General features: G+C 38.8%; 2 protein-coding genes and 1 non-coding gene across 10 annotated transcripts; 2 read left to right on the top strand and 1 right to left on the bottom strand.

Moving 5' to 3' along the window:
• Nucleotides 1-30,687: 30,687 nt before the first annotated feature.
• On the top strand, nucleotides 30,688-66,372 carry SHCBP1L (SHC binding and spindle associated 1 like). Its single transcript, XM_081492532.1, has 10 exons — nucleotides 30,688-31,124; nucleotides 36,453-36,602; nucleotides 39,793-40,007; nucleotides 40,964-41,050; nucleotides 41,122-41,340; nucleotides 55,505-55,610; nucleotides 63,018-63,171; nucleotides 64,540-64,790; nucleotides 65,398-65,520; nucleotides 66,061-66,372. Exons 1-10 carry the CDS (start codon nucleotides 30,726-30,728, stop codon nucleotides 66,310-66,312), a joined length of 1,956 nt encoding a protein of 651 aa, XP_081348658.1. The 5' UTR covers nucleotides 30,688-30,725; the 3' UTR covers nucleotides 66,313-66,372.
• TRNAE-UUC (transfer RNA glutamic acid (anticodon UUC)) lies at nucleotides 51,638-51,710 on the top strand. Its single transcript has one exon. It is a non-coding gene; the product is annotated as a tRNA-Glu (tRNA).
• Nucleotides 66,373-69,900: 3,528 nt separating the features above from the next.
• DHX9 (DExH-box helicase 9) lies at nucleotides 69,901-107,857 on the bottom strand. 8 transcript variants are annotated; one of them, XM_081492535.1, is made up of 29 exons: nucleotides 107,721-107,857; nucleotides 104,293-104,425; nucleotides 103,363-103,503; nucleotides 101,944-102,055; nucleotides 100,675-100,778; nucleotides 99,760-99,908; nucleotides 98,210-98,346; nucleotides 97,350-97,396; nucleotides 95,697-95,833; nucleotides 95,095-95,184; nucleotides 94,842-95,003; nucleotides 94,617-94,694; nucleotides 93,895-94,086; nucleotides 89,927-90,068; nucleotides 89,403-89,485; nucleotides 85,542-85,698; nucleotides 83,382-83,482; nucleotides 81,826-82,039; nucleotides 81,553-81,647; nucleotides 81,191-81,264; nucleotides 79,863-80,015; nucleotides 77,983-78,143; nucleotides 77,079-77,190; nucleotides 76,346-76,507; nucleotides 76,109-76,236; nucleotides 74,124-74,353; nucleotides 73,856-73,971; nucleotides 72,786-72,986; nucleotides 69,901-70,846 (listed from the first exon to the last, which is right to left on the bottom strand). In XM_081492535.1, the coding sequence occupies exons 8-29, from the start codon at nucleotides 97,378-97,380 to the stop codon at nucleotides 70,444-70,446; spliced, it is 3,222 nt and encodes a 1,073-aa protein (XP_081348661.1). In that variant the 5' UTR covers nucleotides 97,381-97,396; nucleotides 98,210-98,346; nucleotides 99,760-99,908; nucleotides 100,675-100,778; nucleotides 101,944-102,055; nucleotides 103,363-103,503; nucleotides 104,293-104,425; nucleotides 107,721-107,857; the 3' UTR covers nucleotides 69,901-70,443. The 8 variants fall into 8 exon arrangements, with proteins under 8 accessions (XP_081348661.1, XP_081348664.1, XP_081348662.1 ...); XM_081492538.1 differs by having other exon boundaries at nucleotides 98,197-98,346; XM_081492536.1 differs by having other exon boundaries at nucleotides 107,284-107,857.
• Nucleotides 107,858-115,028: the final 7,171 nt, after the last annotated feature.

Consider the following 115,028-nt stretch of genomic DNA (forward strand, 5'->3'; position numbering starts at 1 on the left):
GGATGAGATGGTTGGATGGCATCACTGACTCGATGGACATGAGTTTGAGCAAACTCTGGGAGACAGTGAAGGACAAGGAAACCTGGTGTGCTGCAGGGCATGGGATCACAGAGTCGGACATGACTTAGCGACTAAACAAAAACACCTTAAGGAGTGGCTGCAGGCTGATGGCTCCTAGGTGACAGATATTCTTTCCTTCCTGAGCTCCCTTAGGGTTCACTGGTTCATGATGGAGGGCTGCAATTACTGAGGGTTGTGACATCCTTTGTTTACTGATAAAGCAGGAAATGTTCCATTTCTCACCTTCAATGTATTCATTTATTAATTTATGTTAATAAGGACGCATGGATTCATAACTGTTACAAACATTATTTTGTTGTTCAAACAGTCTCCATTTTGGCCAGTGAGAACTCTTTTCAAATCAACTTCTGTGTCCTTTTGACATGTCCCCATCATACTTTGAGTATTTCCTTTCAATCTGGCATAATAAAATATTTCAGACTCTCTTTCATTCTTGCTGCACCAACTATGGAATAGCTGTTTTTATAAGGAGTCCTGATTCCTTTTAGCAGAGAATAGCATGTAGAGGCCAACTTCTGCACTGTTGGTATGCTTGTTGCTGTTGGATATGGTGGAAAAGGGTGATGTTCTAGGTCAGAATTAGGGAATGTGTATATCCTATATAAATATGTACATGTATTTCCATACCCTGAAAACACTGAACCCATAAGTTCACACCAATACGGCTAACTCCAATCCATTACAATGTTCATTCTAGTTTAGCACTTTTCCATATCTGTAACTCTTTTCTCTGAAAAAAAAAAAAAGAAGAATCTAGCACCCATCATCAATATTTTATTACTTTTATGTATTCTATTTATATTTTATGTATTCTCTCCCATTGCCTCTGCTGCATGCTTAGCTTGTTCAGGGGATAAAAATATTAGTAAGTCCAGTATAGCAGGAATGGGAGAATAAAAGGAAAAATGGTAGAAGATGAAATTAGTGCTGTATCACTTGTACCTTAACATTAAATCTTTGTTGGCTTCCCAGTGGTGCTAGTGGTAAAGAACCTGTCTGCCAAGGAAGGAGGCATAAGAGATCCTGGTTCAGTCCCTGGGTTGGGAAGATCCCCTGTAGGAGGGCATGGCAACCCTCTCCAGTATTCTTGCTTAGAGAATACCATGGACAGACAAACTTGGTGGGCTACAGTCCATAGGGTTGCAAAGAGGCAGACACGACTGAAGTGATTTAGCACAGCACAGGACATGATAAAACAGAATAGGTATTATATAAAAGTTAGTTAAATTTAAGTGAAGTGAGATCTTAAACATAGACTTCCACATCTTCAGATGTGCATATTTTTTTCTTCCTATATTTTGTCTTTTAAATTATTTTTGTCTTATTTGTCTTTGTATGCTTCATAATACTTATGTAGCACAAAGCAGGTGCTCCATATGTTTTTATTATTTAATTTAAATTTTAAAATGAAAAATTTAAATTTGTTTTTAAAAACATGATTGAATATTTTTATTTTCTAAATAGGTATGGGCTGAATTTTTTCATAAAGAAAATAATGATCTGTAGTATTCCAGAAGAAACTGGCTTATTTTTATATATTCTTAACATTTTCTTTTTTAAGCATTCTATTGTTTTAAACATGTAACTTAGACTCTTAAAAACAACATTTCCTTCCCCTGAATACCAATGTATTTATTTTTTCCCATTTGGCAAACACTGATTTGAGCTCTGTTCATTTCCAAGGCAAACCATTCAATATTACGGTAATCCAAGTCTATGCCCCAACCAATAATGCTGAAAAAGCTGAACTTGAACAGTTCTAAGAAGACCTACAAGACCTTTTAGAACTAACATCCAAAAAAGATGTCCTTTTCATTATAGGGGACTGGAATGCAAAAGTAGGAAGTCAGGAAATACCTGGCGTAACAGGCAAATTTGGCCTTGGAGTACAGAATGAAGCAGGGCAAAGGCTAATCGAGTTTTGTCAAGAGAACGCACTGGTAATAGCAAACACCCTCTTCCAACAACACAAGAGAAGACTCTACACATGGACATCACCAGATGGTCAACACCAAAATCAGATTGATTATATTCTTTGCAGCCAAAGATGGAGAAGCTCTATACAGTCAGCAAAAACAAGACCGGGAGCTGACTGTGGCTCAGATCATGAACTCCTTATTGCCAAATTCAGACTTAAATTGAAGAAAGTAGGGAAAACCACTAGACCATTCAGGCATGACCTAAATCAAATCCCTTATGATTATACAGTGGAAGTGACAAATAGATTTAAGGGACTAGATCTGATAGAGTGCCTGATGAACTATGGACAGAGGTTTGTGACATTGTACAGGAGACAGGGATCAAGACCATTCTCATGGAAAAGAAATGCAAAAAAGCAAAATGGCTGTCAGAGGAGGCCTTACAGATAGCTGGGAAAAGAAGAGAAGCGAAAAGCAAAGGAGAAATGAAAGATGTACCCATTTGAATGTGGAGTTCCAAAGAATAGCAAGGAGAGATAAGGAAGCCTTCCTCAGCGATCAATGCAAAGAAATAGAGGAAAACAACAGAATGGGAAAGACTAGAGATCTCTTCAAGAAAATCAGAGATACCAAGGGAATATTTCATGCAAAGATGGGCTTGATAAAGGACAGAAATGGTATGGACCTAACAGAAGCAGAAGATATTAAGAAGAGGTGGCAAGAATACACAGAAGAACTGTACAAAAAAGATCTTCACAACCCAGATAATCACGATGGTGTGATCACTCACCTAGAGCCAGACATCCTGGAATGTGAAGTCAAGTGGGCCTTAGGAAGCATCACTATGAACAAAGCTAGTGGAGGTGATGGAATTCCAGTTGAGCTATTTCAAATCCTGAAAGATGATGCTGTGAAAGTGTTGCACTCAATATGCCAGCAAATCTGGAAAACTCAGCAGTGGCCACAGGACTGGAAAAGGTCAGTTTTCATTCCAATCCCAAAGAAAGGTAATGCCAAAGAATGCTCAAACTACCACACAATTGCACTCATCTCACATGCTAGTAAAGTAATGCTCAAAATTCTCCAAGCCAGGCTTCAGCAATACGTGAACCATGAACTTCCAGATGTTCAAGCTGGTTTTAGAAAAGGCAGAGGAACCAGAGATCAAATTGCCAACATCCACTGGATCATCGAAAAAGCAAGAGAGTTCCAAAAAAACATCTATTTCTGCTTTATTGACTATGCCAAAGCCTTTGACTGTGTGGATCACAATAAACTGTGGAAAATTCTGAAAGAGATGGGAATACCAGACCATCTGACCTGTCTCTTGAGAAACCTGTATGCAGGTCAGGAAGCAACAGTTAGAACTGGACATGAAACAACAGACTGGTTCCAAATAGGAAAAGGAGTCCGTCAAGGCTGTATATTGTCACTCTGCTTATTTAACTTATATGCAGAGTACATCATGAGAAACGCTGGGCTGGAAGAAACACAAGCTGGAATCAAGATTGTTGGGAGAAATATCAATAACTTCAGATATGCAGATGACACCACCCTTATGGCAGAAAGTGAAGAAGAACTAAAGAGCCTGTTGATGAAAGTGAAAGAGGAGAGTGAAAAAGTTGGCTTAAAGCTCAACATTCAGAAAACTAAGATCATGGCATCTGGTCTCATCACTTCATGGGAAATAGATGGGGAAACAGTGGAAACAGTGTCAGACTTTATTTTTTGGGGCTCCAAGATCACTGCTGATGGTGATTGCAGCCATGAATTTAAAAGACGCTTACTCCTTGGAAGGAAGGTTATGACTAACCTAGATAGCATATTTAAAAGCAGAGACATTACTTTGCCAACAACAGTCTGTCTAGTCAAGGCTATGGTTTTTCCAGTAGTCATGTATGGATGTGAGAGTTGGACAGTGAAGAAAGCTGAGCGCCGAAGAATTGATGCTTTTGAACTGTGGTGTTGGAGAAAAGTCTTGAGAGTCCCTTGGACTGCAAGAAGATCCAACCAGTCCATCCTAAAGGAGATCAGCCCTGGGTGTTCATTGGAAGGACTGACGTTGAAGCTGAAACTCCAATACTTTGGCCACCTCACGTGAAAAGTTGACTCATTGGAAAAGACCTTGATGCTGGGAAGGATTAGGGGCAGGAGGAGAAGGGGACGACGGAGAATGAGATGGTTGGATGGCATCACCAACTTGATGGACATGAGTTTGGGTAAACTCCGGGAGTTGGTGATGGACAGGGATGCCTGGCATGCTGCGATTCATGGGGTCACAAAGAGTCAGACACGACTGAGCGACTGAACTGAACTGAACTGATTTGGAGCTTCCCAGGTTTATGATAGAATAGAAATCAACCTACATCTTTCTCAAGAATTAAAATGAGCAAACACCAGGCTTCCCTGGTGACTCAGTGGTAAAGAATCTGCTTGCCAGTGCAGGAGACATGGGTTCGATCCCTGATCCAGGAAGATCCCACATGCTGTGGAGCAACAAAGCCTGGAAGCCATAACTACTGAGCCCTCATGCCACAACTACTGAAGCCTACATGCCTTAGAGCCCGTGCTCTGCAGCAAGAGAAACCACTGCAACGAGAGGCCTGCACACCGCAGCTGGAGAGTAACCCCTGCCCGCCGCAACCAGAGAAAAGCCTGTGCAGCCACGAAGACCCAGCACAGCCAAAAAAGAAATAAATAAATAAAATTATTTTTTAAAAATGAACGCACACCTTATTGTTCTCATCTTTTTGGATCTTTTTTCCAAATATGTATTATCTTCTTAATACTTTGATGAAAAAATGAATTTTGTAGAATTTAACAGGTCCAGTGAGGAAACCGAAACCACTCTAAGACTTATGAACCAAGGGATTTTAATACAAAGAATTGGTTATGTAGGTGATGGAGGCACTGACAAGCCTCATAGGGTTAGGGGGGCAGCTCGGGTACTAGCAGGGGCAACGGGAGCGGGAGGGCTTACCGGAGCCTAGAGGCCATTGGCCAGGCAGCAGGAGGATACAGACACAGTAGGGAGTGTCCAGCGGGTGCTAGGACCCCAGAGGAGAGGGTCACTCCATAGCAGCTGCAGGGATAGGAAAGGCACAGTGACTGCTGGAGCTCTCACTGTTTTTCACTAAAATAGTGAAAAAGAGAAAAATACCTTGGCTTCTCCCTCCCTCGTACCTTTCAGTCTCTTCCCAGTGCCATCCGTCTGGGTGAACCTCAGAGGAGCAGTTAGCAAGGGGGCCTGGGATATGTCACTCCTTGTGATACAGAGCCGAGCAGGGAAACACAGAAAAAATGGGCGTGAGAACAGCAAAGGTGGCACGGAGCACATTTCTTAGCTTTCATTTTCGGGAAACTAAATCAATAATGACTGCATTATTTATTGTTATGAAACAATAATAATACCTCATGGGATTTAAAACTACAGCTAGAATTAAATTATATGATGATAATCATTAAATTATACAGTAGTTTAAGTAAGGCATTAAGAGGGAAAATGAATACAAAGTATTTTAAGGTCCTTCTGTTATCTGGAAGTTAAGTTATAATTTGTATCAGATATTTTAAAATGTCAACAATGGTTTAACATTGCACCAAAATCACAATAAGATATCACTTCACATCCATTAGGAAGGCTATTACCAAAAAAAAAAAACCCACAGAAAATAACAAGATTTGGTAAGGATATGGAGAAATTGGAAACGTGAATATTGTTGGTAGGAATGTAAAATAGCACAGCTGCTATGGAAATGGTATAGCTTCCTTACAAGCATATATTGGAAATGAAAAACTGAGTTAATTATTGGAGTAAACATCACACACAGAAAAATTTTAAGTACAACAAATTACTCTACCACAGTAACAGAATATAGGAGAAAAGCAGATGTTCACGACAACAGATGTAAAAGAAAAACATTTGGTAAAATTCAGTACCCATTCACAATTTAAAAAAAGAGAAACTCCTACAAGCTAGACTAGAAGAGAATTTTTTTCTTTCCTTCTCTCTTTCTCTCTTTCTTTCTTGGCACACTGCAGCGTATGTAGGTCTTAGCTCTCTGACCAGGGATTGAACCCATGTCCCCTGCAATGGTAGCACAGAATCTTAAGCACTGGTCCACCAGGGAAGTCCACTGAGAATTTTAATATAAGAAAAGATATCTAGCAAGAGCATATAGCAAACACCTAACTTAATGGTGAAATGTTCAAAGCTTTTCCCCTGAGATCTGTAACAAATAAGGAAACCATTCTTACGACTTTATTCAGCATACCCCTGAATCCATAACCACTGCAGGAAGATAATAAAAAGAAATAAGAACCAAACGGGTTGGAAATAAATAAATAAAACACACTTTACTCAGATATGCCATGATTTTGTATCTAAAAATATCCAAAAGAAACGCTGATAAACTATTATAATTAATAAAAGAATTTTACAAGGTTTCTGATTACAAGGTCAATATGCATAAATCAATTCTATTTCCATATGAGAACAATTAGAAAATAAATACTAAAAATGACACAATATCAAGAAAATCATCAAACTACACAGGAATAAATCTTATGATGGAAAGATGTCTACACAGAAAACTTTAAAATATTCTTGAGAAATTAAAGAAGCCCTACATAAATGGAGAGATATGCAATGTCCATGGGTTAAAAGAATCAACATTGCAAAATTATTTTTTACCCAACTAATCCTAAGATTCAGTGTAATCCCTTATCAGACATCCCAATGTCTTTTTATTTCATGGAAATTGATGAGCCTATTCTAAAATGTATGGAAGAATGCAAAGGACAATTCTGTAATAACCAAAAACTCTTGAAGACAAAGTTGGAAGATATATACCCTTGGATACCAAAATAAAGCTACAATATAAAATGATGTAGCATTGACATAGAATAGACAAATAGACTGAACATAACAGAGAATTCAAAAACAGAATCAAACATTTATGGATTCTTGATTTATGCCAAAGCAGCACCGCAAAGTAGTGGAGAAAGAATAATATTTTCAAAAAATGATCCTACAACAGTATCACTTAGGAAAAAGTAAATATTGCCTTCTATCTCATATTATCTACAAAATTAATTCTAGGTGAATTAAAAGTCTAGCTTTTAGAAAGGTGAAACAATAGTTTCAAGAAAGTAATTTAAAAGAATATTTTCAAAATCTTGAGCTCGTAAGTGAGACACAAAGTGCACAGCCATAAAGGAAAGCATTTATAAATTAGAATACATTAGGGACCTGTCTTCATCACCAAAGACAGCAGTAAGACAGGAGGAAAAAGCAAGCCACAAACTGGGAGGAGACACTTGCAACTGATAAACCAACTTGTATCCAGAATATATAAAGAACTACACATCAATAAGAAAGAGAAAGAACCTAATGGAAAAATTGGAAAAAGATTTAAGATTTCAAAATGAAGATATTCAAATGTACAACGTATAGTAAAAAGACAACTATAAGAAAATTTGTAGCACCATTATTCTTATTAGCCCCAATCTATAAACAACCAGATGGCCACAAAAATTATAATAAATAATAATTATTATTGTTTTGTTTTTCAGTCGCTAAGTTGTGTCTGACTCTTCAACCCCATGGACTGCAATATGCCAGGCTTCCGTGTCCTGCACTATCTCCTGGCGTTTGCCCAAATTCATGCCCATTGAGTTTGTGATGCTATCTAACCATCTCATCCTCTGTTGCCCCCTTCTCTTCCTGTCCTCAATTTTTCCCAATAGGATCTTTTCTAATGAATCAGCTCTTCACATCAGGTGGCCAAAGTATTGGAGCTTCAGCTTCATCAGTCCTTCCAATGAATATTCAGGGTTGATTTCCTTTAGGATTGACTGGTTTGATCTGCTTGCAATCCAAGAGACTCTCAAGAGTCTTCTCCAGCACCACAATTTGAAAGCATCAGTTCTTCAGTGTTCAGCCTTCTTTATGGTCCAACTCTCACATCTGTACCTGACTACAGGAAAAGCCATAGCTTTGATTATATGGACCTTTGTCAGCAACATGATGTCCCTTTGTTATTATTGAACTAATATATAATAATATTATTATACACTATAACATATATATTAAATATAGTTAACATAATAAATTATATTCATCCATACAATAGAATATAACAGTTAAAAAGAACCAATCATTTCTACACACAACAACATGGATGAAACAAACATAATAGTCTGTGTGTTTATGTGATATGTTTTCCAATCTATTGCAGTATTTATCCCAATGGCTGCCTAAACTTTCCCGTCTTTGTCAGTGAGAGCCCTTTCAGCTAGGCTTCTGAGTTCTTTTGACACATTCTTAGAAATCTCAAAGCATTTCTTGCAGTCTAAGACAAGATTTTCAAGCCTGTCCTGTACACTCCCTGTCCTATACCTGAAATTAGTTCTTTTCCCAAAGTGTCCTTTTTATTTTTAGTACAAAATATTTGGAGATCACAATCTTGGTGCTAACAGTGCTCATTGCTGCTGGCTTGGTAAATGCATTTAGGCCTATTCAGTGGACAAAGCTAGGTGGCTATTTTAAGGCCACCAAAGATACATATATATAACACATATATAAACGTTGAGCATCCCTATATGGCCTATGTAACAGGCTTTCTGAATTTTGTGTTATCATTTCCTTTTTATTAAGGTGTATCTTTAAACGATGTATTGTTTAGTTCTTCAGTTTTGAAACGTTTTATAAATGGAATTATATTGCAGTTATTTTGTGACCTTTGAAAGGTTTGGGGTTTTTTTTTTTTTTTGGTCAGCATTAAGTTTGTGAGATTTACCCATGTTAAAACCTTCACTTTCATTACTCTATACTATTTCATTCTCTGAATAAACACCATTTATTTATCTATTCTCCTAAAGATGCAAGTTTGGGTCATTTCAAGTAATTTACTCCAGTGAACAAAGTAATTATGACCATCTAGTGTATGTAGTCTGTTGGAGCGTTCATGCAAGAGTTTCTTGTTTCCAATAACAGAGGTAAAATTTCTGGGTTCTAGGATCTAATCCCACTTTTGCTCCTTCAACCAACCTGGAACACCTTTGTCAAGGTTACCAAAGCCTCCATAGTGGCAGATGGGTAATTTTCTGTTCTCATTATGCTGGGTTCCTCAACAGTTTTCAACTCAGCTTTTCCTTCCCTGGAATGCTCTGCCCAGGTCAGGACAGCAGAGTCGGCTGACATTGCTCACATTCCAATGGTAGCTCCTTCCTGGTCTATATTTCCAGCTTCTCCTAATCCACTCTACTCCCACCTCTCAACACAGAGTTCCTTGGAATCCTTCCTGAGCCCTTTCTTTTTTTTTACTCTCTACCCATAATTTCTCTAGGTGAATGCATCCATTTCTATGACTTTAAATGCCAGTTATTTGTTTTAGACACTGATTTTTTTGGTCCTCAGCTTTCCTCTCTGAACTCCAGTTGTATGATTAACTGATCAGATGACTCAGAGTCTTCTCATATTTAGCATGTTTGAAGTGAATGTATAAATTTTTCCTCCAAATATCCTAGTCTACTCAGACTCCCTCATCCTAGTAAATAGGATACTAGTCTTTCAGTTGCTATAGCCAGAAGCCTGGGACTGACTCTTGATGCTTCCCTTTCCTTCATCCCTACCCATCTAACCCATCACTATGAACTGTGGGTTCTATCTCTAAAATATATGCTGAATCTGAACATGCTTCTCCACCTTTATTGCCTCTACCCTACCGGAACTACTTTCATCTTTCACCTGTGTTACTGCAGAACCATAACTGGTCATAAACATTCCTGTTTTTATAATCCTCTAGTTTATTCTTCCTACAGCAGCTGGTCCAGATGCTTCAGTTGCACAGGCCTCTGTCAGTTTTTTTACAACATGCTAAGACTTTTGCCTTGTAGGCCCTTTGCACTTACATTGCTTCTACATGCGTTGTTCCTCTTGGATTTCCCATGAATGACTTCTTTTCATCATTGGGGTCTTAACTGAAAAGTCCCCAACTCAGAATGGCTTCAAAAAGAACACAAATAACAACTGTTGGTGAGGATGTGGAGAGAAGGGAACCCTCCTACGCTGTTAATGGGAATGTACATTGTCACAGCCGCCGTGGAAACAGTATGGAGGTTTCTCCAAAAACTAAAAACAGAACTACCATATGACCCAGCAAACGCACTCCTGGGTATATATCCAAGAAAAACGAAAACACTGATTTGAAAAGATATATATACTTGCAATGTTCATAGTAGCACTATTTACAATTGGCAAGATAAGGAAACAACCTAAGTGTCCATCAACAGATGAACAGATAAAGAAGATGTGGTGTATCTCTAATGGAATACTACCCATTCATAAAAAAGGAATGAAAAGGTACCATTTGCAGAAACATGGATAGACTTAGAAGGTATTATTCTAGGTGATGTAAGTCAGACAGAGAAAGACAAATACTGTATGATCTCACTTACATGTGGAATCTAAAAAACACAACAAAGTAATGAATAGAACAAAAAATAAGCAGACTCACAGATACAGAGAACAAACTAGTGGTTAACAATGGGGAGAGGGGGGCAATTTACAGGTAGGGGATTAAGAGACACAAACTATTATGTATAAAACAAGTTACAAGGATATATTGGACAACACAGGGAGTATAGTCAATATTTTATAACTATAAATGAAATATGTTGTTGTTGTTTAGTTGCTCAGCCGTATCCAACTCTTTCGCGACCCCATGGACTGTAGCCCACCAGGCTCCTTTGTCCATGGGATTCCCAGGCAAGAATACTTGAGTGGGTTGCCATTTTCTTCTCCAGGGAATAAATGGAGTATAACTTTTAAAACTTGTGAATCTACATTGTACACCTGTAACTTACAGGTGTTGTATCTCAATTATACTTTAATTTAGAAAACAGAAAAAAAAAAAAACCAAACAAGTCCCAAGTTAGAGAAGACTTCTCTGACTTCTCTATTTAATTAGCTCCACTCCCCTATTTTCTTCTCAGTGCCCTATTTCCTTTAAAACACTAATCACAATTTGTAAAAATATATTGTAAAAAGATGTTTACAGTCTGTCTCCACCACAAAACTATAAGGTCCAGGGGAATAAGAGCTTTGGTTGTCTTTTTTTCTGTTGTACCCAGCGTCTTGCAACCTCAACCCCATTTTGCCAAGTTGTCGAGTTGACAAAAGTTGTCAAGTTTTGTCATGTCGAGTTACTAAAGCTTGACAGTTGTGAATAAGACCCATATCACATCCTCAGGTTTGCCAAAGTGAATAATTTATTTGTAAAATATTCATCAACCTTGACAGTAGATGCCAAAAGAATTCTATGCATATTGTGGTAGTTTCCTGAATAAATTCCTGTCTGACTCTATCTATGTCGATATTTGGCTTCTTTAGTGGAGGGTATTTGGTGGTGGCTTCCGAAATGCCATTAAAACCTTGTTTAAAATGCCATCAAACTTTTTAGCTTAGCCACACAGCGCTGATCAAAAGTTCTGTCTTGAGGAAATGAGCAGTCCTTTTTCTTGACCTGGAGTCCACCTGAACAGCCACCAAGAGTCTCTTTGTTTGGTTGGGTGGATCGAGCCTGATGAATGAATAGCCCCTTTATCAAAGAACAATAGCACAGAAGACCTAGGTCACTAACAAGTTGAGAGGTGTTAATATCCTGGCAGGTAATTATTTCCAGAAAACTAACAACTACTAGAATGTTTCAACTCCTACCATGGTTTTAGAAATTTAGCCAACCCACTTAAAATGTTTTCAAACTTGTTAAAGATTTCGTAGTTTTAGGCTGCACACTTAGTTTCAGAAATCGTGGTTTCATATTAAAATTGTAAAGTAGTAAATATTTCTCTTGAAATTGTTTTGAATTTATAGTTTAGAATCTGAGAGAAGGATTTCATTGATAAGTTTAATTCACTTTCAGATCAAACATGGGGAACAGATATATTGATCAAATGTGTAGTTTACCATGAACACTTTTAACACCTCTCCACCTGAAGTGGTAGGTCAAACCTACCGAGATGCTGCTGTGACCTGCAAATGTTTACTTCAAGAAGTTAAACATCAGACCTTGTGCAGGGGTTAATCAACAGTCTATTTCTAATAGCTTGCTGACAAAGGCAACCTTATTCTATGTGTTTCTAAAAACCACCACCGTTATTTACTGTAACTTTACAGTGAAAACCAAACTGCTCATGGCCTCGATGCCCTGAGAAGCATGGAGTTCTTAGAAACCAAAAGTAAACCTTAGAATGGGAAAATAACTTTCAAACTTGATCTTCCTCTAAAATTTACCGTGGCAGGTAAAGTAAACCAGGAATCCTCCCCCCACCTCCTTGTGTACTGGAACATTTCATGCTGAGTAAATTGTGCGTGGTAACACACCACACTGAATTTAGCTCATATCTGAAAAATACCACAACCATGCTCCATTGTTTGGCCATGTTTACTTTCTGGCTAGAAGAACTTCCAAAGAGTATTCATTTCCTCTATCTCTCTTAGGCTCTGGACCTTTGTTTCTTGCGGTGTAGCTTTGTGTGGTGGGATTTTGGTTGAGTTTTGAATGCTGAAAAGGCGTGATTAGATTTATCTTTAAAATACCTTTTGAAAATACTGTCCATATCTTACTGTTTTACTGTAAAATCCCAGTTCATTTTTACACAAGATTTCTAGATAAACTGATTTAATGTTTAAGACCTGAGGCCTCAGACTACAAAAAAAAAAAACAGAAAAACCCAGCAGCTTGTCATTTCTGATTTCATTTTGTTATCTTTTAGATATTATACCAGATTCTTCTATTGGGTGAGACTCTTTGTTCCTCTGTTTCACCTGTCAGTTTTCAATTGAAATCTCAAATGGCTAGGCTCCTAAGTTGGTCTGCAGTCTCCCTTCTGGTGATAAGCAAGATATGTCCGTGGAGCAAACCAGCTTCTGACACTGATACAGGGACAACTGAAGCTCTCTGATGAGGTACATGGTACCTAATGCTATATCACAAGGATATTAGACAGGAGCAGCCTCCAAAAATGGGTTTTCTTATTGGCAATATTTCACTCTGACATTTCCATCTGTGTTTAAGAACATAATTTAATTTTTAAGTTACCCAAATCAAAAAAATGTAAGAATGAAAAGAAAGAAAATTGCTTCTGTGAAAAGTAAGCTGAACGCCTTGGAAACTTGCAATAAGATCGAATCACTTAAACTTGTTTAGTTGTCAAATTTTGTTGTTTCTTAGTTGCTGAGTCATGTCTGACTCTTTTGCGACCCCATGGACTGTACCCAACCAGTCTCCTCTGTTGATGGGATTTCCTAGGCAATAATACTGGGGTGGGTTGTCATTTCCTTCTCTAGGGGATCTTCCCGACCCAGGGATCGAATCCTTGTCTCCTGCACTGGCAGGCAGGTTCTTCACCACTGAGCCACCTGTGAAGCCTAAGTTGTCAAATTAGATGTAGGTTAAACAATAAAAAGTTTAACTGACATTAAAAGGTCTGAGAACAGTAAATTCCGTGGTGGTCCAGTGGTTAGCGTTCTGTGCTTTCTCTGCCGAGGGCCTGAGTCAGGGAACTAAGATCCCACAAGCTGGGCAGTGCGGCCAGAAAAAAAAATGTTTTTAAATCTGAAAAACAAACACCTCAAACATAAAAGAGCAGCCATCTCACCCTAAGAGTTACTGCTGTGGTCATCAAGTAGGTCAGTTAGGTGGAGGTCCTTAAAAGAAACTCGACTTTAATGTTGACTTATGCCATGTCTATGGTATTCCTAATTTTTTAAATATATCATGGGTGTTACAAAGTGTGTCAAAGAAATGCAATTGAACAACAATACAAGAGAGACTCATGAATGACTTAATTACAATAATAAAAGTGGCAATAAAATATCCCAAAGAAAATGCCGTAATCATTTTATGATTGTTAAAAACTCAATCAGTTTTTAGTTACAAATAATAGAAACAGAAACTGACTTCGGATATTTAAGCAGTTTATTAAAAGAAATTTTTAAAAGATATTGGGTTAAAGCAGATGAATTTTATGGTATGTAAACCACAGACTGATAGAGCTGCAAAAGACGATGTTGTGTGTGTGCTCAATCGTGTCTGATCCTACCAGGCTCTCCTGTCCATGGAACTCTGTCCAGGCAGAATACTCTCCTGTCCAGGCAAGAACACTTTCTGTTCAGTCACTAAGTTGTGTCTGACTCTTTGTGACCCCATGGACTGCAGCATGCCAGGTGTCCCTGTCCTTCACCAACTCCCAGAGTTTGCTCAAACTCATGCCCATTGAGTCAGTGATGCTATGCAGCCATCTCATCCTCTGTCGTCCCCTTCTCCTCCTGCCTTCAATCTTTCCCAGCATCGGGGCCTTTTCCATTGAGTCATCTCTTCACATCAGTGTACTAGAGCTTCAGCTTCAGCATCAGTCCTTCCAATGAATATTCGGGGTTGATTTCCTATGGGATTGACTGGTTTGATCTCCTTGCAGTCCAGGGGATTCTCAAGAATCTTCTCCAGCACAATTCGAAAGCATCAGTTCTTTGGTGCTCAGTCTTCTTCATGATCCAACTCTCACATCCATACGTAATAGAAAAACTATAGCTTTGACTGTATGGGCCTTTGTGAGCAAAGTGATGTTTTTGCTTTTTAATACATTGTCTAGGTTTGTCATAGCTTTCGTTCCAAGGAGCAAACGTCTTTTAATTTCAGGCTGGGAATATGCACTGGATTATGAATGGAATGGAATGGAATCTTCAGTTGTTTTTGTATGATGGGGTGAGGTGGGGCTTCCAACCCACGTGAAGTCATTCTACTCCAGATCATTCCATTCTTTTCTCTCCTTCATTAGTTACCCTCTGATTCTAAGTTCTTTGAAAAATATTAGCTTTTCAAGGCTACAAGATAAAATGAATTACATTTATAAGTCAAACTGCTTTGAACTGGGCTTGCTTAGTTTTCCAAATCCCCACTACTGTATTCTTCCCTGGGCTGCCTGAATATGGTTTTTGTTATCTAAACAGGCAAAAGCCAGCTCCAGGTATTCAATGATTCAAGTTTTTCAGCATTTATAAGGCAAAGACGTGACCACACTTCCATTCACCTCTACACTCACACATTTTTTTCCCTTTTACTCTCTCTGGGGGCAAAAAGAAGGAAACGGAGAAATTCTGGCTTAGGTCAAGCATTCCTTATCTAAAACATACCTTGTTCCCCCTTGCCTTAGTGTTTGGTATGTTTCCTCCTGCAACAAATCCGGGAGAAAGATGGGCGGATGACTCCCTGGGATAGTGCTTCTTCACGGACTTCCCTTGGACTCTAAGTCACTCCATCAGCCCACATCTGGCTGGAGTCCCAAGCCACCCAGCACTCTGGTACCTCTCACCCAGCAGCAGTTGTTCCACTTGGTGAGCCTTCCAAACCTGCAACTAGCAAGTTGACTTAGGAAATGTCCCTCAGGAAAATATGCTTATGGCTTAGACTTTTAATACATGTGAGATGAATCTAAATTGAAAAGTATTCCAAAGGACCTAGGATTTGTAATTCCTAGTGTTAGGGAGCAAATATACTATTGTTAAAAGTTTGGGGGGCTTCCCTGGTGATCTGGTAGTGGTTAAGAGTCTGCTTTGCAATTCAGGGGACACCAGTTCGATCCCGGGTCCAAGAAGATCCCACATGCTGCCGGGCACCTAAGCCCATGTGCCACAACTACTGAAGCCCACTCTCCCTAGAGCCCATCCTCTGCAGCAAGAGAAGCCACTGTAGTGAGAATCCCACACACCACAATGAACAGTAGCCCCCCGCTCGCCACAACTAGAGGAAGCCTACCTGCAGCTACGAAGACCCAGCACAGCCAAAAATAAATACATTAATTTAATTAAATTTTAAAAAGACACTTTGGTGTGACTGTCTAAGTCCATGCTCCATAAATTTGGCTCTATGACAGATGTACATGTGTACATATATACACGTGTATATATATATGTATGAATATTGCATAGGAACAATACACATAGGAATATTACTCAGCCATGAAAAGGAAAGAGATTTTTTCATTTGCAGCAACGTGAATGGACTTGGAAGACATTATGCCGAGTGAAATAAGTCAGACAAAGACAAATACCGTATGAACTCACTTATATGTGGAATCTAAAACATAAAACCAATGAACAAATATAACAGATAGAAACAGAGGTTCGGATACAGAGAACAAAGAGCAAACAAGTAGTTGCTGCAGAGGATGAAGGTGGAGACAGGAAAGAAATGGGTGAGGGAAATTAAGACGTACAAACTTCTAGCTTCAAAATAAGTGAGCCATGAGTATGAAATGTACAATGTGGAGAATCTAGTCAGAAACTATGCAATATCTTTGTATGCTGAAATATCATCACTAGACTTATCATGGTGATCATTTCAAATTGGACAGAAATATCAAATCATTATAGTGTGTTACAAGGACTAACATAGTGTTGTAGATCAATTATACTTCAAAACAAACAAACAAACATAGGAAAAGAGATCAGATTTGTAGTTACCAGAAGCATGGGGTAGGGGAGGGTGAAGGTGAAAGGTACAAACTTCCAATTGTAAGATAAATAAGATAACACTGCTGTATGTTATATATGAAAGTTGTTAAGAGTAAAATGCAAGAATTCTCATTACAGAAAGAAAAAAAAATAGTGTTTCTTGTTCTGTATCTACGTGAAATGATAGATGTTCACCAAATTTACTGTGATGATAGTCATTTCATGATACATGTAAGTCAAATCATTAAGCTGTACACCTTAAATTTATAATGTCGTATGTCAATTATACCTCAGTAAAACTGGGAGGAAAAAAAAAAATCTGGTTCTATGACTCAGAACTAGAATAGGAAACTCACTTGTTTTGCCACTGTTTATCCATTATTGGTATTCCTTTTTAAAGCATGAGGATTTATTGGCTCATATAATTGAAGAGACCAGAGGTAATTACAAATTTCAAGCATGGTTGATTCAGGGCTCTGGTTTTCTTTCTTTCTGCCCTTATTGGTACTGGCTCTTTACCTAGTCTGGATCCCTTTGTGGTTGTAAGAGGGATCTCAGTAGTAGGGCTACATGTTGGAAAATGATTTTATGATTTCCCTGGAGGCTTACTGAATATCTTTACTTTCCTTCAAAATCTAGCAGGTGCTGTATAATTACACTAATTGCATTGGTGTAATTGACAAATGGTTCTTCAAAGCATCAAAGTGCTGAAGCACCAACTTCCAGTGCTGGACAATGAACAAGGGTTAAGTCACCAGAGGGGTCGTGGACATCCTCATTGTCCAAGGGCACGGGATCTCTTCGAGTTGAATAGTTCTGCTGGTCACGTGTCAGGGGAGCACCCAAGCTTTTGCTCATTTGAGAGTCCCAGAACTCAGGGTTAAGCCTTCTTGCCTTACCATATGGCTGGTTTTCTTCAGAGTCTTCTCATCACTGGTTATTTTTAAGGGATTTGGAAAATGAAGCAACGAATATTGTAAAATATTAACACATTTTCTATGAACACAGAGGAAGCCTAAACAATAATGTGGAAATTTTTTCCTAATGTATCATTCCCTTTTATTGTATTTTGACATTCAGGGTAATTCTATTTCTAGTCTGACTGTTAAGTATAGGAGCTAATGTGCATGACAGTCTCAGTTCAGTTCAGTGGCTCAGTCGTGTCCAACTCTTTGCGACCCCGTGAATCGCAGCACGCCAGGCCTCCCTGTCCTTCACCAACTCCCGGAGTCTACCCAAACCTATGTCCATCGAGTCAGTGATGCCATCCAACCATCTCATCGTCTGTTGTCCCCTTCTCCTCCTGCCCCCAATCCTTCCCAGCATCAGGGTCTTTTCCAATGAGTCAGCTCTTTGCATGAGGTGGCCAAAGTATTGGAGTTTCAGCTTCAACATCAGTCCTTCCAATGAACAACCAGGACTGATCTCCTTTAGGATGGACTGGTTGGATCTCCTTGCAGACCAAGGGACTCTCAAGAGTCTTCTCCAACACCACAGTTCAAAAGCATCAATGCTTCGGCACTCAGCTTTCTTCACCGTCCAACTCTCACATCCATACATGACCACTGGAAAAACCATAGCCTCGACTAGACGGACCTTTGTGGGCAAAGTAATGTCCCTGCTTTTAAATATGCTATCTAGGTTGGCCATAACCTTCCTTCCAAGGAGTAAGCGTCTTTAAATTTCATGGCTGCAGTCACCATCAGCAGTGATTCTGGAGCCCAAAAAAATTAAGTCTGACACTGTTTCCACTATTTCCCCATCTATTTCCCATGAAGTGATGGGACCAGATGCCATGATCTTAGTTTTCTGAACGTTGAGCTTTAAGCCAACTTTTTCACTCTCTTCTTTCACTTTCATCAAGAAGCTCTTTAGTTCTTCTTCACTTTCTGCCATAAGGGTGGTGTCATCTGCATATCTGAGGTTATTGATATTTCTCCCGGCAATCTTGATTCCAGCTTGTGTTTCTTCCAGCCCAGCGTTTCTCATGATGTACTCTGCATGTAAGTTAAATAAGCAGGGTGACAATATACAGCCTTGATGTACTCCTTTTCCTATTTGGAACCAGTCTGTTGTTCCATGTCCAGTTCTAACTGTTGCTTCCTGACCTGCATACAGGTTTCTCAAGTCTAAAACTGCACTAATGACATTTTTTTCTGTGGTACAGTCTGTGTGTTTTAGTGTGAGGGTCTGTATGTGTGTGTGGATTGTGTGTTGCAGGGGGTGGAAGTCTAGAGGATGGTCAGGGAAGTGTGAATAAGATCCTGCTGCTGAACTCAGCAGCAAGTAACATAAACTAAGACCAACTATGTGTCAGCCATGGCTTTGAGCTTTTTACTAACATCATCGCATGTAATTCTTATAAATACCCAATGAGGTGATTTCTTTTCCTGATATTTATTTTTATTCATTTGGCTGCACCAGGTTGTGACATGGGAGATCTTTTTTTAGTTACATGGGCATGCGAACTCTTAGCTGTGGTAGGTAGAATCTAGTTCCCTGACCAGGGATCAAACCTAGGCCCCTGGCATTGGGAGCTCAGAGGCTTAGCCATTATACTACCAGGGAAGTCCCCCAGTGATACAATTTCTAACTTGTTCCCATTTACAGATGGAGAAACTGAAGTTCAGAAAGGCAAATTATGTTTCTCGAAATTGCATAGCTTGAAAGGGGCTGAGCTGAGCAGTCTTTTTCCAGAGCGTGAGGCCTAACTGAACTGGCTCCCAGGGCCCTTTCCTTTGAAGTTTATGCTTGATGTTCCTTAGTTATGCGGCAAAAGATGTCTCCCACCTCCATTCTATGCCCTCTGGGAAGCCTTTACTCTGGGAATTCCATAGACAGTTTAAAGGCAGGAGTAGAAGAGCTAGCCCAAGCCTTTTTTGTCCCCTTAGGAAACATTTTATTTCCTCTAGTATAATGGCCTTCTTCTCTTTTCATATAATTCAATATTCTTCAAAACTTAGACAAAGAGCTACTATTTGATTCTTTAAAATATATTTTTATTATGACAGAAATACATGCAAATTGAAAACTTTTAAGAAAAAGAAAACATGGAAATATATAAAGAACCACATAACCCACCCACCCTCAAAATTCCTAAGATAATGCTCTTAACATGTTTGTGGAGTTTCTTCTGCATATACAGCTTTAAGTGTGTTTTTTTTTTCATATCTGGTAATGTGGTAAACAGGCTTCCCTGGTGGCTCAGCAGTAAAGAATCTGCCTGCTAAGCAGGAGATGTGGGTTCCATCCCTGGGTCAGGAGGATCCCTTGGAGAAGGAAATGGCAACCCACTCCAGTATTCTTGCCTGGAAAATCACATGGACAGAGGAGGCCGAGGGCTATAGTTCATGGAGTCGCAAAAGAGTCAGACATGACTCAGCAAGTAAACAACAACAACAATGTGGTAAACATTTTCTCAAAATTCTTCAGGGCAACAACTATGTTTATTTGGATTAATGTTATATTTCCAGGGCCTAGCACAGTACCTGGCACATAGCAATTAGCATCTAATTATTAATGTCTAATTATCTGATTTAATGAATATTAGTTGATCGAATAACTGACATTATACATCCTTCCAAAACTTTCTAAAGCCCACATAATTATGAATCTCTGAGATAAGATGTAACTGTGAAATCACATTAAGATGGTACATGACTCATTTCCAGCTGTTTCACCAGGGAAAGACAAAACAGTATAACACAAAGAAGCCCGGGGCAGGAGTCAGGCTGGCAGGCTCTAGCTTAGTTCAGCTATCGTATGTATAACAATACACACTCCAATTTAACTTCCTAATACCTTGGTTTCCTCATTTGTGATGTGAAGGGGTGGATTGGACTGCTTGCTACTATTCATTTCTGTTTTTACTCTATACCATTTTCTTTCTTTGAAAGGGTATTACTGTAATACATAAATATATTTTATTTGAAAACATTTAAGTAATACAGAATTATATGGGGTAGAAGATAAAGTTTCCATTTTACAACCACTCCCCTCCCCAGTACCATTCTCCTCCCCAAAGGTGACAGCAAGTATAGTTTGATATCTTTAGGTTCTTCCATCCCTTTACTAATGCTTTTATATATGTCCAAATATAAATTAGTGATTTAAAAACCCATAAATGGGATATTATGTGTATTATTCTGAGAACTGCTTCTTATCCTTTTCCCCATTTCTCTACAGTATATTTTGGGGGCCCTTTCTGAATCAGCATATGTAAATTGGCTTTGTTTTGATAAATTGGATGTTACCATCAGTTATTTACACCACCAGCAACAGATGTAGGTTGTTTCCAGTTTTATGCTATTATAAACAGTGCAACAGTAAATAACGTACTGCAGGCTGTAGCTATTAAGAGCATGAACTTTGGACTTAGACTGTGTGCATTTGAATCCTGGCTCCTTCACTTCATAGCTGTGACTTAACCTTTCTGTGCCTCAGTTTCCTCAACAGTAAAGTGGAGATTATGGATTTTAGAACTAAACCAATCAGCATAAATAGAGTTCTTCAACTATATCTGACACATAGTAAGTGCTAAATGCTATTATCGTCATTATTATAATCATTACATATAACATCTTTGTGCACATACACAACAGAATTGATTTCTAAAGATGGAATTACTGGGTTAAAGTTGAGCACATTTAAGATTTTGAAAAGTTTTGCCAAATTGCCTTCCTAAAAGTCTTTAACAATTTCTACTTTCATCCACAGTGGTTAAGAGCGCCTTTCTTACGTTGGTCACTATCCATTTTAAATATATTTGCTCTACTATTAGAGATCTGTGCACTTTTCAAAGCGTAGGCTAATTAACTATGGTCATTCTTAGTGTCCTTTATTGTCAAGATTGAAATGTAAGACTTCTGATAGGCATCAACGCAAGTTTGGGCCACTAGCTCTTCACCAGAGGAGCTATAGTCAGCGGTTTCAGGTTGTGCTTTGTCCATAGCCCGTACTACCTCTCCTTAGTGGAATGCATGTGCCCTGAAACATGTTTGGTGCTTCTTTTCTTTTGGGTAGTTTACGTAAAATGAAATTAAAATCCTGTATTTACCTCAAAAAGAGCTAAAAACAACAGCGGAACACAAAACAAGTATCAGGGAGTAAGCACTCATTGCCAAAGTTTGAAGATTTAACAGAACATCACATTTGAGGTGAAAGAAATGTTAGACTTTAAAGAAATGTGTCTGAGCTTGTCCTTTAGCAAACTGGTGTGTAGCCTCCTTCTGAGTCAGGGCTGGAGCTGGCGGGGCTCAAGGAATGCTTCAGGCTCCACCCAGCCCTTTGGGATTAAACCGCCCAGAAGCTCTCTAGTGCCCTCTTCTGGCCAAATTGAGGAGATACATGCTTATCAGAGAAGGTTCCTGTATCCTCCCAACATTCAGAACATTTGTTTACAAAGTTAACAAAAAGAGTTAAGGAAGAGGGGAAATTGGGGGTTTTAAGAGAGAAAAATTAAATTGCTGACTGGAGTGTTTATAAATATTTATTTTTTCAATTGAGAAAACCAAAAGGAAAAACAAATATCACTATATTTCACAGCATCCTATTGAGTGCACTTTCAAAACAATAAAAACCATATATCCACCATACAAAACTTCTACAATTCCTAGATCTTCAGATGCACTCACTCAGTGCTTTCTGACCAATACAAACCTTATTTAAATAAAAGGGAGAGGATATATGTATACCTATGCCTGATTCATGTTGAGGTTTGACAGAAAACAGCAAAAATCTGCAAAGCAATTATCCTTCAATTAACAAATAAATTAAATAAAAAAACAAATGCTTAACATATAGAAAAATGTGAAAATAATATGCTAGCAACATTAAAGACTTTATAAAATTGTAGCTACTCCTTATTTACCTGTGTTCTTTATATCTGAATTGCCCTCTGGGAATGACTGGGTGAAACAAAAAACTTTTCTCCCCTTGCAGCTGTCAGAGGCGAAAGTTCTCCTCTGACCTCCTTCAGATCTTTACTCAGAAGTCAGCTAATTCAGAGGTCAGCTGAATTTAATTTTGAATGCCCAAACACCTGAACGATGGCTAGAACAAATACAAATTGAATCTTCCCAATTTCCATTCTTGATCTAGTTTCCTCCCCCCTGCTCCTTTCACTTTCCAAAGCATGCCAAAGTCACGAACTACCCCCAAAGACATAATGACTCTCTGAACAGATATTCACAGTTTCGCCTTCTGCTAGCATGCAAGCTCTAGTTAAAGTATAGAATTTTGTGTGCTGGGCTGATGTAGCAGTCATCAGCAGGGCTGCCTGGATAGCTTCAAAGGAGGAGGTGACTGCATACCCAGCACAATATTCGCCTTTGCCATTTTTCAAATAAGAAGCATTCATAAATCATGCAATCTCTGCATTAGCAATAGCAGTTTCTTGTAAGTCAGCTCTAAGGATTAATAACTGCTGAGTCAGTGTCAAACAGTCATGAGGAGTTTGGTGACTAGGTAAAGGGACAGGCTTGCAGGGTTCAAGTTGTTTCAGTGAGAAAGGGTTGTGTGAGGAGAAGTCAGTAACCATATTTCATATGAAGTAAGATGGCTTGCAGAAGGTGTTTATGGTGATGAGACTTGAGCCAGGCTCATATCACGTGGGGAATACAGATGATGAGTGGACAGCCCATAACTATTTCCTCAGTTGATTTTGCAAGGGTTGCCACCACTGAAATAGCTCTCAGGCATGGGGGAAGACCTCTGCTTCCAGGGACTAATTATTGACTGCAATAGCCAAGGGGTCAATGTTGACCTGTGTGCCTTTTAATAAGCACTCCTAGGGCATTCTTTTCCCCTTCCTACACAAAGAGGAAAATAAGCAGCTGGTAATTAGGATGTCCTAAAGCAGAGACTGAGAAGTCTGCTTTTCAGGTTCTGGAAAGCCGTAAAATGTTTCTTCCCCTGCTAAGAGATCTGGTCTTTCAGCTTTGAGCAATGCATAAAGAGACTGGGCAATTAAGAAAAAGTTAGGTATCCAGTTCCTACAGTATCTGGCCAGACCCCCAAATCCTTGAGGTTGTCTTTCAGTCTGTGGGAAATCTGAGACCCTGTGAATCTTATTAGGTTCTAAAGGGAGTCCTTGATCTGAGATCAAGTGTCCTGGGTATTTGATCTGAATTTGAGCAAGCTATCATTTCTTTAGAGACCTAAAGACCTTTAGTTACTAACAGCTTGAGGAGACGGATCCTATCTTGCTCACTTGCTTCCTTGGAAGAGGAGCAGAAAAGAAGTTCATCAACATATTTTAAAGAGTAGACACTTGTGGAAAATCGACATCTGTTAAATCTGCTTTTAGGATCTGTGAAAAGTAGAAAAAACTTTCTGTGTAGTCAGGTGTAGTATTGTCCTTTCCACATGAAAGTGAATAAAGATTGACTTTCAGGATCCACAGAATATGCTGAAAAGTGCATTACAGAGATTTATCATGGTGAAAAATTTACTCTCTGTAGGTACTGCAACCCACTCGAGTATTCTTGCCTGAAAAGTCTCATGGACAGAGGAGCCTGGTGGGCTACAGTCCAAAGGATCGCAAAGAGTCGGACACAACTAAATGTCTAAGCAAACAGGTATTGCCATTAAAAGGGTATGAGGGTTGGAGACAACTGGATGACAAGGGATAACAATGTTATTAATAGCCCTCAGATCTTGGACAAATCTCCATCCTCTTCCTTGGATTTCTTAACAGGGAGAATGGGTGTAATACAAGGACTGGTGCCAGGGACTAGGGAGCCTTGTGTCTCATATTCCTCTATGATTGGTTAATTCCTACTAAGGCCTCAGGATTTAAAGGATACTGTTCAATATTAGGAAAAGTCTTACCAGAGTCAATTTAAATTTGAATTCAGTTCAGTTGAGTTCAGTCGCTCAGTCGTGTCCGACTCTTTGTGACCCCATGGACTGCAGCACACCAGGCTTCCCTGTCCATCACCAACTCCCAGAGCTTTCTCAAACTCATGTCCATCGAGTGGGCCATCCCAGTCCATCCCAGCCCAGGAGGAATGGCTGAGGACTCATTTTAGAAGTATCAGAATTCAATAGCCCTCTTTGTCATTTCCATTTCCTTCATTCCCTTACAGATGTGGTTTTCAAAAAGACTCCCTCGAATTCTCTTTATGCAAATCATCATCTGATTCCCAGGACACCTAACCTAAAACAGTTGGTATGAAAGCCGATTGTGTGTTAGTCACTCAGTCGTGTCCAACTCTTTAACTCTTTGCAAACCCTCCAGGTTCCTCTGTCCATGGGATTCTCCAGGCAAGATTATTGGAGTGGGTTGCCATTTCCTTCTCCAATGGAAGCAGATTATAAGATAATACTTTGGAACTGGACCACCAACTGTCAATGAGGACACTGTCATTGGTGGTAAGTGGAATACTGATAGCTCCTAGCATGATATGCCAGTGTAATGGTTAAAACTTTCACTGTGTGTGAAAGGGAAGGGCTTCACTGGTGGTACAACATCGGGAGTTTGAGAAGTTAGGGAAAGAGGTAACTATAAGCACTATAGAATCTCAACATTCAAAAAAACTAAGATCATGGCAACCAGTCCCATCACTTCATGGCCAATAGATGGGGGAAAAGTGGAAACAGTGTCAGACTTTATTTTCCTGGGCTCCAAAATCACTGCAGATGGTGACTGCAGCCATGAAATTAAAAGATGCTTGCTCCTTGGAAGAAAAGCTATGACAAAACCTAGTCGTTGTTGTTCAGTTGCTCAGTTGTGTCTGACTCTCTGTGACTCCATGGATCCCAGCATGTTATGCTTCCCTGTCCTTCACTATCTCCCAGAGTTTGCTCAAATTCATGTCCACTGAGTCGATGATGCCACCCAACCATCTCATCCTCTATCGCACCCTTTTCCTCCTGCCTTCAATCTTTCCCAGCATCAGGATATTGTCTAATGAGTCAGTTCTTCACATCAGGTGGTCAAAATATTGGAGCTTCAGCCTCAGCATCAGTCCTTCCAACGAATATTCAGGGTTGATGTCCTTTAGGGTTGACTGATTTGATCTCTTTGATGTCCAAGGGGCTCTCAAGAGACCTCCAGCACCACAGTTCAAAAACATCAATTCCTCGGCACTCAACCTTCTTTATGCTTAATTTAAAAAGCAGAGACCACTTAGCTGACAAAGGTGTGAATAATCAAAGCTATGGCTTTTTCAGCAGTCACATATGGATGTGAGAGTTAGATCATAAAGAAGGCTGAGCACTGAAGAACTGATGCGTTTGAACTGTGGTGTTGGAGAAGACTCTGGAGAGTCCCTTGGACTGCAAGGAGATCAAACCAGTCAATCCTAGAAGAAATCAACCCTGAATATTCATTGGAAGGACTAATGCTGAAGCTGAAACTGCAATATTTTGGCCATCTGATGTGAAGATCTGACTCACTGGAAAAGATACTGATGCTGGGAAAGATTGAGGGCAGGAGGAGAAGGGGATAACAGAGGATGAGATCGTTGGATGGCATCACCGACTTGATGGAGTGACTCTGAACAAAGTCCAGGAGATAGTGAAGGACAGGAAAGCCTGTCATGTTGCAATCCCTGGGATCACAAAGAGTTGGACACAACTGAATGACTGAACAGTGACAATAGAATCAAATGGCTCTTGCTAAGTCTTATTTATTCTCTTCACAGGCATAAGACAAAGAAAGGCTAAGGTAATTAATTGCCAGTTTAAGGTTTGAGGCCAGAGGCCTCCAGTACAGCAAATAAAAATACTCATGTACTGCTGAAGGACAGAAAAAACATAGCTCCAGGTTTTTGAAAGAGTAATGAAGTTTCAGAGTAGGTTGAGTTCTCAGCCAGAGCAAGATTGCTAAACCAAAGTGAGGCTCTGATTAGGAAGGAATAAGATCCTGAGACTTAGGGACATCTTGGTTGACACATTTGAAAATATTGAATCCCCAGATGCCCTTGAACTTTCTGGGTATACAGCAACCCATTAAAGCCTGCTCCTCCTGTGCCTGGAGATGATGCATAGGCTTCTGTCTTATGTGAGTGTCTACGGCACTCCTGATGATCCACCCATATTTCCTCCTGGCCACCAGTCTAATAAATAATATTAAGATACAACATAACCCAGCCAGGGAAGTACTGGGTCTGCCAAGGGAAGACAAGGACACTGAAGGAGTGGCCCATATGTACTGGCAGGTAGTGGGAAAGTTTATCTGGACATGGATACTGAAGGTGCTGGATCAGAGAGTGGAATATAAAGCTGGATAAGGGACAGTCCTCGTGATTCATATACTAAAGAATCCATTTAAGAATCCCGCTGCAATGAGGGAGACCTGGGCTTGATCCTTGGTTTTGAAGATCCCCTGGAGGAGGGCATGGCAACCCACTCCAGTATTCTTACCTGGAGAATCCCCATGGACTGTAGCCTGTCTGTCCATGGGGTTGCAAAGAGCCGGACATGACTGAGCGACTAAGCACAGCAAGGGACAGTTTATCAATATGGTTGGAATTCAGTCCTTAATACATCATATATGTGACTCTTTGTGATATGACTTTTGCATGTCTTTCAAATCAGAAGTTTTGTCTTAATTTGCCCCCTCTGTTCGGAGAAGGCACTGGCGACCCACTCCAGTACTCTTGCCTGGAAAATCCCATGGATGGAGGAGCCCGGTGGGCTGCCGTCTATGGGGTCGCACAGAGTCCGACACGACTGACGCGACTTAGGAGTCCCCTCTGTTCCAATAATGCCAAGTTACTTGGCTAAGTTATTTTACTCCTCTGTAAAACCATTAACAACTCTCTCCATCTAGAATGTTTACCCTACTCCACCCCCATTTTACCCCTGTCTTAGACACCTATCAGTTCAGTTCAGTTCAGTCACTCAGTCATGTCTGACTATTTGCAACCCCATGAATCGCAGCATTCCAGGCCTCCCTGTCCATCACCAACTCCCGGAGTCTACCCAAACTCATGTCCATCGAGTCGGTGATGCCATCTAACCATCTCATCCTCTGTTGTCCCCTTCTCCTCCTGCCTCCAATCCTTCCCAGCAGCAGGGTCTTTTCAAATGAGTCAACTCTTCGCATGAGGTGGCCAAAGTATTGGAGTTTCAGCTTCAACATCAGTCCTTCCAATGAACTCCCAGGACTGATCTCCTTTAGGATGGACTGGTTGGATCTTCTTGCAGTCCAAGGGACTCTCAAGAGTCTTCTCCAACACCACAGTTCAAAAGCATCAGTGCTTCGGCGCTCAGCTTTCTTCACCGTCCAACTCTCACATCCATACATGACTACTAGAAAAACCATAGCCTTGACTAGACAGACCTTTGTTCGCAAAGTAATGTCTCTGCTTTTTAATATGCTATCTAGGTTGTCATAACTTTCCTTCCAAGGAGTAAGCGTCTTTTAATTTCATGGCTGCAATCACTATCTGCAGTTAATTTTGGAGCCCCCCAAAAATAAAGTCTGACACTATTTCTACTGTTTCCCCATCTATTTCCCATGAAGTGATGGGACCAGGTGCCATGATCTTAGTTTTCTGAATGTTGAGTTTTAAGTTAACTTTTTCACTCTCCTCTCTCACTTTCATCAAGAGGCTTTTTAGTTCCTCTTCACTTTTTGCCATAAGGGTGGTGTCATCAGCATATCTGAGGTTACTGATATTTCTCCCAGCAATCTTGATTCCAGCTTATGTTTCTTCCAGTCTAGCGTTTCTCATGATGTACTCTGCATATAAGTTAAATAAGCAGGGTGTCAATATACAGCCTTGACATACTCCTTTTCCTATTTGGAACCAGTCTGTTGTTCTATGTCGAGTTCAAACTGTTACTTCCTGACCTGCACATAGATTTCTCAAGGGGCAGGTCAGGTGGCCTGGTATTCCCATCTCTTTCAGAATTTTCCACAGTTTATTGTGCTCCACACAGTAGCCTACTTCTATTTCATACAGCCCATCTGGGAATCTTATCTGCTAATGGAAGTAGAAATTAATACATCCTTTCTGGGAAACAATTTTGCAATACTGAGAGCCTTAAAATGGTTCAGGAACCCCACTTTTCTGGCAAGTGGGGATCTGAAATTTTCAAAAATTTATGCACAAAGATATTAAAAATGGCATATTTATTATTATAAAAATTAATGTAACCAATATCTGAAAGCATAGGTTTATGGAAATTATATCCATACCAAACAACTGAATGTAGTTATTGAAAATGATGTGTTTAAATAATTTGCAATGATTAGAAAATGTTTATGATACACTAAATAAAAAATGAAATTATTAGGACCAAAACTTTGCAATAATGTGATAGGAAAAAAAATTGAAAAAATATTACAAAATTTAACAATTGTTATTGCCTGGTATTGAAAGTAAATTTACTTAAATTTCCTTTTTCCTTATGCTTTTCCATATTGCCAAATTGGTTCAGGGAACAGATACTGCTTTCAGAATCAAGATTCAGCTTAAGTATCACCTCTGGGAAGAAAAGACCTTTTTTCTCACAGTGTGGAGAATATGTGTATATATGTGTATATATATATATATATATATATTTATCATAGTCCTTACCAAAGACAACCACCTATTCACCCATCTGCACCCTTCACTAGGATTATGAAGATGAGAATCTTGTCATTTATTTCTATAACTTAGGCATCTATGCACTGCCTGGCAAATAGCAGCTTCCTAACAAATTGTTTTCTTTTCTTCTTTCTTTTCTTTGGAGGGAGGTTGTTGTTATTGTTTTTTAACTTTTGACTAAGACAAGTGGTCTCTGTTACTCTGAACCTAAAGAGTAAAAAGCCCCAATTCTATTAAAAGCAAACTTTTTCAAGAAATGCTAGTGTAATTTATTTTTCGTTTGATTAGTAAAATCTATAGTTAGGGATAATTGAAAAAAAAAAATCCAGGACTTCTGACAAAAGGAATAAACTTGAGAGTTAAATATGACAAATGTTGTAATTATTCCCTGAACTATAGTTACACGATATTAATACTAATATTTTCCTCAAAATAAACTGCAAGTTTAACACAGTGTCCTTCCAGATGAGCGGGAAGACAGGCAGGTGTTTTCCCAATGCTGTTCCTCTCCGTGGGAGCTGTCAGCCCCAGCGCAGTATTTCACAGCTAGGCTGTAAACAAAAGTTATTCCAATTGGCTCAATAGTACTTTCAATAGCAAAAATAACAGAAACGAACGGTCTCTGTTCTCCAAAACTATTATCTTGAGCTGACTTTTATTGTGAAAGCGTTCGTCATTGCACACATTACTCCCAGCTGGAAATTTGCGTCCAGTTGAACTGTTGCAAAACATATTCTTTCACGTGAGAATTTTGAGCAGCACAAAAGCGACATGAAAATAGACCAAACCTATCCTTCTTGGCAGAAAGTGTCTTTTTTAAAATGTAAAGAAAATTTTATTTTGGGCAACTTGTGAAAAGTTGGGGGGAAACCTAGGTCGCTGAATTTGTCACTAGATTTTCCTCTAGTAATAACCAGAAAGGTCCAGCTACCATTGCCACTCAGTATAAAAATAAACTTTCTTTCAGGCTGTATTTGTGCAGACACGTGTGCATGGAGGGTTAGGTACCACCTACATATATTAGGTTATAAGGACCTGGAGGGTGTCCCACAATCATCCTGAAAACGTATGAGGACCCCACGAAAATCTTCCTTTGGGAGAGAATTCCGTCTTTAAAGAGACGGTTCTAAAGAGGGCAAGGTGAGGTTAGACCCAGCGTCTGATAGCTCAGTGGGTAAGGACTCTGCCTGCAATGGAAGAGACCCAAGTTCGATCCCTGGGTGGGGAAGATCCCCTGGCGAAGGAAATGGCGCCTCACTCCAGTATTCTTCCCTGGAAAATCTCATGGACAGAGGAGCCTGGTAGGCTACCGTCTATGGGGTCCCAAAGAGTCGGACAAGACTGAGTGACTAAACCACCAGCCCCCCGGGCGCCGAGCGGGCGTCATCTTGTGGCGCCCCTCCCCCGCCCACCAACAGCTCGCCCAGAACCTTCCATCCATCCCGCTCCGCCCCCGTCGCGCCCCACAGCATCCCTACCCGCCCCAACCCCCAGATTCGGACCCGCGGCCAACACCTCATCCCCCTAACCCACTCCGGGCGGCATCCCCTCGAGCCGCCGCGCTCGTCGCGGGACGTACAGGAACGGCTCGCCCATTGACTCGCGCGGCCGGGGCCGGAAAAGTGACTAACGGCTGCCGCTGGCCCGCAGGGTGCTGAGGGGATGGCGTCGGGGTCCCGGGTGCCTGAGGACGCAGTCCGAGCCGTCAGCCCCGGCCGGCGAGGCGAGGAGATTGTCTCGGCGCTCACCGGGGACTCGGTGATGGCGGCGGACCTGAAGAGGGCCGCGTCCCCGGTGCGGCCGGTGGTGGCCTTCCCTCGCCCCATGAAGGGGAAGGCGGGCCAGGAGGCGGCACGGCGGCGGCTCCAGCTCCTGCCGGGCTCTCAGGCCGAGAGCCTGGGACAGGGGCCATTAGAGGAGGAAGAGGAGCCCCTGTTCTCAGTGCCCGAGGAAGACGAGGAGGCGCAGCCGCTGCCCCCGGTGTGCTTATTCCCCATGAGGGGGATGTGGCGGGAGGAGAAGGTGGCGCTGTACTGCGACGAAGTGCTGCAGGGCTACAAGGTGAGGACAAGGAGAAGACAGCGGACCCTGAGGGACTCGGGGCCACCTTCCGGGCAGATGCGGGCACAGAGTGCACAAAGAACCTGCATGTCACAAAAGTAAATTTACTCCACGCTTACAGGACTTCCATCTTGATAGAGGTTCCCAGGCCCTGTTAAAGGAATTCCAATTCGATTTTTCCTTCAAACAGATCACGTAGTGTTTTCCATTTTTTTTGAAAGCTGAAGGAAGATAGGCTTTATCAGTGCCCTGGTACAGGCTTCCCACTGGCTCAGTGGTGAAAGAATCCGCCTGCCAGGGCAGGAGTTGCAAGAGACCCCAGTTGCATCCCTGGGTCCAGAAGATGCCCTGGAGTAGGAAATGGCAACCCACTCCAGTATTCTTGACTGGAGAATCTCATGGACAGAGGAGCCTGGCGGGCTACAGTCCGTGGGGTCGCAAAGAGTGGGGACACGACAGAGCATGCATATGGGGTCGCAAAGAGTGGGGACACGACAGAGCATGCACGCATATGCCTTCATCTTAATGTTTTCATTCAACAATCTTTGCCCAAACATAAGGACAGGATTACTTAACCTTGAGTTTTACATTACCATATTAACGACGTTTACACTTGAGGACTGTTTCCCAGACATCAGTCTAAGGATGTGGAATGAGGTTTTGTAAAGAAGATACATACCTTGTAACACTGAATTGAGCAAATACTGTTTTCCTAGCCTGTTTTCTTTTTTATTTTTAATTTTCGTTATAGAAGAAGAATTTGTGTACAAGGATTTTATTGCACTGATGTGTATAAGATATAAAAACTAGAAACTAAATTTCCACAATATGGACTGTAAAGAACTTGTGGTGTCTTCATCTAGTGGAAAATCATGCAGCTATAAAAATTATGCTTTCAGGAGCTATAGATATGCTCATCCTATAATGTTAAGTTAAAAAAATCAGAAGACAAAATATATGATTCATATGTATGGATAATATATGCATAGAAAAAAGACTGGAAGGAAATGCATCAAAATGTCAACAGTGGTTATTCTGGCTACCAGGATTAGGGGTAGTTTTTGTTTGCTTTAGGGCTTCCCTGGTGGTTCAGACGGTAAAGCGTCTGCCCACAATGCATGAGACCTGGGTTCTATCCCTGGATCAGGAGGATCCCCTGGAGAAGGAAATGGCAACCCACTCTGGTACTCTTGCCTGGAAAGTCCCATGGACAGAGAAGCCTGGTAGGCTACAGTCCATGGGGTCGCAAAGAGACCAATACAACTGAGCAACTTCACCTTGTTTTCCTTATATAATCTCTGTTTTTCAGATTGTCTGTAGGTTAGCCTTATTTTATTATAATAAAAAAAAAACTTTTAATGCTGCTACCATAAAACTAGACTGGTATTTAATGACCAATTTATATCTGATATTCAATATCACAGAAAGCTAGATCTCTTAAAGGCAATTAAAAAACATTTCTATAAACTCAATTCAGTTCAGTTCAGTAGCTCAGTCATGTCCGAATCCTTGCAACCCCATGGACTGCAGCATGCCAGGCCTCCCTGTTCATCACCAACTCCCGGAGTTTACTCAAACTCATGTCCATTGAGTGGGTGATGCCATCCAACCATCTCATCCTCTGTTATCCCCTTCTCCTCCCGCCTTCAATCTTTCCCAGCATCAGGGTCTTTTCACATGAGTCAGTTCTTCGCATCAGGTGGCCAAAGTATTGGAATTTCAGCTTCAGCATCAGTCCTTCCAATGAATATTCAGGACTGATTTCCTTTAGGATGAACTGGTTGGATCTCCTTGCAGTCCAAGGGACTCTCAAGAGTATTCTCTAACATCACATTCAAAAGCATCAATTCTTTGGCACTCAGCTTTCTTTATATTCCAACTCTCACATCCATACCTGATTACTGGAAAAACCATAGCTTTGAGTAGACTGATTTTTGTTGGCAAAGTAACGTCTCTGCTTTTTAAAATGCTGTCTAGGTTGATCATAATTTTCCTTCCAAGGAGTAAGCATCTTTTAATTTCATGACTGCAGTCACCATCTGCAGTGATTTTGGAGCCCCCCAAAATAAAGTCTGCCACTTCTTCCACTGTTTCCCCATCTATTTGCCATGAATTGATGGGACTGGATGCCCTGATCTTAGTTTTCTGAATGTTGAGTTTTAAGCCAACTTTTTCACTCTCCTCTTTGACTTTCATCAAAAGGCTCTTTAGTTCTTCTTCGCTTTCTGCCATAAAAGTGGTGTCATCTGCATATCTGAGGTTATTGATATTTCTCCCGGCAATCTTGATTCCAGCTTGTGTTTCTTCCAGCCCAGTGTTTCTCATGATGTACTCTGCATATAAGTTAAATAAGCAGGGTGAAAATATACAGCCTTGATGCACTCCTTTTCCTGTTTTACTGTGTCATTAATCAGTCAGGGTTTAATGTCTGAGTTTCATAATAGTTTAGATTATCATCCTGAGGTAGTTGAATTGAAATGCAGAAAACAAAATGGGCAAAATATTTACTGAATTCTTAGTATGCTCATTTGTTTTTTAGAATGGATTTCTATTTAAAAATTTTATGTGCTGAGTAAATTCTAGTAGGGCATTAAGTCTTTAAAGGTCAGAAAAAATTCATGAGTAGGTTTTTAAACATGATAATAACCATGTTTTTATATGTATAGTTACAGTAAAGATACCTGGAGTAACAGGCAAGTTTGGCCTTGGAGTACAAAATGAAACAAGGCGAAAGCTAACAGAGTTTTGCCAAGAGAATGCACTGGTCATAGAAAACACCCTCTTCCAACAACACAAGAGATGACTCTACACATGGACATCACCAGCTGGTCAACACCAAAATCAGATTGATTATATTCTTTGCAGCCGAAGATGGAGAAGCTCTATATAGTCAGCGAAAACAAGATCAAGAGCTGACTTTGGCTCAGATCATGAATCCCTTATTGCAAAATTCAGACTTAAATTCAAGAAAGTAGGGAAAACCAGTAGACCACTCAGGTATGACCTAAGTCAAATCCTTTACGATTATACAGTGGAAGTGAAAAATAGATTCAAAGGATTAGATCTGATAGAGTGCCTGAAGAACTATGGACAGAGATTCATGACATCATACAGGAGGCGGTGACCAAGACCATCCCCAATAAAAAGAAATGCAAAAAGGCAAAATAGTTGTCTGAGAAGGGCTTACAAATAGCTAAGAAAAAAAGAGAAGTGAAAGGCAAAGGAGAAAAGGGAAAATATACCCATTTGAATGCAGAGTTCCAAAGAATAGCAAACAGAGATAAGAAAGCCTTCCTAAGTGATCAAAGAAATAGAAGAAAACAATAGAATGGGAAAGACTAGAGGTCTCTTCAAGAAAATTAGAGATACTAAGGGAACATTTCATGCAAAATGGGCACAATGAAGGACAGAAATGGTATAGATCTAACAGAAGCAGAAGATATTAAGAAGAGGTGGCAAGAATACACAGAAGAACTATACAAAAAAGATCTTCATGACCCAGATAACCATGATGGTGTGATCACTCACCTAGAGCCAGACATCTTGCAATATGAAGTCAGGTGGGCCTTAGGAAGCATCACCATAAACAAAGCTAGTGGAGGTGATGGAATCCCAGTTGTTATTTCAAATCCTAAAAGATAATCCTGTTAAAGTGCTGCACTCAATATGCCAGCAAATTTGGAAAACTCAGCAGTGGCCACAGGACTGAAAAAGGTCAGTTTTTGTTCCAATCCCAAAGAAAGGCAATACCAAAGAATGTTCAAAATTGCAGTAATTCTCACACACTAGCAAAGTAATGCTCAAAATTCTCCAAGCCAGGCTTCAACAGTATGTGAACCAAGAACTTCCAGATGTTCAAGCTGGATTTAGAAAAGGCAGAGGAACCAGAGATCAAATTGCCAACATCTGTTGGATCATAGAAAAAGCAAGAGAGTTCCAGAAAAACATCTACTTCTGCTTTATTGACTATGCCAAAGCCTTTGACTTTGTGGATCACAACAAACTTTGGAAAATTCTTCAAGAGATGGGAATACCAGACCACCTGACCTTCCTGTTGAGAAATCTGTATGCAGGTCAAGAAGCAACAGTCAGAACTAGACATGCAACCACAGACTGATTCCAAATCGGGAAAGGAGTACATCAAGGCTGTGTATTGTCACCCTGTTTATGTAACTTGTATGCACAGTTCATCATACAAAATGCTAGGCTGGATGAAGCACAAGCTGGAATCAGGGTTGCTGGGAGAAATACCAATAACCTCAGATATGCAGATGACACCACCCTTATGGCAGAAAGTGAAGAGGAACTAAAGAGCCTCTTGATGAAGGTGAAAGAGAAGAGTGAAAAAGCTGACCTCAAAGTCAGGATTCAAAAAACTAAGATTATGGCATTCAGTCCCATCACTTAATGGCAAATAGATGGGGAAACAATGCAAACAGTGACAGACTTTATTTTCTTGGGCTCTAAAATCACTGCAGATGATAACTGCATCCATAAAATTAAAAGACACTTGCTGCTTAGAAGAAAAACTGTGACCAACCTAGACAGCATATTAAAAAGCGGAGACGTTACTTTGCCAACAAAAATCAGTCTAGTCAAAGCTATGGTTTTTCCAGTAATCAGGTATGGATGTGAGAGTTGGAGTATAAAGAAAGCTGAGCACCAAAGAATTGATGCTTTTGAACTGTGGTGTTGGAGAAGACTCTTGGGAGTGCCTTGGACTGCAAGGAGATCAAACCAGTCAATCGTATAGGAAATCAGTCCTGAATATTCATTGGAAAGACTGATGCTGAAGCTGAAGCTCCAGTCCTTTGACCACCTGATGCGAAGAACTGACTCATTTGAAAAGACCCTGATGCTGGGTAAGATTGAAGGCAGGAGGAGAAGGGGACGACAGAGGATGAGATATTTGGATGACATCACCTACTCAGGGGACATGAGTTTGAGCAAGCTCTGGGAGTTGGTGATGGACAGGGAGGCCTGGTGTGCTGCACTCCATGGGGTTGCAAAGAGTCAGACACAACTGAATAGCTGAACTGAAATTGCTCAGTAGATCAATAAAACAAATTACTTAAAAAATAAATAATAAGTAGATGTCTCATCTCTGAATTACTCTATTGAGTGATAGATATCTTTTAATTTCATTCTAATTTTTTAATGTTTCTATTTTTCATTAAATATAGATTCAGTTAAAATCTATTATTTCCGAGTTTTTTCATTATTTTAAGGGCATATGGGCTGCATACTTAAATAGAAATCAGTAAAAATACTTACATATAAATCTATAATTTCATATATTTATATGTGTACATATTTTTGTTTTGCTAGGCAGAAGATGCTGATGATGCTATGAGTAAATATCTATCAGAAAAATTAAAGTTGAAAGACAAATGGCTTGGAGTCTGGAAAGCTAATCCTGAGTTATTCTTTGTGAAATATGAAGAATCTTCTATCCCATTTGTTGGTATATTGGTTGAGGTAAATAATTTTCACCTGATCCTTTTTCTTTGCATGAAATTATCAGTTCTTTTTAAGACCAAAATGTAACTTTATAAATTTGAGGCTTGGATACTTAAACAAAGGTTGACAAAAGTTTACATCTATTTTAAGTTTCTTAACAAGTTAATAGTGTAAAAAGAGAGTAAGGAGGGATATTTGCACACATTTTCTTGTAAACAGTTATCATTAAATCAAATCTTGTAGTATTGGATAATATTTATTAGCCTACTTTCAATTGCTCAAATAATGTAAAAATAACAAAAGTGCATTTCTTAAAAATTAGTAAATTAGGCTTTAATTAGCTTGGGTCTTTTTTCCCCATTATTTATCTTTAATCTTCATTTATCTGAATTATGAGATTTAGTTATATGAGGAAAGAATAAACTAGATCAGAAAATTATTGATAAAATTCGAAATTTTTTCCTATGAAAATTGCCTTTTTAGTATAATACATCCACTTCCAAGCTTTTATCTAAGATTTTCCTTTTATAGGTATATAGGTTAAATATTGTAGCATATTTGACATCATAAATCTGATTGCCTTAAAGGTCAATTATCCTTTGTAGAAATTAATATTTGCAATCACAAATGGTACCCCTACTTCAGATAGATATTTCAAATCTGTGGTTTTGGTGACAAGAAATTGTGTTTGAAACTCATTACATTACACAGTATCTGAAAACAACTCAATTCTGTGTTATATAGAAATTAAGTTATGGTTACCTGTATATGTATGATTGAGTCACTTTGCTGTTCACCTGAAACTGTCACAGTATTGTTTGTTAATTGGCTATGCCCAATACAAAATAAAAAGTTTTAAAAAAAAGAAGGAAAGAAATCATGGTTAGGTAAGAAAACCAAATGCAGTCAATTGACCGTAACTTGATTCCTTTTAATAAATTAAGCACCAAAACACTGTATATGTAAAAAAATAAATAGTAATAATTTTATTGGACATGTATCTGAAAATGTTCAAAATATATTATTGGTAGTGTTTATTTTTTTCCGTTTTATTGAGGTATAATTGACAAGATTGTAAGATAGAGTGTATAACATGATGATTTTATATATACACATGAAAAAGTGAAAGTGAAGTCTCTCAGTCGTGTCCGACTCTTTGTGACCCTGTGGACTGTAGCCTACCAGGCTCCTCTGTCCATGGGATTTTCCAGGCAAGAGTACTGGAGTGGGTTGCCATTTCCTTCTTCAGGGGATCTTCCCAACCCCAGAGATCGAACCCGAATCTCCCACATTGTAGGCAGACGCTTTACCGTCTGAGCCACCAGGGAAGTCATATATACATATACTTCATGGCAAATAAATGGGGAAGAAATGGAAAAGGTGGCAGATTTTATTTTCTTGGGCTTCAAAATCACTGCAAACGGTGATTGCAGTCATGAAATTAAAAGACTCTTGCTCCTTGGAAGAAAAGCCTATGACAAACCTAGTTAGCATATTAAAAACAGGGACATCACTTCACCAACAAAGGTCTGTATAGTTCAAGTTAAGGTTTTTCCATGTGAGAGTTGGACCATAAAGAAAGCTGAGTGCTGAAGAATTGATGCTTTTGAACTGTGGTGTTGGAGAAGACTCTTCAGAATCCCTTAGACAGCAAGGAGATCAAACCAGTCAATCCTAAAGGAAATCAAGCCTGAATTTTCACTGGAAGGACTGATGCTGAAGCTGAAGCTCCAATCTTTTGGCCACCTGATGCAAACAGCCAACTCATTGGAAAAGACCCTGATGCTGAGAAAGATTGAGGGCAGAAGGAGAAGAGGTGGACAGAGGATGAGATGGTTGGATGGCATTACAGACTCAGTGGACATGAGTTTGAGCAAGCTCTGGGAGATGGTGAGGGACAGAGAGGCCTGGCACTTTGCAGTTGATGGGGTCACAAAGAGTCAAACATGAGTTGGTAACTTAATAACAAATTATCAATTGTAGTCACTATGTTATATATTAGATCCTAAAACCTTTTTCATCTTAGAGCTGAAAATTCGTACCAACTTCTGTAATTGTATATTTTGTGCTAATACTTAGTGTAATTTATTAATTTTTAAAGCTACTGTCAAGGACTTCCTTGGCAGTCCATTGGTTAAGATTTCCTCTTTCAGTGCAGGGTGTGCTGGTTTGACCCCTGGTCACACAGCTAAGACCCCATGACTCCCCGCCAAAAACCAAAACATAAAACAGAAACAATATTGTAACAATGGCAATAAAGACTTTAAAAAGAAATAAAACTTCTGTCAACTCAGTGATTTCATGAACTTATTTTCAGATGTGCTACAGGTTATCACTCCATTGTGGTGAAATGAGACAAGAAAACACAAGTGAAGCTAAATTTATTCAACCTAAGGACTTTACCTTTTTCTTTTCTCTTTAGGACTTAACTTTTTGATTATATCCATTGTACTTTTTTTGGTATTTTATAATACTGTCTTTTACTAATACTGTAATATAGATAATTAGTTAAGCTGCTCAGTCGTGTTGGACTCTTTGAGACCATGTGGACTGGAGCACGCCGGGCTTCCGTGTCCAATGTAGACAGTGCTGTTGTTGCTGCTACTGTTAATTCGCTTCAGTCGTGTCTGACTCTCTGCAACCCCATATATGGCAGCCCACCAGGCTCCTCTGTCCCTGGGATTCTCCAGGCAAGAATACTGGAGTGGGTTGCCATTTCCTTCTCCAATGCATGCATGCATGCTAAGTTGCTGCAGTCGTGTCCAATTCTGTGTGACCTTATGGACAGCAGCCCACCAGGCTCCTCCACCCACAGGATTCTCTAGGCAAGAATACTGGAGTGGGTTGCCATTTCCTTCTCCAAATATAGACAATAGAATTTTTTAAAATATACTTTCATGGCAAAATTAGTCCAAAAAAATTTTTAATACTACTGTTTTATAAAATCCAAAAGTCTGGCAACTCAAACTTAGAAATTATGTAGGAGACAGTTCCTCTCATGAACCTTAAAAACTAATAATTGTTTAAGAAGTAGTTTGAAAATTTGTGTTGATATTTTATTCTGTATTGATCTATTGTTATTATGTACGACGATTGTTAGAGAAGTCATAAAAATTTAAAAGAAGAAATTTTATAAGTAGCTCATATTTGAGGAAGAATCTTTGTGATTTACTTTCATTCACAACTACAAATTTTATATTTATCTTAGGTAACTTGTAAACCATGCCAAAGCTCATCATCTTGTTTCAAGGTTACTGTTTCTGTTGCTGAGCCCTTTTCTTCTAACATTGCAAATATTCCAAGAGATTTGGTTGATGAGATTTTGGAAGAACTAGAGCATAGTGTATCTCTCTTGGAAGTGTACCCTGTTGAAGGGCAAGATTCTGATTTACATGATATTGCTTTGGCCTTGGAAGTTGTAAGGTATTAGAACTTTTTACTTCTGAAAGTTCTCATATTAAAAACGTTGATTTAATATTTAAGTCTTGTTTATATATACTTTATTTAACTTTTACTCACTGCTGAATTCAATTTTTCTATTTTTAATGTACATATTTGTACCTAAAATATTCTCTCTTGTGGAAGTATTGTATGTGGGCAGTAAGTTTGCTGGTTTTTGATCTTGCATTTTACAAAAATTGGATTTTAAAAACTTCTAGAGATAAGTCACACTAAACTCTGGGGTATTCCTTGGCTTTCACTGATGAGACCCAGGTTCAATTCCTGGTAGGGAAACTAAGATCTGGAAGGCTGCATGGGGTGGAAAAAAAATAACCCAAAAAACAAAATCACTATATTCTTCTCATATTTAAGCATCTTAAATATATTAGATTTCATTTTTCACATTTAAAGGCATTACAAGTACCAGATGTCATCATCCCCATTATGATTGCTTCTTACACATTGATACAATTTGAGAGAAGCTATATGTAAGCATAATACAGAATACTGGGGGGCATGTCTTTATTTTCCTAATACTCCCCCAATATAAAATATGATTCTATCTCAGATATTATTTCTTTGGTAAACAATATCAGCCACAGTCTATGAAATGTGGAACATGAATTTTACAATCCCACTTCAAGAAACATTATCTGTAGTAACTTGAAATATAATGCAGATCATCTAATGTTTGAAGTTTTACTTTTAATATTAGTTCACTGAAAGTTTATTTTGAAATATTGATGATGGACAGGGAAGCCTGGCATGCTGCAGTCCATGGGGTTGCAAAGAGTCAGACACGACTGAGCAACTGAACTGGACTGATTTTTCTTAAAAATTAAGATTCATATAAAGGTTTCTGACATCAGGATATCTTTTTAATTATAAACATGGTACTGGCTGATTTTGATCACTGTCATCTCAATTTGATTTGTCAGGTTTTTTTATGACTTTCTTTGGAGAGACTGGGATGATGAAGAAAGTTGTCAGAATTATACTGCTTTGATTGAAGAAAGAATTAATTTGTAAGTATAGTTAAAAACTTACTCATCATATTATGTAAGATAAACATTGTCACTGTACTGATACTTTTCAGGTGGTGTGATATACAAGATGGAACTATACCTGGTCCTATTGCACAACGTTTCAAAAAAACTTTGGAGAAGTATAAAAACAAGCGAGTTGAACTCATTGAGTATCAGAGCAATATTAAAGAAGATCCATCTGCGGCAGAGGCTGTTGAATGCTGGAAAAAGTACTATGAGATAGTAATGCTCTGTGGATTACTGAAAATGTGGGAAGATTTACGCCTCCGGTAATAATTTGCTCTGTTTTTTGAAAAAATATTTATTTATTTGTTTATCTATTCATTTTTTTGGTTGTCGTAGGTGTGGGTCCTCATTGCTGTGCGCCGGCCATTTCCAGATGCAGCAAGTAGACGCCACTCTGATGTGGTGCGAGGGCTTCCCACCATGGTGGCCTCCCCTGTTATGGAGCTCAGGCTCTGGGTACACGGGCTCAGCAGTTGTGGCGCACAGGCCCAGCCACTACAGAGCATGTGGGGTCCTCCCAGACCAGGGATCAAACCAGTGTCCCCTGTATTGCAAGGCAAATTCTTAACCACTCGGCTACCAAGGAAGCCCTGCTCTATTTTAAATGGAAACAAAAAGATTGCGTGGTCATTCTTTTAAAAAAAAATTTTATTTATTTATTTAAATTGGAGACTAATTACTTTACAATATTGTAGTGGTTTTTGCCATACATTGACATGAATCAGTCATGGGTGTATATGTGTCCCCCATTCTGAAACCCCCTCCCACCTCCCTCCCCATCCCATCCCTCTGGGTCATCCCAGTGCCCCGACCCTGAGTGCCCCGTCTCATGCATCGAACCTGGACTGGTGATCTATTTCACATATGGTAATATATATGTTTCAATGCTATTCTCTCAAATCATCCCACCCCTGCCTTCTCCCACAGAGTCCAAAAGTCTGTTCTTTACATCTGTGTCTCTTTTGCTGTCTCGCATATAGCTTCATTGTTACCATCTTTCTAAATTCCATATATATGCATTAATATACTGTATTGGTGTTTTTCTTTCTGACTTATTTCACTCTACAATAGGATCCAGTTTCATCCACCTCGTTAGAACTGATTCAAATGCACTCTTTTTAATAGCTGAGTAATATTCCATTTGTATATGTATCACAGCTTTCTTATCCATTCGTCTGCCAATGGACGTCTAGGTTGCTTCCATGTCCTAGCTATTGTAAACAGTGCTGTGATGAACATTGGGGTATACGTGTCTATTTCAGTTCTGGTTTCCTCCGTGTGTATGCCCAGAATGGGACTGCTGAGTCGTATGGGAGTTCTATTTCTAGTTTTTTAAGGCATCTCCACACTGTTCTCCATAGTGGCTGTACTAGTTTGCATTCCCACCAACTGTAAGAGGGTTCCCTTTTCTCCACACCCTCTCCAGCATTTATTGTTTGTAGACTTTTTGATAGCAGCCATTCTGACTGGCGTGAGATGGTACATCATTGTGGTTTTGATTTGCCTTTCTCTGATAATGAGTGATGTTGAGCATCTTTTCATGTGTTTGTTAGCCATCTGTATGTCTTCTTTGGAGAAATGTCTGCTTAGTTCTTTGGCCCATTTTTTTATTGGGTCACTTATTTTTCTTGAATTGAGCTGCATGAGCTGCTTGTATATCTTTGAGATTAATTGTTTGTCTGTTGCTTCATTTGCTATTATTTTCTCCCATTCTGAAGGCTGTCTTTTCACCTTGCTTATAGTTTGCTTTGTTGTGCAAAAGCTTTTAAGTTTAATTAGGTCCCATTTGTTTATTTTTGCTTTTATTTCCATTACTCTGAGAGGTGGGTCATAGAGGATCCTGCTGTGATTATGTCAGTGTTTTGCCTATGTTTTCCTCTAGAAGTTTTATAGTTTCTGGTCTTACATTTAGATCTTTAGTCTATTTTGAGTTTATTTTTGTGTATGGTGTCAGAAAGTGTTCTAGTTTCATTCTTTTACAAGTGGTTGACCAGTTTTCTCAGAACGACTTGTTAAAGAGATTATCTTTTCTCCATTGTCTATTCTTGCCTCCTTTGTCAGAGATAAAGTGTCCACAGGTGCCTAGATTTATCTCTGGTCTTTCTATTTTGTTACATTGATCTATTTTTCTGTCTTTGTGCCAGTACCATACTGTCTTACTGACTGTAGCTTTGTAGTATAGTCTGAAGTCAGGCAGATTGATTCCTCCAGTTCCATTCTTCTTTCTCAAGATTGCTTTGGCTATTTGAGGTTTTTTTGGTATTTCCATATAAATTGTGAAATTATTTGTTCTAGTTCTGTGAAAAATACCGTTGGTAGCTTGATAGGGATTGCATTGAATCTATAGATTGCTTTGGGTAGTATACTCATTTTCACTATATTGATTCTTCCAATCCATGAACATGGTATATTTCTCCATCTATTTGTGTCACCTTTGATTTCTTTCCTCAGTGTTTTATAGTTTTCTACATATAGGTCTTTTGTTACTTTAGGTAGATTTATTCCTAAGTATTTTATTCTTTTCATTGCAATGGTGAATGAAATTGTTTCTTTAATTTCTCTTTCTGTTTTCTCATTGTTAATGTATAGGAATGCAAGGGATTTCTGTGTGTTAATTTTATCCTGTAACATTACTATATTCATTGATTAGCTCTAGTAATTTTCTGGTGGTGTCTTTAGGGTTTTCTATGTAGAGGATCATGTCATCTGCAAACAGTGAGAGTTTTGTTTCTTCTTTTCCAATCTGGATTCTTTTTATTTCTTTTTCTTCTCTGATTGCTGTGGCTAAAACTTCCAAAACTATGTTGAATAGTAGTGGTGAGAGTGGGCATCCTTGTCTTGTTCCTGACTTTAGGGGAAATGCTTTCAATTTTTCACCATTGATAATAATGTTTGCTGTGGGTTTATCATATATGGCTTTTATTACGTTGAGGTATGTTCCTTCTATGCCTGCTTTCTGGAGGGTTTTTATCATAAATGGATGTTGAATTTTTTTCAAAGGCTTTCTCTGCATCTATTGAGATAATCATATGGTTTTTATCTTTCAATTTATTAATGTGGTGTATCACATTGATTGATTTGCAAATATTGAAGAATCCTTGCATCCCTGGGATAAAGCCCACTTGGTCATGATGTATGATCTTTTTAATATGTTGTTGCATTCTGTTTGCTAGAATTTTGTTGAGGATTTTTGCATCTGTTCATCAGTGATATTGGCCTGTAGTTTTCTTTTTTTGTGGCATCTTTGTCTGGTTTTGGTATTAGGGTGATGGTGGCCTCATAGAAAGAGTTTGGCAGTTTACCTTCCTTTGCAGTTTTCTGAAAGAGTTTGAGTAGGATAGGTGTTAGCTCTTCTCTAAATTTTTGGTAGAATTCAGCTGTGAAGCCATCTGGTCCTGGGCTTTTGTTTGTTGGAAGATTTTTTTTTATTACAGTTTCAATTTCTGTGCTTGTGATGGGTCTGTTAAGATTTTCTATTTCTTCCTGTTTCAGTTTTTGAAGGTTTTACTTTTCTAAGAATTCGTCCATTTCTTCCAAGTTGTCAATTTTATTGTCATATAGTTGCTGGTAGTAGTCTCTTATGATCCTTTGTATTTCTGTGTTGTCTGTTGTGATTTCTCCATTTTCATTTCTAGTTTTATTGATTTGATTCTTCTCTTTTTTCTTGATGAGTCTGGCTAATGGTTTGTGTATTTTATTTATCTTCTCAAAGAACCAGCTTTTAGTTTTGTTGATTTTTGCTATAGTCTCCTTTGTTTCTTTTTCATTTGTTTCTGCCCTAATTTTGATGATTTCTTTCCTTCTAATAACCCTGGGGTTCTTCATTTCTTCTTTTTCTAGTTGCTTTAGGTGTACAGTTAGGTTATTTATTTGATTTTTTCTCTTGTTTCTTGAGGTAAGCTTGTATTGCTATGAACCTTCCCCTTAGCACTACTTTTACTGAATCCCATAGGTTTTGGGTTGTTATGTTTTCATTTTCATTTGTTTCTATGCATATTTTGATTTCTTTTTTGATTTCTTCTGTGATTTGTTGGTTATTCAGAAGCATGTTGTTTAACCTCCATATATTTTTATTTTTAATAGTTTTTTTCCTGTAGTTGACATCTAATCTTACTGCATTGTGGTCAGAAAAACTGCTTGAAATGATTTCAAGTTTTTTCAATTTACCAAGGCTAGATTTATGGCTCAAGATGTGATCTATCCTGGAGAATGTTCTGTGTGCACTTGAGAAAAAGGTGAAATTCATTGTTTTGGGGTGAAATGTCCTATAGATATCAATTACATATAACTGATCTATTGTATCATTTAAAGTTTGTGTTTCCTTGCTAACTTTCTGTTTAGTTGATCTATCCATAGGTCTGAGTGGGGTATCAAAGTCTCCCACTATTACTGTGTTACTGTTAATTTCCCCTTTCATACTTGTTAGCATTTGCCTTACATATTGCAGCACTCCTGTGTTGGGTGCATATATATTTATGATTGTTATATCTTCTTCTTGGATTGATCCTTTGATCATTATGTAGTGTCCTTCTTTGTCTCTTTTCACAGCCTTTATTTCAAAGTCTACTTTATCTGAAATGAGTATTGCTACTCCTGCTTTCTTTTGGTCTCCATTTGTGTAAAATATCTTTTTCCAGCCTTTCACTTTCAGTCTGTATGTGTCCCTTGTTTTGAGGTGGGTCTCTTATAGACAGCATATACAGGGATCTTGTTTTTGTATCCATTCAGCCAGTCTTTATCTTTTGGTTGGGGCATTCAACCCATTTACTTTTAAGGTAGTTATTGATAAGTATGATCCCGTTGCCATTTACTTTCTTGTTTTGGATTTGAGTTTATAAACCTTTTCTGTGTTTCCTGTTTAGAGAAGATCCTTGAGCATTTGTTGAGCTGGTTTGGTGGTGCTGAATTCTCTCAGCTTTTGCTTGTCTGTAAAGCTTTTGATTTCTCATTCATATTTGAATGAGATCCTTGCTGGGTATAGTAATCTGGATTGTAGGTTTTTCTCTTTCATCATTTTAAGTATGTCCTGCCATTCCCTTCTGGCCTAAAGAGTTTCTATTGAAAGATCAGCTTTTATCCTTATGGGAATCCCCTTGTGTGTTATTTGTTGCTTTTCCCTTGCTGCTTTTAATATTTGCTCTTTGTGTTTGATCTTCGTTAATTTGATTAATATGTGTCTTGGGGTGTTTTGCCTTAGGTTTATCCTGTTTGGGACCCTCTGGGTTTCTTGGATTTGGGTGGCTATTTCCTTCCCCATTTTAGGGAACTTTTCAACTGTTATCTCCTCAAGTATCTTCTCATGGCCTTTCTTTTTGTTTTCTTCTTCAGGACTCCTATGATTCGAATGTTGGGGCATTTCACATTGTCCCAGAAGTCTCTGAGGTTGTCCTCATTTCTTTTAATTCTTTTTTCTTTTTTCCTCTCTGCTTCATTTATTTCCACAATTCTGTCTTCCACCTCACTTATCCTGTCTTCTGCCTCAGTTATTCTACTGTTGGTTTCCTCCAGAGTGCTTTTAATCTCAGTTATTGCATTATTCATTATTGATTGACTCTTTTTTATTTCTTCTAGGTCCTTGTTAAACATTTCTTGCATCTTCTCAATCCTTATCGCTAGTCTGTCTGTAACTCCATTTTGCTTTGAAGATTTTGCATCATCTTTACTATCATTATTCTGATATCATTATTTTCAGGTAGACTCCCTATCACCTCCTCTTTTGTTTGGTTTGGTGGGCATTTATCATGTTCCTTTACCTACTGAATATTTCTCTGCCTTTTCATTTTGTTTAGGTTGCTGTGTTTGGGGTGGCCTTTCTGTAGGCTGGAAGTTTGTGGTTCCTCTTTATTGTGGAGGTTGCTCCCTGTGGGTGGGGTTGGACTAGTGGCTTGACTAGTGGCTTGTCAAGGTTTCCTGGTTAGGGAAGCTCGCGTCTGTCTTCTGGTGGATGGAGCTGGATTTCTTGTCTCTGAAGTGCAATGAAGTGTCCAGTAGTGAGTTTTGAGGTGTCTTTGTGTTTGGTGTGACTTTGGGCAGCCTGTATTTTAATGCTCAGAGCTGTGTTCCTGCATTGCTGGAGAATTAGCATGGTATGTCTTGCTCTGGAACTTGTTGGCTCCTGGGTGGAGCTTGGTTTCAGTGTAGATATGGAGGCTTTTGGATGAGCTCTTGTCAATTAATGTTCCCTGGAGTCAGGAGTTTTCTTAAATCCAAGTTTTGGATTTAAGCCTCCTGCCTCTGGCTTCCAGTCTTATTCTTACAGTAGCCTCAAGACTTCTCCATCCAAACAGCACAGATAATAAAACATCTAGGTTAATGGTGAAAAGGTTCTCCACAGTGAGGGACACCCAGAGAGGTCCACAGAATTACATGGAGAAGAGAAGAGGGAGGAAGGAGATAGGGTGAGCAGGAGGAGAAGAGGGGGAATCAAAAGGGGAGAGAGCAATCTAGCCAGTAATCAATTCCGTATGTCCTCTCCACAGTCTGGAACACCCACAGAGGTTCACAGAGTTACATAGAGAAGAGAAGAGGGAGGAGGGAGATAGAGATGACCAGGAGGAGAAGAGGGGGAGTCAACAGGAGAGAGACCAATCTAGCCAGTAGTCAGTTCCCTAAGTGTTCTCCAAAGCCTGGAACACCCAGAGAGATTCACAGAGTTAAATAGAGAAGAGAAGGGGGAAGGAGGAGACAGAGGTGACCTGGGGGAGAAAAGGGAGAGTCAAAAGGGGAGAGAGCAATCAAGTCAGTAATCACACCCCTAAGTAAAAATGGGTACTGAAGATTAGATTCTTAAAGGTACAAAATTGATAACAAATACCAAAAAGCAAAGATTAAAAATCTAGAGTAGAGGTTAGACTCTCAAAAATACAATATTAAAAATTCAAAACAAAATCAATTCCAAAAATTATAAAAAATATATATATATGAAATTTGCTTTAAAAATAGGGTCTTTTTTTTTTTTGCAAGGTAACACTAGGTTATCAAAATGAAAATTAAAGGAGTAATAAAGAACTTAAAAAGTAAAAAAGTAAAATAAATAAATAAATAAATGACAATAGTAAAAATATATCTAGGAATTTCTCTGGAGCTGTTGAGGGCAGTGTGGGGTCAGTTCAGTTTCAGATAGTTCCTTGTTCCAGCTTATACTTCTTCTCAAGGTCTATAGGCCCCTTCCAATGCTTAGTCAATGCTAATTACAGGGTTTTAATCTGTTGGACCTGTCACTTCCAGAGTGGTTCCCTCTTCTTTGTTTATTTTGGCTTCCTCGGTTTCAAGTCTCTTCAGTGTCTAATTTCCACCCTGACACAAGGGCAAAGGTGGTCACTTATTTAGGCTCACTTGTTCAGTTGTGCTGCGGAGAAGGAGGAACACTGCAAACAAATATCACTGGCGTGTGTGGGGGAGTGCTTGCAGTATATGGACCACACTGGGTTTACCCCAGCTCACGGTGGCATGTGCTTTCCTGGTCTACACTGCTCAAGCTCCAGGTTGCCCTTCAGGAGAACTGTCCAAAGCAGGCCCTGTGTTTCATGCACTTCCCAGATCTAAGCTGCTCAGGTTTAGGTTCTCGGGTACTCCACAAAGGCACAGACTTGGTTGGGCGTGCATTTTGCGCCCTTCTCAGGTCCGAGCAGCTCAGGTGACCAGGTGCTTGGCAAGCACACTGTCCCAAGTGGGCTGTACATCTTAATCACCTCCCCAGTCCCAGCCACTCAGTTTCCTGGGTGCGCCACGAGAACACCCTCTCAGGTGTGCTGTGTGTCTCCTCTGGGGAGCTGATTTCTGGCTGCAACCCTCCTGGCAGATGTCAACCGTCCAGAATCCCAGGAAGATTTGGTTAGCAACTGGGAGCCTGCTCCCAGTTTGGTGGAGGATGCCGTCTCTGGGGCAGATTGCCCCTCGTCTTCCAACTCTGGCTGCCTGCCGCCCCCCTGCCTCTCTGCCTCCGGTGGAGGAGGGGCCTGTCCGCAGCCAGCTAGCTCTCCTTTCGTATTTGCTCAATCCTTTGTTCTGTGAGTGGGCCAGTCTGTGCCTTAGGTTAGAGCTCGTGGGAAAGATCTCTCTCTCTCTCTCTTTTTTTTCTCTTTCTGGCTATCCCACAGTTTGGGTTGCTATCTCATGTTAGCTCCCTCAGATTGTCCTCAGGGCATTCAGGCCTAAGCATGCAACCCACGGCTCCCTGTCCAGCCCCCGCTTACTGGTGGTGGACGCAAGCTTCTGGGCTACTTCTCTGCTGGGAGTTGTGGTTAGGCACATATTCTGTGGGGTTTTTTTTCTTTCTCCCCATTATGTTGCCCTCTGAGGTTCCAAAACTCCCCACAGACCCACCAGTGAGAGGATTTCCTGCTGTTTGGAAACTTCTCCTCCTTCACAACTCCCTCCCTGGGATGGGTCTCCATCCCTAACTCTTTTGTCTCTCTTTTTGTCTTTTATATTTTGTCCTACCTCCTTTCAAAGAGAATGGGCTGCCTTTCTGGGTGCCTGGTGTCCTCTGCCAGGGTTCAGAAGTTGTTTTGTGGAAGTTGCTCAGCATTCAAATGATCTTTTGATGAATTTGTTGGGGAGAAAGTGGTCTCCCTGTCCTATTCCTCCACCCTCTTCCATGGTCATTCTTTTATCATATCACTTGTCATATATATCACCCCAATTGAAATAGGTTATAAAAGTAGATGTCTAATTTATGCGTTTGAACTGAGGTGTTGGAGAAGGCTCTTGAGAGTATCTTGGACTGAAAGGAGATCAAACCAGTCAGTCCTAAAGGAAATCAGTCCTGAATAGTCATTGGAAAGACTGATGCTGAAGCTGAAACTCCAGTACTTTGGCCACCTGATGCAAAGAACTGACTCATTGGAAAAGACCCTGATGCTGGGAAAGATTGAAGGCAGCAGGAGAAGGGGACAACAGGATGAGATGGTTTGATGGCATTGCCGACTAGATGGACATGAGTTTGAGCAAACTCTGGGAGTTGGTGATGAACAGGGAAGCCTTGTGTGCTGTAGTCCATGGGGTCACAAAAAGTAAGACATGAATGAGCAACTGAACTGAACTGAAATGAAATGAATTTATGAGATAAGCACAGGCACAACTACCAATGTTGGAAAATTATTTTTATATTACCTGAATTCATTGAAATGAGTGTTTTGGGGTTTTTAATTTTTAAAAATCTCATAGATCTAGTTCTTTCCATACCTTTCTTCTTTACCTTCTTACTTTTGGCCAAAGAAAAGAGTAGGTAGACATTGTGCACATATAAAATGCAACGTAGAGAGTGAGAATTTGTGGCATTTTGGTCTGAGGGTCTTCACCAGCTCTTATAGCTCAGGCAGCAAAAAAGTGCCATCTTACTGTTTCAAGGTGACACAAAGGACAGAGTTCAGGGCTGTCAGAATAGCTGGAAATTTAGTTGTGATATTCTGAAAGTGAGAGAGCTGCAAAAGGAGTGAGACCCAAATTTTGAGCAACAGAGAATCTCAGCAGAAAAATGAAAACTATAAAACAGAACCAAGAATTTCTGGATTTAGCTCTGACATGCAAAGAGCTTGTGAGTTATCATTCCTGTCCTTACAACAAGAAAAAAGCTGAACAAACTTGAAAATTACTTTCTTGGAACCATCAGAGAACAGAGGTCACAGGACAAACTGCCACCCTGAAATTTGGAGAAAGGTAAATTCAGAGAGTCACAGCTAAGATCTGCTTATCTTGAACAGAACCAGCTAGAGCCATAAATTATAACAACATTTAAATGGTAATTTTGATAGATTGCTGGATGCTAAATGATAACTAGTACGAAAGAAACTCACAGGGAGCTGCAGTTATTAAGGAGATCCCATACCTTTGTGGGGTTTTACCTCTAGGAGTCTCATTAGGTTCTCAGTGAAGAGCCAAGAAAGATTCTGTTATGACTCTGGCAGGGTGAAGGGAAAAGTAACCATTATGAAATATACCCAGAGCATTCTCCATAACAAAGATCTGCTATTCTCCAGGAGAAAAGTCTTTACCAAAGCTTTTTGCCACCTAAAGGAAAGGCATTTCTCTGACTCTAGTCCCTTCTAGCCTTCCTGTCAGGGGAAAAGAGGATTAAGAAACATTTGTGAAGGTCACAGTCCAGGGACATAGACTCAGTAAAAGACTGATAAGTAATCACAAGAGTATAGACACTTCCTCTCTGCTGAATCTTAAAACCATACCAAGAAGATTCCAGTATAATAACTGAAATATAGTTACAAGAGCTGTAAGACACAGACTCTTCTAGAGAGTAGTTTGGGGCTTCTAAAGGAAGGCCAAAGATATATAGAGGAGACAGAAATTGGAAATTACAGGAATTTGAAGCCTCTGACACCTAAAGCTAGAGCAAACAAACACAGGCTACCTCCTGGTCAGATTAATAATTAATCTACCTCACTTCCTGTTAGCCATGCGTGGGTTTCAACAAAAAATTATGATATGCTAAAAGGCAAGGAAATCAACCAAGTCTGAGGAGGGAAAGCAAGCATCAATAACAGACTCCAAGTATGATTTTGGAATTTACCAGACAGGAAATTTAAAATAGCTATGATTGGGACTTCCCTGGCAGTTGAGTGGTTAAGACTCTGCACTTTCACTGCAGAGGGCACAGGTTCGATCCCTGGTCAGGGAACTAAGATCCTGCATGCCATGCAGTGCAACCAAAAAAAAAAAAAAGTATCTATGATTAACATGTTAAGGACTTTAATGGAAAAAAGTATATAACATGCAAGAAAAAATGGCTAATGTTCAAGCAAAAGATGGAAACTATAAGAATGAATTAAAAGATCATTCTAGAAATCAAAGACACTGTAAATAGAAAGGAAGACTGCCTTTGAAGGGCTCACCAATAGATGGGACACAACTGAGGAAAGAATCAGAAAGCTTCAAGATATGTCAGTCAAATTGTCTCAAACTGAAATGCAAAGAGAAAAGATCATGAAAAAAAAAATCTAAGAACTGTGGAATAGTTTCAAAGAATGTAGCATATGTGCAATTGGAATACCAGAAGAGAAGAAAGCAAATGGAGCCAAAAAGCAATACTCAAATTAGTAATGGTGAAAAAATTCCAAAATTAAATGAAGACACCAAACCACAGATCCAAGAAGCTTAGAGAACACCAAGTAGGACAAATACTCCTAAAATGTGCAAATAGGCATATTATATTTAAACTGAAGAAAATCACAGATAAGAAAAAAACCTTGAAAGAAGCCAAGAGGGTAAAGAAACCCTACCTTTGTTTGTGTGTGTTCAGTTGTTCAGTCACGTCTGACTCGGCAATCCCATGAACTGTAGCTTGCCAGGCTCCTCTGTCCATTGGATTTTCCCAGCAAGAATACTGGAGTGGGTTTGCATTTCCTACTCCAGGAGATCTTCCCAACCCAAGGATTGTACTTGTGTCTCTTGCATCTCCTGTGTTGGCAGGTGGATTCTTTGCCACTGAGCCACCAGGGAAGCTAACCCCTTGGTTTTTTTTTTTTTTTGGCAAAGTCTTCCAAAAAATTAAAAGAGAAGGGAATACTTCCCGAACTCATTCTATGAGGCCATTGTCACCTTGATACCAAAACTATAGAAAGATATCACAAGAAAACTGCAGAAAATATCCTGTATAAATGTATATGTAGGGACTTCCCTGGTGGTCCAGTGGTTAAGACTCTTGAGTGTCCAATGCACAGGATGCAGGTTCAATCCCTGGTCAGGGAACTAAGGTCCCACATGCTGCAGGACATAGCCAAAAGACTTAAATAAAAAAATAAATGAATAAAATAAATAAATATAGATGCAAAATCTTCAATAATACTTTAACAAACTGGGTCTAGCAACATATGAAATATATTAGACACTATGACAACTGGAATTTATCCCAGGAATGCAAGGTTGGTTTAACATATGGAAATAAATCAATGTAATACACAATAAAGCCACATTATCATCTCAAAAGTTACAGAGAAATCATTTGACAAAATTCCTCTTTTGCGATAAAAATTCTAAAAAAACTTAGAATAGAATGGATCTTCCTCACCCTGTTTAAGGCCATCTATGAAAATCCTATAACATCATATTTACCAATGAAAGAATGGATATTTCCCCGCCTAAGATCAGGAACAAGACAATGATGTCCACTCTTGTATTCAATTGTGCTGGAGGTTCTAGCCAGAGCAATAGGAAAGAAAAATAAATTCATCCAGATCCAAAAAGGAAAATGAAAATTATCTCTACTTGCAGATGACATAATCTTGTATATAGAAAATCCTATAATGAAATGTTTTTCTGCGATGTAAAGAAATTGCTGATACACAAAATAACATGATGGATCTCAAAATAGTCTGACTGAAAAACTCCAGACACAAGAGAATACATAGCATATTTTACTTTTAAATTCCATTTAAAAATTACAAAAAAGGTAATGGTACTGATGAACCTATTTGCAGGGCAGGAATAGAGATGCAGACATAGAGAACAGACTTGTGTATATAGCTGGGGAAAGAGAGGGTGGGACGAATTGAGGGTAGCAGTGAAGCATATGCATTACCATAAATAAAATAGAGAGCTAATGGGAAGTTGCTGTATAACACAGGGAGCTCAACCCAGTGCTCTGTGACAACCTAGAGGGGTGGAATGGGGTGAGGGGTGGGAGGGAGGTTCAATAGGGAGGGGACACATGTATACTTATGGCTGATTCACATGGCTGTATGGCAGAAACCTACACAACATTGTAAAGCAATGATCCTCCAATTAAAATTACAAGAAAGGAAAATCTGTGACAAAAAGATCAGTGGGTTTCTGAAAGTCGATGTTGAGGACTGACTGCAAAGATGTATGAAGGAACTTGTATGATGGGAATATTCTATATCTTGTGTTATGATTGAGTTAAGTGGGTGGATACATTTGTGAAACCTCATAGAGTGGTTCACTTAAAATGAGTGTTATGTAAATTATACATTATTAAAAGTATAATTTTAAAAATCACTGACATATACCTTTAATTTTAAAACTAGGATTGTATGATAAACTATTTCCTGTATGTAAGATGCTTTACTCTTTGAGCAACTAGTAATTAGATATATGGTGGAAAAAATGTATGAGTAGTTCTCTTTCTCAAATCAAAATTTGCTTAAATAGGTATAAAAATGCTGAATGAGTTTGATGTTGAAATGTTAAATGAAACTTTTCCTTTGGAGGACATTGCTAATATCTTAGAGTTCAAAATTTAATCATCGGAATGATTAATACCTAGGAACAGTTTTCTGAAATTTTAAGTTTCACAAAAATGTTGGTAACTGAGATTGCTGCTTATATGTGGAACCTGCAAAAAAGGTGCAAATGAATTTAGTTACAAAACATAAGTAGAGTCACAAACGTGAAAACAAACTCATGGTTACCAGGGCATAAGGGGGAGGGGAGAGAAATAAATTGGGATTGACATATACAGACTACACAGTGTATATAAAATAGATCACTAATAAGGACCTACTGTTATAGCACAAAGAACTCTACTGTATACCCTGTAATGACCTATATGGGAAAAGAATCTAAAAAAAATGGTGGATATATGTATATGCATAACTGATTTACTTTGCTGTACACCTGAAACTAACACAACCTTATAAATTAATTATGTAACAGTAAATTGTTGAATATTGCTAATTGAAACATGAGCTGAAAAATATTGGTATTAATGCTGCATCAAGCAATAATCAAAGTGCTGCAGAGACCCCAAAAGATTACACATAAAGAGACTACTGGTAAATATGTTGAAAAAAGAATGTCCCTTTTGGCGTGGCTGACAGTAATGATAAAAGTTATACTCAATTTTTTTCTTTCTTTTGATAACATTTTGATAGGAAACAGGAACTGAAAAGAAAAGCAGAAAGAAGAGAAAGAATGGAATTACCTAAAAGTGCTGAATAGCAATCAGTTAAAAACAATGAAGAAAGAAGCTAGAATTGTTTGATGGAGGCCAACAGCCAACTTATCCTGTTTCAAAGGATAAGTTCTCCCTAGATACAAAAACAATCTTAAATAAACATAGTATCTCAAATTAGGCAGGTCCCCAAACATTCTTATACCTCAGTAGCACAGACATAACCTATCTCTGCTTTGAGTGTCTACAATTCAATGTATTATGAAAGTATAATCAGGAAATCTTCTATTGTACTGAAAAGTCAAGATGACTGAGGTATTGATTGTAGTGGGTTGCATGCAGATTTTCACTAAAATGAAAAGATTTCAGAGTTCGATGGTTTAAACACTCAGTTATCTAAAAGATCTCAATTATTCCATCACTCTCAAGTTGCTCATTGCTCTCAAGAAGCTTAAAATGAATGGAACCTATTTCTCAAAGATGCTTAGTACCAAGTTTTAAGTAGGTGTACCTTGAGTATTTTTCATATTGATTTAATTAAAAATAAATGTTTTCAACTTCAGAGTTCATGGGCCTTTCTTTCCAAGAATTCTGAGGCGTAGGAAAGGAAAAAGAAACTTTGGAAAGACTATAACACATATCGTAGCAAAAGTGATGACTACTGACATGGTAAGAAATACACTTTATTCTTATTTGTTCATTTAAGTTTTAGCTGCATATAATTAGAAAAGAAGCTCTTTGAAGGTTGGATTCTTGTCTGACATTAATGTCTTAATTCTTCCATTACACCCAGCTCAGTGATCGACATATAATAGGTACTAAATAAATAAATGTCCACAACTATTTACAGAGTACTAATCTTGTTGCCAGGTGCTATGCTAGCACCTATGGGAGAGAAATATGAGAAATACTGCATTTGAGGGAGATACACTTTTGAACCAGACCCACAGTCCTGCTTCTTCCATACATCTGACCAGTTTGAATGATGGTGGAGATGTTGTTTAGTCGAAGCTGAGTCGTGTCCGACTCTCTTTGTGACCCCATGGACTGTAGCCTGCCAGGCTCTTCTGTCCATGGGATTTCCCAGGCAAGTATACTGGAGTGGGTTACCATTTCCTTCTTCAGGGGATCTTCCCGACCCAAGGATCAAACCCACATCTCCTGCATTGGCAGGTGGATTCTTTACCACTGAGCCACCTGGGAAGCCCTATGGTGGAGATACGGACAAGTAAATAGGCTATTGCAGTTGCAACACAGAATGACATAATAAATGCTACGATAGGAGTATATACAGGAGGCACATAGGACGGGTACATAAGCAGAGTTAGGAACTCTGGCAATGCTGGCTGAAAGAATAACTCAGATGAAACCTAAAGGATGAGTGTAAATTTAACTAGCCCAAGTGGGGAAATGTTCTAAGTCATCTCACTTGACCTCTCAGTAGTATTTCACAGCTCTCTCCTTGAATAGTTTTTCATTGTCTTCTGTTACTTTGCTGGTTCAATCTCTTTAGTTGTTGCTGTTGTTTTTCTCCTTCTGTCCTCTAAATGCTTGGAACTTATCTTTTTTCTGCACTATAATATGCCTAAGTGATTTATGTGATCTTTTCCCATGACTTCAGTTATTTACACTGATAATCTAAAATGTGTATCCACAGCCCACATTTTTTGTTGGGCCCCAAACCTGTATGTCTAGCTACCTATTGCTCATCACCCCTTAATTATCTCCTGAGTACTTCAACTCAGTGTCCACAATTAAATTCATGATCTTATCCAGTAACTAGTTTATGTTCTAGAGTTCTCTGTTTCAGTAAACAGCACCACCATCTACCCAGTTGTTAATTAGTCTTCTGAGAGTTTATCATCCCATCACCTTCATATTCCCCCTTCCTCCCTCACTAAACCACATCTTGGTGTACACCACATTGTTTCAGAGAGCTACTGTATGTCCTTAAGGTCTCAATTTAAATGTCGTTTCCATAGAAAAAAACTTGCTCAACCTTCCAGAATACATAGACTACATACTATGCACCCTGCACGTTCCCTTACTGTCACTTTTCCTTATAACTGTGTTAAATATTTTCTGTGGCTACCTATTGAATGTATGTCTCTTTTACTATTAATATACTAGCTTTTAAGAGCAAGGGAGCATGATGATTGGTACAAGGTGGGTGCTGAGCATTTTTTGTTGAATTAGTAAATAAGTACATGTTTGACAGAGTATGGGGTATATATGAGGAACTAAAGAAGTCCAGAAAGGATGGTATTTAATACCTAGTAGAAGAGTGATTAGAGATAAAGCCTGGCCTATTAGACTGGTCTTATCCGTTATCTTACCAATTTTTATTATTTTAAACAAAATTTAATTTTCCTTTGATTTGCTTATTGGATAAGATTTTCAATAATATTAATTATTCCACCAATTATATTTGTAAACATCTTTTGACACATCATTGTAAAGTAAGGTATAGATTTTATCTCCAGCCTTTTAAAATATTTTTATTTTTGCCTATCTTTTTGTTTTTAAATCTGTTTTTGGCTTTATTTTCCTATATAACAGTAAAATATTTCTGTGATTTTTATTCAGTGCTTTGCAACTCTGTCTTCATTTGTGTAAGTAAATATCCACAAACTTCAGAGGACAGGACAATGAGAGGAAGACTCCTCTGAGGAGGCAGCATCATCAGTTTCTACTTTGCTTAGATCTTTGATTTTAGATTTACCTTTGAAGTGGACAAAATATTTTAATTTGGTGTACCTAGTCACAGCTATGTATATAAGCCTTTAACAGTTTTCTTAACTTTGAAGATTCTTTAATCTTTTTCCTGCTCTACACTCTCTCCTTAAACAGTTTTATCCATGCCCATTATCATTATGCTGGTGATCTTTACAAGCAGTGTAGTGAAAAGGCATGGACTTTGTAGTTAGGTAGCCCAGTGTTGAAATAGCCTGTTTGGGGCAAGCTGCCTAACTCTGAACTCCAATTTCTTTATTTTCAGAGTGCTTTAAAAAGAGAAAAAAACTGTGCTGATTAAGAGGATGATCTCTGGAGCCAAACTGCCTGGATGCAGAGTCTGGCTTTGGCACTTATTAGTTATGTGATTTTCAACAAGCTGTTTTCCCATTTGCGCTTTAGTTCCTCATCTGTAAAATAGGGATAATACTGTGTTCTTTATTTATAGAGACTATATGAATTCATATTTGTGATGTGCTTAGAATAATGGCCAGCACATAGTAAGTACTCAATAAATGTTTTCTACTACTATGATGGCTACCACCACTACCACCACCATCACAACTACCACCACCAATACACCACTGAACTTTATCTTTTTGTTTTTTTGAGGATGAAATGAGATGCTGTGTATAAAATACCTAGCAGTGCCTGGCATGCAGTGGTTTTTCAGTAAACTTATCCCCTCTTGCATTTTTTGCTGATCAACATCACTACAAGTTCTTCTCACATCTTTACCTTATGTCTCACTAACATACAAAAATCCTAAATTTGAACTTACTGTTTTTTTGTACACAGTCTGTCCTTAGTCCTCTTGTATTTCTATTGAATTAATGTCCTAAATACCCTTCCAGTCAACTGAACTAAATATGTCTTTACTTCCCTAAGCTCTCAAATTGTGATGACTGTCTTTACGTTTAGACTCAGTCTGATTTCTGAGTCATTCCTGACAGAAATAAGCAGTATTTGTTTCAGTGCTTAAACTAAGGTTCAACATTAGTTATTCTATATTTAGGAGAAATATCAATGTCCCCATTGTTCATCACAGGACTCTATCCTGTTCCTTCTTTGTCTAGAAGGCAGGATAGTGTGGTGGTGGAGAATATAAGCTTTAAAATAATAAAAGCTAGGTTTGATTCATAGCTTTTCTTCATAATAATTGGGTTAGATTTAAAAAATCACATACTTTCTTATTTCCTTATCTATAAAAAGGAGTAATGAAGTGTATCCTATAGAGTCATTAGGCTTAAGTAAAATAATTTATGTAAATTTTTAAGCAAAGTGCCTACCACAAAAATGTGAACTACTAATACTATTACTATTTTGCCATTCAGATCTCAGTCATGTACCTGTCACTGTCAGAGTTAGTTTCCCTGTAGTGCTTCAGAAAGTGTGGTAAACTGTATCTGAAAATATACCAGGTACAAAGAATAATCAGTTCCCTTCCATCTGCACTACTGAGTCTGTTGCTACCTGACTCCTCAGAGAGACTGTGCTTTTGGTTATTCTTTCTCTTTCTTGTATCTTTTTTCCCTTTTTTTTTTTTTGAAATTGAGATGAAGTTCACATTAAAAAATGAGTTACTTTAAAGTGAACAGTTCACTGACATTTAGTAATATTATTTCACTAAATTGTGTAACTGTCATGTCTATCTAGTCCCAAAACATTTTCATCACCCCCCAAATAAAATCCTATATCCATTCAACTGTTAATCTCATTCTTCCCAGGCCCTGACAACTACCAATCTCTTGTAGATTTACCTATTCTGCATATTTCATATAGATAGAATCATATTATATATGACCTTTTGTGTCTGGCTACTTTCACTTAGCATAATGTTTTTGAGGTTCATCCACTTTGGAGCACGTATCAGTACATCATTTCCTTTTTCATGGATGAATAATATTCCATCGGAGAAAGCAATGGCACCCCACTCCAGTACTCTTGCCTGGAAAATCCCATGGATGGAGGAGCCTGGTAGGCTACAGTCCGTGGGGTCGCTAAGAGTCGGACACGACTGAGCGACTTCGCTTTCACTTTTCACTTTCATGCATTGGAGAAGGAAATGGCAACCCACTCCAGTGTTCTTGCCTGGAGAATCCCAGGGACGGGGGAGCGTGGTGGGCTGCCGTCTATGGGGTCGCACAGAGTCGGACACGACTAAAGCGACTTAGCAGCAGCATGTATATACCACAATTTGCTTATCCATTCATCAGCTGATAGACATTTGAGTTGTTTCCACCTATTGTGAACAGTAACATATACAAATGTTAGTCTGACTACCTGTTTTCAATTCTTTTGAGTATGGTAATTCTATGTTTAACCTTTTAAAGAGTCACTAAAATGTTTTCCACAGCCATTGAGCTATTTCATATTCCCACCAGCAATGTATGAGGGTTTTGATTTCTCCACATCCTTATCAGCACTTATCTGTCTCTTTCATTACAGTCATCCTAACGGATATGAAATGGTATCTCATTGTGATTTTGTTTTTCATTTCATCTTTTCATGTGTTTATTGGCCATTTGTATGTCTTATTTGGAGAGATATATACTCAAGTCCTATGCCTATTTTTAGTTGGGTTGTTTGTCTTTTTGTTATCAATTATGAATTCTTTATATAGATACTAAATTCATTTTAGATATATGTTTGCATATATTTTCTCTTGTTCTGTAGTTGTCTTTTGACTTTCTTAATAATGTTCAGTGATGCAGAGAAGTTTTAGTTTGTTCAACAAATTTGAAGTTTTCAACTGCTATTTTGTCAAATATTCTTTCCAAAGAAAAGGTCCAAATGCTTTTCTGGGTTTCCTCAGGTGGTTTCTGTTAATTTTTTTTTTCTTTTTAATTTTCCCTGTGAATGGACCATAGTTTACTGTTTGTTTGTATGTCTTATAATTTTTGTTGAAAACTGGGTATTTTTAATATTATAACATGGTAACTCTGGGACTTGGATTCTATCCCAAGAGTTTGCTGTATTGATTGTTGAGGACTGCAGTTGTCCATATGTTTAGTGAGTTTTCCAAACTATTTTTGCAAAGGCTCTATTCTGTGTATGGCTGCTAAAGTCTCTATTATGTCACTAACTGAGATACAGTTAGTGACCTGACAGAAATTTCCCTATTGTAAAGTAATTAGCCTCCAATTAAAATAAGTTAATTTAAAAAAAATTAAAAAATCTTGTCTTTGCAGATTAGGTACTCTTCAAAGCTATGTCAGGCTGCCTACAACTCTGCCAATTGCTTTCACATTCTGCTTGCACAGGGCCATGATCAGCCAGAAGCACAAGCTTAAGGTCTATACAGATCTTTTCTGAGTATATGCATCCATCCCTGAGATTGTGCATTTCATTGTAGATTCCCAGGATATGAGGTAGCTCTTATTACCCCAAGAATCTTCCTCTTCAGCTTCCTCATTTGTACGCTTTTCCTTGTCCCTTCCTTCATCCTTTGTCCCAGGTAGCTTTGGGTATAGTATGTCTTTAAATGCTTTTATCAGCTGCTACTTGAAAAGCTCCTCCATCCTGAGGGAGGTAAAACAAAGGTCAGTTTCTTTGCCAGTCCCTCTTCCGAGATAAGGGGGAATAAGAAAAATATAAATGATGGGAATTCCCTGGTGGTCCAGTGGTTAGAACTCCAAGCTTCCCACTGCAGAGGGCATGGGTTCAATCCCTGGTCAGGGAACAAAGATCTTGCAAGCCACATGCATGGCGCAGCAAAACAAAACAAAAACAAAACCCAAACAAAAAACTCAAGGGAAAAAAATGCAGTGGATTCTAGAGTTTTTCCACAGCATTTATTTACAGAGATAATCCTTATACTGTTTGCCACAGATGTATAAGAGTACATAAGATGTAATACAAGCACAAATGATTATATTGGTTTGCTGATTTAGTGAGGATTATTATAAGAGTTTCATATATATATTTCTAGAAAAAAGTTCACTCCTGCTTATCAAAGAAAATTAAAATTAGGCAGCAAAAATTGTGAAAATGGCAAATATTTTAATACATTTAAAAGATACCCCATTCTGATGAGCTTGCAGAAAAGTGAGTTCTCAGATCAGGTTTCAATTGGTTAAACTTTTCTGGAGGGCAGTTTAGCAATATGTATACAAGAGGCTTAAAATGTTTTATACCTTTTGACAGTAATTCTCAATCTAGCAATTTACCCTAAAAAATAACCAGAGATGTGCATAATTTATTTGTGGTAGTATTTTCATATTGAAAAATTATAAGCCATCTAAATAAGGATAGAAAATCATAACATAAATTATGACACATCAGGACTTCCCTGATGGCCCAGTGGCTAAGAGTCTGCACTACCAATGCAGGGGGGCCCAGGTTCGACTCCTAATCAGGGAACTAGATCCCACATGCTGTATCTAAGACTCAGACAGTCAAATAAATAAATAAATAAATAATGACACATCTATATGATGTATTATTATGTAATTTTAAAAAATTAGGCTTTGAAAAAATATTTAAAGACATGGGGAAATGTGATATAATGAGAATCAAGATTCAAAATCATATGCATCCATCTTATGATATATCAGTATTATAATGTGAATATATGTATAGGAAAAAGACAAGGAAAATAGTTCATATTCTATTTAGGTAAAAATTTGTTAAAATTTCCGTTTTTGTTATGCTTTGTTTCAATTTTCTATTTTTTATAATAAGGAAAAAGATACATGAATGATAATGCTGTTTCTATTGGGATAAAAGAATAGACATTTTTTCACAGTATATATTTAGTTTTCAAATTTTATTTTTCAAGTTCCTCATTCTTACTGACTCTAATAATGAAGTTCTTTCACCTTTTCTACTCCCAGTGCAAATTCCTGGTACTTTTTCATTTTAGTTTTAGAATCTGTAATAAATTTTTGATGGTTTACCAAAATTTTAGGGTCAGTTTGAGTTAAAGGAGATAAAGCAGTAGTTTCCAATAGGAAAGAGATCTGGGGTCATCAAAACCTAGACCTAAAATTTCACTTCACTCACTCACTCACTCTGTGTCCATGTGCAAATCATTTACTCTCACTGAGTTTCAATTTTTTAACATTACAAGGGTATAATAATACTTTACCTCAAAGAACTGTTGTGAGGCTTAGGAGGTAAAGGTCACAATAACTTCCGGCTGTATTTAGTAGCTTTAAAAATTATTAGGGATTGTAAAGAAAATATCTTTTCATTGTTCTTTGAGCATTTAATGAACATAAATATACACAATATTTACAGTGCATTACCTATAAGATAAGGTGAAAAAGCACATTACCAAGGAGTTAACTGAGTTTAATGACCTATGTCAGTTAGACCTACTGTTCTATTTCTTCTTTTCAGGTTAAGGACTTATCTCCAGACACACTTCTCCAACAGCATGATGATTTGGATTTGGCTTTGGACAGCTGTTACAGTGGAGATACAGTTGTTATTTTTCCAGGAGAATATCAAGCTATAAATCTTGCTTTATTGACTGATGACATCGTTATAAAGGGTTAGCAAGATGTCCTTTTTCATCTTTTAATAGCAATGTATTCTGGGCAAACTGTATATTATAAAACATGGTTAATCAGATTACTAGAAATTAGAACAGAGCTTCACATTTCACAAAAATCCCTTATGTGCCTTTTCCAATTAATATTTTCTCACCTGTCCAGTGTGGGCGTCTAGATGGCTCAGTGGTAAAAAATTCAGCTGCCAATGCAGAAGATGCAGGAGATGAGGGTTCAATCCCTGGGTTGGGGAGATCCCCCGGAGGAGGAAATGGCAAACTGCTCCAGTATTCTTGCCTGGATAGTCCCATGGACAGAGGAGCCTGGTGGGCTACAGTCCGTGGGGTCACAAAAGAGTCAGACACGAGTGAGCAATTGAGCATGCACGCACATATGCACCTGTCCAGTGGTATATTATCTGTACAGACTACCTCATTTGGACATACTGTACCAGAGCAGATCAATGAGACTGTTTTCCTATGATAAATAATCAAAGTCAGAATAAAACAAAAAAACCCTGCTCACAGTATCTTCCATCAGCTCTATTTTTCACCTACTTTTTTCTCGTCTCCACACATTTCATATTACTTTAGTAGAAAACCCAAATATAAGGTTATATTAAAACACACTTTTTTCAAAAAGCTTCATATGGAAACTTACTAAACTAGAAGTAAAAAAGCAGAGTTTACTAAATTTCCTTTAGATTCTGAACATATTTAGTGACTTTAATTCTGCCCTTTTACATTAAGGTTATTCCCATTGTCTGGCCAAAAGACAAGACAGGTGACTTAAACTTTGCTATCATTTCAAAAATTGAGCATAATTCTCACTAGATTTTGATGACTGTAATGTTACATTTTGCTGAACTATATGGGTAATAAGGATTGTATTTGTTAATTTTAAAAATTTGTTGTCTTTAATATCCACCCCCTCATTTTTGGATAGGTGTTAAACTTAGATGATTGTGACTACTTCTAGAGCAAAATTATAGATATGATTACAATAATCTTATAACCTTATTCAACAGTCTGCCAGCCTTTTTTGTTAATTCATTATGGTCTTGAAACCAGGTTATGGTAAGATGCTTTTTGTATCTTACACATTTTGTAGATTACTGCTATGTAATATAGAGAAATATGTAGTGGAATGTGTGTGTTAAGTACCATAGGTTCATTTACGTTTATTATAAACCCATATTCTTCCATCATGGCATCAAAATAAGGACACAGACTACATTATAGTTAAGTGTCTAAATGGTTGACTGAATAATTACAAATGTTACTTGTAATAGCAAGTGTTACTGAATGACTAATGGGCTTTAAGCTTTTGAAGTAGTCATTTAATTATGTATTTTTGTCCCTATAAATCAGGAATTGGAAAGAGAGAGGAAATAATGATTACTTCTGAACCTTCTCATGACAGTTTTGTGGTGTCCAAAGCTGATAATGTGAAACTAATGCATCTATCTTTGATACAACAAGGGACAGTTGATGGTATTGTGGTGGTAGAGTCTGGTCACATGACTCTAGAAAACTGTGTATTAAAATGTGAAGGAACAGGAGTATGTGTCCTTACAGGGGCTGCTTTGACGATTACAGACAGTGAAATAACTGGTGCTCAGGTATTTTATTTTATAAAATTTATGGGTTTATTTGGCTGTATATAACTTTGACTGATCTTAATATGTAAACAGAAGGTACCAATTGTTTTATCTTTGAATAGAATTTTAATTAAGCTTGGAAACTGATAAAATTAAACGAGAAGTACAAGCATGTCATTTTGTACACTTAGTATACTTAGGAAAGGGAACTGCCTGAGTCCAAAGTAAGAAATTAGTTTTGTTGATGTGTGCTTTTTTAAAAAATCTAGGAATCAGTGGTTGTAAACAGATTATGAGTCAGGTTAACTGATTTTAGCATTATGAAGGATTTAAAGTATATACATTAATTTTTATAACTACTGAGAATAATTGCTGTAAGAGATCTTCCCTTCTAAGATGTGATTTGGGTGGAGAGCCATGAAATGGTCCATACTTCAGCCTTCCTATAGGTCTAATTATTGACAGTGTTTTCAATGTTTTAAACATTTCCACAATAAATTGTATTATTGTATTTTCATGTAACTTAATATGTTTAGACTGCTAATATAAAACTAGTTTTCAAATCTAAAGAAAATTTTGGAGGTGTACATGTGTTTTGTAGGTTGTTTTATTTGCTTTTAATTTACAGGGTGCTGGTGTTGAACTGTATCCTGGGAGCGTAGCCATTCTGGAAAGAAATGAAATTCATCACTGTAATAACCTTAGAACCTGTGACAGTTCAAAAAGCACTTTAGGTGGAGTTAATATGAAGGTATTCTAATATTTTTTAACCTAGACTTATCAACTTAAATTCTTAGTAAATAACTTTGAACATGAGAAAGGGGTAAGTTCTTTTTAGATTTTTTTTTTTCATTGAGCCAGACTTGTAGTATTAATACATTTGGCCAAGTAAAGCAAATAGAGGATAAATATATTAAGAAACATTTAAGTAGTTCAAAAGTTGTAATCTAACCAATTAAAACAAATAGCAGTAATATTTAAGTGAAATGCCTTCGCATTCTTTTCTACTTATGTAAATTCTACCTTTCTAGATCCCTCTCTAGACTTGTATAGTTAATGATAAACTTGAAAACTTCATATACTATTTCCTCAAACATTTTTGTAGTTAATATTACATTAAACACGAATCCAGTGTGAGGAAAATAACACTTGTTCAAAACTGAGATTAGTTGTTTTAAGGAAATGTGTGAGCTCAAGAATTAAGTTCTAGAGTTTTGTGAAATGTTCATTAGTTCATATTTAATTTTTAGAGAAATTACTGAAAACCTAATTTCCTTGAATAATTTAACAGGTTCTTCCAGCACCCAAATTGAAGATGACTAATAATCATATTTACAACAACAATGGCTATGGAGTAAGCATTCTTCAACCAACTGAACAGTTTTTTATTGTAGCAGAAGAAGCCCTCAACAAAGGGGCTGCTTCAGGAGATAAAAGAGATGATAATATGCTCTCTAAAGTAATGCAAAATCTGAATTTGGAAATGAATAATAATAAAATAGAAGCAAACTTAAAGGGGGATATTCGAATAGTAACAAGTTGAAGCATCTGGATTTAAAGTTTTATATTTCAGATATTTAATAAATCTCATATCCCACAGAAATGGTAATTCAAATTTTATTTAATTAAATAAATTATTAAATAAAATAAATTAAATAAATTTAAGGGCTTCTCTAGTGGCTCAGAGGGTAAAGCATCTGCCTGCAATGCAGAAGACCCCAATTTGATCCCTGGGTCGGGAAGATTCCCTGGAGAAGGAAATGGCAACCCACTCCAGTATTCTTCCCTGGAGAATTCCATGGACAGTGGAGCCTGGCAGGCTCCAGCCCATGGGATCAAAGAGTTGCACACACCTGGGCAACTCACACACACTAGGTGAGCTAACCTGGTTGTATTTAATGCTCTCACTGAAGATTCATTTTATTGCTCAAAATGTCTTTGAAATATCACACAACATAAGAGCTAAATGGTAATACCATCACCACCCATTCCAAAAGCAAATATGGTTTAAAATTCTTTCAAGTTTTTGCTCACACCATGGGGCAAGAGGAATCTTAGTTCCCTGACCAGGGATTGAACCCAAGCTCCCTGCATTGACAGCATGGAGTCTTAACCACTGGACCACCAGGGAAGTCCCTGAATATTGTTTCTTACAGCCTTAGTCCAATAAGAAGCGTTAGGTTTTTTATGTAGTTTATGGCCAATTTATGTTCAATTCCTGATTCATTCCTACGTATCTGTGCAGGTAACTGGAATTCAAGCTAAGAGTTATATAGGATTAACTATAGGAAACACAAAAAGTCAAAATAAGACAAAAAACAAAGAAAATGTATCTCTCCCTTATATTCAAGAAATCCAGAGGTATTCAGTTACAGAACTAGCAGATGTTCCACATGGGTACTCAGTATTAGGTGTTGAGTGCTAGAAATTCAAGTGCTTCAAGTTTCTTGTCTTCCATTTGTATGATTTCTATCCAAAATCACCACATGGTCTGATAGCGACTCTTGCTCAAGCCACTGTCTAAATTTCAGCCAAGCAGAAGGGATAAGACCTAAGCCATACACGTTATACTAACTTTTATGCCCCCCCTCCAGCCATAATCTAATCACATGGCTATATCTAAGTGCAAATTAAGCTAGAAAATATAACCTTTAAATTGGATTGCCATGTGCTCTACAACAGGGTGTTTTTTTAAGAAACTGGTCTTTTTCACAAAGCACAATTTACATTATTTCAGGATATAAAAGGAAATAAGCACAGGCTTCAGCCCTTCATCTTTCCTTCTGCAAACTGACTATCTGTAATTTAGTAAAAGTGACCGTGTTGCTATAAATCTCTTAACGCTGAATTTAATAAATGTTGTTCTTCAGTATTTCACTGAATAGCTTTTTTTAAAACACACGGTTGTCTTTGCCAAATGACATAAAAAATAATTTGAGGAGGAGGCCTTAAGAAAAAGCCTCTTTATAATCAATAAGCTGTCAAAGTGGGATTTTCCTTTCCAATTCTCTACTTCCTTGTTTCCTGCAAAGAGTAGCTGATGGACAGATAGACCTTTTTGAGACTGAACAGAAAGCAATAGCCTTGCATGAACAAACTTCTCAGTCATTGGTCACCTGCCTCCTTTTGGTTGCTTCCATTGGTTTCCAACCAATTACTTCTCAGGCCTACTTTACAATCATTCCTCCTGCCCCCTATTCTCAGTTTACTGAAGCATCCACAAAGCGTTTTTAAGACTAAGAAATTTGAAGTTTGATAGTTATTTTTCTCCCTCCTTTGCCTTCCTACCCTTACATTTTCTCTCCATCATAACGTAAGAGGCTTCAGCACTACCAATTTATTATCAAACAGTTCTGCAGGTTGCAGTCTGGCACGGGTCCCACTGGGCTTAAAAATCAGTGTTTCTGGATGCTCTTGGGGAGGATTTATTTCCTTGTTCACTTGGGTTGTTGGCAGAATTCTGTTGTTGCAGCTGTAGGATTGAGAACTGTAGTCACCTGGGGCCTACTCCCAGCTTCTAGTGACCAACTGCATTTGGGTTATGTCTTCCTTCCTCCATCTTCAATGCTAGCAACAATGGACTGAGTCCCTTTCCTGCTTTGAATTTCTATCTCCCTGACCCAACTCTTCTGCCCTCTCCCTTTCACTTCTAAGAACTCGTGGTTAGATTGAGCCCACCTGGATAATCCAGGGTAATGTCCCCATCTTCTGTTACATCTGCAAAGCCCCTTTTGCCACGCAAGATACATACTCACAGGCTCTGGGAATTAGGATGTGGACATCTTTGAGGGGCCATTCTGCTTACCACCCATCTTAATTTTCGAAGTCAAGGGATGACAAATCCTAATTCTACTCCTCAAATGGGATTTAAGAAGCTTCCTCCTCCAGGACCAACCAACACATAGCTTGTATACATTTAGAAGAGATTCTAATTCAGAACCTAAAGAGGTGGTTCCGTTTTTTCTGCTGTCTTTCCCTTTTGTGCACATACCTGGCTGGCCTACTGATTTTGGAATACAGGCATTGGGTCCTAGTAACCATTGTATTCCACACTGTACTGTGCATTGCAAGTAATAATGTTAACTGTTTTAAAGGAATGCTACCAATGGGTCTCTGCTTATGCAGAGAAATGAGGTTTACAATCCAGGACTGTTAAGGATATTTCATCATAATTGCTGGGGATGGAAATGTTAGGATTTTGGAGGTGAAGACTGGACAAATCAAGATGAAAAGAGTGGTGTTGGTGTGCAAAGAAAAGGGATGAATTAGAACCCCTTTTTGTAAGGAGTAGAGTTTTCTTTGCTCCACTGCAATGCCAGCAGCTATGGTAAAGTCTCAACTAAAGAACAGAATGGGAACCATAATACTAGACTCTCTTGTCAATTTATTAGAAGCAGTAAAAGGGGCAGGTGGCTACAAACCAAAGGACTGAAAGGACTCCTCAACAGCACAAGGTGTAAGGAGTTGCTAATTCATTCTTTGTGAGACACATAAGATGCAGTGAATTAGGGGGTTTTCTTCAGTTTGGAAAGTTTTGTTTCTGGACAGCAATATATTGTTCAATAAGCAGTCTTTTTTACAAAGGTCTGATGCACAGAAAGAAAAAGCTCAGTTGGAGATACAGATTTGAGAGTCTATAAATAAACTGGACTAATCAGCAGTTAACTGTTAAAGGTAATCTAAAGAACATATGTACTGTGAGAAGAGGATTTTGAAAATGCCAAGACAAAATATAAGTTGTCCAAGATCATTCACATGTCAGCAGCATTAAGATATGAACTCGGTTCTAATCGAAAAACTTTGTAATCTCTACTATACTGTGCTACTTCTGCAATGAAAAATGTGAAAATTCACTGGAAACAAAGTATATACTAAGTGTATAAACGTCTCCACTAAAATAACTTAGCTTAACAAACATCCTTTGAAATACATGTTAATGTAGTTATTTGTCAAACACCTAAATATTATGCACTGATGAAGCTTTGCTTACCTTAGTTTTCTGGATTAATTTTTAAATTTTAATTTTAAAATTAATTTTAATACTGGAAACGAACCAGGAAAAAGAGAACGCTGACCTTGGTCTTAGATTTTTCAAAGACAAAGGTTGGGAAAAAGTAAAAATACTCAGTCCTTGGTCAAAAGTTTTATTCAGGTATAGAGATCCATGTCAATTGGGTACTGGCCAGTATTTAAAGCAAAAATAACAGCAGCATTCCAAGGCTATTTATTCTAACTACTGTAGGTTATGACATCAGTTGGTATAGTTATGAAATTAAGCAGTTTTTCCTCTGATGTTTAAAACTAACGAAATGTAATTAACTGGCATTGTAAAATTATTCTAATGTGTAAGACCAACAATTAACTATACATGGCCAGTATTCAATGTAATACTTTATTTTCTATTGTATTAAACTAAAATCAAGAAAATATCAAGTTAATTTTAAAGACAATTCTCAACTCCTGAAAGAAAAAAAATACAAACTGTGGTACTTTTATTATAGATTATCTTTTACATAATATAAACAAAATCACTAATATAACTAAATGTCTAGTAGTTTAAACTACAATGAACTACAGAACAGGTGGAAATGGGTTTACTTACTTGCAGCAAATGAAAATGGGTAGCATGCTTTTTTTTTTTAACTGTCTATGGAGACACTGACATAACTAAACTTTAATAGCCTCCACCTCCTCTTCCTTGTCCAAAGTAGCCACCCCCATAGCCCCCTCTGCCACCTCCTCGCTGGAATCCTCCAGATCCTCGGTATCCTCCTCCACTCTCCCCTCTGTAGTCTCCTCCTGACATACCTCTATAGCCACCTCGGGAAAGCCCTCTAAAACCGCCGCCGCCGCCGCCGCCACCTCCAACATAGCTTCCCCGGAAGGAGTTGGAGCCTCCCCCATAGCCACCGCCACTGTAGCCTCCTCTACCACCATAGCCTCCACCACCTCCGTAGCCTCCAGTGCCATAGCCTCCAAGGCCATAGCCTCCACCGCTGTAACTAGAACCTCCCCTTCTATATCCACTTCCATTGTCATAACGAGCCATCTTGGGAGGACGGGGACCATCTCCATACCTAGGAAAAGCACAAAACCACCACTTCAGCAAAGCATCCTGAATACTTCTCAACTAGTCACAAAATATTAACATTTAGTCATATTTGAAAATTAAATACACAAAGGGAATACATCCAAATGCACAAATTAAGCTGAAATAAATCTGCTAACTCCAAGACAGACACAAGAGGAGGCATATCTATAAACATCCATTTTTCTACAGTTCTTACTGGTTCATTCTAAAAATCTTAGAATTTTGGCACGTGCTTACAACTTTCACTCATCTCAAATATACGGCATTCTAAGAAAGTAATAATTTGACCTGGCAATAAATTATTTGACCTTTACCACAAAATATTTTCCTGTATTAACTCTGAAAAATGTTTTTGCAAAATGCCTTTGGGTAATTTACTTACATCTAAATCGGTTTCATATGGCAAAGGAGGGTAATGAAAAACTGCAGAAAATCAAGATGTCTCACCAAAATGTCAATTTAACATACCCCAATCTGCTTATCCCTCCTGTGCAGCTTTTCTTAAGACACTAGCATTACCAATTCAGCTGCTGTTCAAGCCAGAAACATGGTGGGATCTGTCTACATTCCCTCACCTCACTAATCTAGTCACTTCTTATTTCAATTCCCCTGACTGTAATTCAGACCACCATTTTATTCACACAACCTAACCTCTCATTTTTATCCCATCCGTACTAGTTCCTGGCCTTTTGTCCTTCACAGAGCAGCTTATATGTGAAACCTTCTTGATCATCACCCCTTCCTGACAAAAGTTATATCTCCTAAACATCTATGAGTACTGAATTTATATCATGTCTGGAACACGTATTTTCCTTCTTTCTTTCTGAAGATTCTTTCTCAATAATTCTGTACAACTGACCTGGTAGGCAGATCACAGTTATTTGAGAGCACCGTTTCAGGAGCTATCCTGTCTGAGAATCCAGCTCTACCATTCACTAGCTGGATGATCTTGGGTTTTAACTTCCCTGTGCTTAGTTTATTCATTTATATTAAAAGGGATAATGATCTACCTACATTACAGGTGGATTAAGTATTAAAACAAGTTAATATCAGAAAAGCACTCAGCACAGTGTGCCATGCCCTAAGTACGATTTTTGATTAATTCAAAGCAAAAGTTAACGCAGTTATAACCAAAATGGAATGCCAGAATCCATAAAGCACACAGCATTTCTGTATAGTAAGTTAACACTTTAAAACCAAATGCAGTTAAGTTATTTTTGATGGGGAGATTGAAAAATATTTTTGAATGACAAATTTTAATGACTGTATATTAGATACTATTATTGTAACACATTTTTGGGGTGTGACTTGTAGCTATGTTCTTGATCTAAAATGTCATAACACCTGCAACTGAATCACAAATGATTAAGCAAAAGTATGTGTGTAATATATATATCAAAGCAAATGTCACAAAGTGCTGACAATCAGTGAAACCCAAGCTAACAATGCTCACTGTACTACTGTTCTGCCTTTTCTACAAGTATCAAAAATTTTGAGAGTAAAAAGCAGAGGGCAAAGAAAATTTTTAAAGGTGAAAAAAAAATGAAGCAAACAAAACATTTTAAAGATTAAACTCTGATGCTTTTCATTTGAAGCAGCAGCAATTTAACCTCTCATCATTTTTCCTGTAGAGATGGCAAAGCAGTTCTGTGCGAAGAGGAATGTCTGGGTCTGTCACTTTTTTTCCTGTCATGGGACCGATCCGGGACTCTATATGTACTTCCAAGGTCTCTTTCTATTTCTAGCATGCACTGGTGTAACATATCATTAACACTCTTTTCTCTGAATGTGTTAACCAGAACTAAACTTCATTTATAATTTGTATAGAATTTTAACTTAAATAACAAGGCCTCCATAAACTAAACGTAGGAGTAAGATTACTGTCTCCTCTGCTTAGTTCAAAGAAAAGTTACTGTGGTACCCACCGTGTAGTGCCAATCATAAGGTTGATACCAGCAGCTGAGGGCCGAGAGATCTGGCGGATTGTGTTCAGCATACGTTCATTAACCGGATCCAACTGGCTGATGATACCAGGCTGTTTAGTTACTTCAACAACCAGAGCCTCCATGGCTGCTCGAAGAGCAGTGATACAGGCAGCAGCTTCATGAGATATTTGCAGTCTGATCCTAAATTAGGGAAAAATGATTAAAAACGAGAGGTGGTACACACAGAAAAAGACTATTATCTCCCAATTTCACCCATGGCAAATTCAACTTCTTTTCCAAGTACCAATACTTGCAAGAGTAACAAAAAGCTAAACGAACTTCTTCAATTTCACTGCTAGCTACTGGCAGCAGTTGTAAACCACAAAGTCTACCAAGCGAAATACTTAGCAATATAGATCACTTCAGCCTCCAGTAAAAGAATGAAATAAGAGACTCAGTTCTGTAAATTTTCATAAATATGACTGAGCCTACTAACCATTAAGTTCTGTTCAATTCTGCCAAGTGCTTACTACACAGACACCAGTCTCTAAGCAATATGAAGTGTACATAAAAAAGAGGCATCCAAATTCCAATTAGATTCTAACTCCTTAGTGTGGTTGGTATTTATGGCAGTGGATGGGACTCCAATGAATAATGCAGCAGTCCCTAAATTTTGGCACTAGGAATCGATTTTTGTGAAAGATACTTTTTCCACAGACCGGGGTGGTGGTGGGGATGGTTTGGGATGATTCAAGTGCATTACATTTACTGTGCATTGAATTTCTATTATTACTACATCAGCTCCACCTCAGATCATCAGGTATTAAATCCCAGAGGGTGGGCACCTCTGATCTAATGCATCTCCTTCTACAAATATCATCAATTTAAGACTTCACTATCAACTACGAACCATAAGCCTAAGATATACTACTCTCCAAGAAAAGACACTGTTATAAAACACATTGTTTATGTCATCAAATTTTGCCATATTTCACAAATAGATTAGCAGCTGAATTCCACTCCATTTCAATTCTAAGAATTCAGGTGAGACCACATCTGAAAATCCATACCAGTCATCTACAAGCACAAGCTGTCCATCAGACTGAACTTTCTTGGAGGCAAAGAGAAGCAGCTGCAAGGGGGTGACTAAGGTCATGCCTTTAGCAGAGATGGCCCGGGTTCGAATCTGAAGATAAAGAGGCAAGAGGAAAAAGTTGACATTCCAACTGTCAATCAACTACCATATAATAATGAACTAAAACTCATGTCCCCACTACACATTAATAAAAGTAATCTGGATTTTAAATGTAAAAGTTTTCTAAACTTCTCTTTTCTTACCTTTTCACCAAATACAAAAAAGGGAGATGGGTACTTCATGTCTTGGCTGCTAAAAGGACAATTAACAGATGACTTGTGGATAAGTGCATTACGCCCTTCAGTGGTGAGAATCTTTCTCTTTTCCTTATGGTAACACACATTGGGGTACACACCAAAGGCCAGGAGAGAGATAACAACATCCAGATTATTGTCTGGTCCAGTGTTAGTAAACACTTGTGTGAGTAAACACTCTGTTAAGAGGAAAGAGATTAAAAAAAAGAAAAAAAAATCATTATCTGGCTAACTCTCACATTGCATTTACCAAAACTAAATGACAGTTATAAGAATTAACTCTTCCCTCATTCTATCTTTTTTTCAAATAACCCATCTAACTGCCTCTGTTCACAGCATTCTTACACTCAGATTAATGCAAGGAGAAATTCTGCTGAGTCTTCACAATTTTAGTGAAATTAAAATACCTGTTTTCTTTTGTAGACACCACGTAAGCTTGAAGTACTTAAAAAAAAAAAAATGCCCCAATTAACCATCTCCTCTCAGATTAGAGCTAGACTGTATGACCAGTGTTCCACCTGCTGCTCTTAAAAAGCTGTTCCTTCTACAGAAGATGAAATGGTGACCCAGAGGAACACATTAGAAAAACGCTGATGTTTTCACCCAAACAATGCTTTATGCCCAGCCCATCACATGGAAAGTATGATGGTAAGAGTGTGGATAAACTTTGTTCCAAAAAGCCTGTATCCCAGTCTTATAAACCTCTGAACTGAATGAGTATGGACAAGTAATTTAAACCTCCATGCCAGCTGCCTCACCTGTAAAATGGGGGTCATATCTGCATATCAGGAATTTTGTAAAGAGTCTATCATACAACAATGTCCTATTTTCCTTGATTTTGATTTTAAAAAGTACAAATTTAGTCAGTTTACAACACTAGAAAAATGTTTAGTTATTTCGATATGGCCCAGAAGGTAGTCCTTCTGTCTCTCAATCAGCTGTTTCTGGTGTTTCAATTCTCAATGTTTCAGAATATTAACTGTCTCAATCTAGTTGGAGAAGTACAATAGTTCAAATTCACACAAGAAATGAACAGTTGGATTACTATTCCAATATCATGTATCAAAGTCCTCTATGATTAGCTGTCCATTAAAACCTTACTCAAAGCCAATTAAAATTTAACACAGTAGAGTTTACTTCACATCTAAGAATGGACAGATCGGCAAATTAATACATCACTTTACAAACCACTACCTGACACTAATTCAACAAAGTGCTCATTCTAGAAGTGCAAAAGGCTAAGCCTGTGTTTTTCACAAAGTAAATGGATTAGGAAAAAACACACCCTTCCATCTAAAAAAGACAGTAATGTATAACTGATTCACTTTGCTGTACAGCAGAACCTAACATAACACTGTTGGAGAAGGCAATGGCACCCCACTCCATACTCTTGCCTGGAAAATCCCATGGATGGAAGGGCCTGGTAGGCTGCAGTCCATGGGGTCGCGAAGAGTTGGACACGACTGAGCGACTTCCCTTTCACTTTTCACTTTCATGCACTAGAGAAGGAAATGGCAACCCACTCCAGTGTTCTTGCCTGGAGAATCCCAGGAACGGGGGAGCCTGGTGGGCTGCCGTCTATGGGGTTGCACAGAGTCGGACACGACTGAAGTGACTTAGCAGCAGCAACGTAACATTGTAAATCAACTATAATCCAATAAAAATAAAACAAAAAACCCTCCCAAAGTAGCACAATTCTCAAAACATCTATTAATCATCTTTGTATAAAATTGTAATTTGAACATTATAACCTTTTGCATCCTTAAAAAAAATTCAATTAATGTGAAAAACTGATTATCACCAGAGTTCAAAAAACTACAAAATAGCTAGGAATACAAAAAAAAGCAAAAGGCCTTACGCTTAAAGCTAAAATATACTGCACTGTCCATGTCCATGTGAATGTATAATATTACGGTTAGATATGAGAATCTTACCTTCTGGAAATCCAGAATTAATCAGAATCTCTTTGAGCTGAACTTTGGCTTCCCAGGTCATTCTTAGTGTTGCCATATTGAGTCTTTTGTGCTCACAAAAACGTATCTCTGCTTCTTCTCCACCCATTCTAAACAAGCAGGTTAAGAAGTTATGCTCAAAGCCTAAAGAACTAGATAGAGATTACAAACTAGACAGTTCATTCAAATCTTACAAATCTTTGTCTTTCAAGTCCATACCTAGCATCATCCCAAGCTTGGAATACTGATAAAAGGGCCACATGGTCAGAAAATCTGTTTCCAGCAAAATTTCGATGGATATAACCCAGTCGCTTTCCTTCACTGATGAAAGGCTCTGGAAAGCAGGTGGCAGCAGAGATGGTACAAATAGCATCTCCCACACTGAAAGAGACAGGAAAATTCAGTCTAAATCACATTCTTGCTCCAGCAACTTGGGCAGTATAGTCAATTGTGGGTCAGGGTATTTACTGGCTATCATATCGCTTTGTTAGTACTGAAATTGGTTTAAAAAAGAATTTTACAGCTGCTCTCCAGATACAAAAAGAAAAAAACATAATGAGCTCTGATGTTAATGGATGCTTATTTACCATAAATTGACCAAGTATTATATTTTCCTTTCCCATTCTCCCTCATCTTACTAAATCTCTTAATCTTCAAAACTTGTGAACCAAATATACCTGTTTTCCTAATCTTTCTCTTTCTTAGACAGCTAAAGGACTTGTCTTTTGATAAATCTGTGCTCTTCGTCTCAACAAGTTAGGCCCAGGTATCCGTCTACTATAATAGTCTCTTCTCATTTCATACTTTCCTTAGTATCTGAAGTATGCCACTTCTCTACTGAGGAATATTTATTTTCTTCTTCTATTTGGGCCATCCTGTTTTTACTGGGAGGGGGATAAAATTCTGAAAGAGTTTTACCATTTAACTGTACACAATAAAACAAAGCACTTACTAGAAAATACAGCCCATTATCATCATTTTGCCAAAACGAGGCTCAATGGGGAGTTTAGCCAGGATTCGTCCTAGAGGAGTCAACTCATCATTGGCATCTAATGCATCAAGCTCTGTGGGAAGAGATTTCTTTGTGAGCAGAAACAGTAACAAATACCCCTTCAACTCCAGCAAAGATGAAACTTATCTTTACAGGTTAAGGTTCAAATACTGACTGAAGTTTTCATCATTTGTCACATTTGTCAAGCCAACTGCCAGGCATCATGCCCATATCAACAATTCTCTTCACTCAAAAACAGAACAAAATTAACATGAGGAAAGCACTAGAATTAGGCCCTGTAGGCTGTAAAGCTGAGTATAGTCCACGAGAAGTCTGTAAGCACAGTATTAACTATAACAGGTGCATAAAACATGCTATAACAAGTCTGACACCATCTGTTAATAATTTTTAGAAAGAAATGAAATCTGGAGAATAAATTTCTGAAGTTCACATAGCAGATGAGCATGAGATTAAAAATTCAAATTGGCTCCAATGTTTTTATTTTTTTCCACTATACACTGCTTCTGTAAGTGTGATTAGAAAACACAGAGGTTCTAAGAGATGTACATAAAATGCTGTGGGCATCATGGATAATTCACTGTCTGATCTTAAATATTGGTGAAGAAATAACATCTACCTTTTCTCCATTTTTTTCCCCAAATGAGACTCACATTCCCCCTTTCTTACCTTATACTGCTCATTTTATATACTGATCATACTAAGTACATTAAACAACACTGGAAGTTTTACTATCGCAGTCCTGTGGACTGTATCCCCTTCTTGACTCCTTTGTGAAGTGTTATTTGTCAGGACAAGACAGATGGTATAATTCACATGAGTTAGGCAGATCTGTATTTGTGAGTACCTCTAAGTGTGTGCTCTGCTTCAATCACAGCATCCAAAGGCGGAGGTTCAATTGCCTTGGCCAGAAACTGGCCAATTCCTCCCAGACGCAGAAGTTTTATGCTCAAAGCAATTTCATGCAATGGTGTTCGGAACATCTCTGGTGTCATGTGGGTTTCAAGTCTAAGAGAAAATAAGCATAAAATAACCATCTTCTTTTGTGTACACATGTGTTTAATTAACAAAAACTTTGCAGAGAGTTAATCAGGCCCTTCCCTCATCCTTCCACAATTACCAAAGAACACTTACATTTACTACAAAGACTCTCTTGGATAAGATTTTCTAACCTTTTAAAAGTTTATTAATAAAAACTACTAAAAATAAATTACCAATAATAATAGTATTTACTGAGAGTTTACTGTGTGCCAAGCACTGTTCTCACCACTTCCCATTGCTGACATACTTAATTCTCAGACAAGTCCTATGGGGTTAGCATTATACTACCTTTCTAAGACACACAAAAGGGTAAGGAACTTACTCTCATTTTGTAGAATGGGGAAATAAAGGCCTCAATAGAGTGAATGTTTACGGTTATGTGATACATTAGATACAAATAATATTAAAATACAGGTCCCTACATTTCTAATTCAGGCTTATTCTACATAACTATTTGTAATGAAGATTCAGAGGGACCATCTGGAGGTGAATGCCTACACTGCTGGCAAGACTTGGATAAGCTTAAATCAGGTTTACATAAACGCATACAGCATACCTATACTTTATCTTACAGAAAAAAAGAACAAAAATCTCACATCTATTCATGCTGTTACTAGCTGTGAGCTGATTTTACTCGAAGATGTTTCTTCAGTTCAAGGGAGAATCCAACATTTAAAAAGAACTAAGTATCACGCTGCAGCCAGTTGCCTGCATTAATTTCTGATGCTCAAATAAACCTACATTTACAATTACTAGGGAGCCATGCTACCAGTATAAAAGCAAATCAAAGCTCTGATTTTTACTGTGTTATATACATCTAGACCTAAATTAGTCCTGTCCCACAATTCTTCGTTGTGGTAAATACACACACACCCCTAACTTACCTTTATTATCAACTTGTTAAAGCTAATGTACACCGCACTGATTTCCAGAAAACATACAACTAAATAGATATCTTAAGTCTATAATTCAGGGAGAGTACTTTTTTTTATTTAAAAAAATTGGGGGGTGGGGGGGTGCGGTGCTGGGAGGCACACAGGGAATAACAACTTTATTTGGAGAGCCAACAAACAGAAGATGGTGCACTCACGCCCCAGAGAAGTATTCTAAAGCAACTGGTCTCATCCACTAACATTCTCCAAAAGGCTTTGTGGTATAAATGGAAATGGACAAGGCATCAACAGACTTGGATTTCAGCACTGGAGAAGTCTGCTAAGCTCCTCAGGTTTTGGTTTCCTTAGGTGAACAATGCCCTCTGTCTCTCACACACATGAGGCAGATCATAAGACAGAGGTGATGTGCTGGGTGGTTGTGGGGTCTATGAACAAGTGTTATCATTTTAACATATTTTTTCAGAAAGCTAATCATTTCGTAAATATCAGTACTCCCTATGTGGTGCCAGAATAATGCACATATATCCTTTTTTTTTGGTAGGGAAAACACACCTTTTAAAAGGTTATCAACAAACAGTACACAAGTATCAAATATACCACTGTTGATAATTTCTAATTTCATCTCATTCTCACCATAATCTTATATCTAAGCTAAGCTTCCTGCAATGAACTTAACTGAAAGCACTATGTACTGAGTTCACTAAGTTATGTCAGGGCAGAGGTGTGGGGAGAGGCTGTGTGTGTAAAAAGGCTGAAAGAAAATCTTCCTTCTTCACTCAAGAATTGGTCTTACCTCTCAAAACGAGCTCGGCTACAGAGGTGAAAGCAGAATCCAGGGCGTACACGGCCAGCTCGTCCTTTCCGCTGCTCAAGGTTTGTTTTAGATGCCCACACTGTAGCATAATTGGTCATATTGTTGTGAGCAGTGAACAGCTTCACTTTTTGCCTAAATAGGAATGGGCGGTTAATTCTAAAACTCACGTTAATACATGGCTATTATATTTCCACTAAGTGGCAGGTGCTTTCCAGATAGTTAGGCCTACCTGCAATGTCCATCTGAGCAGCACCAAGAATTTGACTGCACTCTCTAAGCTGCCAAACTACTAAGAGGTGATATAATACACACGTGTCACTTGCCAGCTGGATGATCTTGGCCAAGTTACTAATCTTTCTGTGACTCATTTTCCTCATCTGAAAACGTGTATAATACTAGCACCTACCTCATAGTGCTTTTCTTTATAAACGTTATGTGAATTAACGAACATATAGCATTTAAACAGGATTTGGCACATATAGGTAACTAAGTAAGCCAATTCTATTCCAAAGTTTAGTGTAACTGTTAGGCAACCTATGATCTAAAGACTATGCGCTAAACCGGAATATGTAGTACTTCCAATGACCTCACGAAGCGTTGTCAGCAAGGTACTTTTGGAGCCCTGTAGCAAACTCAGAATTTATCAATGTCACACATAGGCAGCTGTCACTAAATGACTGAGGTTGGCACAAGAGAGCCACATTCTAGTCACCACTGCCTGGCATGGGCACTGGCAAATCTTTTTCAACTTCCAGGACAGGCTTAGGGACTATACAGAGAAGACAAGGAGCACAAGCTGGCTAAACAGAACTAAGCTTTGACGTTTCTGTCCTCTCTGTGTATTACTTTACCTATAACACAGTGCCTCCCTGGCTCTTTCCTAGGCCATTTCATACAAATACGAAGTCTTCATTCTTAAGTGAGTGTCCTCCAAGTAGTACATTTGTCACAACCTAAATACTGGAGATCTTTGCACACCGAACAGCACACTGTTGTACTGCCGTGGTCAATGGAAACAGCCAATGGCGTATGAGAAAAACACCAGCAGATAAAAATAGTGAGAAGCAGCCAGAAGCTAATGTTAAGCTCTGTCACTTTCCACCATAACGGATATGACGATCAACACTAAGAATCACTCAGTAGCCTGTAACTCAGTACATACAGATACAGCACAGTAATTTTGATGGTAAGAGAATAGGAAGAGTTTTAAAAATCAAGTGTTCTGATTCTGTTAACTGACTTTAGACATTACATAGAACTTTCTAAAGATTTCTATATCCCAGGCAATGGGTTCCTTGTGAACTTACTTGCAGGAGTCAATGACATAAACAACATCATTTATGGTAATGCTTGTCTCAGCAATATTTGTGGACAAAATAATCTGTGAAGAAATGATATTTAAAAAATTAAACTTAGGAAAATATTTTATTATGTACTCAAAAAGAATGATCTGACTATGCAGTAAGTGACAATAGAATTATAGAAGTTTTTTTTTTAAAAAAATCACTCAATGACTGAATAACTGGAAAAACCACTAAATCCATGAAGAAAAGACCTGTGCTTTTCTTCTTCAATTTAGATCACTTACAACTTTTTTAGATAGCACTTTAAAGGTCTGTATCATTTAGTATAATATCTAAGGCACTTGCAACCCTGTAATTCCTGTTACCTTGGTTACTCCACTTGGTACTGGATCAAATACTTTGCGCTGTTCCTCTCGTGGAATCTGAGAATGCAGAGGCAGAATCTGATACCGGTGGCTTCCTGTACAATATGGAAAAGTTCAGGTCTTAAAAGGGAGCCTATTTTAACTGCCTACATTATGCACTTTTTTAATAAAAATTTGATACATTAAACTTTGTTTTTATATACTGGCTAGGGCACAAGCAAAATCGTTCATTTTCCACTCTCAAGTAGTTGAGAATTCAAGGAAGACTCATACCAAAATGTGGATTCATCTCCAAATGCTTCTGCATAGTATAAATCAAATTCCAGCCAGGCAGAAAGACCAACACTGCTCCAGGAACATTAAGGGTCTCAATGTACAGAAGTAGAGCTTCAATGAGTTCAAAAGGAGTTTCCTTTTCATTCAGTTGAGCCATGCTTATCCTTGTTTCTGGACCATATTCATCACCACAGATCAGGTTGCAATTTGCCTGCAAAAAATAGGGAAACATATTTTGGACTGTCTCAATCACCACAGCTCACAATTAGATGTGTTCTCAATGTTCAAATGACACCTAAATATCCTTATGATCTCTAGCTGTTTAGTTGTATTTAGCATATAGAAGAAATTCAATTTTTAAAAATGCAAAATCACTGCATACTGGCTTATTGAATTTTTCTGACCAACATGTCCCACAGGACATGACTAAAATTCAAACACAAATTCATTTGACTGAAACTACTAAATGGCTCCTTCTACCAAGTTTCTCTGACTATAAACTTGGTTTTTCAAAAATATTTTCCCTACCTATTAATGAATTGCTTCTATGATCCTCTCTTTGTATCCATTACTGTATAATTACTTTATATATACACAATGCTTCTCTGTGTAATTTCCAGACTCATCTCACCCTAAATATTAAGTCCTTTAATTCTAAAATGAGTCCTGCAGACAGGATATTGGATCACCTTCATCTGAAATACTATGGTTGATATTTTCCAAAAAAGTGTGCCTGAGAAACAAAGATAACCCAAACCTTCAGTAATGAGAAACAAACTTATGATTCCCAACCCCCCATAAACTTTCTAATTCATCAGAAGATTTGAGAATGTAATTCACAATTCACTTATATCTTCAAATCGTCTGATTAAAAATATCAATCCTCAAAAAAAAACCCTGAGGTTATGTTATTATATCCTACATTGTTGGCTGCCTTGTAGTCTTCATTCTGGTCACATTTCCAGACTCCAGACGCATTTTAAAATATTACCGGTCCAACTCTTAAGCACTATGAAATAAGTGTCAACTTTTCTTTCCTGTTTCTTCTTAGGAAATCCCTCATATCCCCCACTTTAATACTCTCTCCACGTGCTGATGTCATCACCACATAGTCTATGTAACCAAGGACTACAACTGCTGCTTCTTAAAACACCGTACAGTAAAGGTTAAGGTTAAGATATCCTGGAGATCTTCTTAAAATGTGTATTCTGACTCAGTACATCTGGGATGGGGAACACGATTATACCTATCAGTTTTCCAGATGCTATGGCTCATGGAAAACAGAGCAGCAAAGTCATACAAAATAGAGTTACTAAATATACTCTTTCCATTTTTTAAAAAACCTTTATGCCAGAGATAAAACTCGTATGAAAAAAACTTTTCACCGAATATGGAATTTTTTGGAGTAAAATACATGAGCGAATTCCAAGATAGACATTATAGTCAACTTTAGAGGTTTTCTGTAATGCTAACTCATTGTATCTTTTTACTGAAATCATTCTCTGTAATAAAAATTTTGCCCACAACGAAAATTCTTCATAAAATTCACTTACATCATCATCCTCACCACCGTCATCGTCCTTATCCTTCTTCTTCTTGTCCTTTGGTGGAGGAACAAAGTGGGTCATCTGAATACAATCTTCCAAAAAGTATTCTGCCAGGACAATACAGTCGGGTAAGTAATCGCTAGCAATTTTCAGAATAGAGCAGTCTTTAAAACTCATCCTCTAATTCACAATTCAAAATTACTTTCTTGCCCTTCAATCTGATTCTTCACAACTGCCAAGGAATTTCAGGGGCAAAAACCTGTTTTCCCAACCAAACTCAGTGTTCCCATTTCTTAAACCTTGAAGGAGGGTGAAGTATCTCTTATACATACACGTTCCCACAAAGCCAGTCAGGGTATCCACTAACATTCAGAAACTGCATATGGTGCTCTATGCTGTATACGCCCGTGGTGTGTTACATGAGGACAGAAATTAATAATAAACCATAGTCCATCCTTATAAAATGGGTTCCTTTCAGTTACTACTCAGAAGGACCTCAGTGCAAAGGCTGGAACATCTACTGATCATTTATGCTCCTGAGGTTCTTTGAAGCATTCCAGAAGTGTTTCGGAAATGTCTCATCCTCTAAACACTTCCCCTCTACACCAAAGAGCCCGAGTACCATTCTCATCACATTATATCAAAAGTACGTATCAACATGACTCATCACTGGCGATATTAACTTGATCACGGTGAGGCAGTGTTTGCCAAGTTCCTTGTTTCCCCATTTCCCTACGCTGCTCTTTGGAAGTAAGTCATTAAGCAGAGCACACTGAAGATATAAAGAGTTTGAGAGTCACTTTTTTGAGTAAGAGAGTATCTACATAATTTTTTCTGTAATTCTTCATACGAGAGCTGTGTCTTTATTACCCACGTATTTATTCAATCACTGCGTAAGTTAATCAGTTCAGTTGCTCAGTCGTGTCCAAATCTTTGCGACCCCATGGATACCTATTTTATACTTCAGGTTATAATCCAATATTATGTTTTTTATTTTTTTTTCCAACTATTCCATTTTTGGCCACTGAGAGCTTTCAGGTTGACTCCTATGTCCCTCTGACTCCTTCACTGTTTTTAAGCACTTCCTTACTTTCTCGTACTACAAGGATGTTTCAGGTTCATCTTGTGTATTCCCTGCCTCAGAATCAGTTTTCTTTAAGGACATCTGGTCCCTTTATAATTGGAGAATGGTATTGGAAACAAGATCTGGGTGTCATACTAGAAGGTCATTACTTCTAGGCGTATTCGGCAGACAAAGCTAGGAAATATATGTATACAAATTCATGGATCCAGATTTGTCTGCATTTATCTACTTCTATTAAAACATGAGTTCTTACAGATGTCTACAACTGTAATCCAATACCAGAGGGTTTATTCAAGTCTTCCCTCATACTTACCTATATAGCCTCTCACTGCAGCAGTTAACCTGGTTCTCACCATCTGCCATCCATTTACTTATTTTCTGAATCCCAGGATGCATGCAAAGCCATTTGGGAATTACTAACCTGTACCCTCATGATATATATGAGAGGACTGACTTTCATTTCATAGCTACTCTTACCTTTTGAATTTCAAAAGTTAGCATCTTGACACAGCTATTCATCATTCCACACTGAAAACTTTTTAGCTTATTTTCATGTCCTCAAATTAGACTGTGCCAAATAATTCATTTTTAAAACCAAGCTACTAGATGACTATCGTAGAAAATGGTGATGATAAAAATCTTCCAAATAAAGAAGTTCTTAGCAATCAGAAATGCATGAACTTGACAAACATTCACGTTAACCTCATTTCAAAATCTGCCTGCTCCGGCTCTACAAAAGATTGATTCTCTAGTTAATTTGGCCCTGGTAGCTTAAACTTTTAACAGTATTTTCCATGAATATATATAGGCCACAGTAATTTACATTTGACTGTACAGAACCTTAAAAGTTTAGCTGTAAGTAAAGGACAGACAATTTACTGGATACCTAAACTCCTCAAGTTGTGATCATTCACTACTGCTTGACTAAAACCCCAAGAATGTTATGACGTATTGGATACCCTAATTTAGACTTTATTTTAAATATCCTTGAGATTATTACTCTAATCTCTAGGCTTAAGGAAAGCTACACACTACTGCACAAAAAAATGTTCACCCTCCCACTCTAATCCCACAATATTTACCTTGAACTGGGAAAGTCCTCCCATAAACTTCAATGATTGGGCAATTGAAGAAATATTCACAGAACATGCTAGTATCAATAGTAGCAGACATGAGAACAATGCGAACTTCAGGATAAGCCTGAACCACATCACGCAGCACTACCAAAAGGAAGTCAGTCTATTAAAACATAAACACAAATGGAAAAACAAATGAATTAAGAAGTCCTTGCTCTTGAGATACACCTAAAAAGACTTCTGAGTTATATAAGCACAAGACATCGTGAAATCGGGTTTTTTAGGTGGCTTGTAAGATGAAGGATTACAGTGGGATGCAGTAACAGTACTTTTAACAGCTGTAGCCTATTCGTTGTGGGGATTCGAAATGAGTGCTATCAGGGTACGGGAAGAGAGAAGAAAAAAATTTAATGAGAGGAAATTTTCAATGAAATTTACATTTTCAGTTGCACAAACTTGAACTAGAGAAAGGGGGAAAGTCACGATGAGCCTATAATCAGTTTTCCAATCACCTGTAAACCTAATCTTAAAAATGTTGACAAGGTTGTACTTAGTCCATTTAAACAAATAATGACCAAGGCACTTATTATTTAATAATGTAGTTTCCATCAACCTACCAAACAACATGAAAGTTGGATCTCTGACAAAACTTTTCTCTGGCAATATGGTCTTCAAGTCCATCAGATGGACTTGAATGATGTCCAGAATCTTTCTGAATCTTTTATTATTCCTTTTCATATACCTTTCCTCTTATCTATATGTGTATCTAAATACATATACACAGACATATATATGCATGAATAATTTAAAAAATTTACCTATTCTTAACTTTATGAGAAGGTACGATATTCTATGTCATCTTTTGGGATTTCCTTTTTCACACACTATAGCACTGCTAAGATTCACCCATGTGTGTTACCAGTCTGACAAAACTATTTAAATATCACAATGTGTGTATATACCCGTTAATTCACCATAAGATTTCTGGGGATACCCTCTGTAGGTATCTATGTTGTTTTCAGGATCTTAATCTTCCAAACATTCGCCACTCTGACCATTCTTGTGCATACCTCCTGTGGTACATATCCAAGTTTCCATGAGCAAGTGTAGGTATGGAACTGTACTCAGAGGGTGTGAAATGTTGAACTTTGGGAGATAATGCTCAACTATTTTCCTAAGGCATTTCACCAGTTCATAAACCACCAGGAACAATGGATAAGAGATCCTGATGACGTTTATATTCTTCAATACTTGGCATCATCACTTGTATTTTATTAATCAAATGGACGTGAAGGAGAAGTATCTTATGGTCTTAGTCTGTACTCTCCTAATCACCAATGAGACGCAACATCACATCATGTCTACTAGCCAAATGTAACTCCTCTTTCAAATTTCTCTACTGAGCCATCTGTACTTTTCTTACTAATTTGCAGGAGGTGTTTATGTATTACTAATCCTTTATTGGCTATATTGCAATCTTCAAGCTTGTGGTTTTCCTTAAAGTATCTTTTGAATGAATACCTGATCTTAATTTAGATGAACACATCAGTCTTGTTTCATGGCTAATGCATTTCATGTTTTAAGAAATGCTTCTAGAAGGACTGGGACTACTGTTGCCCCAGAGAGTTGTGGCTACTGAGGATATGAAATGTGCCCGATCTAAACTAAGATGTGCTTTAAGAGCAAAATACACAGATTTTTGAGGACCTAACATGAAAAAGAAAATGCAAAAAACCTTGATATATTTTTTATATTGACCACATGATGAAAATTTTAGATATACTAAGTTCATTTTACATTTCTCTTCACCTTTTAAAATATGAGGATAGAAAATCAAAAATCACATGTGTGGGCCACATTATATTCTTACTGGGTACTGCTGTTTAGATGTCTATTTACATATTCTAGCTTAGTTTTAAAACTGCTTTGGCACTTAGATGCTTATCTACCTGTAGGTGATCTTTATATTTGGTTATGAGGTAAGGACCGAAAACTATTCGAGTATTTCCTTATAGATGACCATTTGTTTCCAGCTCCATTCCTTGAATGGTCCATTCCCTTTCCCACTGATCTGACGTGGCATCTATCACTCATTCTACTACACCAAAGCCACACACAACACGATCTGTTTCTATACTCTGTATTACTCCGTCAAACCGTCATCCCACGTGCCACACTATCTCAATTATTAGAGCTTCAAATTAAGTCCCAACATCCGTAAAGCAAGAGCCTTCATTGTGCCCTTCTATAGGAGTCCTGGTTATTTTTGGCCATAAATCTTCCCTATTTACAATCATCCCATTTAAAAAAAACCTACTGGGAATATGATTACAATTACATTCAAATGTGGATCAACTTCAGATGAACTGACGTTAAGTCCTTCTAGCCATAAATACAACCTGCTCTTTTCTGGTATTTTGTTATGAAGTTTTATTTTTCCTATAGAGGTTCTGCATGTCTTTTTGTTGGAGTCAGTCTTGGGTGTCTGACATTCTGATTAGTGGTATCTTTTTAGTTGTTTTCTAGCTGTTGGTAATGTATACAATGCAACTGACTTTTGTATATTAACTTTTTATCCAGCCACATTGCTCAATGTTTCTAATAATTGGTCTTTTAAGTTCTTTGGAGTTTTCCCTCTTCAAGTGACAAGTTTAGATTAGGTTCATCTGAAAGAGAACATAAGTTTCTGCCAAGTTGTTTTTCCATTTTTACTGAATGAACAATACATTAATATAGACTTGACAAGCTTTCAAGAAAAGCTAACCAAAACCACTTATTTTGGGGGAAATTAGTAACAATGATCCATAATGTTTCTAGTATGATCTGGAATAACTTAAACTTGAAGAACATTCGTGTGTTACCTATTAGTAAAGATAATATTGAAACATTTAGTTTTGATTAGAGGGGGGGAACCCTGCATTTTCAAAGGATTTTGAATGACAAAAGCAGCAAATATGTTATCCAACCAAACGGCTAGATTTGTATTTAAAAAGGTCATCCAGGCAAACTTTTTACTTGTTGTAGCACAACCATAGATATAAAAATTTCGGTAAAACAAATTTGATTAACAACAATGGCAATGGAAGGATTTGCTAAGAAGGAGGAGCGCCAATGAATGTTTTAAGTTAACAGCAGTTTGACAATAGTTTGAATGACTTACTGTCCATCCACTAACATCTTTGTTTGGATAGGTTAAAACAGTGCCATAGAAAAGAGTCCCTGCTTTATGGGATCAATCTTTGAATTATGTAACTGCATAAAAATTTAATTCTATACAAGTTTTATAAGAACCAAGAGGATTGGGTGTGAAAAATAATTCCAGTTTTTCTCTTAATTCTGGTATTATTATCATCAAAAAAGACTACAACTACAAACATCCAAAAAACACTGTTAACTATATTAAATTTCAAAATTCCCTAGTGGTGCACCAGTTAGGACTCAGCACTATCACTGCTATGGGGATGGGTTCAATGCTGGTCAGAGAACTAAGATGCTGCCAGCCACATGGCCAAAAGAAAAAAAAAAATAAAATTTATCACAAATTTTCAATTCAAAGAAAAACTGATCATTAAAATTCCATCAGATATTCAGTGATAAATCACTTCAGTCGCTGAATTATGCTATAGCTTAATGATCACTGAAATTATACTTACTTTACAATAAGAGGTCTTTACTTTTACAGCTCTGCTTTAACAAAAAAAGGGTTTAATGACTTTGCTAAAATAGAATGGCCAATATCTTAGTGACTAAAGTACCTAATTTTGTCAGAAGTTGTAAGCTATGGGAAAATGGAAATAAAGATATTCTACTTTCATCTCTTTCTATTCATAGTTATCAGTACCTTACTATAATTCTCAAGTTACTTACATTTATGTCTCTTTCATGTATTTCATCTACAATTACATGACTGATTCCTCGAATACCTGCTTCTAATTTTCTTAGGAGTACACCTTGAAAAGAAAATCAGAGTAAACACTGGAGATGAGCTTCTGTTAAAGTAGGGAGGTACAGAAAAGTGCAAAGAAACAAAATTTCCAGACAATCATCCATGCTTCAACTACTATAACCCCAGCATTTTAGAAAAGAAACAATCACTGGTATAGATTATTTAAAAAGTGATTTGTACTCTCAAACACAATTGTCTAATGAAGAGTATGAAAAAGATGTTACTCTCGTAACCTAAGTTGATTTCATTTGCTCTGTGCTACAACAACCAGAAGTATATCATACTCTCTAAGAGGAAAACTGCCAAAAGTTCTGTTTAAACAAGAATTCTGAGACTGGGCTCTTGATTTATCATTTCCAGTCATTCTGTGCTGTTATCAAGTTTTCTTCACAAACAATACAATGTACACCCCAAGTGAAAGGCAAAAATAAAACACGCTACTGACCTACAGTACAAAACATTATACTCGCATGAGGGCGAGGAAGTATGGACTCAAATCGAACGCTATAGCCACAGCTTTTTCCAGGCTCTTCTCCTCTCTCATATGCAACTCGTTCTGCCACAGAAACTGCACTGATTCTCCTGGGCTGAGACAAACAAATAAAAAAAGTGATTTAAATGCTACAAAATTAGTTACACTTATTAGGGTTATTAAATTACTGTAATAAACCTGACCCACTGCCAGCTCAGTAATCAACAGAAAGAATAATAGTGATATATTTAGAAAGTTCCAAAATTAAAAAAAATTTTAATTCTATGGCAGACATGTTTAAAATGCTATTTTCAAAGTGATTCCAAAGTTTTTATAGAAAATAAAATTTCTTCACCACTGGCCCTAACTCTTAATGGTATCAAGTGATCTTTCAATAGGGAAACTGATCACACGTGGTAGAGAGCTTGTTCTTATAATCGCCTTCCACAGTGAAGGCATACCTTTAAAGAACTATTTAACTGAGATGTACGAGTTATGAGGAACGTGAACAATCTCCTCCTTTGCTGTTATCTACCATTCACCCACTTACTAATTCATAACATAAGCAGTCATAGCATATTAGTATCAGGTGCCACAGAAGGTGCTAAACAAACAGAAAAAGATAAAAAAACCCCAACCAAACAAACTGCCCCCTCCCCAACCACAATGAAATCACTCCTAGTTTTGATGAGCTTATGTAGCTGGGAAAACTGAATGTACATTAACTGTTTCCTACAATGTAGGAATAAACAGGCTGAATCATAAGGACGATGCTATGGGTTAATGTTTTAAGTGTTGGGCCTTGACTTTTCTGAAAACTTCCAAAGATTTCCCTATCATCCAAGTATACAAAACAGCATTAGACTTGGCAGATACTATGGCTAATATGATATCCTCTGAGTATAGCTACAAAGGTACATGTAGATTTAGACTAAATGTTTTCAGGTTGCCTTGGAATCAGAAGACACAGGCTACACCTCCACACAACTGGAAATTTTCAAGCAGAAGTTAGGTGACCATCTATTATCAATACTCCACCCTGAGAAGGAAGATGGAGTAAGTCTCTGAACCATTTTTCAACTCTGTAAGTTTACTACTTTAAGAAGGATATAACAATAAAGGAAACTAGTGAATAACTGAAAACTGTTTTATATGCAAAGAAACAGAATAACCCTCAATCCACCAATCCACACCAGCTTCCTTGCTTTTATATTTGTTACAGCCTACTTATAGGAATCTGTGCATTTTACAGATGAAGCCCACTGGAACTGTCCAAGTTATTTGGGAGGGGGCACAAGTTAGTGAGCAAATCATACAAAGCTGAAGACCATAATACAGAAATTATTCTGTCTAGAACAAACAAGCCATTTCTGTCTGGAACAACTTGGATTTGGTAAGTCAGACAGGAGGTGAAAAAAATCACTTCCTACTCAGGCAGGAGTTAAGTTTTTTCCTACTCATGACATGCAAACAACTTCTGAGTGAAAATATAGGTGTTCAGCTCGTTTGTTGGAGTCTGCATTTTTGTCTATATTGCTGAATTGTTCTGAGGGTAAAAATGGAGAGTGGTAGTACAGGGAGGGCAGAACAGAACTCAAATGTTCTGTAAAACAGCACCCTCCTGAACACCATGTCTCCTGAAAGGTAAGCATTAAAAGGAAGGGTACTTTACTGATAGGTGTAGTTGGGAGTTAGAATGTCTCTTGTGAGGCAAAGAAATCATAGCTAGTTTGGGGAGTGAGAAGGACAATCAAGGAACAGTTTGAGAAGAAAAAAGCTAAGGGTCCTATCCCAGAAAAATGGACACTTATTCTATCTTTTCAAGCTTACGATATCATCAATTTTAAATGCATTCCTTTGGTCAACATGTTTAGATCCTCCCCAAACCCAACTCTCCTATAAAATATACAGGACAATTTTAAGACATATATTCATTTCAGACACATTAACAGCATGGTTTGCACATGTCCACATAAATGTATATGCACAATTTTTTTTTTTGGGGGGGGTGCTATTTCAACGTTCAAGATGCTCCCCTGAGTATCAATTATACTTTCCAGGTTAAGAATCCCTAGGTCAACCCTAGTCAGCCTAGGAGGTGGTATCTGGCTACCTGCAATGCTCTCCTTCCAAATGCCAGAAGTACAGGGTTACAGCTGACAGGAACCGCTTTACCTAAGAAAATTTGGAAGGGTAATTAGCTCTTCCCTAACAGTGGGACAGACTTGCCAGCATTGCTTATAGCTAAGGTAACAGAATGTAGCAGTCAAAACGGGGAATACTGAAGGCAGACTGGTTGTGAATACTAGTTTCAACCACTTCCTGTGTTAATCCTGGGCAAGTTTTAAATCTCTTTGTGCCTCAAGTTACTGAAAGAAAAATACTAAATGATACAGAACTTACATCTTAAGAGTCATAAACTGTAAATGAGCCAAAAATATCAACTGTTTAAAATAGAACCCAGCATATAAGCATTCTGCTAAAGTCAACCATTTATCTGTTTTTCTATCTTGTCTACTCTTGTTCTGATTGTTTTTATTGAACCTCAAGGTGATAAGATAAAGAGAACCAAGGTTTGGATGTAAACTTAAGGACAAAGTACTCTCATTTTTATCTTATTTTAGGCCCAAAGAAATGGGAATACCAGACCACCTGACCTGCCTCTTGAGAAATCTGTATGCAGGTCAGGAAGCAACAGCTGGAACTAGACATGGAACAACAGACTGGTTCCAAATCGGGAAAGGAGTACGTCAAGGCTGTATATTGTCACCCTGCTTATTTAACTTATATGCAAAGTACATCAGAGAAACTCTGGGCTGGATGAAGCAAAAGCTGGAATCAAGATTGCAGGGAGAAGTATCAATAACCTCAGATATGCAGATGACACCACCCTTATGGCAGAAAGTGAAGAAGAACTAAAGAGCCTCTTGATGAAAGTGAAAGAGGAGAGTGAAAAAGTTGACTTAAAACTCAACATTCAGAACATGAAGATCATGGCATCTGGTCTCATCACTTCATGGCAGAGATGGGGAAGCAGTCTAAATACTGACAGACTTCAGGTTTTTGGACTCCAAAGTCACTGAAGGTGGTGACTGCAGCCATAAAATTAAAAGACGCTTGCTCTTTGGGAAAAAAGTGATGACCAACCTAGACAGCATATTAACAAGCAGAGACAATACTTTGCCAACAAAGGTCCATCTAGTCAAAGCTATGGTTTTTCCAGTAGTCATGTATGGATGTGAGAGTTGGACTATCAAGAAAGCTGAGCGCTGAAGAATTGATGCTTTTGAACTGTAGTGTTGGAGAAGACTTTTCAGAGTCCCCTGAACTGCACAGAGATCCAACCAGTTCATCCTAAAGGAGATCAGTCCTGAATACTGATTGGAAGGACTGATGCTGAAGCTGAAACTCCAATACTTTGGCCACCTGATGCGAAGAACTGACTCATTTGAGAAGACCATGATGCTGGGAAAGATTGAAGGCGGGAGGAGAAGGGGGTGACAGAGGATGAGCTGGTTGGATGGCATCACTGACTCAATGGACATGAGTTTTGAGTAAACTCCAGTTCGTGATGGACAAAGAGGCCTGGCGTGCTGCAGTCCATGGGGTTGCAAAGAGTCAGACACTACTGAGAGACTGAACTGAACTGAGGCTCAAAGACTCCCTCCTCAAGCCCAGACAGAAAGAATCTACCATATGGTTCAGTTTACCTTATCAGCGAAAGATACCTGAGATTAACACAAAACTTAAATTCTTTTCATGCCTTTTCTTTTTTCTGTTTTTAACTTAAAGGGGCCTAATGCTCTACCACTTTCAGAATTTTATGTCACTACACAGGGAAGCTGATCAAAGAATTAGGAACGCTCTGGCTTCTAGATGTTTCCACCTCTCAAACACTATTCACAACAGGCACATGCCTCATAAACTGGCTTGTTACTTACCTGAGTTACTACAATGTTACACTCAGCTGCTCGGTCATTCTGGATACAGTCATCTAGAATAAACTGGGGAACCTGTGTGGTTTTACCACATCCAGTAGCACCTCGAATAATGACAACTGGATTCTGACTAATTGCTTCCAGGATTTCACTTTCAAATTTCTTCACAGGCAGTAACTCTCTCTCCTGTAAGACCTGTATTAGAAAAGTTACACTTCACATGTCCACCAACATACATATTAGAAGCAACTATTTTAATTCTAAAAAAACCCCACCATCTCTAGGAAAAGTTACTCCTTCCCACTGGCTTAATACTCTCAGAAAATACTTTTTCATAAAAGAATATATATACATATACACACACACCTCTAATTGAACAGCCTCTTTCCATTAAATTTCTGAAAAAAATCTATCTTTTGGCCTTCTCCACATCCTTATTTTCCTCATTTTTATCCTGGACATTACATATACATTCCCTTTCTTCTAACATTTTAAGTTGCTTTATTCAGAAAATACCAACACACACACACGAAAAATTATTATACTGCATCTCTTCATTTACATTAAGAATCACCGACCCTTAACTCACTACTACTATCCTCAGAGGTAACTAGGATTAGCAGTTAGATTAGTATCTTTGATTTGCCTTCCTAGGAAGGGCAAAAATATATTATTCACTGTTTTGAAGCTCTTAAGCATCATATGTTTAAATACTTCAGACTTACAGCTTGCAAATCACGATCCTGTTCCAGCTGATACATTAATTCATTCTTGAGGTCCATGCTAATTTGTTCGGGAGTAGCCTGTAAAATGGGAAAGCAAGAGTCACACAAATGCGTAATTCAGCTTCAAAATAAGCTGAATTCATTTCTTTAAAACTAGACATCCTAATGAAATATGTTCAAAAGTAAAACACAGAAGTCTGATCTCAACAACAGTGTTGCACTCACATAAGCCAGAGGACCCTCATCAATGTTGCTGCTAGTCCAAGGATTCCAGTTGGACTGTGGCGGTGACCAAGGGACCACACCCACTGGGTTCTGCCGCTGAGATGGCTCAAACTGAGCCAGTTTGCCAAGGTTGAGTGCAACAGGCACAGAGGGATCTTCAGGCTATTAAAACAAACAAAGCCAAAAATACCAGTTGCTTGTCTGACTTTGAAGGTCAATACAAAGGTGAAGAACTAAGTAGCTGTATGCTTACTAGGGGCACGATCTCAAGATTTAACTCTTGAACAATGTTCTGCAGCTGATGCTCCAAATCTTGAGAAAGGTTCACTTTGTAAGGCTCCACCTACAGAAAAGGGAGAGTCATCAGAATTGTGTAACATACATACAGACACTACTAGAACCTACTAAGGGAGGATTAAGAGTATGGAGTTGATACTAGGCCTACAATAGACTTAAAGCCAACAAGAAGTCAGTTCCTTGGTGAAAGAATTACTTTAATGCTGAGTAGTAAGGCCATTTCCATTTCTTGAGGCAAGAGTCCTAAAATGATCAAACATCTTTAGCCAAATACTAAACGGAAGCTAAACTGAATCTCACGGGCTTCCCTGGTGGCTCAGCTGTAAAGAATCTACCTGCCAATGCAGGAGACCAGGGTTTGATCTCTGGGTCGGGAAGATCCCCTAGAGAAGGAAATGGCAACCCACTCCAGTATTCTTTCCTGGGAAATCCCATGGACAGACAAGCCCAACGGGCTACAATCCATGGGGTCACAAAGAGTTGGACAAGACTTCGTGACTAAACAACAACAAAACTGAATCTCATATTATCTCTGGGCTACTAAGTCTAAAGACTCACTGTCTCTCCTTCTTTCTTCTTTGTAAGTCCAGAGTAAGGTTCGATCACTCCAAGGTGGTAGAGTTGTCTGACAAGTGACAGCGCACAGGACTGTGCTGCCAATTTTTTATTTGATCCATGTTCGCGTGCAAAAATCCCTATAATTCAAGTTCAAAATTACCAAAGAGAAAAGGATAAATTGTCTAAGTAAAGAAACATCTCATCATAAGCAACTAGGAGGTTAGGTACAAAAGCTGACCTAAAATACAGAGTATGAGTTCTAAGCTCCTTTTCATTCTAACTGCTAACTCAAACAAATACCGTTAATAGCTTATCAACTAAATAACTGACCATCTTGGTTACAGGCACACACTAAGACACATACCACATACAAATCTTTACATTAAAAGCAAATAAACTATTTCAACGAAGCTGTCATTATTAACATCATATAGCATTAAAACAGGAAGAGTTTAACTTCTGAAGAATAAAGGATCAAAAAGCAAATCAAAGGAATGAAAATGGGTCCAAAGTGCCTAGACCAGGAGTCAAGTAATCTTCTACTAAGGGTCTAAAAATACTTCAGGCTTTAAGGCCACACAGTCTCTGTCACACTCAGTTCTGTCTCTCAAGAGTGAAACCATTCACTAAGGACACTTCAACCAGAGTTTGACTATGGGCCCAGGAACCAGAAATGTTATCATGTTTTTAAAGAGTTCATAAACGTAAGACAGAAATAATAATGTGTCATATATGTGACCCAGCAAGCTTAAAATATTTATCTGGACTTCTATAGAAGTTTGCTATTCCCTGATGTAAACGAATGACTGTAGCTATGTTCCAAAAAGCTTAAAACTCCTATCCACTCAAAGTAATTTATTCTTATAAAAGTCTAGGATTAAAAAAATTCAACATCATCTCCTAGTGCTTCTTTCAAAGACTTGATTTTAAGACTTTTGATATACTACATTTAAGTCATGAGGGGTAGCTGTATAATTCTCAAGCTGGAAAGAATCTATACCCACACTTCCCTCAACTTGTAGTGAGGTTAACTGAGTCCCAGCAACGTAGGTATGATTTAGTTGAAATCACAAAACTTGTTAGTGACAAAATCAGGTACACAGAGCTATTCTTTACTTTCAAGCATGACTGACACACTAAAATTAGCCTGCTTTTAAACTAAGAATAAAGAATACATGTATATGTTTGTCTTTTTACTTCCTTTATGAATAACCCCAGTCTGTTCCTTAGATGCCTCCTCAAGGGTACCTTTCTCACCTTTCTTTCTTGACTCTATGACTCTTAAATGCTCACATTCACCTTTAGACCTCCAATCTTATCATCTGATTAACTGCTTTCTAAATGTCACTGAGTTAAGTTTTACCTGAAGGAGCTGTATCTTTTCTGTATCAATGGGAAGATTAATTCTTTGACACTGGCAGATTCCTCAGCAGCCTACCCCCTCTTACCCTTTGAAATACAATACTAGCACAATCTTTCTTTTCACACGTAAAATTGGGAAACTGGGCCTGCTAATTACTATTCTAAAACACCCTAAATGGTACCTTATAGCATGGACTCTATCAAATTAATAATATATGTGGCTCAAGACTTTAGAATGAATACTACTACGCTATACAAGACTCAGAATATCAGGAAAGCAATAACACTTACTTCTGCCTATCTGCTTGATATAAATGGTCATTTCTGCAATAAAGCTCCTGTAACAACATATACAAACAAGGTTAGAAATTTCACCATTAGCAATTATTAAATCCAGGATTCTTAAATCAGGCTTTCCAACTGCTTAGGCAAATCAAAGCAAAAAACCACTGTAAACATTTCTGTTCACTCCTAGAACAAATGAAGTACATAAACGTCAAATAATGTACAACACGGCATGAGACAGCTGTAATCAAAGTTGATGAGCCAACTGTTCATGGAAAGAAAATGTTAGGAGTTTTGATTCCATATTTACTTACTTTAAACTGTATTTCAAAGGCTGCAGTCTGAATAGCTAGAAAACATTCAGTGAAAAGGAATTTTCCACTTAGCTTGAGGCCAAGAAATAAAATAGGTCCAATACTCTCCTTAAACTATAGTTGTGGTTGTTTTAAAATTCTTTGCATGGGCCACTCAATAATGATTTCAATCTGTTACGATCAGCTAACAATAGGCTTGTATGCACACATACACATGGGTATACAAACACTGAGCCCATGTCAGTGGTTCAGACAGAGGTCTGGTATCTGCCTGCAGTTGGAAGTAGCCCTTAATAACAAAAAAAAATTAGCTTATTTAAGTCAAGTCTCGGAGAACAAAATATTTTTGAAAACTATAGCCAAAATAGCTAGCAGACACTAGGGAATAAATTTGGGTTTTAAAAAGGGGAAAACTGCCCTTTGAAAACTATGCTTTCTGATCCTTCCATTGCTCAGGTATATTCTAACCTTGGCTCTGCTGTGAATAAAAGGTCAGGTGAGACTTAACAAAAAAAAAATGTTAAGATTCCTTCCTATACCTCGTGAACTGACCTTCAGGCACAGCGGCTTCAGGGGTCAAAGGCCACTGGCTTTCAGGGAAACAACATCCACCCTTTCATTAATGACACCGATGCCAGTATGTTTCTCAGCCAGGCTTAAAGTCAGCACTCAATCTCATTCTCCTCCACCTAGGGGGGAACAGCAACACCAGAAATCAGTTTACAATAGTTTCCCATGTGATTGCTTAGTTCAGCCTAAGCAGCAGCACATGTGTGTATGAACACAGACCTCTAGTGTTGCTGTCTGTTATGCCTTTAAAGGACATACAAAGAGCAATGCTGTCCAAGCTCCCCCAACTGCCTCTGCCTTCCTTGTCATAGCCTGAATTCTTTAACTCTTTGTATCAGAAGTCAATTAAGATATTAAAAAAAAATTTACAGTAAGTTTTAGGCATACTTAAATTATCTAACTGCCCTTAAAGTTATCAAGTGCTACTAAGCCCAATCAGTGTAGAAAAACAAAATTTAAAAAAAAAAATCATCAACAAATGAATCTTTCTTTTATAATCTCTGATGGTTTAATAAAGTCAGATGTCAAAATTAAGTATTTGAGAATTCAGGATTGAATAAAACATTGGGAAGCAGGGGGAACCATGCTCTGAACATCATTTTGATCAATATCAAACTTTTATTTCAGTAATAATTATTTTAGGGTTGCTAGGTGCAACACTTTGATTTTTAAGGAAAACAGTTTTGATGCATTTTGACTTAGTTCATATAAGGACAGCAAATTAAATCATCCAGATTTTCATTAAAACATCCCCTCCCTTTCAATAAAATATTAGTGCCCCCAGAAGAGTCTTATCCATATGAGCCTTCCTGGGAGTAATAACTACTACACCCTGGAATGCTCTCAGGAAGAACAGCAAGCAGGCTGAGAAACATACTGTCACTGTGAGAACCTCCTCCTCCCTGTATGTTCAGTTTTATGAAATTTAACAGAACAAAAGTGTGCTAATTTAACTCACATACAAAGATGGAGGCTCTCCTTCAGCTTCACAACGGGCCCTTAAAACTTCACTAATAGGACTCGAACACAGGCAACTTTCAAAGCCGATGGGAAATTTGGTTCTAGATACAACACCATCTATCTCTGAAGACTCTAAACTTTAAATCTCTAACTTGACACGTTCAAGAAATAAACATTATAACTGCTTCTAATACCACAGAAAACAATAAACTCACTACCTCTGGCTGACTTTTAAGTCAAACATGGACAAACCACTACTTGAGGCTACAATTTTTTGCCTCTCAGATTCATACGAGAACCAGAAGTCCAGCAACACAAACAGCAGATTTTTTGCAGATTTTATTCTTACACAGAATATTTTTGTGATTTTATTCTTAAAATCACATCCCTAAGTGAAAACCATAGTAAACTGCACATTACACATCAGCTGACAATTTTTCTTGGGCAATGTAACGTAACTTTTCACCATGTGCTACTCATCCACAAACTGAACCAGATGCCACGCACAAGACCAGAACAATGACTACAAAACCCTAACTTACTATGGAAGGGAAAGAGTGAAACAAGCAAACCTGTTGTGATCAGGACCCACTTGGGTGTACTTATATTCTCCTTGAATCTTTTCTTTTTGGAAATATTGGTTCAGACGAGCCTTAGCATTTTCCAAGGTCCAGTTTCCATGAAGTCCAGCGTTTAAATCCACTTCTTCAGATTCAAGGGTCTGTTGAATCAATGATAATTAAATTTGGCTTCATGATGCTATGTATATTTAAGATACACAATTCTCTAACAACAATTTCTTTGTACCATGCTTTAAAGTGCAAAAGTTGTCTTTTCAACAGCTTCTAATCCTAGTCAAAACTGAGCCAGAACTAGTTTTTACTTCATGTGACGGTCCTATTGTATAAACAAGCTATTGGATAATGTACTATACATTTAAACTGTTCCTAAGAAACCTCTGACCAATTTTTTTTATGCTGGTCTTAAAACTTTAAACAAATAAAGTGAAAGGATCTTCCCTGGCAGTCCAGCGGTTAAGACTCCGCATTACAAGGGGCATGGGTTTGATCCTTGGTTAGGGAATTAACACCCTGCTTGCTGCACACAGCCAAAAAAATAAAGTATCTACCTATCCAGCCAAAAAAATAAAGTATCTATCTATCAAGTTAGAAAAGTAAGCTGTCTTATCAAAGTACTTTTAGTGCAAGTGCTCAAGAAATGAGGTTTACTGAGGCAACTAAGTTTCCTACAAAGCAGATGAAGAGACATTTTATTAATACCAGGGAAAAACAGTTTTATTTTACAGGCAATTCTACTGACCAGAATTAACAGGTAGCTTAGGTTTATGGTGTTTTGCGTGAACTATCAGTCTCAGATAATTAATTAAAACAATCACTAAATTATAAAGTTGCAAATATTTTAAACCGTGCCATGAACCAAGCCCTAAATCACATTCTAGGAGATGTAACACAGGGTTATAGCCTTACCGCTTGGACTTCCTGTTCTTCTTTTCTTGAGTAATAATCCTTCAAGTTGGCACCTCGATCCCAGGTGGGCACATAGCCAGAGCCCCCTCCTCCAGAATTATTTTCTATTATGGAAAGAAAATGATGTTCTCTTAATGAATCAAATTGTACAAACACCCTGAATATTTTTAAAAAATACTCCTAATTTAGATTTCAGAGCTCTATTATTGGAAATTCAAGATTTCAGTTATTTGGAAACAGACCTGAAATCTCTTACTTACTTACTAAGTGTTACCTCACTCAATACAGGTCTAAATTGCTAACTTCAAAGATGGTATGCAGCAGGGTGCTGCTAGTAATGATCATAAGTGACTGACAACCTGGCATACATTATCATGTAGCTCTGTTGTAAGTTGTTACATATGTAATAACTGACTAAATGGTAACTGTTTCTTCGCAAGATATGACCCTGAAAGATAGCTACATGCTAGTGCTAGAGATGGAAATAAGAAGTTAAAAATGTGCTACAAACTGATGAATTTTAATGAGAAAGCAGAGTAAAAATTGTAGTTAATACTGCCTAAAACTGTTTATTAATATTTAAGTTTACTCAAATAATCTTATAAGTAAACATTGTTATCCTTGTTTCATAAACACTGGATCTGAGACATAGGTAATTTGACAAATATTCCAGGTAACTGACCCCACAGTGGACACACTAATGAAAGTTTTTATATATACAGAATTCAGCAGTGACTGGGACCCATATGGCAAACAAACAAGCCTACAATATTTGGTAGCTGCTGCTAAGTCACCTCAGTCATGTCCGACTCCTTCTCCAATGCATGAAAGTGAAAAGTGAAAGTGAAGTCGCTCAGTCGTGTCCGACTCTTAGCGACCCCGTGGAATGCAGCCCACCAGGCTCCTCCGTCCATGGGATTTTCCAGGCAAGAGTACTGGAGTGGGGTGCCATTGCCTTCTCCACAATATTTGGTAGGAATCAAGTTAAAAACAAGAAAGAGCAGTAAATAAAGCCCCTTTAACCAAATATTCTAGCCTGTGCAAAATCTATCCAGAGATCAAAATCTAATGACAGAAAGGAATTGAACTGTACCACTTTATAAGAGATTAAATAACCTGGTGGTATTTGCAAACTTACGAAGATCTTGGGTTCTCTCCACATTAGGAGTTCAGAATAGTTATTTCTATCTGTCCAAGTGAGAAAATGATGATGACTGTGCAAGACAGTGTATCTTAGTCTCAGTCATGTGCACACATTCAAGTCCTTACCTGCCTGGAGAGCCAGATGTGGAGGAAGAGGTCCTCCCAGGTTTGATGGTAAACCTCCATCATCTGCTGTGGTATCAGATGAATCAGTGGCTGATGGTGGAGGGGGTGCTACCTGCAAGAGGAAAAGTCAAGGTAAGGTCAGTAACTTTGCCTTCAGAGACCATTAAATTCTTTAAAACTTAGAGGAGGCCCATGTGTCACTCCCTCTTTTCCTCATAATATTACTATTGTTGTTTTCAGTATTATAAAACTATTATGTTCTCATTTCAGGCAGAAAAGGTAAGGGTAGTAAAAATATTCGTAATTCTCTCTCTGGAGATTACATAATTATGTAGATGAATATAATTTTCACACAAAAACTGGGATCACTTTGTACTGTATAGATCATTTACCTTTTTGCATAACTCAATAAAGCTATGAGCCATGTTGTGCAAGGCCACCCAAGAAGGACAGGTTATAGTGAAGAGTTCTGACAAAACATGGTCCACCGGAGGAGGAAATGGCAACCCACTCCAGTACTCTTGTCTGGAGAATCCCACGAACAGTATGAAAAGGCAAAAAGATATGACCCCAAAGGATGAGCCCCCCAGGTTGGAAAAGTGTCCAATACGCTACTGGGGAAGAGTGGAGGGCAATTACTAACAGCTCCAGTAAGAACGAACCAGCTGGGCCAAAGTGGGAATGATGCTTTGATCATAGGATGTCTAGCAATATCCCCGGACTACCGACTAGATGCCCGTAGCAACCCTCCCCTCACTGAAAAGTGCTGAAATTAATATACTATTCCTAAAGGTTTTTATAAACACTGGATTTTTCATGTAACACCTAAGGCATGTGCTTAAATCATAATGTGATTTTTTTTCATAATGACTCTTTTTAAAAGCATCAGCAATACCACTATTTTGTGAAAATTCAAACTTTCACTTCTTAGTTAATAAGTTTATTTTTTCAAAGCTTTTGCTGCATACACACAATATAATTAAAAATAATTACGGTATCAAAAACACAAGAATGATATTCCACTCTACCAAATACTATTTTAACTTTGTTAAGAAAATGTCAATGGGAGCAAATGTATCTTAAAATGTAACTGATTTTTATATTGTTTAAAATGTTATTTTTGAAGTACACAGAACACAACAGGCTCTGAAAAATCAGTTTTGAATGAATACAATATGTAAAACCGTAAGACATACAGATTAAAGGGAATCCCCAAGTCAGGTATATAATGAAAACGAAATCCAAATCTTTAGGAAATCATCCCAGTTCTCTGAAAAAACAAATCACCCCTAAGGTTCACTAAGGAACACATCAACACACTATTTGAAAACAACACTGAACAACTATCATGCTGTGCCTCCACACATACTGCATTAGGTAACCTTATAATATACGTCTCAAGTGCTTGGCCACACTTACCCCCATAGCTGGGACTTCTTCACTCTTTAGTTCATTTATTCGAACCAAATAGTTAACAAAGTCTCTGGCAGCATTGCTCTGTGCATCTTTTTTATTGGTGGAATTACCCATGCCAGTGTAATTATATCCTTCCACTCGAACCTTCAAGAAAAAAATATATTGAGCGAGTGGCCTGGGTAATTTGGGGATTTAAAAAATTCATACTTCACTAGACCATTAAGGGATTACAGTTAATTACTGGAGATACACTTCATGAACACAGTGAAAATAACACACCTAAGAGAATTCACAGGCTGTGAATGCTCCATTCATACTGTCCAGTGATAAACTAACCCAAAACCAAGAATGTAAACTTATGTGGCTCAGATAATCTCTTCTCACGCAACAGAAAGTTCCACATCAAAATCTGATTTTACAAGACCAAAGAATAAACTACCTGTATTTATTTTAAAGCACTCTTGTCGTGAAGCAGTTAAGAACGCACCAACTTTCTACTGGAATTAGTAACTAACTACAGACAGTCCAATTTTTCTAATCTGCACTACTGGTAGTGCATAAAGGGTGAAAGACACATTGTTCTAATTAGAATAATTTACCTACCACATTGTTTTAAAAGTAATGCTCAGGGAATTCCCTGGCTGTCCAGCGGTTAGGACTCACTGCTATCACTGCAGCATGGGTTCCACCCCTGGTCAGGGAACTGAAATCCCCCAAGCTGTGTGGTGTGGCCAAAAGATTTTTTAAAACGACTGACTAATTTCATATCACTTGAAAATGACTTATAATGAGATAGAAATAGCAGGCAAGTCACAATAAAGGACATATCCCAATGTACAACACATTAACATTTCCAAACAGAAAACATTATTCTTTTAATAATAAAATAAGCCTTAAAGTCACATAAATGCAAGCTGTATCTTTTTTTAATACCTCGCACATGAATTTCTGTCTGTTTTTGTTCCCCACTGCTCTGATTTCATAAGATGGAGTCATCTTCCTTTTGCCACACCAGGCATACAGAAAATTTTTAACATCACCCATGATTCAAGCGTCTTCTTCAGACCTAAGAAACAAATCAGTTAAAAACAGCATTATTTATAAAAGTAAACAGTGGAAATTACCAATCTGAAAATATTCAATGGCGGGAATTTACTGAAAATCGATGTTAAGCACAAGATATTCTATCATGCTGCTATTAACACTGCCTATTAAGAAATTTTAATGATGAAATTGGAAAGTTCATCACATTTTGTTTAAAAAAAAAAAAGCAGAATACTAAAGTGTAATTTGTACTACACAAGAAGTATGCATAAATAAATCAAGACTGGAAAAGAACTATCCCCCCAAATGGTTATCTTTAGCTAACTACATGCGCTTTTTATCTTTTCTTAAAAGACATTTTATGTAATCTCCTTTTTACAAGAGGCATTTTATGTGCTTTATCTAATCCTCACAACAGTGGTAGATATATATACATGATAGATCCTACTACATCATCATTTTACAGAGGAAGAAACTTTGGCATAGATATTAACTTCCAAGTTATCCACTGTGGAAGCTTAAGTCCAAACCCAAACTACTATATTAAGAAATGGTCATCAATTATTTCGTATATAAATTCAATAGTTTACCCTCATTTGCACTGTCTCCTAGCAGACTGTCCTCAAAACTGTAGGCAATATATTATGTTAGTAAGTCCAAATACTTAATCAGTACTTAAACTAAAAATAATAATGAACTTAAATATTTTATACCAAATCTTTAGGCCTTGATATTCATTAAAATTTGAGAATATTTCATCTTTTTGAAGTACTACATATTGCACTTGTTAGCATTCTCCCTCTACTCCTCCTATAAGATAGCAAAAGATATTTAGCCTAAGTCTAAAATTTGAGTTTAAATTACTAGCTAAGTATCTGAGACTAAATTTAGAACCAGAGAAAAAATAATACAAATTCAATTTGCTGTGATGTGAGAAGAAACCCCATTTCAAGCATTAAGTCTGTCTTCTGATAATGTTCAGTGTATTCTGTTAGCACCTAAGTCTTGTGTCATCAAACTGGACCTAGTATAGTTTATTTTGTAGTCACAGGCTAACCCTGTTGTTGTTCAGTTGCTAAGTCACGTCGGGACTCTTTTTGACCCCATGGACTGCAACACACCAGGCAGACAGTGCTCCACTACCTCCTGGAGTTTGCTCAAACTCAAATCCATTGAGTCAGTGATGCCATCCAACCTTCTCATCTTCTGCAGCTCCCTTCTCCTTTTCCCTTCAATCTTTCCCAGCATTGGGGTCCTTTCCAATGAGTCAGCTCTTAGCATCAGATGGCCAAAGTACTGGAGCTTCAACTTCAGCCCTTCCCATAAATATTAATACTTGATTTCCTTTAGGATGCAGTTTGATCTCCTTGCACTCCTAGGGATTCTCAAGAGTCTTCTCCAGCACCACAATCTGAAAGCATCAATTCCTTGGGGCTCTGACAGTAAAGAATCTGCCTGTCTGATTCATGTGAATGTATGGCAAAACCCACCACATTATTGTAATTAGCCTCCAATTAAAAAAAAAAAAAAAAAGAAACCACACACACAAAAAAGAATCTGCCTGTAACGCAGGAGACCAGGGTTCAAGTCCTGGGTGGGCAAGATCCCCTGGAGAAGGAAATAGCAACCCACTCTAGTATGCTTGGCTGGAGAATTTCATGGACAGAGGAGCCTGGTGGGCTACAGTGGATGGGGTCACAAGAGTGGGACACGAATGAGTGACTAATACACACCCACACACCACAAACACACCCACACCCTCCTTTATGATCCAACTCTGTCTGCAACTGACTACTGGAAAAACCAAGCTTTGATGATGCAGACCTCTGTCCGCCAACTAAGTTAACCCTGGTGACACCCTATTAACGAAAAGCTGTGGAAAGCTAAGGATATCTACAAATTCCAACCATGAATAATTAATTTAAAAAACAAGCCCTCAAGGTGAAGGAGTAACATGGAATATGAAGGACTACACTATCAAATTCCTTCATCTCTCAGTAGTCTCATCTAACTCCATAATGTTAAACACCAACTATATCCTAATGATAACCAAATATATACTAAAAATTTACAGTCTTTTTAACCTCCAAAACCAAGTTCATCTAACAGACCCATTTGGATGCTACCATGGCATCTCAGTCAAAAGAGAACTTTAAATTTCTTCCCCAAACCTGTCCTTCCCCTCAAGCCCAGTTTTCCCATCTCCCCAAATGGTACCACCATCCACCAGGTTACTCACGGTGTGGGATCTACCCAGTCCCTGAAGATCCTCTATAGCTATCCCTTGTTATGTGCCAGTCAGTATCTTTAAAGGAGCACCTATGTGAACTATTTTACTTAACCTTTAGAACACTGTGCAGAAAAGCATTATTATTATTCCCTTTTTACAGGCGAGTAACTAAGTCAAGAATAACCTTGCCCCAAGAGACAGAGCTCCTACCTGGGGAACCCAGAATTTCCAGCCAGGTAGCCCACTTCTGCCTCCAAGGCAGGTGTCCCATCTCCCTGGTACCACTCTGCACACCTGGAGTACGGGAATGACGTCCTCAACGATTCCCACTTCCTCCACTCCAGCTACCCCCGAATCCATGCTTCTCTTAAATTCTCACCACACTCCAGTCACATGGCCTTCTTTCCGTTTCCAACGCCTGCCTCGGCGGTTCTGCTCCCCTCTCCGTCGCTGACGCATCCTCCCCCCCATGGCCAACAGTTCAAAGGTCTACCTCCTCCAGGACGCCTGCCCCCGCCACCCGATCTCAAGCAGCTCTCCCTCTTTACACTAATTCCTCGCAATCTCTTTACGGAAACCTACAGACGCCTGTTTTCCGACTGCCTCCCCACCCCCACCCCCGGAAAGGACGGGCCGGGACGCTGCCTCACCTCTTCACTCGCCGTCTACAGCGGCCGCAGGACAGCGCCCCCGAGACAACAGCCAGTTCCGTGCGGCTTGAACGACTGAAGGCCCCTAAGGCGAGCGTGGCGCCTCGGCGGGCTCACCCCCACAGGACGATTCACACCTCCCCCACCTCTTCCTCTGCGGCGAGAGCCGCTCCGCCGCGCTAGGCCGGAGGAGGAAGCGCGGCCCGGCCGTTCCGGAGACCGGGCCGGGAATGGCTGCACGAACAACCAGGGCAACAACGCGGCCCCCCGGCCCCGACCCCACGCGCAGCGCGCAGCCCGCAATCCGGGAACCCGGCGGGGCGGCTCCCCACCCCCACCCCAACACGCCACCGCCCGCGCCCGCGAACAAAGCCCGGCTGCAGAGCCGCGGGGCCCGCGCCGGCCCCACGAGAACCACAAGGCCGTCTTCCCCTTACCCTCGTCCGCTTTCCTGGTGCCCGAGAGCACAGCCCTATTAGGACCGTCTGTAGCACTGGCCTTTAGCGACGGGAACCGGTCGAGCGAACCGCAACTTGCAAGAAAGCGGCTGCGAAATGGCTGCGATCGCGGCGCCAGGGGGCGGGGTCAGCGCTCTGCGCCTGCGCAGAAAGCGAGCTGGGGGCGCGGGGAGGCCCAGGGCGCCGCGAGGGAGGGGAGGGGCGGGGCCGCGGCTACGTAGCGGCCGTTAGGTTCTGGTCGCCTGGGAGATGCGGTGCCAATGGCGCCCGCAGTCCCAGCCTGGCTCCCTTCTGTAGCAGAGCCACCTCCTGTTTGAAAGTTTGGGGGACTTGGGGGGCCCGGTAGCGTTTTAATGCATCAAAATGTTTTTGCAGCTTTAGTCATAGGGACCTGTGGTAGATGACGTGCCCTTCCAAGACAGAACTGAAATGTTAGGTGCTAACTTTATAGGGATTTTGTTTTAGTTCCTAAGTCGTGTCCGACTCGTTGGCCTTGGACGGTAGCCCGCCAAGCTCCTCTGTCCACGGGATTTCCCAGGCCAGAATACTGGAGTGGGTTGCATTTCCTTCTCCCGACCCGGGGATGGGACCGGTGTCTCCTGCATTGCCAGGCGAGTTCTTTACCTGCTGAGCCACCAGGGAAGACCTCAGAGGCTTGTTAGGGTAGTTAAATGAGACACCATATGAAGTGGGCTTATTGTGTGTTCGGTGTTCAACAGATACTGTTGTGGTGATTCATATAGTCTTAACAGGAATGTCTCCTGAGAAAAATAATCTCAATGAATGCAGGAACTCTGCCTGGCTCGCTCACGCCACTCACTGTGTTAACGGAGTCCAAGCATACTCTGCTCGCTACATGGACAGGCCAATGAATCAGAGAGGAGGGGTTGAGGCAAGGAATGTGACTTTATATTCAGGGAGCTGGCAGGCCAAGAAGATGGCAGACAAATGACTCAAGATTGGGGGAGGTGAAGAAACAACGTAGAAAGGCCTTTAATCTTGCAACTATCTCCTAGAAAGAGAAGCCTCAAACAGGGATGTGTTAATTTCTTCCTTCCTGCCATCTACAGATGGACAGGGTTCTGAACAAAGACACTTTAACAGGCAGAGGGGCAGGATTCTCTGAGGCAGGCCATTATGTATGACTATGATAACAAAAGCAAGTAAAAGCAAGTCAAATAGTTCCAAAGTGGAGTCAGAACTGGTTTTTCCCTGCTACAACTGCGGTACATATCACATGCTCACTAAAATGAATAGATTAAAAACTGTAAGGTTGTTTTTGCTCAAATTGGATATCTTTTTGTCTTCAGTCTTTGGAATAATTTGTATTCTTAACTATAGTAGTAGTCACTTAAATTTTTGAACTCTAGTGCTTCCCACAGAGTCAATAGTACAAAATATTTCAAGTTGGGATTATTCCAGAGAATCCAGACTAATCAATTATCTGACCCCATCATACTTACCATCCCTATTTTTCACCTCTTTCACTGTTTCTTCCTAACTCTTCTAGCTCACTGTGATTAATCCCTTTAAAACTGTATTGCTCCTATGATTAGAATAACAGCATTTACTCAATCTTATTTTCCTCAAGGGTTTGCTGTCTTCAACTAAAAACAAAATCATTCAGGAAAACACCTTAATCTTTTGTTTCTTTGTCCCTTTTAGGGTGTAGTAACTGAGCAGGAAGCCGTGAGAGCTTCCTGGGACAGGCCTTCCCCCAAATCTTCCCCCAAAGCTCCTCTCTGAAGTACCTAGACAATACTGTTTGATGCACACTTCCTGAGTTATTTTGCAGATGTAAAAAAACCTCCCCTCTCCAGCAAATGGAAGATATTATGACCATGAGTCAGCTGGAGCCTAAGGACCAATTTTTTTAATCCCTGAGACACCACCCTCACCGTCAGCCAATCAGAGAATTTTTTAAAGTGCTTTGCGGAAACTCTTCAGGGAGCTCAGGGCTTTTAAGGCCTAAGCTTCCTGTCTCCTTGAATGGCCTTGCAATAAACCTTTCTCTGCTGCAAACTCCGACTTTTCAGTTTGTTTGGCCTCACTGTCAGGCACACGAACTTGCATTACAAGGGTACTTAAACCAGCAGGGTTTTGTTTTGTTTATTTTATGATAAGGGAAACTCAATTAGCATAAATGGATTACAAATGTTTTCTTGAGATAAAGAACACAGCATTTTTATTACCAATGTTTTGAACTCATAGTCTGGTAGATGGATTACATATATCTGTTTCATCATTTTCTTGGAGACTGTCTCTTGTTCTTTCAATTGAGAGTAGTTCCTGTCTTTTCATTTTACTTACATTTCTCTGTGTCTTAAATTTAGGTGAAACAGTTATCTTGTGGTCTTGAATAGGTGTTTGTGGGAGCGTCCCCATATAGACTGTGTGCCCAGTGTCTTTGATGTGACTGGTGGATTTGATGTGACAGCAGCCACATCATTTCTCAGGGTGGGCTTGCCACCATCACCTTGATAAAGGGGGTCCTGGCTGGTGCTGAAGTAGCTCAAGCCTGTGCAGGGTGTGAGATGGGACTTTCGCTCTGCACAGTGGCTGTCACCACACTGTCAGTGGTCTCCTGAGTTGCTCGAGCCAAAGCCCTGGGGGTTGGACTCAGGCTGGCTTTGTTCCCTTTAAGTGTATATCTTTGAAGTTTTTTAATTGAAGTGAAGTGAAAGTCACTCAGTCACTTCTGACTCTTTGCGACTCCATGGACTATACAGTCCATGGAATTCTCCAGGCCAGAATACTGGAGTGGGTAACCTTTCCCTTCTCCAGGGGATCTTCCCAACCCAGGGATCGAACCCAGGTCTCCCACATTTCAGGCGGATTCTTTACCAGTTGAGCCACAAGGGAAGCCCAAGAATACTAGAGTGGGTAGCCTATCCCTTCCCCAGCGGATCTTCCCAGCCCAGGAATCGAACCAGGGTCTCCTGCATTGGAGGTGGATTCTTTACCAACTGAGCTATGAGGGAAGCCCCTAAGTGTATATATCTTTACTTTTCCCCATACTGGAGCCTTTGCCTCAAAAGAGGGGAGTGGTGAAGTAAGAAAGGCTTGTGTGCGCTGCCTGTGTAGGTATCTGCGGCTCTTCTCAGAAGCAGCCCAGAGCCATGTCTTATCCCATGTTATGGCCATCCCATATCAATGCAAAGCTGTGGTATGGAGTGAGTGGGGCCAGAGCATTCACCAGGTCGCGACCAGGGGTCCTGGTGGTTTAAGTGACCGTGCTGCTGTCAGAAATCTGGTTGGGCTTCAGTGGCACCATTTCAGTGAGTGCCAACAACCGCCACTGCCCCACCCAGACCACACCCCAGGCCCCTGGATTGCCTCTGCACCTTTAGATCAAGTCTTTCCCAGGTCCCTGGGCACTAGGTTCATTGCCAAGCTGTGCTGTGGAGTATGTGGGGCTGGGGTGTTCTCTTAGCTCAGACTAGTGTTAACTGCTCAGTCATGTCTGACTCTTTGCAACCCCATGAACTATAGCCTGCCAGGTTCCTCTGTCCATGGAATTCTCCAGGCAAGAATACTGCAGTGAATTGCATTTCTTCCTCCATGGAGTGGAGACCAAACCCTGGTCTCTTGCACTGGCAGATGGATTCTTTACCACCTGAAACATCAGGGAAGCCAGCTCAGATTAGGGATAGCAGTAAAGAAACAACCACTAGGGCAGAACTCTCTCCACCCTGTCTGATGGCAGACCAGTACCTGCACACTCCTCATGAATGGAATCTAAGCTTCCCCAGCTTCTTTATCTGTCCCAGTGGTCCTCCAAGCAGTCAAAGGGGCTTGTCTCTTCTGGGAGGACCCCAGGACTGGGAGGCCCAGTCTGTGACTTCACCTGCTCACTCCCCAGGGCCACCTGTGTGATTTCCCTTTTCCCCTTGTCCTCTCCCAAGGTCACAGGTCTCCACTCCATGCTTTTCTTCCCAATTATATGGGAGTCTTTCTTGCAGCCTTACTTGTTTAGTTCTTCTGCCGGTTTTCAGTTAGTTTTCCATAACAGTTTTTCCACGTGTAGATGTATCTTTGATTCATTTGAGGTAACAGGGAAGAATAAAATCTGATTCCATGTTTGAGCTGTTTCTTTTACTCTAACCTTTGCTTTCCACCACTTTTGTTTCTATAATCACTAAGAAGATGCTGCCTGAAGCTATAAGCGTACATCGTGGCCTTGGGGAACACCTGCCCCTCTGACAGAATGTTGAAGTGCCTGTATTCAGCTCATAGGGAAACATCCTGACCCTGTCTGCCTGTGAATGGCTGCAGAAAAAAAGGAATTAACACTTTCCCTAATGGAGGCTGGCCAAACCAGGAGATACTTTGCAAGACTCACCGCCTTTTTACTTTACTTCCTCACCTTCTCTCCTCTGTTCTATAAAAGAAGCTAGCATCCAGACCCCATAAGATGTCTTGGACTCTAATCCGCCACCTTCTCGGATGCCTGGTTTTCTGAGTAAAATCACTACGGCTTGCCTCAACACCTTGTCTCCTGATTATTGGCCTGTCGTGCAGCAAGCAGACAGAGCGTAGACTCGGTAACACTTGTGGAGGGAAGTAAGCTCTGTATCTTCTTAGTCTGTCATCTTGATCCTCATCCCATGGTGAGAATATTTAGACCATGGAATTTGGCAAATGCTACAAGGCTGGGCCTCCCCTGAGCTACAAACCACCCCCCCCCCACCACCACCTGCCCAATTGTTAACCGTTTATCAGCTCACCACTGGCCTTGGTCTGGTCAAGTGCCCTGAGTTTAATCTTCCCTTCCCTTGAACCAGGGGTGAATTAGATGCTGGTCTTTCAGCTCCAGCCTCCTGCCCTGGAGCTTAGGCAGCCGATGGTGAGTTGTGCTACTTTTGAGCTGCCCTAGAGAGCCTGTGTCCTGAGCCTGGGGCTCAGTGATGAGGTGATTGGGAATGGAACCTCATGTGGCACCCAACTTCTGAGGTTCCAGGGTTTTCCACGCTTGCAAGATGACTTCAGGGGTGATTGAGAGACCCTGGTCCTTTGGGGACTGGTGACATCTGCCAACTGCCAATTTCCCTGAGCTTTAACATTCTCCTCTGAGGAAGAAACTTCTGAAGCAGATCTTCTCTGAACATCACCACCCCTCACATTTGAGGCTTTTGGAGCTCCTCCGAGCACAGCTCTGCTTGCGTGTCTCCGATCCCTCCATCTCAGACTCCTATGAAGCTCCCTCTGTAAGCACACCGAATGCCAGTCATGCCCAGGTTCTGTTCTCAGCACTCGATATACACGCTGCCTGGACTATCTTACATGCTTTCAACTACCATCTATGTGTGAATACCCTCTAAACCTCAATCCCCTATCCAAACTTTCTTTTGAACTTCAGATCATATGTAAATGCTTGGTGAACCGCTCTCCTTAACGTCCCCCAGGCTTTTGAGTCTCGAGTCTCAATCCTGATTCTTTTATTATTGGAGTAGGCAGCCTTCAATATGGCCAACAACGATCCTTTCCTCCTGGCATACATACTCTGTGTAGTCCCATCCTACACTGTTACTAGGACTGGTCTTTTTGACTAAAGCACATGGAATGGGATAGTAAGCCACTTCTGAGATTGCTTTAAAAGAGTGTGGCTTCTGTTTTGAGTTTTGGCTCACTTGTGTGCCATCTCTATCTTTCGGATCACTCTCTCAGATCTTTCTGGAGTAAGAAAGCTGCCATAGTGTCGTGAGAAACTGAAGCCTCTGGCTAACAGCCAGCAAGGAACAGAGGCCTGCCCAGCTACGTAAGTGAACCCAGAAGCAGGTTCTTCAGCTCCAGTTCAATCTTGAGAGGAATAAAGCTCTAGCCAATGGCTTGACTGCAATTTTTTCAAAGACTTGGTACCAGAATCAGCCAGTTAAGCTGCTCCTAGATTCCTAATCCTCAGAAACTACATGAGTTAATGTTTCCAATGTTAAACTGTTACATTTAGGGGTGATTTGTTACATGAAATAAATAACAAACACAAGTGCAACTGTCCCTTAGTATCCATAGGGGATTGGTCCCAAGACCCTCCCAGATACCCATCTATGGAGATTCACCAGTCTTTAAATAAATGGCACAGTATTTGCATAAAACCTATAGGATATCCTTCTGTATATTTTAATCATCTCTAGATTTCTAATAACTACAATGTAAGTGCTATGTAAATAGTTGTAAATACAATGTAAATGTTATGTAATTAGTTACCAGTATGTGGCATATTCAAGTTTTACTTTTTGGAAACTTCTGGAATTTTTTTCTGCAATATTTTCCTTCTGTAGTTGGTTGAATCCTTGGATACAGAGATATCCTGCAGATATGGAGTGCCAGTTGTATCTTCCGTATCTAGTTTCTGTTGATTCTTTTTTCCAAATATCTTTTATTCCACTCCCTCCCTTCCATCACCGCTGCCAGTTCCTCAGTTTGAGGCTCCACCACTGGTTACCGATTGCAATAGGCCACCTAATGGTTTCCCTGTTCCCAGTCTGTCTTCTAATCTACTTATCACACTGCTTCAAGAGTGACCTTTTTAAAACAAGAAGTCATGTCACATACCTTCCCAGCCCATAAACACATTCAGTTCAGTTCAGTTCAGTCGCTGAGTCATGTCTGATTCTTTGTGACCCCATGGACTGCAGCACGCCAGGCCTCCCTGTCCATCACCAACTCCCGGAGTTTCCCAAACTCATGTCCATTGAGTCGGTGATGCCATCCAGCCATCTCATTCCTCTGTTGTGTTCTTCTCCTCCCGCCTTCAATCTTTCCCAGCATCAGGGTCTTTTCAAATGAGTCAGTTCTTCGCATCAGGTGGCCAAAGTATTGGAGTTTCAGCTTCAGCATCAGTCCTTCCAATGAATATTCAGGACTGATTTCCTTTAGGATGGACTGGTTGGATCTCCTTGCAGTCCAAGGGACTCTCAAGAGTCTTCTCCAACACCACAGTTCAAAACCATCAATTCTTCTGCGCTCATCATTCTTTATAGTCCAACTCTCACATCCATACATGACTCCTAGAAAAACCATAGCCTTGACTAGACAGACCTTTGTTAGCAAAGTACTGTCTTTGCTTTTTAATATGCTGTCTAGGTTGGTCATCACTTTTCTTCCAAGGAGTAAGCATATTTTAATTCCACAGCTGCAGTCACCATCTGCAGTGATTTTGGAGCCCCCCAAAATAAAGTCAGTCTCTGATTCTACTGTTTCCCCATCAATTTGCCATGAAGTGATGGGACCAGATGCCATGATCTTAGTTTTCTGAATGTTGAGCTTTAAGCCAACTTTTTCACTCTC

Source organism: Giraffa tippelskirchi, chromosome 5, assembly GCF_054371585.1.
Source record: "Giraffa tippelskirchi isolate mGirTip1 chromosome 5, T2T-mGirTip1v1.2.pri, whole genome shotgun sequence".
Taxonomy (NCBI): domain Eukaryota; kingdom Metazoa; phylum Chordata; class Mammalia; order Artiodactyla; family Giraffidae; genus Giraffa; species Giraffa tippelskirchi.

What these genes read in the sequence shown, in the direction of transcription:
- SHCBP1L (XM_081492532.1), top strand. Translation starts at nt 30,726, where the DNA reads ATGGCGTCGGGGTCCCGGGTGCCTGAGGACGCAGTCCGAGCCGTCAGC. An exon ending in TGATGACATCGTTATAAAGG is followed by an intron (nt 63,172 to 64,539) that starts GTTAGCAAGATG and finishes CCTATAAATCAG; the next exon opens with GAATTGGAAAGAGAGAGGAA. An exon ending in GTGAAATAACTGGTGCTCAG is followed by an intron (nt 64,791 to 65,397) that starts GTATTTTATTTT and finishes TTTAATTTACAG; the next exon opens with GGTGCTGGTGTTGAACTGTA.
- DHX9 (XM_081492533.1), bottom strand. Translation starts at nt 104,403, where the DNA reads ATGGGTGATGTTAAAAATTTTCTGTATGCCTGGTGTGGCAAAAGGAAG. An exon ending in GTAACATTGTAGTAACTCAG is followed by an intron (nt 90,069 to 93,894) that starts GTAAGTAACAAG and finishes TGTTTGTCTCAG; the next exon opens with CCCAGGAGAATCAGTGCAGT. An exon ending in CTTATGATTGGCACTACACG is followed by an intron (nt 70,847 to 72,785) that starts GTGGGTACCACA and finishes TGCTTTTCCTAG; the next exon opens with GTATGGAGATGGTCCCCGTC.